Raw genomic sequence first — 135,757 nt, forward strand, 5'->3', positions numbered from 1 at the left:
CCCTTCTCCTTCCCTCTTGACTTCAGTCCCCATCCCTCTGCTCTTCCATCTTTTACTGATGCGAGTAACACCTGAAGCGTCCAGGAGGCTGAGAGTCCACAAGGCACCTTCACCTCCGCCATCTCAGTAGCCCCTCCCCTTGAAGCTCAGCCCTACCTTCCCCCCCCCTCCCCCCCCCCCCCCCCACCCCACAACCCATCCAGGCTTCAAGGCGTCCTATTTGGTAGAAGTTGGGGGCTGGGAGGAGGTAAGATTGGCCTCAGACTTCTCCTACTTTGGCAGAAAACCCTCAGCGTTCCATGTCTGTAAAAGGAGTGTGGGGCAGGCGGGGGTTGGAGCCAGGCTGTGGGCCTCCCCGGGGAAGAAGCTGGGTCAGGGGTGTGGGGGCGATGAGGTGGAGGTGGAGGAGGGGTATATGAGAATGGAGTGGGGGCGCCGGTGAGGCTAGGGGCCCAGAGAGAGGTCTGGGGTCACATGGAGAGAGATGGTGGCCTGAAGGTCTTAAACCCATGAGAGGCAGAGGGTGACAGATGAGGGGTGGATGGCCCGCCCAGCCTGGGGAAGGGGGTGAGCAGTGCAGCAGGAGAGAGATGAGTTTCAGGGAGAATGCTGACGCCACCATCCTGCTGGGCCCCCCAACCCAACCTCTCCCTGGTGATATCAGGAAGAAACAATTGCCTCTGGACATTCCTTCCCTTTTACAGTCACTCTGGGCTGCTCAGCAGCCTGTGGAGGTTACGCAGCCACTAGAGCTAAGAGGAATGGGTGGGGGGGCAGTGGGGAAGGGGGCTGTTGGGAGGAGGGCTCTGGGAGCACTGAGGCGTGGAGGCACGCAAGAGCAAAGGCCTCAGCTGAGGACCACTCACTGTTCCCACTCCCTTGGCCCAGAGACTCAGGATGTCAGAAGCTGAGGGGACCTCAGAGGCCACCTGGCCTGATCCCCTTTCACAGGGGATGACAGGGCGCCACAGACGATTTGTGGGTGAACCCCCAGGATGAGCATCCATATCTTAGACTCACCCCTCACCCACACCCCCCTGCTTGAGCCTCCTACCTCCCTACCAAGGGCTAAAGCTGAGGCAAGAGCCATGGTTCGGGGTTCACACCTGCCACACTGTCCTCAAGGCTCTAAGGCGATGGCCGCTTCCTGGCCCAGCCCAGATCGGGATGGAAGCACAAGGTGCCTGGCTGGGAAACAGAAAGTGGAGGAGGATGCGCCCTGGAGAACAGGGCAGAGCCCACCCTGGAGGTAGGGATCAGTGGGTGGAGGGAGGGTGCTCTGTGGGGAGGCATCAGGACTGCCTCACACCGGGGGGATCCCGGGGTCAGACTGGGGCAGGTGAGGCGCTCCCAGACACGGCAAGGTGGGAGAGTTGCTCCTGGTCCTCTCCTTTGTGACCTCTTTCAGTTTTTCCTCAATCCAAATGCCCCATGCTGGCCAGGTCAGTGTCCCCACCCCAGCCACCCACCAATGCCAGTCACCTGCCCCCCTCCTTCTGAGACATCTATGGGATCTGGGACGTCCTATGGGTACCCAGGGCCCTTGTGTTCTAGGGAGCCCTCTGTGAAGGTTCAGAGATCTGCCTAGGCATCCATAAGCCCCCCAAACACTGAGCATAGGGGAAGCCAGGGGACAGCAAATGCAAAGGCCTGGAGGCTGGAAAGAGTTTGGCAGGGTCATGCAATAGAAAGAGGACAGTGTGGCTGAAGTGGGGTGAGCCCAAAGGGGAAGTGAGTGAGCTGAGGTTGATCAGTTGGACAGGGCCGGTCCTATGGAGCCTTGGAGGTCATGATGAGTTTGGGTTTTGCTGGTTCATTATTCAGGGAAGGAAGAGAGTGAAAATGGGGAAACAGGCGAAGTGTCCAAGAGGAATGACTACTGCTCCCAAATATTTGGTCTGTGAAGGTGGGGTTCTCTTTGCTCTGCTTGGCTCCCAGGTTAGAATAAGTGGCTTAGCAGAGACACATCATCTGGGTTCAAATATAAGGAAATATATATATATATATTTTTTTTTACTTTATTTTTTGATGTAGGCTCCATGCCCAATATTGGGCTTAAACTCAAGACCCTGAGATCAAGAGCTTCGTGCTGTACGGACTGAGCCACTCAGGCACCCTTAAGGAAATGTTTTCTAATACCAGAGCTGTCCACCGTCCCATGACAGAGATGTGCTAGGTACTCAATGACTCTTAGTGGAATGGAATGGGCAGCCTAGAGACACTGAGTTCCCAGCTGGACCCAGGCTTGCTACAGTCACCAGAGATATTTCAACCTTAACTGAGAAGTAAGGACATTGGACAGGCTGTCCTTGTGATCGTTGAAGTCACCTCTAACCACAAGTTCCCAAGACTCTCCAAGGTCAGGTAATCCAGGAAGATTTCAAGCAAAAGTAGGACTGACTTCCTTTTTTTTTTTTTTTAGGATTTTATTTATTTATTTGAGAGAGAGAGAGAGAGGTAGTGAGAGAGAGCACAAGCAGGGAGGAGAGGGAGAAGCAGATTCTGCACTGAGCAGGGAGACTGACCTGGGGCTTGATCCCAGGACCCTGAGATCATGATCTGAGCTGAAGGCAGATGCTTAACCAACTGAGCCACCCAGGCACCCCCTGGACTGACTTTCTTCTTTAATTGATTCGACAAAATGTATTGATAACACCCAGTGTACAGGACACCGTAATGCATACTTAAGTATATAAACTGTCCCTTCTTCTGAAAAGTGCTGAATGAAATGGTCCGTCTTAGTGGAACTTCCCATTTCCCACACCAGTTAGCTCAAGGAAGAACATGACCTTAAAATAATGTGACTATTTTTTAAAAATAGCTTATCAAAATTTATAAATTCAAAACTGTGTCCCCAGGATGTTCATAGCAGCACTGTTTATCATAGCAAAAGAATGGAAACAGTATAAATGTCCATCAATTAAAAATTGGCTAAATAAATTATGGCAAATCTGTACAGTGAAATACAAATGAAGATATTAAGAAGAATGACTCAACATCTCCCAACAAAGAGAAAAGCAGGACCAGATGGCTTCATTGGTGAGATCTACCAAACATTTCAGAATTAACACCAGTCCTTCTCAAACTCTTCCAAAAATTTGAAGAGGAGGGCATACTTCCTAACTCATTCTATGAGGCCAGCATTCCCCTGATACCAAAGCCAGACAAAGACCCACAAGAAAATAAATCTACAGACCTATGTCCCTTATGAATATTGATGTAAAAATATTCTCAGCAAAACACTAGCAAATCAAATTCAGCAGCATATTAAAAGGATTATACACCATGACCTAGTGGGATTTATTTCTGGAATGCAAGGATGTTCAACATATGAAAATCAATCAGTTTAAGACACCACATTTACAGAATGAAGGGAAAACCCCACATGATCAATTTCATTTACAATAGCATCAAAATAAGAAAATAATTGGGAATAGACCTAACCAACGAGGCATAAGACTGGTTCATCGAACTCTATAAAACATTGCTGAGATAAATTAAAGAAGACACAAATAAATGGGAAGACATCCCATATTCATTGATTGTAAGACATACTGTTGTTAAACTGTCAATACCGCCTAAAGTGACCTACAGAGTCAAAGCAATCTCTATCAAAATCCCACAACGATTTTTTGAAGAAATGGGAAAATCCATCCTAAAATTCACATGGAATCTCATGGGACCCTGAATAGCCAAACCATACTGAAAAAGAACAAAGTTGAAAGCTTCACGCTTCCTGATTTCAAAACTTATTACAAAGCTACAGTCATTAAAACAGTGTGATACTGTCATGAGGACAGATATACAGGCCAATGGAATAGACCAGAGAGCCCAGAAATAAATCCTCACACATTCAACTAAATAGATCTCAGCAAGGGTGCTGAGACCATTCCCCGGGGAAAGGACAGTCTTCTATAAATGGTGCTGAGAAAACTGGATATTCACATGTAAAAAATGAAGTTGGACCCTTCCCTTACACCACATACAAACATGAACTCAAAATGGATCAAGGACATGAAACTTTACTTTTACTCTTAGAAGAAAACATAGTGGGTAGAATTCATGACACTGAGTTTGGCAGTGATTTCTTGGATATGACACCAAAGCACAGGCAATAAAAGAAAAAATATAGGTAAGTTGGACTCATCAAGATGAAAATGTGTTGTGCACCAAAGCATACGATCACCGGAGTGAAAAGCATATGATCCCACAGAATGGGACCCCTTTGAAATATGTGCCATGTCCATTATCCATCCAGATAAATTATTAATATTTTTTGTGTGTCCATTTGTAAGTAGTCCCCTGGGGAGGTGAAACTCTGACTCCAGAGGTGCTGCCCAGTTCAGAATGTGTTTTGGAGCACTCCTCTTTCACCTGCTGTGTGAGCCTTGGGGTGTTGTTTTGCTGCCCTCCATGGTAGCAGATTCTCAGGGTTGGAACTGAAGTTTGGCAACAGTCCCAAGTGTTTCAGAGCCAAGTCTGGTAGATGTTGATTTTGACTAGAGAATAAGTGACAATTTATTTATTTGTTTTCTGCTTCATTTCACCACGAACTGAGGCCTTGGGCTGGTCCGAAGGGCAATTTCCTTATGTGGTCTGGAGACGGTTCACAGAGAGGACTCCCAAAAATGTTCTGTCCTCCCTAGTAGTGTGGAAATGGGTGCACCGTCTCCTACAAGAGATTGGTCAGGAATGTTTTGGCTACGAGTGACAGGAGCCAGCACCAAGTGCCTTAAGTGGGGAAAAAAAAAAAAGGAAAAGTTTATTGGCCCCAAAGTCAGGAAGGACATGGTGGGGTGGGGGGTGGGGGGCGGGGCTCACAAAGTCAAGGGTAAAGCTGCAGACCAGGGCTCCTGGGGAGCTGGAATTGAGAATTTCCTGCCTGGCATTCTCCTCTCCAGGTGTGTCTGCTTCTCCTTGTGTGCTGACCTCCCATTCCTCCTAGTGCCAGAATGTCCCACGGGGCAGGAAACATGGCTGCCACAGGCTTCCGCTGAGTAATCCCTGTTCCATCTATAAATTCCAGGGAAGGTCTCTGATTGGCTCTTCTTGGGTCCAGGTCACCCCTTGAGCCAATCACTGCAGTCCGAGGGATAGAGTTGATAAGACTGGCTGGGAACTGAGTCATCTGTCCACCCATTGAGTGTTCTCTGTGTGTGAAGCCTTTGTTACCAAAATAAGGGAATGGGAAAGAAAGCTTGCAGGCTACTTGGAACTACAACAAGGATGGTTGTTGCCTGGGATATGCTAAGGATCCACATGGTCTCTAAAATTCTCCAGGAGCCTACAATCTAGTTGGGGAGACAAGACACAAAAATAACCAGAACACAACAGCTTGCACTGACTGGAAGCCCGGATAAGAATATCTGGAACTCCCCACCTACCTCATATGCCTGTCTCTTGGATAAAAATTAGATACTTAGTGTGGAAAGGCTTTGAGAAGACAGCAGTAACAAAGTCCTTTACAGTTCACCTGGCATATTCACATCCATTCAGGGGGCGGGGCGGAGCACAGCTCTGGAGTCAGACTCCCTCAGCTTCAGGTGCCCCTGCATATTGTTATTCGAGCCTCTTCAAAGCCTGTAGGGTAGACACGGCAAGGCTGACCCCTTCCCCTTGACGGTGGAGGACACAGAAAGGTGAAGGACTTGCCTGCTGCTGATGGCAGAGCTGTGGTAGGACCGGCACTCTACTTCAGAGCTTGGCATTCCGAAAGGGCCAGGCCTAAGAGAGGCCTGCAAAGTGCCAGGTGGAGGTGTAGGGAGGCAGCCAGTGCTCGTGGAGAAGTGGGGATGTCCTCAGGGGTCAGCCAGTACCTTGTACCGGGTAGGAAGAAGGCTATGAAGGACTGGACAAGCCCTCTGTGGGACTCCATTCTGGCTGGGGGCTTGGGGCATTATGGGGGCAGGAAGTGATTGGGGTTTATCACCCCAAACCTGCCTGGGCCATCTGACACCCAGGCCTCCTCAGGTACCCACCCTCACCCCCCAGAGCGCCTCTCCTGTGGGCCTGTTTCCCAGATTGATGCATTCTCCTCTATAAATACCAGCTCTGGTATGCCGGGTTGGCAGTTGTTGCTGACAGAGAGATGGCTGGGTTGACACACGGCTCCTGACAAAATACAAACGCCTGGTGTGTGTGGGTGTGGGTGATGTGAGTAGGGGGATGAATCAGAGAAGGGGTGGGGGTGGGCACAAGGGGGTAGAAGCCAGGTGAAGTTGGTGTGTGGGGGTGAGAGTACATAGTAACTGGAAACTGAGAGGGTGCTGGGCCCTTTCTGGAAATCACCCTGTTGTTTATAAACTCGAGGCTCTGCCCTACCCCAAAGAGGGGGAGGAAAAGGGCCTGCACTAGCCCAGAGGGAAACTGAGGCTCAGGGCTTGAGTCCTGGTACCAGGGGACATATCTGAGCAGGCGGGCTCTGGCCACGACTGCTCTCTGCCCCCCACGGTACTCTCCCAGCCTCCCTGACTGCCTAGAGACCCTTTCCCTCTGGCCTGGCCTGGTGGATGCCTGTCTTTCCTGAGTCCTCCCAACCCTCTGCCAGTTCTAGACAATCTTTGGGGGGGCAGGGAAGTGATTTTGAGTTTTTCTTGGGACTAGGCATTGTTCCTCCAGGAAATGACCCAAAGTCTCTCCTCAGAGCAAAAGGGACACCCTCGAACTAAGTGGAAACCTCTCCCCCACTCTCTCCCCTGACTACCCCCCAGGAGGAGGCCGGCACCCAAGGGCTGAAAGAGGCTTGCCTAGGGATTCCAGACATGCTCTGTGCCCCGGGTGAAGGGGTTGGCAGGCCTGCCCATCTTCTGCCCTCCTAGGTCTTCCAGCCTGTCCCACACCTCTCACGGGCCCCTTCCCCCCGGCGGAGGGGCGCGGGCCTCTTGCGGGGCGGGGTGGGGGGGGAACTGGCCTCCCCGCCCCCACGCCAGCGGCCGCCCTTCCTGGCAGGACAGCGGGATCCTGCAGCTGTCAGGGGAGGGGTTGGCGGGGGCTGATGTCAGGAGGGATACAAATAGTGCAGACGGCTAAGGGGCCCTGTCTCCCCTCGACGCATCCACTCTCCAGCCGGCCGCCGCCCGCCGCCCCCTCCGTGCCGCCCAGCCTCGCCCGCGCCGCCACCATGAGCCAGGCCTACTCGTCCAGCCAGCGCGTGTCCTCCTACCGCCGCACCTTCGGCGGGGCCGGGGGCTTCCCTCTCGCCTCCCCGCTGAGCTCGCCCGTGTTTCCGCGCGCGGGCTTCGGCACCAAGGGCTCCTCGAGCTCGATGACGTCCCGCGTGTACCAAGTGTCGCGCACGTCGGGCGGGGCCGGGGGCCTGGGGGCGCTGCGGGCCAGCCGGCTGGGGTCGGCCCGCGCGCCCTCCTCCTACGGCGCGGGCGAGCTGCTGGACTTCTCGCTGGCCGACGCGGTGAACCAGGAGTTCCTGACCACGCGCACCAACGAGAAGGTGGAGCTGCAGGAGCTCAACGACCGCTTCGCCAACTACATCGAGAAGGTGCGCTTCCTGGAGCAGCAGAACGCGGCGCTCGCCGCCGAGGTGAACCGGCTCAAGGGCCGCGAGCCGACCCGGGTCGCCGAGATCTACGAGGAGGAGCTGCGCGAGCTGCGGCGCCAGGTGGAGGTGCTCACCAACCAGCGCGCCCGCGTGGACGTCGAGCGTGACAACCTGCTGGACGACCTGCAGCGGCTCAAGGCCAAGTGAGGACCCGGCACTCCCAGAACCCCCTTTCCGTGGGCTGGGCGCGGGAGGCGAGGCCACGGGACTGGGGCGCAGCTGTCAGGGCCTGCCTTCCCCCAGGGCGCCAGCAACCCTCTCCTACCTCCGGGCGGGGAGAGAGTCATCTACCGGTGTCCCCCGAGGGGAGATGGACTCCGGGTCTCTCCCTCATGCTCTCACTCTGCAAGGGAGGAGTTTTCTTGGGGACATCACGGAGTGGAAATGGGAGACCTGGGCCCTGTGGACAGCCCCCTTAAGAGCACTTTAAGATTCCAGGCTGGTGTCGATGGGGGACAGGCAGATGAGCGGAGGGAGGAGGCCCCGGTTCAGTCGCCGGGTGGGAGGGGAGGGGGTTGATAGGAGACAAGGCAAATCTGGGGCAAGCTGTGAAGGGCAGGGGGTGGGGAATCTAAGTGGTAGCTCGCAGCTCCTCTGCGATCTGCCCTGGGGGAGGTGGGTAGAGAGCAGATCTTGATCTCTAGGCCAGGCTGAGGCTGTGCCATTCCACAAAGGGAATGGATAAGCTAGAAGAAGGAGGAGGGAGCTAGCTGCAGCCCCCAGAAAGCTTGGAGGGCCTGATGGTGGGCTTCACCAGGCTTCCAGTAGGAAAAGGCAACAAGAATAGAGCAAGTACTCATGGGTCCTGCTTCTGACAGCCCAAGTGAGCAGAATCACTGTCCTACCACCCGGGGTCGCAAACGATAATTGAGCACCTACGTGGGCCAGACTGGGGCTGCGAACCAGGAACATAGAGGTGCATAGAATAGACACAGTTCCTAATCCCAGGGAGGTCACAATCTGGTGGGGACATAGACTTCCGGGGTGTGGCTCTGGGGAAGAAATTGGGCCACTTCCTGTCCCCTCCCTGGGTGGGCAGGGCCTCTTGTCTCTACCCTGTAGGCAGGCCTCCTCCCGGTGTCCTGAGCCCCACTCCCTGGGCAGGCCCCACCTGGCCATCCCCACGGCCAGTTTTATCCCCACCAACTGTCTCTTTCCATCTGTCTGTTCTGGCCAGGCTGCAAGAGGAGATTCAGTTGAAAGAAGAAGCAGAGAACAATTTGGCTGCCTTCCGAGCGGTGAGCCCTCTTTGGTCCCCCAGCAGCTTTACCCCTCTGACCCCGGGTGGCCCCTGGTCTCCCCCTGCCCTGCCTGGGTTATCAGTGACCCTCTCCCTCTTTCTTGACCGCTCCTAGGACGTGGATGCGGCTACTCTAGCTCGAATTGACCTGGAGCGCAGGATTGAATCTCTCAACGAGGAAATCGCATTCCTTAAGAAAGTGCACGAAGAGGTATGCCTTCAGCCTTCCTCCTCAGGGTCCTTAGACCCTGGTGAGAACAGCTGGAAAGGGGGAGGAGCCATGCAAGGCTCTGGGGACCGGGGTGTGAGGGTGCCGTGTGGGTGGGACCTGGTAGACTACTGAGGCCCAGCTGTGCCCTGCAGGAGATCCGAGAGCTACAGGCTCAACTTCAGGAACAGCAGGTACAGGTGGAGATGGACATGTCCAAGCCGGACCTCACCGCAGCCCTCAGGGACATCCGGGCTCAGTATGAGACCATTGCGGCTAAGAACATCTCAGAAGCTGAGGAATGGTACAAGTCCAAGGTGGGCAACCTGGCCCAGGGGCCTGGCCCCTCTGTCCCCCGCCATCCCTGTTTGGAGGTGCTTCCTGTGGCTCTCTCCGTGGGGAGGAGGGTGAGCCAGGGTCTCCAGGCTCCCTTGCCATCCCTTGCCTGCGTCCCGCAGGCTCCTCATCGCGGTACCCCTCCCTGCCCTCAGGTGTCCGACCTGACCCAGGCAGCCAACAAGAACAACGACGCACTGCGCCAAGCCAAGCAGGAGATGATGGAGTACCGACACCAGATCCAGTCCTACACTTGTGAGATCGACGCCCTCAAGGGCACTGTGAGTGCCCGCCTGCCTCACCCGGCCCGCTCCTTCCGGCCCACAGCGCACACTCTCACTCCGTGACCTTGGTTCCCATCACACACCCTCTCTGGGCCTCTGGCTCTTCACATCTCTCACAGGGGCGAAAACAGACAGGTGGATTCTCAGTTGAACTCTCAGGAATCAGGGGTCCCCTAGATGGGGATGGTGGAGAGAAAAGACATGGATGCTTCCTTTTATCGCTTCTATTCTCTGGATTTCCAGAGAAGACTTCACTTGAGTTCAGGGTTCCCTAGCTCAGAAGAGCGTGCCCACTCCCGGACCTGACCATCTGGGGTTGCGCCCCAGCTCCAAGGCTGTGTCTTTCACCACCCTGGGCCCCTCGTGCCCACCCCTCCATGCCTCTCCTTGACCTGGGTGTCGCTGTCCTGCAGAACGATTCGCTGATGAGGCAGATGCGCGAGATGGAAGACCGCTTTGCTAGTGAGGCCAGCGGTTACCAGGACAACATTGCGCGTCTGGAGGAAGAGATCCGGCACCTCAAGGATGAGATGGCCCGCCACCTGCGCGAGTACCAGGACCTGCTCAATGTCAAGATGGCCCTGGACGTGGAGATTGCCACCTACCGGAAGCTGCTGGAGGGCGAGGAAAGCCGGTGAGGGGCCGGTGGTGGGATTCTGGGGAGTGCCCAGGGGCCCATTCCTGCCCCCAGGGGCAGGAGGGGAGAGGGGCTCAGGATCACCTTAGCAAGATCTGGAAATAATTTTATACAAGAGGCCACCACACCATTAATTGCAGAGAATTAACCAAGGCCACCTGGGTAAAAAGTGATTTAATTAATAGCTTCTATAAAAAGAGAAAAAGAAGTATTTATTCCCTTACCCACCTTCAGAATTAAGAGCGGCAGTATAAAACCATGTTCAGGAACCAGTAATAAAATATTCCTGCCAGTCAAGGGAGAGATGAAAGCAGAGTGGGGAATGATGAGGAAGGAAAGGGAGGGGGCAGAGAGGGACAAAGAGAGAGCCTCGGACACAGGCTAAGAAGGAGGGGGCAGAGACTCGTGCCCAAGGATGCATACACACACACACACACACACACACATACACACACACACACAAGCTCACGGGAAAAGATAGCATGACATGCTCAGAACAACTCACTTCTAGATACTGAAAATGACATATGACTAGAAGGCAATGCAAGGGAACTTTTCTGGGGTGTTGGAAATGTTCTGTATCTTGATTTAGACTGGTAGTTACGTTGATGTAGACACTGATCAAAACTCACTGAATTGCATCCTGAAGATCTGTGCATTTCACTGTAGGTAAACCTAACCTCGTTTTAAAACAGGTCAATTACTCAAAAAAAAATGATGCTTATTGATACTCATAAAAACAGTAATATCTAAAGTTTAAAATAATCAGCAGGCATGTTTAAATACAGACCTGCACATAGAGAGAGGTCAGATTTCATAGAATTACATGTACATATATAATGACCTTTTAAGGCGGCTCGAGATGTGTTGCATTTTCCCTGCACTAGGCATAAATGGGGATGGCGTTTACCCTGGAACTTGCCCTCCCATGGCTGGGCCAGAGGTCCCCAGCCTGGCTGGAGGGTGGGCATACGTGATGGATGTGGCCTATAGCTGTTATCCATATACCCTGCAGTGCCTGAAGAAGGAGATCCTGGCGAACTAGAGAGGGCAGGGGCGTCGGGAGTACTGATGTCAGGCCAGCAGGTCAGAGATGGAACAGGACAGTTCCCGGAAGGGACAGTTCCTGGGATAGCTGGAGTTGCCCTTTGACCCCTTAGCAGTGTGAAAGTGGGGGACAGGGACAGCTGACAGTGGCATGTAGTGAGCACCGGGGCAGGCTTTGATGGGTGGTCACAGGGAGAGATAGAGGGCCCTAAGCCTTCCGGGGCTTGATCTCTCCCCTTTCAGGATCAACCTCCCCATCCAGACCTTCTCTGCTCTAAACTTCCGAGGTAAGTGCGTGTTGGCAGGTGGATGCTGGGGTGGCAGGGGGCAGGAGTCCAGCATGGGCACTGCCCAAGGCCAACCAGGGAGGGGGGATGGAAGCTGGGGTCTGGGAAAGAGAAAGGGGGCTGCTGCAGGTAGGTGGGAAAGTTTAGGTAGGGGCACCTTCTAACAGAGAGAGCTTTTTATTTTATTTCATGGTATTATATTATATTGACCATGTCCCCTGCACCTTCTGGGAGTATTGAACATCGGCAAACAGCTTCTATTCCCAATATACCCAAACTCTGAAGATACCAGGGGTGTCCTTGGGGGTCTGGCAGCAGAAGCATCTAGAGCCACACACCCTGGGCTACAAGGCACCCACCAGCCATTGTCTGGCAAATTGCCAAGCACCCCCCCCCCCCCAGCTGCTTGTTGAACACATTCAGTTTGCTGGAGCAAGATGTTGGATGCACGTTTAAAAAAAAAAAAAAATGAAGCCAAACCTTAGCAAAGCCAAACAATTAAAAGAACGAGCTCCTAGGGCATTCTGCCATTTTGACATTAATAATATGCAGATCGAGTGGCTTTCCAACCCCAGAGAGCAGAAAAACATGCTATAATGATACATTAGGAAAGCAAGTCGGAGTCCTTGGCAGTGTCGCCTTTCCTAGATCAAACCTTTTTTGTCTTCGATGTTCATTTCCATCGGGAAAAATACACGCTGTGCTCCGCCGAGTTACAACGTTCATCACAGGCTGGTTGCTCGCTGAGGTGATTTATGAACACCAAACTCATAATCCCCAGGACCTAAATTTGACCCACCCTACAAAACTCAGAACCTCTTTTTTCAGGAGTTTATGCAGACACCCAAGTGTGAGCCTTGCAATTGAAACCGCTTAATGCTTTTTCAAATCAATGGCTCTGTGGCCATGGTAGTGCATTGTTGCTAGGGTTTCACGGCGAAGAAACTGAGGCATAGAGAGGCAAGGGACTGGTCACCGGCATAGTGAATCAGTAACTGACTCCTGTCTGTCTCCCTTTCATTAAGACATTGTTTACTGATCTGGACTCTTTTTTTTTTTTTTTAAGATTTATTTATTTATTTTAGAGAGAGAGAAAGGGCAGGGGGCAGGGGCAGAGGGAGAGAGAGTCTTAAGCAGGCTCCGTGCTGAGCGTGGAACCTGATGTGGGGCTCAAGCTCATGACCCTGAGATCACGATCTGAGCCAAAACCAAGAGTTGGATGCTTCACCGACTGTGCCACCCAGGTGCCCCTCATCTGGACTCTTAAAGGGGGCTGGGTACCATGAGGTCCTCCAAAACAGTATTTTGGGACTGGGTTTGGGGTTCTGTCAGGGTACAAATTCACACAAGGCTGTGTTGGACCCCGGGGGTGGAGAGGGGGTGAAGAAATGTGTGAGGAGTGGGAACGTTGGGTGGCCTGGGGCCTCAGGGGTCCCCCACTCTCCTGAATCAGCTCATAGCTGGAGCACATCTATTGGCTCCTGAGCCCATCTCAGCCATGGGACTGTCCCCAGCGTCTGTAGAGCCACCTGCTGGGTGCTGGGCTTAAGGGCAGGCTATAAAGTCTTGCTGCAAAAGTAATAGGCCCATCTTGAGGGGGTAGGAGTCTTCTGAGCTATCACTCCATGGGACCAGGGATGGACTCCCAGTCCCTGGAGTGGCCCAGGCCTGGACCTGGTCAGGCGGAGTGTGTGGATGGATCTGTTACAGAAACAAGCCCGGAGCAAAGGGGTTCTGAGGTCCATACCAAGAAGACGGTGATGATCAAGACCATCGAGACCCGGGATGGGGAGGTGAGCCATCTGCCTGGTTCCCTTAGCCTGGTGGGGGCTCTGGGGTATGTCTGTGAGGCTGTCACCCAGATGCCTTCCACCAGCTGTGCTGGTTCAAGGCCCTGCCTGGAGGGAGAGGGGCTCCTGCTACACTGGAGTGGGCGGGGGGGGGGGGCGCAACCCAGGGCTGGGGCTCCATTCTCCTGCCAACACTGTTTTGGACTGGGCTTCTCTTCCTCCCCAGGTTGTCAGTGAGGCTACACAGCAGCAACACGAGGTGCTCTAAAGCCAGAGGTCCCTCTGCCACCAGAGACCATCCTTGCCCCTGTCCTCACTGCCTCCTGAAGCCAGCCTCCTTCCATCCCAGGGCACCACACCCACACCCAGCCACAGTGCTCCCCTCACAGCCTCTGACCCCTGCTCACCGACCACCACGCATGGCCCCCACAGGGGCCACGGCCCACCCCTGTCCAGGCACAGGCAGCCCCAGCTATTTGAGTCCTGGATGTTGGAAATGAGTGAGCCTGGCTCCTAGCTGCAGAGCCAGCATGGAACCAGGGGAGAGCAGTCCCCTCCCACCTCTGTGACCTCAGGCCCTAGCCTCTGCCTTTGGAGAGGGCCCCAGGGCAGGGCGTTGGGACCCCACAGGATCGGGATGGAACCTATAGACCTCCCCACTCCCTACTCCCTAGCCTGGGTCAGAGAAACAGGGCAGCCACCCCAGCAGGCCGGGCAGGTGACTGGAAGACTAGCCCCTGTGGGAATGGGGGCTTGAAATGGACCCCAAGGTCCCTACCTTCCCCAGGGTGGGCTTAGAAAGCAGGGGCTGCAAGAGGGAACCCCCGAAGGTGCCAGATGTGGGAGCAGGAGATTCAGAAGGAGAGAGGGTGGGTGAGATGCTGGAGAGGAGAGGAGAGGTGAGAGGCAGAGAGCGGTCTCAGGCAAGCGGAGGGGTGCCCCCCTCCGTGCCTGCCCCTCCCCTGCAGCAGGGGCTCTGGACAAAAACAATAAAAAGAGAAGTACTAGCCTAGCACGTCCCTGGATGTGTTGATTGCCTGATCACCTCTGGGGGCCCCTTGAGATGGACTATGTGCTGGCTTCCTGCCCACTCAGACCGTCCCCCAGGGCCTGTCACGCCTACTGTTCCCAGAACCTCCCAGCCTTGCTGTGTGTATGTGGCCTATGGTGGGGGGGGGGGGGGGGCAGGGGGCTTTTGTTAGGGAGCTTTGAATACCTCCTGTTAGGCCCCAGTTCCTGGAATGCCCCCCTGGGGCCCCCTACCCCAGCTTCAGACCATCAGGCCACAGGGACACCACCTGCTGTTCTTTCTGACAGACACAGACGGGCTCTGAAGTAGGGCTCTCCTATTCCCTTCCCCAAAGCAGCTCACAGCCCTGTCCCATTAAATCTGCCTGAGCACCTTCTACGGACAAGGGCCGATTCAGGAAAAATAACAATGTTAAGAAAAATAGAAAGTTCTATCTTGTTTTTGGAGAAGAAGACTCTAAAGATATCATTTCATCCTACGTTAACCTAGACTTTCAATGCAATGCAATCTCAAGGAAAATACCAAAGGGAAATTTGGGGAGAATTTGGTAAGCATAGGGGAGGAGAATGTAGGACATATGAAAAAAAAAAAAGAGGAAATCCTGGAACAAAATATTAACACAGGTATGTTAAAGGTTTCTGTGGGGAACGCTTAATGATTCCATATGTGCTTGGGGGCCATTGGGTAGCCAAGTGGGGAAGGAGTGAAGCCTGTCTTTTTTCAGTCCTTCCAAAAAATAAATTCCAGATGGGTCCGAGATTTAGGAAACTTGATGGATCCATATAGGCTTCGGCCTTCAAGTTAGTCCTCACAGATTTAAGAGATTACTCTTTAAAGGAGAGAAAAAGAGGGTAGGGATCACAAACATGGTAAACTCAGACAGTCTGTAAGGGAAAAAAAAAAATTCCAAAACCTAATAGGGCTTTAGTCTTAAATTCCCTAGTCCGACATTCCTAACTGGCTTTTTCCAGAAACTTCCAAAGGCTTTCTGGTGTCTCTTTCTTCCTCTCCTTGGATGCTACCCTTGCTCATAAATTGCCCCTTCCCTTTGGGTTAAGCAGCTCCTCCCTATAAGAAGGCCCCCTTCTCTGTGGTATTCTTCAGCTTTCCCTGGGGAGCACCATGGGCACACCCAGGGTCCCCACCCTCTACCACTGGTGACCCGTGGTCATTTCTTTCCCCCTAGCACCCTAGTGGGATGAACGCTGCAAACCTCAGAACTACCCCCAATCAACCCATAGTGGAATTCCAAGTGAAATTAGAAGTAGCATTTGCAGTGTCTTCACCCTGGGATATAAGAGGAGGGATGGGTGAGGGGCTTACTCCTGAGCCTAGCGGGGGCCCTGGAACCTGAGCCAGTCTCTCTGTGAGAGAGATGCTTGGGTGAGGCTGGGCTCGGGTGGATACGAGGTGGTGTACGTTATCTCTGAGTAATTTCAGGAGCCTCTCAGCAATTTCTTCTTTCCCTTAAATGAGTACGCTCGCTCATCTATCCCATAAAGGATAAAGGGATGCACAGGTCAGGGAAGGTCTTAGAGGCATCCCTACCCTCCAAAAAAGCTTAGGTGTAGACTAGTCACTAAAGTGGAAAGAATCTAGAAATCTTAGACTCTCAGAGTCAGGTGGCAAGTCCCCCAGGGAGTGATGCCCACAACCCGGAAGTCGCCTCCCCAGGCTTGCCCTAACATTCTGATGAGCAGTCATCAAGCTCTGCTTGAATGTCTCTGGTGTCGGAGAACACACTACCTCCTGACTCCTTGGAGCTGGGGATAGCTCTGTCAGTCAGAAAGCCCTCCTCCTCAGCACACATCGGTCTCTTGTGACTACTACCCACTTGTTCAGAAAAGAGAGGAGGCTCAGACCCACCCTGTGTCCCCAGTGGGGAAGCATTCTCTGAGCAGAGGCTTCCTGGGACTAGAAGTCCTCTGGTTCTCGGGGTGCCTGGCTGGCTCGGTTGGTAGAGCGTGTCTGCCTCTTGATCTTGGGGTTGTGAGTTCAAGCCTCACGTTGGGCATAGAGATTACTTAAAAATAAAATCTTTCAAAAAACAAAACTGGGGCGCCTGGGTGGCTCAGTTGTTAAGCGTCTGCCTTCGGCTCAGGTCGTGATCCCAGGGTCCTGGGCTCGAGCCCTGCATTGGTGCTCCCTGCTCCGTGGGAAACTTGCTTCTCCCTCTCCCATTCCCCCTGCTTGTGTCCCTCTCTCACTGTCTCTCTCTGTCAAATAAATAAATAAAATCTTAAAAAAAATAAATAAAAAACAAAACCAAAAAAATCCCTAAGTAGAAGTCCTCTGGCTCTAAGTCCTCTGCTTTGCCTATCTCCTTGGGAGCTGGACAGTGAGGCAGGGACTCTAGGGCAGGAGACATGGTTATGGTGCTCCCAAAGAATGGACAAAATAAGCCAAAAAAGATCTGGGTTCCATGTGGTCGTACACATGCACCCCATCACCTCCATGGTGGCATGGCAAAACCTCTCCCTGTTCCTTGGGACACGCTGGTGTCTTGTCCTCTAAGACTCTGAACATCACGAAGAAAGAAGAGAGCTCACAGAGGTCTGAGTCACTTCTCACTGGACCCAGGGGACCCATTTCTAGACCAACTCAGATCCCACCTGAGGAGTGAGGTAGGAAGGATTATGGAGGCACATGTGTCCCTAAGCCTTCTAGTCCCCCAGCCCTTCCAGGGCTCAGTGGACACGGTCCTGCCCTCTCTGTCTACTCTGACTTCCCTCCTCTCCCTACCCCTGAGACCTTACCTCCCACCCACCGGCCCCTCCCTCTTCCTCCTCTCACCTGCTTGCCCAGGACACTTAGGCAAATACGTCAATGACCTCTGGTTCAGGACCAGAATGCCAGCCAACAAAGGGGAAGGTTTTCATCGTTTTACTCACACCGGTTCCCTGGTGCCCGGGACAGTGCTTGCTCTATAGAAGGTGCTCATTAAATATTTAACTCCTTGTTGAATGAGTACCCACTGAGCGCTTTTATTTACTTTTCTCTAAATTAAATATTTACTGGGAAGGCTGATAGCCCCCACTTCATTCACTGATCCAACCAACATTTACTGACCTTTGACCATGTGCCAGGCGCACGGGGCATCATTATGACCTGCAGGAAACTCCTCACAGCCCAGAGAGGTGGGCTGAACTGCCAAGGTCACACAGCATTATCTGTGGTTAGAAGACCAGGCCCCAGGCTCCTTGGCCTCTGGAGTCCAGGAGTCTAGATCTCTTTCCATGACACCATAGGCTTGTGATCGCGAGGCAGGGCAGACTGGCAGCACAAAGCCAGCCAGGCGCCAGGCCGCAGGGCACTATGGGGCCCATTCTGAGGGACAGATGAATGCCTGCCGCCAGCCAGCTGCCCTGGGTGGCGGGCCTGGCCAGAGCTGGATGGCTTCCGAGGGTCACAGCTAGTGCGGGCTCCTCCAGGAGAGGGCGCCAGCGACTCGCACGGCCAGTGCCCTCCCTACCCAGGCCCACACACCCCTGAGCACACGTCAATGGATGCCCCCATTCCGGACACTCGGCCAGGAGATACACAAGCCATGTTCCAGGCCCTGTGCCAGTCCTTTTAAATAGTTAATATTCATTTTAATATTTAATATAATAATTTAAAGCCATCACAACAACCTAAGTCAGATCATGTAATTCCTCTGCTCAAAATCCTCCAAGATGACTTCCCGTTTTCACTAGGAATAGAAGTGCCATGGCCTACAAGATGCTAGGCTATCTGGTCTGTGCTACCCATCTGACCTCATGTCTCTACCCTCCCTACCACTCCTGCCAGCCCCACTGGCCCCCTGGTTCTTCTAGGAGCCTCCCGGGCACATTCCCCCCTCTGCCTGAAGCAGTCCTATCCAGACATCTGTACCATTTGCTTCCTCAGTCCTTTAAGACTGGCTCAGTCATTCCCAGTGAGGCTCCAAACCACCCTATTAGAAAGTCCACGCCCCACCACACTCCCATTTCCCTTGCCCTGCTCCATTTCTCCCACAGGGGCAGGAATCCTTGTCTATTTTGTTCACTGCTACATCCCTACTGCCTAGAACAGTGCTGGGCACAGCGGAGGAACTCAAAAATGTTTGTTGAATGAATGAAGAAACCCTGAGTTGAGCTACCCCATTTTATAGATGAAGAGACTGAAGCTTAATGATGTTAAGTGACTTGCTCAAGACCACACAGTTCATGTATTCAACCAACCAACCAACCAACCAACCAACCAACCAACCAAGCTTTATAGACCACCTACTGCATGCATTCTGAGCAGATTGTTGAGGTCCAGTGCTAGATGGCTTTGGGTTACTGTTTTTTAAAATAGTCTCGGGGCATCTGGGTGGCTTAGTCAGTTGGGTGTCAGATTCTTGGTTTTGGCTCAGATCATGATCTCAGGGTCCTGAGATCGAGCTCTGCCTCAGGTTCCATGCTCAGCAGGGAGTGTGCTTGAAGATTCTCACTTTTTAGCCCTCCCCAACTCACATGTGCACACGCTCTCTCTTTTAAATAAATAAATAAATCTTTAAAAAAGTAAAAAACAAAATAGTCTCTTCCTTTGTTCTTGATGTTCCGTCTGCTTGCGAAGCCTTCCCCCATATATTTACCTTTTAGAATTACATTTATGTGTAAAACTTCAATTTATCATCAGTGGTTGCCAGGGGTTGGTGGAGGGGGTGTGGTTGACCACAAAGGGGATGTTCAGGCAAATATTTGGGGTGATGTTCTGTATGGTCCTGAGGTAGAAGATACACGATTCTCTGCATTTGTCAAAACCCGAAGAACTGAACAGCACAAAGAGTAAGTTTGAATGCATGCAAACAACAAAGAAATTTCATTCCTCAAGGCTTTTAATCCCCATGGACATAATTCAGAGCTTCAATGGTCTCTTCTGTACCCTCTGCATTCATACACACAAGCACGCTTTGACTTTGGTCTCTGCGAGTGAAGGGGGGGAGATGAGGTGACATTGAGAGTAGCTTTCTCCACCTCAGGATGACTCAGGGCTCCTCCTTTGGGTCCTCTCTGCCTTCCCAGGCTTCACCCCTCTGGGCTCAAGGTCATGCTTAGATCTCTCACCTGAACTTTTGTTGAGCTTTTTATTTTGAGATAACTGTAGATTCACATGGAGTTATAAGAAACAATACAGCTTTCCCCAATGGTACCATCTTGCGTAACTACAGTACAATATCACAACCAGGAAATTGCCATTAGTCCATCCACCTTCCTGAGATTTTACCAGTTTTCCTCACACTCATTAGTGTGTATGCATGTGTGTGTAATTCTATCTGTGCAATTTCATCACATTTGTAGATTCGTGTGACCACCACCAGTCAGCATATGGAAATGCTCCCTCACAAGTCTCACTTGAACTTTTATTTTATTTTTGTTTATTTTTTTTTAAGTAGGCTCCACGTCCAGTGTGGAGCCCAAAGTGGGGCTTTAACTCATGACCCCGAGATCAGAACGGGAGCTGAGATCAAGCGTCGGACGCTTAACTGACTGAGCCACCTAGGCGCCCCTCACTTGAACTTTTAAAAAGCGGTAATGTCTTATCTTGATGTTTGTCAAAGTGCAACCCTTAGAAGCCTCAGAGTCACCTGGGGCCACTTATTAAATGTGCAGATTCCTGGACCCTTTCAGCCCTCCCTACACACCTGGGTCTCTGGGGGGTGGGGCCTGAGTGTCTGCACTTTGACCAGGCACCATCCTTTGAGAACCACACTGTAACTGGCCTCCAAACTCCAGTTCACCCTCAGCACCGTGGCTGCCAAGAGGGATCCTTCTAAAACACAGCTCTGACCATGTTAGCCTACTGCTTAACACCCTCCAGCGGTGCCCACTGCCATCTTAGCGAGCAAAACTACCACCTCCACTCACCCCAACCCCCTGTACTTCAATCCATCCAAACTTCTCTGACTCTAGAACATGTCATCTACTTTCATCATGCTCTGATTTAGGTCATGCTGTTCCCTCTGCCTGGAATGTTCTTCCCACCTTTCTCTGCCTGTTGCAACCCTTCTTCCACTACCCATTTTTACAGATGAGAACCAGGAGGTTGAGAGAGGTTCATTATCACCCACCAAGTAAGGGCAGGGCCAGCTGGGAGCCTGAATCCACCCAACTCCCTGCTCCTAGGCTCCCAGTTCACCAGGCTGGCATGGAGGCTGGGGGAGGTCACTGGTCCTTCTTCCTGGCTTTCTGCTTGCCTCCACTTGGGCCTGCTTCTCCATCTGCCTCTCAGACATGTCCTCCAGAACCTCCTCTCCCTCTCCCCCAGCTGGGAATCAGAAGCCTGAGGAGAGGGTGGAAGCACAATGGGATCGAGCCCAGGAGTAACCCAACTCCAGACTCTTGAGTGGGCTGGGGGCAGGGGCACCCTAGGGGATGGGACCTGGAATAAGTCTTCAGGGACCCGTTGGAGCAGGGGGCTGGAGATAGGGGCTCCTGGAGAGTGGGAAGGAGCAGACTGGAGTCCAAGTCCCCTCCTCTGCTGCCCCCTCCCTCCACTGCTCACTCGCAACCCGAGCCGGGGGGCCTAAAAATAGCCCCCGAGGCGCAACCGCCGGCCGCCCTGGTGACCTTCTGGGTAACACAGGCCGAAGGCGGGCGGGCAGCAGGAAGGCAGGGCACCGGGCCCCCCAGGACTCATCTCCCAGGGCACCATCCCCCCCCACCCCCGGGTGCCCCCGTGGCCGTCCGGTTCCAGAGACCTACCCCCTCCAGCCCAGCTCGCAGAGGCCATGCAGAAAGCCCGGGGCACGCGAGGCGGGGACGCGGGCACGAGGGCACCCCCCAGCCCTGGGGTACCCCCCAAGCGAGCCAAGGTGGGGGCCGGCGGAGGGGCGGTGGCCGGGGCGCCCGCCTTCCTGCGGCCCCTGAAGGACGCGGCGGTGTTGGCGGGCGGCGACGTGCGGCTGCGGGTGGCGGTGAGCGGGACGCCCCAGCCCAGCCTCAGCTGGTTCCGGGACGGGCAGCCCCTGCCCGCGCCGGCCCCCGAGCCCAGCTGCCTGTGGCTGCGGAGCTGCGGGGCGCGGGACGCCGGCGTCTACAGCTGCAGGGCCCAAAACGAGCGGGGCCAGGCCTCCTGCGAGGCTGTTCTCACAGTGCTGGAGGTTGGAGGTAATGGGGAGGCGGGGGCGCGCCACTCCGTGGGGTGGGGTGCTCAGAACCGCAGTAGGGCTGCTGGGGGAGGGGGCACGTGGGGAGGTCCTGGTTCATCCAGCCTTCTTCCCAGGTGCTCTGGCTTCTCAGCCGCGCCGACCCGGAGGTGCCAATCGAGAGGGAAGTGTGTGTTTGGGGGGGGGCGGGAAGGGGTGTCAAAGGAGAGGGGCTCCCCACAGGCAGGTCAGAGGTCAAGGGTCAGCATTTGGTAAGCAAAACCTGAGCCCCACTCAGGCCTCTCTGGGAATTCCACAGTGAAAGGCCTCCTCCTTTCCCTGGAGAGAGAGGAGATCGTCTAGGGAAAATCGCCTTTATCAGCTCCAATAACAAACTTGAAACACCTCACAGGGTTGCACACGTCTGAAAGAGGGGCGAGCTCCCCTGGTCCCACTGCAATGTTGAGGGGTGGGTCAGAGCTCCTCACAGGCCATTGCTGGGGCACGTTGGTGTGATCGGCACCAGGCTGGTTGGAGGAAACCAGTGGGTAGACAAGTATGAATAGGGTACAGAGCATCAGGAGGTGGAGCTAGGGCTGGGGGCTCCCCAGTGTATATGAGAATCCATATGCAAATCTGTGTGTGTGTGTGTGTGTGTGTGTGTGTGTGTGTGTGTGTGTGTGTATCTTCACAGGCTGGGGAGGGGCCTGGTGGTACAAACAGTTGAGGGGATGGGGCTTTGTGGAGTTGGTCTGGAAAGCCACTGGGCCATGTCTGCCTAAGATTCAGAAGGCATGGAAGGGGGTTGCTCAGGCTGGTGCTTGACCCCTGCCCATGTCAGAGTACAGTGCCAGGTTCATGTGTGAAGAGACAAACGATGATCTGAGGTAGAAGAGAGGGGACCAAGATTAGGCCTGGTACTCAGGGTCCTGCTGGGCCTGGTATGGGGAGTCAGGCCTGGGCAGACTCTCCTTGGGTCAGTGTATGGGTTTCCTTTTTAATTTTCTCAGCCTCTAAGCCAGCCAGTTGTTCTCTAGGCCTCAGACAGAGCCTTGGGCTCACTGAGTCTTGAGAACCAAAATTCTGGGGAAGCAGGCTGCAGTTGGGGAGGTGGCAAAGAGCTTGGGGATCACTGAGTGTGTCCCAGGCATTTTCAAGAGGGAATTCTCACTCCAGCTGGGTGGTGCTGTATAGGGGTACATCCTTGGGGGCTGAGGAGAAGGCACAAGGATGGAGGACCTCAGTAGCTGGAGGGGAAAGGAGGCGTGGAGGTGCAGCAGAGATGGAGCACGGGCTCAGCCTCCATCTGTCAGCACCTCCCCTCTCTCGCTTGCCCCACCCTGCTCACCCTCCTACAGTCTTCAGCACAGGTTCCTTGGACTCCCTGTGGTCAAGCCTGGGGCAGAAAGAGTCATGGCTGGCTTCTCTTGATTGGCTTTGTACTTGGCCAGGTACAGGCCATTTCAGCCTGGCGTCAGGGGAAGGGACCCATCCTGGCAGAGCTCTGAGCTGGGGAAGGATCAGACTCCTTGGGGATCTTAGCTCTGGTCCTCGCAGAGCAAAGGGAACTGAAAACAGAACATAAATCAAATCAAAGGGTATGATGGATTGGTAAGAATACAGTCTGGTGGAGAGAGTTTTTTTTTATTTAAAAACAAATTTTATTCTTTTGACGATTTTATTTATTTGAGAGAGAGTACGAGCAGCGGGGGGAGGGGCAGAGGGACAAGCAGTCTCCTCGCTGATCAGGGAGTCCAATGTGGGACTTGATTCCAGGTCCTTGGAAATCACGATCTGAGCTGAAGGCAGACACTTAACCCCTTCACCGACTGAGCCCTGAGCCGACTGAGTCGCCCAGGGGTCCCAGGGAGAGAGATTTTAGGGAAGGATGAGGAAGCCCTGAGGAGTGCCATGTTTTGTTTCGAGTTGACATGACCACAGAGAACCGCAGCTCCAAACACGTCCTTTTGCACGCGAGTACACTGTGGTCCAGAACGGAGGAAGATCTGCCAGAAAACATGCTGCTAGTTATGGCTACCCCAGAATTAAGAACCCACCCCTCCTGGTTTCCACCCTACTCAAGGAATCCTGGAGGGAGGAGAGAGAAAAGAAAGGGAGGGGAGCTGTCCATTGTATGGAGAGTAGCCCAGGCCTTCTTTCTGGGAGGAGCCCCCTAACCTGCTAGGTTCCCCCAAAGTGGGGAGAGTGACAGGAGACTAGGCCCCCTCCCCCCCAGCAGGGCTGTGTTTCCCCGCAAGATGTGTTTCTCCAGTCCCTCTATAAGCCGAGTAGCACAATCAGCAGGGTTGAATGCTGGCTGGGCATATCTAGACAGAGGCCAGGAAGGCCATCTCCAGGCTGCTCTGCTGGAACAGCATATTTGAGAGGTGTGGGCTAAGAAGGCCCCTGGGTGTGGTGAGGACTGGATCTGGGGTCTTTTGACAGTCATGGTAACACAAGAAGAGGATTGCGCCGTGGCAAGTCACATTTGAGAACTTCTTCCTACTGGTGAAATCTTTATCCCAAGACCAGTCTTGTAATTACTATTAATTGGTGATAATTCTTAGTAGTAATTTAAAATGTTATGAATAGCTACACGCTACTGTGTGGCAGGTGATACACCATCACATCTTTTGACATATCATCTCAGTCCCATAGCAACCCTGGGGAAGCTGGTACAAAGGATTAAACGACATTTCTTGTACAGGTAGAAGGTGGCTGAGCGGGGATGGAAGGAGGTCTGTCCTGCTGCAAAGAACGACGTGCTTAACTACTACGCCCCTTCCACATGATTTGGGGGAGGGCAGGGCTTTACTTTGGTGATGGTGGGGGACTGACTGCGTGAGCCTTGCTTCCTGCTCCTCCTATTGCCCCTCCCCGCAGCAGTACTTGCCCAGTTCCAGGTCTTGGTCAGGGGCAGCTGGGCAAGCAGCTCAGCATGGCTCAGACTCACTCATGGAAAACTTTCTCAGTTGGGATCCACAGCAGGAGGGCTTCAGGGTTCCCGAGGAAGCCCAGCCAGGACCTGGCTGCAGAAGGAGGCAGCTTCCTGGCTGGGATTGCTGTCTGGCTCGGCAAGACAGGGTGATGCTAAGGTTCCTGGCACTCCTGAAGCCTCAGATGTTTGCTCAAGGATGGAGGGATATCGTCCTGGCTTGGGGAGGCCGGGGCCTTGAGAAGACAGATGGGTGGCCGACTGGAGAGTCTGGAGGATAGGACATAGAAGGGTGGGATTTGGGGTAGAGAAATGAAGAAGGCATAGGAATAGTGAAGCCGGCAGACATGCAGGCTCCTTGTAGAACCCTTAACATGGGTACAGCACCCCATTTCATTATTTAATCTTCCAATCCCAGATTACTGTAGTGATGGTTACACATAGGAGCAAACTGTGGTTCCAAGAGGGAATTTACCTGAGGTCACATAGCTAATTGAGGTGACAGAGCCAGATCTGTAGCAGTTCAGGTCCACGTTGCCTGTCCTTAGAAAGAGAGAAGCACAGAAAGACTAAGGCCAGGATTTGTCATCATTAACCCTCTTTCTCCCAACCACATCCCCAAAGCCATCTTCTGGCCCAGTCTCCCAAGATAGGTGGGCATTCCTCTCTTTCAAAACATCAGGCTCCCACCTGTGTGGGCTGAGGAGCTATGTGCAAACCAAGTGACCAGACCAAGTGCCATCCTCAACGCCTGGGACATGTGTGGCTGAGGCGGGGTGGGGGCCTAAAGGGCAGGGGGTAAGGAGGAGAGGGCACAGCTGAGAGAAGGGGCAAGCTGATAGTGCTCGCCATGTTAGTTGGATGTTTCATAGCCAGAGTCCAGAAGACTCTGGTTTCAATCCGAAGGGCCAAAGGTCAACAGATAGGCGTGAACCATGCTGGGGACTTCAGGGCATGGAGAGGAGAGGTTAGAGACAGGGAGAGAGGGCTTCTTCAGGCAAGGAAAAGGTGGGGAATGCACCAGAGCCTGTGTTGAGGGATATTCAGCAGTTATTTTTTTCACCAGGAACTTGGAATATCTGGATGAAAAGCCAGGAGGAAACTAGTATGGAGTTGGGGATGGGTAAGGAGAGTGTTGCCATCCATTCATGCCCAGTCCTCATCAGGGACTACACGAGAGGGGGATCCCTCAGGTTCCTGTCCTCCTAGAGATCACATCCTAGTGAGGGGAGATAGACAACATGCAATAAACACAATAAATAAGTAAAAATGTCACCGTGTGTCAGAAATGCAGAGCAGGATAAGCAAAGTGGGGGAAGGGAGAAATTAGACTTTCCAGGCAGGAAAGAGAGAAAGCAAAGAGGACGGGAGTGGGTCCATCTGGCTCAGAGGAGGGTCTGTGTGAGAGATCAGGCATGGCATGATGAGACGGGTTTTCTCCGGAAGGGGGGGAAATAACAGAGGGGCACAGCTGCCAGCCATGGAGAGGGAAAGAGGACAATCTCGGGCCAGCTGGGGGTGGCCCACCCTGCGAGCACGCCCCAGGCCAGCCCTGTGGGGGTGAGCAGTGCAGACCCAGAGCAGGAACACAGAATCCCACAGGCCTGTCCACGGCCCAGCTGTCCCGTCACTCACGCCCGCTGCCCATTGGTTATTTTTGCTATGGAATGTGCCAGCCCCTCGGATTCTCCTAGGGAACAGGGGCTCAAGTTACCCCTCTCCTCACTCAGCTCCCCCATCTGCGAGTGGGTGTATTTGGGGGTGGGCAGGGAAAGCGCCTGTGGGTGTCCAGGGTCCTCTGGCCAGAACCGATCTGGACACACACGTGTATGCTCTCAGTGCTCATCCCCATTCATGTGTCCGAATGTGCGGCATTTGCCTTTGGAGGTCTGGGAAACAGGACCTCCTGTATGCACCCAGAATGTACAAGACACGACCTTAAACTTAAAAAAAAAAAAAAGGGCCCATAAACTCACATAACTTCAGAAGGCAAGTAAAAACTGATAGCAGTGAGTGGCACTACTTGAGTATGCTGGGATGGGGATTTGGATCTAGGGGACAGTAGAGACACGGAACCTGCGTGGCTTTAGCTAAGTGATAGGACTTCTCTGAGCCTCAGTCACTTGTCAGTTAAATGGAGCCAGTTTAGTGTTCATAAGGGGTTGTTGTGAATGAGGGAACATTTATAAAGTGCCTGGCACTTAGTAAATGCTTAAGAAACTTAGTTATAATGATTGTTGGGGGGAGGGAGGGGAGAACTGAGTTTCACGGTGGCAAAGCCGGCACGGTGCTGAATGGGAGGAGGACAAAGAGAGTTTGGTGAGTATGCTCACCTGTGAGTGAGAAGGTGCGTCGTACTTGTGACTAATAGAAGTACCTCTGGGCATCTTAGCTGGGGTGTGTGTGTGTGTGTGTGTGTGTGTGTGTGTGTGTGTGTGTGCGCGCGCGCCAGGGGGCAGGGACAGAGGACCCACCATCAAGAAACTCTAGGGCCCTCTCTGGCTCTCCCGAGGAACCTGGGGGTTTTCATAGTCTCGGTTCCTTTCAGCACGGAGCCCCCACCCACCAGGGCCCTTGCCCAGTGTGTGACCTAGGCGCCCCCACCCGGCGCTGTGGCCCTGCAGCGCGTTCGGGGCCGCGACGAGTTCGCTACTGCCTGGCACAGTGTAGTGCGCGCATGTTTGTGGAGTGAGCAAGTCGAGATGCGGCTGACCTTCCAGAGCGGCCCCGCGGGAGGCGAGTGGGGGTGGCGTGGAGGCCGCGTCCGGCTGCCAATGAGACGGTGGCCCGAACTCCCGTAGGGGCCGCTGCACCCCCTTCTGTGCCTCAGTTTCCCCATGTGCCCAGGGCCCAGGAGGCAGGTGCGGGGTGGGGAGGACCCGGAGGCAGGAGAGCACCGCCCCGGGGGTCGCAGGGGAGCAGGCCAGGGAAGGGGCGCCAGGTGGGGTGCAGGCCGGCGGAGGAGGGGCGGGCTCTGGGCGCCGCCGCCGCCGCCGCCACCGCCTTCCCCCCGCCCGGGCTCCCGCCGCCCGGCGGCTCCTTCCGCCACCGGCGCCGGCTCCCGCCCGCTCCCCCGCTCGCCCCCGGCCCCGCCTCCGACTCCGCCCCGCCCCCGCCCGTCCCCTCCTCGCCCGGCCGCCGGCGCGGCCCCCTCCCCCGCCATGAAGAAGCTGTGGGTGAAGAAGCGTTTCCAGGTGAGGGCTCCGGGGGCGGGCGGTGTCGGGAGGGGGCGGGAAGGGCTGGGCGCCCCAAGGGAGGGCGGGTCACCGCTGCCGGGCCCCGGGGGAGGGGGCGCCGGGCCCGCGCCCGGCCCACCCCGCCGCGGGGGGCCGCGGCCGGGAGCGCTCCGGGGGCTCCCCGGCCTTTGGGCAGAGCGCGTCGGCCCTCCCCGCGCGGAAGGGCAGACCGCCCCCCCCCACCCCCAGCCCAGGCCCCGTAGTCCGCAATCCCCCGCGACCCCCCGGGGAGGCCCCCGCCGCAGCTTTGGCGTGGAGTGTCCACTGGCTTCTTTGCCTCCTGGTCTCCCCTCGCCTCAGTCCAACCCCGGCCTCCCGCCCCGGCTTTCCGCAGCCCCCCAGTCTGGAGCCTTCCATCTTCCCTAGCTCCTGGAAGCCACGCACAGGGATCCGCGCCGAGCTCAATAAATTCCCCAAGCCCTCCCCTGTCCTCGGCGTACCCAGGCCTCCTTCCTGCATTCGTGAGGCTCTGGCCCTTGGGGGACCTTGCCCTCTGCTCCCCCATCACCCTCCCTGCCCGCTTGACACCTATTTCAGGTATCTGTCCTCCCCACCCCCCCCACCCCCAGCAGGAATCTGTGTCCTCGTCCCTCCAGTCATCCAAGCATCCCCCACCCCCATCTCTTCCTTCACATCAGTCAGCCTCCTGTCTTGTCTCCTAGCTTCTATCTCTGGGGAGTCGCTCAGGTCCCCAGTCCTGAGAGCCTCTGTCCCCGGACTCCCAGCATTTGACCCGCAGCTTTGCTGTCCTCTCTCTTCTTCCTCCTCTGCTCCTCCCCAGAGCCAAGCTGGGTAGCCTGGAGCTCCTGCTAGGAGGGCTGAAAGGCAGGGAAGAGTGGAGACATTCCTTCCAGAGGGAAGCTGGCAGGAAGCTGGCGGCTCTGTGCATGACCCTCCTACCCCTCCGCAAGCCCCTGGAATGAGTTTCTGTTTAATACAGAGGTTTAGATGGGAGGAGGTAACGGACAGCAGGAGTGAGCTTTCCTCTCAACAACTCATTCTGGCTTTTCTCTTTCAGAAAACCGGCCACTCCCGCCGGGCCTTTGGCCGACTCACCCATGGTGCGTGGACCACAGGCTCCCTTCTTTAGCCCATGCCCACTCCTTCTCTTGGTCCATGTTGCTTCATGCCTCATGCCCAGGCCCCGAAGACAGCCCATGGGTTGTGGGATCCCCCAAAACATATCCATACCCACTCAAGGAGGTGCCCTGTACCCTGCAGCTGTGGGGTGAAGGGGTGGGGGAGAATCTCACTAGCACATCCCACCATGGGCCTCGGCTCAGGGCGCTCCATCTGTGGGGCCGAGTGGGGATGAGCTCACTGTCATGCTTCGGCATCCAGCATATGGCTCCTGCTTGTCATGGCACTCATAGAGAAACTGAGGCACAGAACCAGTTAGAATCTTGGAAAGTTAAAAATATGCCCAGGAAACTTGGCTTGTAGCCTAATCACTGGGCACTTTTGAGGACCATTCAGCAGAACAGAATCAGGAAGAGCATACCTGTCACATCATGATTCAGAACAGGTCGGGGTGGGGGGGGATTGGTTTGCAAGGAAGGGTCAAAGCACAAAGCAAATCTTTTTTAAGAGAGGGTGGGCTTGACCCCTAATGGGGGGCCTGGGTCTGTGACTGGGCAGAGCACAAGCAGGTGTGTGTGTGTGTGTGCGCGCACGTGCGCGTGACCAGTGGCAGCACCAGTAAGAGGCCAAAGGTAGAGAATCACTGGGGTAGTTGGAATAACCAGTCAAAGCATGTGCGCCCCCCCAGCTGGGCACAGTGGGAGCCTGCAGGCTGTCAGGATGAGAGATGCTCTGCCCATTCCAGGTGACTCCCTTCCCCTGCCCATCCCCACAGGGCATTTCTGGGCACTGGGCACCCTCATGCCCCCTCTGTCCTGCCTACCCACCATGCCCTGCCCCACAAACGCTCTGATAACAGTCTGTCCATGTCTCTCTCCTGCTGCTCCTATGGAAGCGAAGTTTTCCGCTCCTGCAGAAAGCAAAGTTACGGTAGGAAACTGGCTCCTGCCCTAACCCTCCACTCCCCCTTCCTCCCTGCCCGACCCTGGCCTCTCCTCACCCTGCCTCAGCTGCACCCTGATGTGTTCCGGCTGGTTTGGGGTGGAGGACAGGCTGGCCCTGCGGTTGGTCGAGTGCCCTGACAGTACAACTCTGAGGTGACTCCCCTTTGTTCCTGGGGGTACCGGAACCCAAAATTTAGAGGCTTGGAACCTAGGATCTTGTTATTTGGGGGCTGCACAGGAGATATGCTGTAACTGACAGGCCAGGATGGGGAGGGCTGAGACCCTGGTAATCCAGCAAGGGGCTGGGAGGGGCGGTGGCAGGTGGCCTCAAGGGCCAAGGAGGCAGGCGTGAGTCACCAGGGGCTCAGAGGTGAAGCCACAGGACTGGCCTGAGCAGCCCAGCATGGGTGTGGGGACGAGCGGGGTAATAAGAGAGGGGAGAAAATAGGTGTGGCAGCCCCGGCCGTGGGTAAGATGGAGCCTGCTGCGGGGGAGGCGGGAGGAGACACGGGGAAGAGTTGGGAGTCAGAGGGAGGAGGGCCCTGCCCACACAGACCCCTTCTTCTCTAGACTCCGAGACGGGCGAGGATGACATCAGCGATGTACAGGGGACCCAGCGCCTGGAGCTTCGGGATGACGGGGACTTCAGCACCCCCACGGGTGAGCTATCTGGGCTGCTCCAAGAGCAGGCGGGCAGGCTTCCCCCAGGAGGTGCCTGGGCTTCACCGTGCTCCTTTCTCTAGGGGGCTCCGACACCCTGGTGGGCACCTCCCTGGACACACCCCCGACCTCCGTGACAGGCACGTCAGAGGAGCAAGTGAGCTGGTGGGGCAGCGGGCAGACGGTCTTGGAGCAGGAAGCGGGCAGCAGGGGTGGCTCCCGCCGCCTCCCGGGCAGCCCAAGGCAAGCACAGGCAACCGGGGCCGGGCCACGGCACCTGGGGGTGGAGCCGCTGGTGCGGGCGTCTCGAGCTAATCTGGTGGGCGCAAGCTGGGGGTCAGAGGATAGCCTTTCGGTGTCCAGTGACCTGTATGGCAGCGCATTCAGTCTGTACAGAGGACGGGCGCTCTCCATCCACGTGTAAGTAATGGCCTCACCCGGGCCCGCACTCTTCCGCCTCACCATGCCGTCCCGCACTGCCCCTCACCACTCCTTCAGCCTCCACCCCTCTTTCCCCTGCACCATCCGTCCCTCTGTGCACTTCACCGCCCCTGCTGCCACCCTGGCCCCGGCTACCTACTCTGTCCTCCCACACCGCATCCTCCCTCCTCCTGTGCTGTCACCACCCACAGCCTCCTGCTCCCACCTGTGCCATCGCCATGGTCTCGTGGACCCCTCTGTCCCTTCCTCATCCCCTCCAAGATCTCCGCTTTCCCAGGGGCCCTCTCCCACCTCGCCCATTCGGGCTGCAGTTGTCCCCAGGATTCCCCGCCCCCCCCCCCGGGCCCCCTCCGTGCCTGCTGTCTCAGCAGCTGCTGCCTTTTCTTCTCTCTGCACATTCCTGTTCCCATGTGGGCCTTTTTCTGGGAGGAATGGAAGCTTTCTGCAAAGCAGCTCCCGAGAGAGCAGGAGAGCAAGGGAGCATGAGCGTGGCCAGGAGAGAGAAGAGAATGAGGTGGTCAGGGAGTCGATGGGGCCAGGGGCCTGGGAAAGCAAGAGGATGTGGGCTGTGTGGGAGGCAGGGGCGGGCAGGGAGGGCTGGAGTCAAGGGGCTGGGGTAGAGGCAGAGGGCTGGGACTGGTGCAGGCCAGGAGCATGTGAGGGCCTGGTGGGACATGCCTGTGCAGGGGCGGGGCAGGGCAGTGGTGAAGGTTGTCCTGGCAGGGGGTGGCGAGGAGCCTGAGCAGAGCGGAGCAGAGGTGTTGGAGTGAGGCTTTGGAGCCCTTTTTGGAGATTTGGGGGCTGGCAGATAAAAGAGGGAGTGCTATAGTAGAAGAGGGGAGTGGCTGATGATGGAGGTATTGGGGGGACATTTGGGGAGCTGAGAGGGACCTAGCTTGTGATGGGTATGGGTGTGTGTGTGTGGGGGGGACCATCATGGAGGAGAGAGAAGGAGCCTGGTGGGGGGAGGCTGTTTTGAAGGTGGTTGGGGTGGCTAGTGGTAGGCAGGGGAGAGGTCTGGGGCAGGGGAGGCTCCCTGGCTTTATGTGGTTGGCATGAACCAGGCGCTCCTGAGCCCTGGACTTGCCTTTTCCTTCCCTGCCTTCCTTTGCCAGGCCTCAGCCTGAGCCTGGAGTTGCTATGGCAACTTCTGAGGAACCCATTTCCTTAGTGATGTCTGTGGTACAGAGGCTGGCCTAGCACTCAGAACTGCTGGCAAGAGGCCTCCTCTGCTGTCCCCGATTTCTCTCGGATTTCTCTAGGAGCCTTAACCCAGTTCCCAGAAGCGGGGACTCTGCTGTCCTTCCCCCAGAGTAGACTCTGCCTCCCCGCAGGTGGCTGGCTGAGGTTCTGTTCCCTCAGGGCACCGTGGATTGCCATTCTGCACCTCACCCCTCTCCCCCCCTCCCCCCCCCCCCCGCCCCAGTCAGAGGTGGGGCCTGAGGGGCGGGGGGGCGGGTGGCTGCCCCAGGTAGTGCGAAACAGCCTTCCACTCAGGCACCCCTAGAACTTCTGCTGTGGCCAGTACCCTATTTCTCCTCCCTTCCGTGCCCTCAGAATCCTAGACATTTGGAGGGAATAAGGGCTCAGGAGTTAGACTGCCTGGGTTTCAATCCTGGCACCAGCCATTTCCTAGCCGTGTCACCTTGGTGAGTCACTTTACCTCTTAAGCCTCAGTTTCTTCATCTGTAAATGGAGACAGCTGCTAGCTCAGAGGACTGTTGTGAGGATGACAGGAATGAATGCATTTTAAGCCTTTAGTACATGCCTGGCCCCCAGTAAGGATTCAGTGAGCCATTTCCTGAGTTTTTATTAAGCTCTCTCTAACGTGTTAGGTATGATGTTAATATCTCGGATTCCTTTCCTTGCTTGATGTGTCCCCCAAGAGTCCAGAGGGAGGAAACTGAGGCCCAGCTCTTGGGCAGCAAAGCTCTGTGGTGAGAGGGGTACTCTGAGCTGACCAGCTCCTTCCTTCTTCCTCTTCTCCCACACCCCTTCTCCAGGCCCACGCAGTAGTTATTTCTGAGCTGAGTTATTCCTGAGCATACCCCTTTGGGGAGCTTCTGCGCTGGGGGTGGGGTGGGGCAGAGGTGGCAGCGTGGTTTCAAAGGACTCAAGGTAATTTTCCCAGAGGCAGGACAAAGTCAAAGGCCTGTGGTAGGGGCACTTGATCAAAGGGAAGGAGAACCTGGCTCTTCTAGTCTCCCACCCCAGGGACCTCAGCTGCCACCTGCTGTGTTCACTGGTGAGGGTCTCAGGTCTGGTGAAGCACCTCAGGTGCTAGGTAGTCCCTGAGATAGGGCATCAGCTCCCAGAAGGCTAGTGCCTATTCTTCTAGGGGTACTCCTGCTGAGGATGGGCAGGGCTGTGGGGGCCAGCTGGGGACAGGAATGAGTGGGAGGCTGCATTCCTGAGAGGGCCCCGCCCCATCCAACCTTCCTGCCTTTCCTCACCACTTCATCCTTTGGGTCCTAAGCTCATTCTTTTCTCTTTCACCGCTCAGTTCTGTTTCTGCTGTTTCCCAGCTTCTGGGGCTGGGGGGAGGGGCCTGGCCAGAGCCCCAGGGGCTGAGTCTGTACTTGGGCCCAGCCACCAGCCCAGTCTTCTGGTGCAAGGGCTGCCAACCTCTCCCCAGCACCTGCTCTGGCTGTTCCTTCCTGGGGAGGGGGGAGAGGGTCTGACCCATGTCACCCCCAAGCCTTCCCAGCATGCCCCACCGTCCAATTCCTATCACGAGCTGAAGGTCTAGGAGGGGAGACCCCTAAATCTTCTACCCCTCTTCGTCTTGGTTCTGCAGCAGTGTCCCTCAGAGCGGCTTGCACAGGGAGGAGCCTGATCTTCAGCCTCAGCCGGCCAGTGAAGCCCCTCGTCGCCCCGCCCTACCGCCTCCCTCCAAATCCGCACTGCTGCCCCCACCGTCCCCTCGGGTGGGTAAGCGGCCCCCGCCGGGACTCAGCGCCCAGCCCCCGGCCACCCCCACATCGCCCCACCGGCGCATTCAGGAGCCCGTGCTGCCCGAGGACGCCACCGCCGAAGAGAAGCGAGGGAAAAAGTCCAAGTCGTCGGGGCCCTCGCTGGCGGGCACGGCGGAGTCCCGGCCCCAGACGCCACTGAGCGAGGCCTCCGGCCGCCTGTCGGCGCTGGGCCGCTCGCCCAGGCTGGTGCGAGCCGGCTCCCGCATCCTGGACAAGCTGCAGTTCTTCGAGGAGCGACGGCGCAGCCTGGAGCGCAGCGACTCACCGCCGGCGCCCTTGCGGCCATGGGTGCCCCTGCGCAAGGCCCGCTCGCTGGAGCAGCCCAAGTCCGAGGGCGGAGCGCCCTGGGGCACACTCGGGGCCTCGCAGGAGGAGCTGCGGGCCACCGGCAGCGTGGCGGAGCGGCGCCGCCTCTTCCAGCAGAAGGCGGCCTCGCTGGACGAGCGCACGCGGCAGCGCAGCGCGGCCTCCGACCTCGAGCTGCGCTTCGCCCAGGAGCTGGGCCGCATCCGTCGCTCCACGTCGCGGGAGGAGCTGGTGCGCTCGCACGAGTCCCTGCGCGCCACGCTGCAGCGCGCCCCGTCCCCTCGAGAGCCTGGCGAGCCCCCGCTCTTCTCCCAGCCCTCCACCCCCAAGACCCCACGGGCCGAGAGCCCCGCCGCCTCGCCGCCCCCTCCGAGCGTCGTGGGGAAGCCCGGGGACGAGCAGGGGAGGCCCAGGAGCCGCGGGCCGGCGGGCAGGACGGAGCTGGGGGAAGGCCCGCAGCAGGAGGTTAAGCGCCGGGACCAGTTCCCGCTGACCCGGGGCAGAGCCATCCAGGAGTGCCGGAGCCCCGTGCCGCCCCCTGCCGCCACGGATCCCCCTGAGGCCAGGACGAGAGCACACCCGGGTCGGAAGCGGGAGCCCCCAGCACAGGCCGTGCGCTTCCTGCCCTGGGCCATGCCAGGCCAGGAGAGTGCCGCTGTGCCTCAGACCTTGGAGAAGAACAGGGCGGGGCCTGAGGCTGAGAAGAGGCTGCGCAGAGGGCCCGAGGAGGACGGTCCTTGGGGGGCCTGGGACCGCCGAGGTGCCCACAGCCAGGGCAGAGGTCGTCGGGCCCGGCCCACCTCCCCTGAGCTGGGTAAGGCCCTGGGGAGGGCCGAGAAGTTGCTGGGAGCTGGGTGGGAGGGTGTTTGGGGAGAGCTGCGGGGCAGTTGTAAGGGTGTGGTTTCACAGGGAAGCTATAGACCCAGGTTCCACTTAGAGTGAAGGATTGTGAAGGTCCTGGTGCTAGAACCTGCCTGCTGGTGAGGCAGCGAGCTAGTGTGTTGTGGTGGAGGCTGAGTGGAGGCTGAGTGGAGCTGAGCAAAGGTGCCCAGATGCCTTTGTAGGTGCTCTGGGTCCACTGGGCTGCTGGGTCAAGGATCTAACCATGGTGGAAGGCAGTGGTGGAAACCTAAGGAGCTCCTCCAAACTCCACCACTCTGTGTGGGAAGAGACGGAAACCCATCTCAGTAAATAATGTCAGGTCCCGGGTAGAGGCGAGCTTTGGTCCAGCCAACTCAGCTTCCATCCCAGGACTATTCCCTGACCCATCCGTAGCCGCGAAGATCGGACCCAGTCTTTCAAGCTAGCCTCTCTCCCATCCTTGAGTCCTTGTATGGCTGAGCTGACTGTGGGCACATGCCAGCCTGAGTGTCATCTCCTAGTCCTCCTGTGGATGGTGGCCACCAGCCAGAATGCCCCTGTTCCTAATTCTGCTCACCCTGAACACCAGCTTGGGGTCCACTCCTGGATGGAGGCAGAGGAAGCCATCCTCGGTTTGCTCCCACCCCTTGATGCTTCCCAGGCCAGATGCCTCTGCTCACTGCACCCAGGACACCTGGTCAGGGTCTCTTTCATTGCGCTTACCACCTTGGATTTTTCATCATCAGAATTACTTTATCTTTCACTTAAGGATTACCATCTTAAAGTTTTTAAAGATAATTAGGTACCTGCCCATCATCCTATTAGCCACATTATTACATAGCACAACACAGGCACTGTGTGTCCCAGGCTCTTAGGGGCGTTATTTTATTTAAATTTGTATGCCACCTCTGCAAGCGGTTGGATGTTATTTATCAGCTTCATCTTACAGATAACAAAACAGAGGCACAGAGAGGTTATCTAATTTGTCCAAGGTAATGGAGCTAGAAAACAGCGTAATTGGGATTCTGACTGCTCCTTTGGCTACCTACCAGACTGTACCTTGTCTAGCTTATAGGAGGTCAGAGTTGGAAAGTACCCAGAGGGATCCACTACTGTGGAGCTTTAGGATGTCTTTGTGTGCACAAGCTTCCTGTAAGCACTTCTTATGTCTTGCTGTCTCCCTGGTACTCATACAGAGCTTAGCGTGCGGTAAATGCAGTGTTACTGTTTGGTGGATGGACGGGATCAAAGCCGATTCATGAGGCTCTCAGATGGCTACTGGACCCACCAGCTGCTCACTCTTTTGAATCCAAAACTTATTTGACCGTTTACCCCATGTTGCCCTGTGACGGCGGTATTACTGCTTAGGACTTGGGTTGCTGTTTGCTTGTACTGTCTGGAAGCTGGTCGTATCTGCGCTGCTGCTAAGAGCACTTGCATAAAACAGGGCCTGATCTACCCTCCGTGGTGACTGATTTGTATAGACACGCACGACACAGTCCGGGCCTTCCTCCAGAAACCACAGTGACTGTGGCTGAAGTTGAGAAGCCAAACTAATGTAGAGTCCTGGCTGCCCTGTCCTGTTTGAGAACGCCCCCCGCCCCCTGTCTTTTCTTCCCTGTCTCAGGACATTCAGGAGAGAGACCCCTTGATGCCCCAACCACCACCTTCTAGAAGCCCTTCTCCCTGGGTTTGGCTTTCTAAGATCCGAGGATACCATTATCCGCTCTCCCCCTGAGTCATCCCCACAGGGACCGTGTCCCCTTACCCTGTCACCCATGTCTCCGGCAGAGTCTTCGGATGACTCGTATGTGTCCGCTGGAGAAGAGCCCCTCGAGGCCCCTGTGTTCGAGATCCCCCTGCAGAATGTGGTGGCGGCCCCAGGGGCAGATGTGCTGCTCAAGTGTATCATCACTGCCAATCCCCCACCCCAAGGTGAGCTCCAGGACTGGGCCCAGGCTATGGTTGAGACACAGAGAGGGGGAGGTAGGGGAGGAGGGACATCTGCTCCATGGGGCTGGCCCGTCCCCTGTGTGTGTTTTTCGGGAGCTTTCTCAGAATCCCCCGGGAGAGGGGAGGGCAGGCCTGGGCTTCTGTGAATGGGGTGGGCTGGGATGGGGGCGGGGGAGTCCTCAGGAATCCCTAGGGTGGGGAGCAGAGTGGTTTGGGCTCTGTGTGGGGTGAGGGGAGATTTGCCCCAGTGGACTGCTGTGGGCCATGGCAACCAGTCACACCGCTCCTTCCCCACAGTGTCCTGGCAGAGGGATGGGTCTGCTCTGCGCAGTGATGGCCGCCTTCTCATCCGGGCTGAGGGCGAGCGGCATACCCTGCTGCTCCGGGAGGCCCGGGCGGCTGATGCCGGGAGTTACACAGCCACCGCCACCAACGAGCTGGGTCAGGCCAGCTGTGCCGCCGCACTGGCCGTGAGACCTGGTAGGGAGCCTGTGGGCCCCGGGTCCCGGGTGGGATGAGCAGTGACCCGTCCCACTCCCGTGCCTAGAGCTCAGACTCTCGGCCCGCATGCACTGTCCGTTCTCACATGTCGGCTGCTCTGCTGGAAGCATTCCAAGTGGCCCGGCCTCAGAGCGGGGGCCAGATTCCCAAAGGCACACCCCAGGCCAATTCATGAAGTCTCTGAAATTTGTCTTCATGCATCCTCTAAATGCCATCCTCCCTTGGCATTTCCCTGAAAATGGTCCTGTGGGGAAAGCAAATTCTCCTTGAGTCTCTGCGAAAAAGAATCTCCCAGCTCAAAGGGCTTAAAAGCCATCAGGAGCCTTCTGAGGTCATTTCCTCTAGAAGGGTACCCCTTCCCCCACCCAGTAAAAAGGATGCTTTTAAGTGCCACAACCCTTCCCCACTCCCTCGGTCCTTCTGTTGAACCCAAAGCCCTGAAGAGAAGGTAGCTGAGAGCACCTCTCTGGAGATGGCTGTGACTGAGGCCGCCTTGCTTTCTATTTTTACGAAAGCTCTCACTTGTTGTTGGACTGCTTCCTTTGGGTGTAAGCCCAGTTTCTTTCAGGTTCAGGGTAGGGCTGGACTGGTGTCAGTGTGCATGGCTAGTTCTGCCCATTCAGGTTGCTGGGCCTGACAGTGTGCTGATCCTGGGCAGTGGGGGCGGGGGAGGTGAGGCTGGGTAGGGGGCGGGTTCCAGAAGGAAAAGACACAGACTCAACCCGCAAGGATATTAGCTCTGGGTCATCAAGCTAAATCAGAGAACCTAGGTTGGAGGACAGTGCAGGGCAGAGGAGCATCAAGCAGTGGGTCAGTGTTATGGGGTGCTGGATTGAGAGGCGCAGGGGCCCTGAAAGACATTGGGATGTAGAGAGGCAGCTGGAGGGGCTGGGTGTGCCCGGACTGGGAGCAGTCCATGCTGTTCCGTCCCTTTCTCTCACTGGATATGATAGGAGGTTACAGAGTCTGTCTTGCTGTGGGCCCAGGACTTCTGTACCTTCACGATAAGGGTGATTTTGGTGGTAGCTCCCCTGAGCCCCAGTCCTGCCTTTGATCCTTTTGTTTGTACCCACCTGCCTTTGCAGAACAGCAGGCCTTCATCTTCCGTAGCTTACATACCCCTCCCAGGAGGCTGTGTTTTAGCCTTTCTCCTTTTCCTCGCCCCTCCCACCACGCTGAATCATGCCGTCCCCTCCAGACATGCTTCCGTCCTTCCATCACCTCTGGGATCTGGCTTGTGACTCAGCTCCCAGCTCTCCTCAGGGGGCCTGGGGCTGGCTTCAGGACTCTGGTCAATACCTGGCTTGGGCTGAGATTTGGCAAGGAGGTTGGGGAGGGTGCCCCAATACTGGCTTGTGGCCCATTTGGGAGCCTTTTAAGGTTGGGAAGGAGGCTTGGGGCAAGGCAGCTGTCTGCACTAGACTGGGAGCTCTGTTTGTCGTACTGAACCTCCCTGCCCTTCAGTTTCCTCATTTGTATAATTCTACTATCCTCTTGAACAAAAGCAAATGCGTGAATGGGATTTATGTCAAGCTGTAGACAAATGTTAGCTGTTAGTGTTATTGAGGGGTGCCGTTGTGCCCAGGTTTCCATGAGGCTCCAGAAAGCTGCCTTTTCCTTTTCTGCTCATTGTCCAGACTGTCTTAGGGACTCCTCCCCTGCCCTTGCCAGGCCTGCGGCCCCAGCTCCTCCATATTTCCCAGCCTCTGGGCCCTCAGCCCATCATGGCGTGTCTGTGCCTTACCCCCCCAGCCCACCCTGGGGAGCCGGAAAGGCTTCATCGCATTAGGCAGTGGCACTTGGCTTTGCCCCCAGAGAATAGCCCCCATAAGTCATGCTGACTCCGCCCCAGGGCTCTCTTGGCGGAAGCAGACTTTCTTCCCCTACAAGGCACTGTTTGGTCCAGAGCGGCTGGACCAGGGCCAGTGGACCTGGAGAGCAGCGGAGTGGGCGGAACCAGGGGGTGGCACAGACATTTGGCAGGGGCGGGGGTCTCGGGCCTGGACTGTGTGCGGAGTGGGGGGGGTGCTAAGAAGGGGTGTCAGGCAGTGTGGCTGCAGGCAGGGGGCAGGCAGGAAGCGGGGGAGCCAGCCGAGGGAGAGAGTGTCTGATAGGAAGAGGCCTCCTGGAACCACCTCCTTTTCTTGTTCCTTTTTTTTTTTAAGATTCTATTTATTTATTTGACAGACAGAGACACAGCGAGAGAGGGAACACAAGCAGAGGGGAGTGAGAGAGGGAGAAGGAGGCTTCCTGCAGAGCAGGGAGCCCGATGTGGGGCTTGATCCCAGGACCCTGGGATCATGACCTGAGCCGAAGGCAGACGCTTAACAACTGAGCCACCCAGGCACCCCCCCTTTCTTATTCCTTAATCCCCCACACTAGAGCCCTAAAAACCAGGGCTGGCTGCACAGTGCCCTCTTGGGGTGCCCACCCCCAAAGGGCCTGCTTTGGAGAGCCCACAGATCTCAGTTCCTGGTTGGGAACCACAGGAAGAGGAAATGGATAACTAGACAAATTTAGTTGTCCAGTTACCCATTCCCATACCCATTACACCATTACTCAGGCACTGTGGTTTGAGGGCAGGGTCTGGTTCTCATCACCCCCCAGCTCCAGGCCCCTTCCAGCCTGTCCCAGCCAGCCCACTGAGTACTTCCGCTGAGGCCATAGTCGTTCTCCCAAAGGGTGTGTGTGTATTGGGACGGGTGGTTGGGGAGTGTGAGAGGTATGCTTACCTGAAGCTGAGCATTCTTAGCTGCCCACATCTATCACACAAGCATTTACTGATACAGCCTGGCTGCCAAGTTCTGCATCTCTCTGGAGAGTGTCCTTTCACACCTGTCCTCTTATTTGAGCTACATCACCCCATATCTGTCCCTTGGAGAAGGACATGATAGGTGGTGATATTCCCATTTTACAGATAGGAAGACAGAAACATGGAGAATGAAGTGGCATGGAACTAGCCCAAGGCCAGCAACCTTTATTGAGCACTTATAATCTGCCTAGGGACGTTGTAAGCAACAGGTGATTCTGGGTGCTGGAAATACTCACGTGTGAAGCAAATAAGCTTAGGTGGATGACAGATGAAAAGAAGATGAGTAGTTAGCATCTAGTAAGCGCTTCCTACATACCAGACTCTGTGTTGACTGGGTTACCATATTTACTCTTGCCCTGGGTGGTAGGTTCTGTTATTATGCCCACATTACGCATGAGGTTCCTAAGACTTGGAAAGCTTCAGCAAACTGCTCTAGAGAAATGCTGATCAGTAGAACTTTCTGCCATGGGGGAAATGTTCCATATGTGCCCAGTCCAGTGTGGTAGCCACTAGCCACGTGTGGCTGTTGAGCTCCTGAAATGTGGCTAGTGTGACCAAGGAACTGGATTTTTCTTTTATTTCCATTTTAATGAATATGCATGTAAGTAGTCTCAGGTGGCTAGTGCCTGTTGGGGTGCTCAGCTCTAGGAGCAGAGGGCCGGTTGGGGGCTGATCATGATGTGAAGCCCTGTCCCTGGGTCTCCCAAACCGTCACTCCTTACTGTCCCCTCCCTGCTACTTGGAAGAGGTTCAGGGTTAAGGAAGAATTGTGCTCATGAGCTCACGCTGGGTGGCCGAGGTGGAGGGGGGAGGGAGGCAGAGATTGCCGATGCCCTCTGTGGGTGGGTCCTTCCTCTCTGGACTCCTCATCTCCACTGTGGCTGTGATCCTGCTTTGTCTCCCTGCATGCCTGGTGGGAGCACATTCGGCTCACCTCCACCTTGGGTCCTGACAGAAGGCCCTTTGGGTGCTGGTCAGGAGGAAGGGGGATATCAGGGCTCCATCCTGCTGCCTTCAGTCCTCCCTCAAGCACAGATCTTGTATATTTGAAGCCAAGGTTCTAGCATTTTGCAGCTGAGACCCTGGCCTCTTCACATTTCCTTAGCTGGCCACAGTTTTCTCCTCTGTGAGGTGAGGGTCCGTATACCCCTGGGCTACTTACTTGGTAAGATTTATGAGGCTCTGTGGGAATGAGGATGTAGCTGAAGACCTTTGGGCCAAAGGATGTGGCTTTTCAAACTCATTCTGGTCCCCCCATATGACTGACACTGAACAGTTTGGTTATGGGGGGCCAGAGAATAAAAGGAAAGGCACCAGCATGTGCCCCTGCCCTTTCTCCTGGCCATGGCTGCTGCGGAATTACAGCTTCTTCCCTGTGAAGGCAGGAGCTGCTGACAGATGGGGGGCATCTTGGAATGCCACATGATCCTGCTGCCCATCCTTGAAGGAGGTTTGGACAGCATCTGAAAAAAACAGCGTGGTCCCTTGACCAGACTCAGCCCTTCCTCCCGACTCCCGTCTTCCAGAAGCAGGTTGGCCCTGCGGGGTGTCTCCCAAGGCTTCTCCCTCAGAGTGGGGGTTATCATGCTCAGCCTGTCAGAAGAACAGGCACCTAATCTCCTGTGGGTGCCAGTGCTTTATCCAACGCGGAGCAACCCCACCTAAGCGCACATGGGGAATTAACTGTCTCTATGGCTAGGTCAGGCCGGCTGGCAAGTTCTCTCTGCTTCCTTGTCCATTTGAAACCAAAACAGAAACCTCTTCTTCTCCTCTGGAGGGGGCAATGCCCACGGTGGCACGGGTGCGTTTCCAGCTGCAGGCCGGCCCGCATCTCCCTTTTCCTCGGCCTCACTGTCTTCCACGGTGGCGCGACCACGGCAGACGTTTAGAGGAATGGCCTCTGGAGACAGCGCCTGTGGAACGCGGGTTGGGAATGGCCGGGCCATGCAGGCGAGCTGGTTAACGCCCACGTGTCACCCCTTCCCTCCCTCCGAAGCCTCGAGGAGCTCCCCTTCACCTTCCGAGTGAAGGCCCCACTCCTGAAGCTGGCCTCCACTGTCCGGACCTGAGGACGACCTGAGGGTGTCTGGAGGTCGCTGAGGCAGTGGGAGGCACCCACTCTAACTCTCAGCTTTACCCAGTTCGGTGGCCAGCATGTTGAGCTACAATTGTCTGCGTGTTCTTGCTGTATCTGAATATTTGCTCCCACAGCTTCCTCCTCCAGAAAGACTTTTTCCCTTTTTTTTTTTCTGCTTCAACCAAACTCTTAATTCCTATACCACCCTTTCCCTCAGTTACCCTGTCTTCCCTGAGCCCAAAGGAATCTGCTCTCTGTGGCCCTCATCTGCCCTTCTCTTGCCTCCTTATTATTCCTGCTCACTGTTCGAGTTGTGTATGTATTGGGGTTGTCATCCCTACCAGCCAGAAGGCTCCCGAAATCATGACCGTGCTTTGGCCACTTCTTAGCCCCTGTAGCCATACCTGGAGGCCTTTCTGGATGGTCCGGGGCTATGTGGACCGCAGGATTGTGTGTGAGGTAGTGGTTTGTGTGTGGGGGGTAGAGATCTGTGTGACTTTCCCAGCCCCTGGTACAACCTGGGTGACATGCAGAGGCTGGGCCAGACACGCATCTGTAAGGGGTACTAGTGAAGATCTGCCCAAGAGTGGAGGAGGTTGAGTTAGCCAAGAAGTCCCCGGAGCAGCGGTCTTCCAAGTGTGGTCCCCAGACCAGCAGCATCTGCACCACTGTGGGAATATGTTAGAGATGTGCAGTAACATACCCAGAGCATCAGAAACTCTGGGGGTGGGGCACAGCAGTCTGGGGTTTAAGCTCCATCCCGATGCACCGTGAACTTTGAAAATCCCTGCTGTTGAGTCAGGGACCTTGCTCAAGATGGGAGGCCAGATGGTACACTTGAGCTGTGGAGCCAGACCTCTGAGGTTCAGAACCCTGCCCTGAAGTTTGTTTAGTGGCCAGATAAGATGGAATTCACCTCTTAGGGTCGTCTTCTTCCCATGAGGATCATAGGGGTCCCTAAACTTTCATGCACATAAGAATCACCTGGAGTGCTTTTTTAAAAAGGTTTATTTGAGAGCGAGAGAGAGCAGGAGCAAAGGTGCAGAGGGAGATGCAGGCTTCCCACTGAGCAGGGAGCCCGAAGCGGGGCTTGATCCCAGGACCCTGGGATCATGACCCGAGCCGAAGGCAGATGCTTAACCGACCGAGCCACCCAGGTGCCCCACCTGGAGTGCCTTCTAAAAATGTAGTTTCCTGACCTCCGTTTTAGGAAATCTAATTCTTCAGGTCAGAGTAAGTGAAGCCCAGGACTTTATGGTTTAAATAGGCTCCCAGGTGGTCCTGATGTAGGTGGGTGAGAAGCCCTGGTGTAGAAGGCCTTTCATGTAGGTGGCTGCGACTCTGTGTACCCTTAAATGTCTCAAGGGATGTTGGGACCGGTGTTGAGCTGAATGTGCTGGTCTGGGGAGGGAGAGCCCCACCCTACCCCTTCACACACACCTTGAGGGCTCCCTTACACCTGTATTTTCAAGTGAGGCCGACCTGGGAGCGGTGTTGAAAGGCCACACACGTGCAGAGTCAGCATGTTCTAGGGGTGGTGGGGTGTGTAGGGGCAGCATTCACATGGTGGGCGTATGTACATGTTAGGTTTGGGGGGCACCTGCTCCCCACTTCCTGGCTGGTGTAAGGATGTTTCCCACCGTGAGAGCCCGGCTTGTGGGTGGAGCAGGGCTGAGATACAGGGACTGGCTACAAAGATGGTTTTGGTGGTGGGGCTAGTAAAAAGTGGGGTAGCGCCAGGGCCTGGTGTGGAACCCCAGAGGTTTTGGGAGCTGGAGACAGATCCTCCACCTTTGAGCGGGCCTGAGGACCCTGATTCTCATGATTGCCCCCAGAGTGCAGTTCCCCCAACCACCACCAGGGGTCTCTGAGGCTCCCGGCAAACCTTGCCAATCTGCTTTAATCTCTGCTCTCCCTCCCTGGGGGTGTGAGGGCCTGCAGCGCCATCCAACCTCCAGGTGACCCTGGTGGTCACCAGGCTCCATGGCAGGGAAGGGGCTCCCGCCTCCAGGAGCCATGCCTGTGGTCTCAGCATCAGCTGGTGGCCAAGCCCCAGACAGATGTTCACCAAATGCCATTTGGGCTTGCCTCCCCACCTCCACCTCAAGACAGCCAACCTGAATGGTGGCCCCCCCTCCTCAGCCAGTCCCCCCTCCTCCTTTACTGGCAGTGCTGGGAAACACAGGTCATAGCTTGGGAATGTGGCCTTGGTTTGTGGGGGAGGGTGATGAGAGAGAGGGGGGACGCCTGGGTAGCTCAGTCGATTGGACATTCAGCTCTTGATTTCAGCTCGAGTCATGCTCTTGGGGTCACAGGGTTGAGCCCCATGTCGGGCTCCGCGCTTGGTGGGGAATCTGCTTGGGATTCTCTCTTTCCCTCTCCATCTGCTCCTCCCTGTCACGTGTGCGCATGTGCTCTGTGTCTCTCAAATAATAGATGAATAGATTTTTTTTAAAAAGTTGGGGGGAGAGAAGGCCATGTGACCTCTCTTCAGCAGCTCCCCTGTTCTGCTGCTGATCTCCAAGCCCCTTCCCCAGCCCAAGTGCAGATGGCTGCTAGTTGTGGGGCGTTACTAGAAGCAGCCCCTGCCTCATGATCCTTGGCCCTGGTGAGGCTGACAGGGTAAGGGGCCATTGCCAACAGGTGTCCCTGTCGGAGCCGGTAGGAGGAGAGGTGGGTGCAGGCCCAGTGCCCCTGGGTGGTGCTGGGCCAAACCTGCCATGGCAATAGGGGGGAGGCAGAGGTGGGATTTGGGGCCCCATCAAGTTGAGGGGGGTATTTCTGGGAAGGAGGCCGAAGGTCCTGACAGTTCTCTGATTCTCAGCACCAGAGAAAAGAGGGTATGGCCTGGCTCCAGTATTTGAGGCTTGTCAGCACATTTCCATGTGGGGATCTTGGTGGTTTGGTCAGAACAGGGGGCATCCCAAGGGCCATCTGCCATCAGTGCCTCATGCGGTGGGTTTGTCGGAATGAACGGCTCAGGGCAGGCATCTTGGGTGCTGCGGCATACGGCCTACCCCGTCTTCCCACTGGGACTGAGGCCCCGGCACTTTGAGTTGAGGCGCCAGTGAGGGGGCTTTGCTCTTGTCAGGGTCCAGAAACTGTAAAGAGAGAAAAGGCAGATCCTGCTGCTTGGGAATGAGCAGGGTGGCTAAATACAGCCAGGCCGCGCGCTTGCTCTGCCCCTCCCCGCTCCTCCCCCTCTGCTCCAGGGCCCCGGGCTGCTTGTGGTCTCAGCAGGCACCACCTTCCCAGCCAGCTGCCTGCCTGCCACCCAGCCTGTCCCTGCCTGGCGGGCCCCCACCTCCTCCTTCCCCTCCTCAGGCTGCTTCCCCTCCCCCAGGCCCTCGGTGGAGAGCCTCAGCAGGGTCAGCGCAGTGAGTGGGGCTGGGCAGGCTGGGCTTCTGCTCCCTGGGGAGCTGGGTGGGGTGGGCAGTGGGCAAGCAGCAAGAGGGCCTGGTGCCAGGGCAGAGCCTTCAGGACAGGCGCAGCCTGGGGTCTGTGTGCAGAGTCTCGGGTGAGTTGGGGTGCAGCCCTGTGGGGGGCCGGGCCACAGGGGCTTGGGGTGGGGGAACCAGGAGGAGGGACCAGGGGGCTGTGGCGGATTCATGTCTGTATTTGGTAGTCGGATAGGAGCCAGCTCAGTGAGGCTGGGCCCCTGGCCAGTTGCAGGGGAGGGCGTCAGGGCCCTGGGGACACCCCTCCCCGAAAGCGAACACTGGTGCCCCCCTCCCCGTCCCCAGTCTGAGTTGCCCTTCTCTGTGGGTGACTCAAACCGCTTTTCCCTCCCCTGAGAGTTTGGGTGTCCATGTTCTAGGGCTGGGGCCCACAGGTGCCTCTGGGGTATCTGGGGCAGGAAGCTGAGAAGGGAGGGGGGGAAGGGCAGGCTGGACAGTGCCGCCTCACTGGCCCTGGCACTGCCCAGATGGGGCTTGTCTGAGGTGTGTGTTCCTCTGCACCAGGCCCAGCTCACCCAAGAAACGGGTGCCTGGGCTATACCACTCTGGGGACCATCCGCATTAGGAGCCTACAGTTCCATGCCAGGAATGTGGGTTCCCTGCTCCAGTGGAATTTCAAGTGTCACATTCAGGCCCCTCTGCAGCCTGAATCCCTTGTCGCAGGCTATTTGCTATGGCTCTCCTACTGGGAAGTTCAACAGTATCAGTGCTAGGAGGGTTTGGGGCAGAGCAGGATTCAGGGGCTCGGGGACAAGAGACATCTGAGCAAGGTCACACAGCAAGCAAGTAGGAGCCCCATGAAGTAAAGTCAGGTCAGGGCTGGCCTACTTCCTGGGCTGTGTGGATCATTCCAGACCTTATCAGGTCCTTGATCTGGAGCTGATCTACCCAGCTCTCTCATTCTCTGTCCCCCCCTTCCTCCTCTGGCGTCTCTCTCGGTGCCACTGTCTCTCCTTTGTCTCTTTTCCAGGCGGGTCCACATCACCTTTCAGCAGCCCCATCACCTCTGACGAGGAATACCTGAGCCCCCCAGAGGAGTTTCCGGAGCCTGGAGAGACCTGGCCCCGCACCCCCACCATGAAGCTCAGTCCTAGCCAGAACCGCCGCTCCTCTGACACGGGCTCCAAGGCACCCCCCACTTTCAAGGTCAGACCCCTGAAGCCAGCATGCAGCCCCTGGGCACCCCCATTCCTTCATGTGTGCCCTTGTTCTTGGGGCCACACCAGGTTCGCACAAGACCTAGAGCTTGGCCCCATTAACCCTTCTTATCTGGAGCCAGCCTCCGGCAGCCCGGTGTGCAAAAAGCCTCTGGCCCAGAATCCTCTGGCCCCCAGGAGCCACAGCTGGGCCCTGATTGTCTCCCCTGACACTTTGGGGTCCCCTTCAGGTCTCACTTATGGACCAGTCAGTAAGAGAAGGCCAAGATGTCACCATGAGCATCCGTGTGCAGGGGGAGCCCAAACCAGTGGTTTCCTGGTGAGTAGCAGCACCCCTGTCAGCTTGCCCTGCTCCAGGCTTGGCCCTGTGAGGCCTGGCTCTGGGGAGAGGGGAGTGGACCCTTTGTGGACTTCCCTGTGATCTGCCCAGGGGTCTCATCCCAGGTCCAGTGGTGCCGCTCCCTGAACATGCCCCCCGCCCCTTTGTTCAGGCTCATTCGGGGCTTCTCCTTCTGGTGGGGGTGGGGGGGTTGGGTAGCAAAAGTCCTCCTGTCTGTTCAGCTGGTGATGAATGGGCAGGAGTCATCTCTTAGAGAAGGCTGCCCTCGCCCACCCCCGTCAGGTGACAGCAGGGTGATTTTCGAGGCCTGCTCTGTGCCCAGCCCTGTGCTAGGCCCGGGCATAACAATTTGTTTCTGAGCGGCCAAAACCAGGGGTTACAGGGGGGCCTTGGCTACAGTGCTTTATCCCGGGTGCCTGGAACCCTGATTACTGTTTGCTTGGGGTTTTATTAGTCTGGGTCTTAGTTTTCATTTGTGATTAATTGTCTAGTCCCCTATGTGATTTTTTTTTTAACATTGTAAGTTATTTCTTACTCATTTTGGGAAGTGGCAAAGCTGTCTGTTCATTATAAATAATAAAAATAAGACACAAAGACGTTTCAGAACAATTAAGAGCTGAATAGTTGTGGTTAGGTTCCAAGAAGGGTAAGATCCAAGTAGGCAGAGGTGTTCCGGAAGTTGCTGGGGGAGGGGTGGGATGGCAGAGTCGGGGTGAAAACTTGGCCCTAAACCCAGGGGCAGATCTGGGAAGTGGGTAGACGATGTGAGGAGCCTGCAAGGACAGGTGAGGACCTGGGCCCCCAGACTGAGTTCTTGTCCCTCTGACAGGCTGAGAAACCGGCAGCCTGTGCGCCCAGACCAGCGGCGCTTTGCCGAGGAGGCAGAGGGTGGGTTGTGCCGGCTGCGGATCCTGGCCGCCGAGCGGGCCGATGCTGGCTTCTACACTTGCAAAGCGGTTAACGAGTATGGTGCCCGGCAGTGTGAGGCCCGCCTGGAGGTCAGAGGTGAGTGCCTCACACTCTCCATGAACCACCCCCCACCCCAGCCCTACGGCCCTAGCCCTTGCCTCATCCTTGCTCAGATGCCAACTTTCGGCCTTAGAGATCCCGTAGTTGGTCGCTTATGTTGTAGTTGAGTAAACTGAGGCCCAGAGAGGGGAAGTGACTTGCTCAAGGGCACACGGTGAATCTTTCAGAGCTCAGCCTACTACACAGTATGGCCTTCCCCGTGCTCAATCACACCTGTCCCTGATGCTAGCCAGAGAGAGACCCTGCTTCCTGCCACCAGCTGTCCTCTCCCCACACTCTCCCAAGCTTTTGTCACCTTGCCCTTCCCAGGCTCCTCCCTCACACCCACCCCGCCTCTCTCCTCTTGCCCCTTCACCCTCCTACCCATCCCATTGCTGTGCAGAAGCTGCTGTGGTTGGAGGTGGCAGTGGGGAGAGTCTGATAGCTGGACCCGTTCGGAGGGGCCCTTGGGGTGACTTGGGCTTGAATCATTGTAGGGACCCCAGGGGTGCCAGGGTGAGCAGGACCGTGGAATGTGGAGAGGGCTAGGCCCCTGCGGAGTTGGGGCAGAAGGGCAGGGGACCTTTCAGGCAACGGGGATAGCAGGCAGGCCTTAGCCAGGCTGCTCTTGGTGGGCTGGTGGTTTTCCTCCCTAGGGCTGGCCATTAACCTTGCCTTCTACTTCACCCTTCCCGGTGAGCACCTCAGGGCTGGGAACCCCTCCTTAGCTCCTGCACTCAGCCATCATCCCTCCCTTCCTGGTAGAGGCCAGCTCAGAAAGCTTTGCAGGATACCCCCAGCCCCTGCTGGAGCTCAGACCCTCATAGTCAGGGTCACCTCCACCGGGCCCTGCCTGCCTCAGTTACCTGCCCTGTGCCTCCCGTTCTTGGGGCTGCCACCTCCTTGGTCTCTTGAGTCCTTCAGCTCTCCCTGCACCCAAATCCGGCCCCCATTCCCTGGCCTGTTCCTTCCCTTCTGGGGTCTGGCTCTGCCCTGCTTCTCTGTGTTAACCCACGTCTCAGTGCTTCTCTCTCTTTGGGCTTCCTCCTGACATCCCCTAGGCTTCGGGTGCCCCTGATGCCCGTGAATGCCCTTTCCCTGGTTGCCCACAGCCTCCGCCTGTCCAGGAACCCCAGAGACCCGCCCGGCCTCTGGCTGGCTGCCGGTGCCTCCATCCGCAGGCTGATCTTGGGGGAGCTGAGTGGCAGGGCACCCTGGCGGTTTCAGAGGCAGCTTTCCGTGCAGAGGGCCCTAGCCAGGTCTGCGTGGTGTGCGTGCGTGTGTGCTGCACTAACCTGCCGCTTGCTGACTGAGGTTTTTGTCTGTACACAGGCGAGTGAGCTCAGGGGGCCGCCTGCGCTCCCCCCCGCTACCCTCCGAGCCGCGCCCCTGTCTCAGGCACCTCTCGGACCTCGCTGTGTTTCACTGCCTCCTGCCCACAGACCCTGCCGGCCCGCCGGCCTGGACCCCTCTCCCAGCCTCCCATTCCATCCCCTTCCCACCTCATGCAGCATCCTGGGATAGCCCACGGGCCCCTATGGGCCCTTCCTCCCCAAGCGGACATACGGCTGGGCAGGCTGGGAGCCCCCACATGGACTGAGTGCCAGGAAGGGGCAGCCATGAGGGTATCAAGACACCTGCCCCCACCCCTGGTCTCTCCCTGCAGGGGAGCACCCAGCGAGCGCATGTGTCACCGCTGCTACAGGCCCTGTCTCTCTGTTTGTCTGTCTGTGTGTCTGTGACAGTCAGGGAAGGACGCCTCTGAGCTGGTGTGGGGTGAGGCAGAGTGGGAGAGGACAGGGCATGGCACCCACAGGCTGGAGGGGCCTAGGGAGGCAGGAGGCTGCTGACAAGAGACTCATGAAACAGGGGACGGGGCACTCACCATTCCAGAAACGGGTTTCAAATGGCACAACACTTTCTATTTCACAAGAGACCAAAAGCCAGAGGCCCTCGGGCCCTACGCTGATGAGGAGGCCTGACCGAGTCCAGCTCTGGGCAGGTTTAGGGCTCATCTGGGGCTCCCCTATTCACTGTCAGGGCCCGGGATGCTCTGTCTGGGAATGAGGGTGTTAGCCAGGCTTGGCCAAAGAGTAAGGGCCTGCTGTCGTGGGTGTGGAGATATTTGAACAAAGCTGTTTCTTAGCTCAAATAAAGTCCAGTTTGTACCCAGCTGGTGTGCTGTGTTTTTGTTTTTTTTTTCCGCCGCCGTCTCTGCTCCTCCGTGGCCCTCTCAGATACCCTGCCCTCGATTCCCTCCTACTTCCCCTGAGTTCACCCTCCCTGGCCCAGCTTGGGTGGCCCTCCTGAAGCCAGGCCCTGGAGCTCCTTGCTGTCCCGGCCAGGCGGGCGGGCTTTCCCTGTCTCCAAAGGAACAAAATGCATCTCTCTCTCTGTATCTGTCTGTCTCTTTATGTGTGTGTGTGTGTGTGTGTGTCTCCCTTGCCTCGTTGTGTCTCTATTCCACGCGTGCCCCCCTGTGGCCGCTTTCCCCCCAGCACATCCTGAAAGCCGGTCATTGGCCGTGCTGGCCCCCCTGCAGGACGTGGACGTGGGGGCCGGGGAGATGGCGCTGTTTGAGTGCCTGGTGGCGGGTCCTGCCGACGTGGAGGTAGACTGGCTCTGTCGAGGCCGCCTGCTGCAGCCTGCTCTGCTCAAATGCAAGATGCATTTCGATGGCCGGAAATGCAAGCTGCTGCTCACATCTGTGCATGAGGACGACAGTGGTGTCTACACCTGCAAGCTCAGCACGGCCAAAGGTAACTGCCCACTCAGGCCCTGGGGCTGCCATGGGGGCCCCAAGAGCCAGAGGGAGGGGGCTGAAAGTGTAGGAGCCGGGTGCAAAAAATAAGATCAGGCAGCCCACCTGCCTGGATAAAATCTGCCTGTGGAGTGGCACCTGGCACAAAGTGCCTTCTGTGTCCATGTGAGCTGGTGTTCCTGTAGGGAGCCAGTCCGCCGTGGTCTAGCGAACCCACCGGACTTGGATTCCAATTCCCGCCCTGCCACAGACAGCCACCTGGCTTTGGACAAGTCACTTCATCTCTCTGAGCTTTAGACTATCCATCTGGAAAAAGGGATCATGAGACGAGCTACCTTTTAGGGGGACAGGAGGGATTAATGAGCTAATGTATGTAATGAGCAAAGTACAGCACAAGCCTGGCAAAGGGTGACACCTAATAAATGTCAGTCATTATTATTATGAATGACATCTCTGACCTGTTCCCCATCCTCCTTTGAAGGGCAGAGATAATGCCTCACCAGCTCGTGGTGATGGGCGCCTAAGGTGACACTGGAAGTCTTTGTAAGCAGGAGAGGATCGGGTCGCTAGAAGGGGTTCTTATTTACCCCAGAAGACGTTTTGTGGGGTGGTGTCTTAGGGCCAAGGAGCATTGCTCTGGGTCTGGGACGGGTGGGAGGGGGGGTGGGCACCACGCAGGCACAGAGGAAAGTTTCCCCAAGGGCAGGGGAAAGGTGTGGAGGAGGAACCAGGTTTGGCCTGCAGGCCCCTCTCCTAGAGCTGAGCTGAGCATCCTGAGTGGGCAAGGGGCGATGAGGAGGGGCTCCCGTTGTGGTCCCAGCCGCCATGGCCTCCCTGCCACCCACCCTTGCCAACCTCCACCCTCCTGAGAAGGCCAGATCTTAGGGTCTTGCCCACTGCCTCGCTCCAGTGTCTGGGGACCTCGCTGGATTCTGCTCAGTCTCCTGCCCTGGGCCCAGTCCCCCTTTCCTGCCCGGTCTGCGGGTGGGCCCTTTGGGTTGGGGTGCCTGGGACTCCGTGGCCTTCCCTGCTGCAGTGCTGACCTCTCCCCACTAGACGAGCTGACCTGCAGCGCCCGGCTGACCGTGCAGCCCTCACTGGCACCCCTGTTCACTCGGCTGCTGGAGGACGTGGAGGTGCTGGAGGGCCGCGCAGCCCACTTTGACTGCAAGATCAGCGGCACCCCACCGCCTTCGGTCACCTGGACTCATTTTGGTATGGCCTTCCGCCTTGCAGATGTTGGGAGACCCCTAAGGCCCAGAGGGCAGGGCCCCTCACTGAGAGCGCTCTGCATTCCTGCCACTTCCTCCCCCAGGCCGCCCGGTGGAGGAGAGCGAGAACTTGCGGCTCCGGCAGGACGGGGGTCTGCACTCTCTGCACATCACCCACGTGGGCAGTGAGGACGAGGGGCTGTATGCGGTCAGCGCGACCAACACCCACGGCCAGGCCCAGTGCTCAGCCCAGCTCTATGTGGAGGAGCCCCGGACGGCCGCCACCGGCCCCAGGTACGGCAGGGCTCCTGGGGTGGCCGGCGCTGCCTCCGTGGTGCCCCGGCCCCACAGTGGGGGGCGCTGTTCCGGGCCTCTGGGCAGCCATGTCGTTCTTCCAGCTCGAAGCTAGAGAAGATGCCGTCTATCCCCGAGGAGCCGGAACAGGGTGAGCTGGAGCGGCTGTCCATGCCCGACTTCCTGAGGCCACTGCAGGATCTGGACGTGGGCCTGGCCAAGGAGGCCATGCTGGAGTGCCAGGTGACCGGCCTGCCCTACCCCACCATCAGCTGGTTCCACAATGGCCACCGCATCCAGAGCAGCGACGACCGGCGTATGACACAGTGTATGTGTCCAGGGAGGGACCCTGGGGAGTGTCCCTTCCAGCACCCTCTTCGCTTGCAGTGCCTTCACCCTCTCCCTGCCCTTGAGCCTTCCTTTTCTAGCCTGCTCAGGGATGGGGCCCCTGCGGGAGGGGGCGCAGAGGGGCTATGAAGTCAGGGCCTCCTTCCTTGAGCTGTGCAGCCCCACCGGCGGAGTCGCCACTCTGGGCCTGGGTGGCCCCCTTAGCACGTACTAGACAGGCAGTACAACTTGCTGCTGACCCGCAGCAGGACTGTGGGCAAGGTTACAGAACCCCTCAGTGCCTCAGTTTCCCCGTCTGCCATAGGCTCATGATAAGATTAGATTAGAATTAATAGGTACGAAGCACTCTGAGTGGGGCCTGGCAAATAGCAAGTGGTCCGTAAATGATCATCTTACTATTCCTGCTGTTGTTGTTGCCTGTTCATAAAGCAGGGCTGCTCATGCCTTCCTGGAGAAATTTCAGTGAAAAGGCCGGTGTGGGCAGTGTTTGGCCCTGAAAGTCTGCTTGGCCAGGGTCGATAACAACAACAAGTAAAGTAAAGGAGCCAGGGGAGCAATACAGAGGAACGGATTTGGGACCCTGTGCTTTCCGCCGGGACTGTTTCTCTCGGGAGTGTCTCAGTTCCATCCTCGAAGGGATCTGAGTCTCGTGATGGGTTCCTCTTACAGCTGCAACGTGACGGAACTCACCTTTCTTAAGCACTTTGTGAGTGCCTGGCCCTGTGCTCAGCCTCCTCATCAAGGGCCTGTAGGGCAGGTACCGGTATCCCTGTTTGCAAACGGGGCAACAGAGACATACAGAGGGACAGGGACTTAAATGGAGACTTAACAGAGGGACCGTGACTTGCCCAAAGGCAGGAACAGACCCTCTGACTCTGGTGCCTACCTCCTAAGCAGGCTGCCCTCCGACCTCTGTGCCCCACGCTCCCACCCCATTCTCCAGAGCCTCCTCTGTGGCTCTGACCCTTCCCCTGACTCTCATTCTGCTTGAGCCCCGGGCGGGTGTCTGTCTCAGGAGCTGAGCTGGCATCCCCTCTCTGTATCTGGGGTCGGTGGCAGCCTTTGGTCTCTCTTCCTTTATAAATAATGTCAGTGGAGATAAATGAATGGGTGATTGTTCCATGTGGAGATAACCACTCGGAGATGGGAGGGGTGTTTGAGGTTGGCCGAGACGTGCCGGAGGACAGGTCCCCGCCTGGGATGGCCTCCTTATCTCATCATTTAGGGATCACAGCATCAAGAAGGAAGTTCAAAATCAGAGGGAAGCAAGTTCAAGGCATGGCTCCATCATTGATTAGCTGTGTCACCTTGGACAAATCCATTAATGTCTCTGATTTCCTGGGTAAAATGAGGATAATTTTGCAGGGTTGTTGAAAGGAGTATGGGAAAAAACTGCATGTCAAGTAGGTGGCGTCAACTGGGCACAGAACAGACGACTCTTACTATCATTTATAATATAACATCCTTGGGAGTGACTACGTGTAAGGCATCGGGGTCTGGGCCTGACAGGACATGTCGGCTCTGTCTTTAAGCAGCCATGGCATGTGCAAGTAGAGAGGAAGGGCCACCCCACGCAGTGCGGGCCTGGCGCTGGAGTTCCTGGGGAGGCAGTCAGGGATGGGGGTGCAGAGGAGGCTTCCCAGGCTGGCACTCGCTTGCACTGTGTCTTGAAGGAGGAGGTCTTGGGTAAGAGAGGAAGATTCCAGAAGGGAGGAATTCTGTGAGCAAAAACTTGGAGATGGAACTTCTGTGGCTTGTGCAGGGACCCGAAGGCTTGTCAGGGTTGGAGGAATAGCAGGAAGAAGGGCAGGAGACGTGGCTGGATGGGCCCTTGGGCTGAGGGTTCTGGATGCTAGCCCACATGCAGGAGGTGCCTTTAAGGTTTCCACGTCGAGAGGTAACATGCAGGGCCATTGGTGGAGTATGGCCCGCGCCGGTGGAGGGCGGTCATGAGCGCTGTGCTGCAGGTGGGACCAGCAATGGCCGTGCGGACGGAGGGGGAACTGAGGGAGGGGCCTTCGAAACAAAACCTGGTCAGCACTTTGATGCTGAGGTGTGACCCCCAGAGGTGCGAAGATGAGGGGCGGTCTATGGGATAGGAGCTCAGAAGGGGATTCAGTGTGGTGGGGGAGGAAGAGGAGAAGTCATCGGAGGGACAGGCGAGAGGGGCCGGGCCTGCAGGTGCAGGCTTGGCAGCCTGGATTTCGGCTTTGCTGGGGGGTGGACATGCTTCTTGCTGTCTGCCCTGCTCTTGCCCCCTTGTCTGCTCCTTGCAGCTGGTAGGGGTAAAGGGCCAGGCCTCTGGTGGCTTGGGCCCACCCCTTAAAGTATCCTCCTGGCTCAGGCCCAGTGTTGTTGTCTCCCCCCCACACCCCCAGACAGGGATGTCCATCGCCTGGTGTTCCCTGCTGTGGGACCTCAGCATGCCGGTGTCTACAAGAGTGTCATTGCCAACAAGCTGGGCAAAGCTGCGTGCTATGCCCACCTCTATGTCACAGGTGAGGCAGGCACCCTCCTGGTCTGCTGCATCCACAGCCTAGCCTCTGGCCTTCCACGGGGGCCTGGGTGAGGGAGGGGCCTCCACATCAGCTCCCTTCCCCTTGGACCCTGGGGAGCCATCTGGCCTTGCCCCCGGGCCTGTGGCTGTGCCCCCAGCCCACCGTCCTGAGGCTTTGTGATCCTGCGGAGCCATTGGGCCCTGAGGGACACGGCAGACCTCCAACCTGTGGCTTTCAGATGTGGTTCCAGGCCCCCCAGATGGCGCCCCACAGGTGGTGGCTGTGACTGGCAGGATGATCACGCTCACGTGGAACCCTCCCAGGAGTCTGGACATGGCCATTGGTGGGTCAGGCCCCACAGGGCTGTGGGGTGGGGATGGAACGTGGGCAGGCTCAGGCAGGGGCACCGAGGGAGCCAGGCTGGGGGGCAAGGCCCAGAGAAGTGTACCGGTGGTCGGTAAGAGTGGGTGGAGTGCTGGGAACATGGCCAGGAGCCACTTGGCCGGTCTCCTCTCCAAGGTGGATAAAGCCGTGGCTGCGCGTCAGGAGAGGCCACAACGGGGCCACCACATTCCCTTTCTCAGGAGGACTGGGTGCTTGGGTCATGATCCTGGGAATGCCCTCCCCTTCCCTGTGCATGACTTCTCCCTGCTCTGTGCCTCGGTTTCCCCACCTCAGGGGGTAGCAAGGACTTGGGATATGAGTTAAGCTTCCTCCCTCCGTGTCTGTAGCTGGACCCCATGCCTGGCGTCTTGTTGGCTCTGAGCATGGCTGGCCGGGCCAGTGTTTGGAAAGAGCAGATGGGGGGTGGGCAGAAGCAACAGGAGAAATTGAGGCCAGTCCTCAGAGCAGACTAATGAGGAGTTTCTAGGTCCTAAGCCAGCTGAATGGTGGGCAAGGGGGTATGTCCTAGCAATGCCCACCTCCAGCAGCTGCTTCCCCACCAGACCCAGACGCCCTGACCTACACTGTGCAGCACCAGGTTCTGGGCTCGGACCAGTGGACAGCGCTGGCCACGGGCTTGCGGGAGCCTGGGTGGGCAGCCACGGGCCTGCGTAAGGGGGTCCAGCACATCTTCCGGGTCCTCAGCACCACCATCAAGAGCAGCAGCAAGCCCTCGCCCCCCTCCGAGCCTGCACAGCTCCTGGAGCGTGGTGAGTCTGGGTCCTCCTCTGGGGTGGTGTGGAGGCTGCGGGGCCAGGGAACTGGGTCTTCCTGGTGGAGGCTCAAGGGCTGGTCTGGACTTGCTAGCTCTGGTGGGAACAGCATGGCTGGGGGCCACCTCAGCCAGTCCGAGTGCTTCTTCCTCCTGACAGCAGCATGCACGGTGGGCAAGGCTGGGGCTCTGGGATCGGAGAAGCTGGGGGGCGCAGTCCCAGCCTTCCTGGCTGCATGCCCTAGACAAATTGCTGAACCTCTCTGAACCTCAGCTTCCTCATCTGCAAAAATGGAGCTCCGGTGGTGGTTGGGAGGGTTAAAGGCGTAGAGGGTGCTAAGGACCTGGTGTCCAGCCCAGCATCATCCTGTGCTCTCCTCCGACCAGGCCCACCCCTGGAGGAGGCGCCCGCCGTGCTGGACAAGCCGGACGTCGTGTATGTGGTGGAGGGACAGCCCACCAGCGTCACAGTCACCTTCAACCATGTGGAGGCCCAGGTCATCTGGAGGAGGTGGGGCCCCGCCTGGCATGCCTCACTCCCCAGCTGTGGCCATCCTGGTCTGACCCCTCTGTGGCCGGATCCTGGGTGACCTCCCTGTCGTGTGTCTCCTAGCTGTCGAGGGGCCCTCCTGGAGGCGCGGGCAGGGGTGTATGAGCTGAGCCAGCCCGATGATGACCAGTACTGTCTTCGGATCTGCCGGGTGAGCCGCCGAGACGTGGGGCCCCTCACCTGCACGGCCCGCAACCGCCACGGCACACAGGCCTGCTCGGTCACACTGGAGCTGGCAGGTGGGTGCCCGCGGGCCTTCTTCCCTCTCCGCCCTCTGAGACCCACAGCCCTCTCCTCATGCCCCCAGGGCCACACACCCCCCTGTCTGGCCTGTCCATCAAACGGCTGTAAGAATACCAGTGCTAGTGGAAGTAACAGAGATAGTACTCATAAGATACTTACTGAGCACACCTAGTACGTGGCAGGCTCAGCGCAAAGGCCCTTCCATGTATCACCTCATGGAATATTTACAGTAACCCAGCAAGATGCGGTTGGTTATTATCTTCATTTTACAGATGGGGAAACTGAGGCACAGAGCGTACGCTAAGTCACAGGCCCAGGGTCCCACAACCTCATAAGTACAGGAGCTGGGATTCAAGCCTAGATGCGTGCCCGACTCCAGAGCCAGAGGGTGCTCTTTGCATCCTGTGTTAAACACAACAGAATGTAGGACCTCAAATATAACAAGCATGGGGAGACCACTGTCAGTGAGCACAGCTGATCAGCAGACCCCCAGCTCTGGGGACCTTGCACGCCCTTTTGCACAAGCCCTTTTGACAGAGCCTCCCAACCTTTGCAGTGAGGACACTTTGTATAATTTTTCCTTTAAAGACGTAGTCTCTCAACCGGTGGCATGCATTAAGTAGTAATTGTCTTGTTTTCCGGTTTGTTAATTAACTCTAGACATATGTAACTGCCACTCAGAACTTCACATCAGCATGAGCTAAACAGTGTTACCTGCTGAGTAGATACAATTTCAACCAAATGCAAAGAAAGTGACATTTTAGTGAGCGCAGGCAATCATATGGTGGATAAATGTACGTTTGCTGGTGTTTTTAAAAAACTGTTCAAGTTCACTTGAAACCTTCCAGTTCTTTCACCTTCACTGAGCAGCCCCCCACCACCTCTAGACTGGAAACCAGATCCCTGGGGGGGGGGGGGGTGGGAAGGGATCTTTAAAGCAGAAGAGAAGTGGCAGTAGGGTGTGTGAGGAAGAGGTGGGGCAGCCCTGCTGGCCCTGATGGAGACGGGGGGAGGGGGGTGACACTGATCATCCGGGTCCCCATCTCCCCCCTGGTCCACCTACTCCCCCACCCACACCCCCTGGCACCTCCTACTCAGCCTGCCACTTTGCTCCTTGAGCATACCATCTGCAGGACTCCTTTCTCTTCCCAGATATAGGAAGAGCCCTAGGGTTCAGGGAGGCCCTGGCCACCAAGAGCCCTGTAGCCCAGCCTGGCTGGGTCAGTGACCGAGAGAGAGACAGTGTCCCAGCCGGGGCTTGGATCTACACGCTCCACTCACTGTGCCCAACACCCCCTCCCCCCAACCCCCAGGCAGGGCAAGTGGAATGGCCTCTTTCTCCCATATCTGCCCCACAGTAGTGTCTTCTTCACTCCGTTTGATCTGTGTAAAATCAGGTTGGATGCCAGTGATGGGTGGCGGTCCCTGCCCAGCACCCCTGCTCATCCCTCCGGGCCTGCTCTCTCCCACTCTTCTTAAAGCTGAGATCCTCAAACCTGCCCAGGAGGCGGGGCACTGGGCAGTCACAGGTTCCTCCACAAAGCATGTTGGAATACGTATTTAATTCCATCCTGAGAATTAGAAGCCACTTTGCCAGGAAATAACATGACCGAATGATACGCTTAGAGAATGAAATCACAGTCACGTGTGGGAGAGCTAAGCTGAGAATCAGTGCCTGTTTGTTCGTCTTGCCATCTCCCGGCTGGTAAAAGCCCCCTTAAACATTTAAATAAGATTCAGAGAGAAAACATCAAGATAGAGGCAATGCCATCGGTGAATTTAATTCAGGGTCACAGCCTGAGCTGCCTGCAGGGCCCAGGATGGTAAAGCCAGAGGTAGGGCTGTGCAAAAGGGCGGTCACCCACAGAGGGCAGCATCGAGCCACTCTGCGCCAGCCCATTAATGAGCGAGGGAAGAGCCTCTCAGGGTGGCCAATCCTGATTTTTCCAGAGAGGCAGGAAATCTAGATTTTGTGTGTGTGAAAATCTCCTGGTTTCAAAGCTGGCAAATGAACGCCGATGATCCAACAAAGCAAGGCTGCACCCCGTGGCTTTGGTTTTCTGAGATTTGGAGAACATCACGTGTGGCTATACGGGGAGAGAACTTGGTCCAGGCTAGGAACTCTGGTGTTCCCAAGGGCCAAGTTTGAGAGCCTCAGGGGGTGGGGTGCTGGGGCTCTGGGAGGTGTTGGGGAGTGGGGCTGGGGTGTCTGGTGTTCTGCCTGAGTCAGTTGCTGAGGGAGGGTTTGGAGAGGGACTTGGGAAGGCAGGACCTCGTGACCCCAGTGTGGTTGCCCTGTCTTCCCCACCCTCACCCCTGTGTGTTTCAGAGGCCCCTCGGTTTGAGTCCATCATGGAGGACGCAGAGGTGGGGGCCGGGGAAACCACCCGCTTCGCTGTGGTGGTTGAGGGGAAACCACTGCCAGACATCATGTGGTACAAGGTCAGAGGGTGACAAAGGCCTGGGGGGGCGGGGGTTCTAGCATGGGGCTGGCTGGGAGCCTGGAGGTCAGGGAGGAGGGATTTCTGCACAGGAGGAGTCTTGGCCACCTTAGGAGGAGGGGAGCCTGGACAGAGAGGAACAAAGGTGTTGTCAGAGGTGTGGCTAGGAGCAGAGAGTGGGACCCAGGGTTCTGTGTGATGCTGGTGGGTGTTTCAGGAACCAGGGGACTAATGGGGGGGTGCAGGGCTATTAGTGGGGGATAAAAGTGGAGCTGATTTGGGGTTGCTGAAGGGAGCAAGGCCCTTGGGACAGAGATAATATTGGGCCCTGGGGTAGAAGGGTTCCGGGGCCTGAGGTAGGGATGAAACTGGGTCTCTGGCATGGAGATAAAGGTGGGTCCCAGGCCTGGGACCAGGCCTGGGCTGGAGGTGACGGCCACCTCTGCAGGATGAGGTGCTGCTGACCGAGAGTAGCCACGTGAGCTTCGTGTATGAAGAGAACGAGTGCTCCCTGGTGGTGCTCAGCACGGGGACCCAGGATGGAGGTGTCTATACCTGCACCGCTCGGAACCCGGCTGGGGAAGTCTCCTGCAAAGCCGAGTTGGCTGTGCGTTCAGGTGCGCTCGCGTGCAAGGGGAGGGGGGCAAAGCACTTATTCTCGGGAAAGGTGACGTGAGCCCCGGGCCAGGAGCCACTCACCAGGCCCTTGGCTCCTACACCACCCCTATCTTCCAGCCCTGGCACCCCACCTTGGGCCCCCACCATTCTTGCCCTTGTTTTGTCTCCTCCATCTGCCCTGCCTGGCCCTGTCTGTGCCCTCATTCCTCTGTTGCCCTCCCCACCTAACACCAAGCATGTCTTCTCCAGCTCAGACAGCCATGGAGGTAGAGGGGGCCAGGGAAGCCGAGGAACAGCGAGGAAGGAGACTCAGTGACTTCTACGACATCCATCAAGAGATTGGCAGGTGTGGGGCTAGGAGGGGTGCGGTGCCTGGGAGCCAGAGGGGGCCTGGGTCTGAGGCTTGGAGGCCGTGGAGTGCCGGGGCTACCACGAGCCCCTCACCTCCCTGTGTCATCACCCAGGGGTGCCTTCTCCTACCTGCGGCGCGTGGTGGAGCGAAGCTCCGGCCTGGAGTTTGCAGCCAAGTTCATCCCCAGCCAGGCCAAGCCAAAAGCATCAGCATGGCGAGAGGCCCGGCTGCTGGCCCGGCTCCAGCATGACTGTGTCCTCTACTTCCATGAGGCCTTTGAGAGGCGTCGGGGACTGGTCATTGTCACCGAGCTGTATCCTGGGATAGGCTGGGTGCGTAGGGGACACGTGGGCCGATCAGCAACATGTTTTACACTTTACAAAGTGGTCCCATTGACAGGCGGAGCCGAACGCCTTTTGTGAAACGTTCCCATGGACAATTGGGAGTTCTGAAGGCATCTTGTGGGAACTTTACAGAGTAGAGTCTGGAGACTTCTGCAAAAACCAACAGTTTTTAGCACCCCTCCCTCCACCACCTTTTCTTAGCTTAAACTTACATAGCACTCGGTGTGTGCCTGGCAGCCTCTATGAATTCAACAACTATTAACCTACTTAATCCTTGTGTATGCCTATCTTATGGAATCTTTTTATGCCCATTTTTTTCAGATTTTTAAATTTATTTTAAAGAGATGGGGGAGGGACAGAGGGAGAGGGAGACACTCCCAAGCAGACTCTGTGCTGAGCACAGAGCCTGACGCGGGGCTCGATCCCACGACCCTGAGATCATGACCTGAGCCGAAACCAAGAGTCGGACGCTCAACCGACTGAGTCACCCAAGTGCCCCTATTATTATCCCCATTTTACAAATGATAAAACTGAGGTAGAGAGAGTTTAAGTAACTCATCCAAGGTCACACCACTAACGAAAGGTGTGTGCACGAAATGCAGTACAGTATATCCGAACATTCGAAGTGACCCCTTTTCAGATGAGCCTCAGCACTATTGTATTTGGGAGGTTGTTTTCACAAAGGATGGATTTTATCCTTTTATGATGGTTCTGGTTAAACAGAGGCACACTGTGCTAAGGATGCTGGGTGATCAGCTTGTCCCTCCCGTTAGCAGGGTGACCGTATCCTTCATACCCGCCTCCCAGTCTGCACTGGGAGAACCCAGACCTCAGCAAAATGCCCTGCTGTTACCTGTCATGGGCTTCTGGGTCGTTCTCAAATAGAGACAGGAAGGTCCATCCATGGTCAACAAAATTCTGCTCTAACTTGATCTTTTTAAATACCTAACAGGGTGGTTGAGAGGAAATGTCATCCCCATTTTACTCCTGAGGGAACCTAGGCTCAGAGAGGTTGAGTGACTTGCCTGAAATCCTGCAGCAAATGAGAGGTCAAGCAGGGTGGTCCTATCTATGCACCCAGATGACGGGGAGGGGGGGCAGTGCGGAGGGGAGGGGGAAAGGGTGGAGACACAATTGGGAACTGGTGTTAGATGTGTTTGAAGGGGAAGGAGAACTCGGCAGAGCTGGGATCTGACTTGAGCTCTAGGGGTGGAGGGCACTGCCCAGGGAGGGCCCAGAAGTTGGCACTGGTCATTCTTCTCCTTGATCCGGGACACAGATGCACAGAGGAGCTGCTGGAGCGAATGGCCAGGAAACCCACCGTGTGTGAGTCTGAGGTGAGGGCAGTGGGTGGTAGGGGTTGGGTTGGGCAGTTGTGTTTACCCACCTGAGCTCTGAGAACTGAGGGGGGTGGGTCCTGGGCCTGCCATCTGTGCCAGGAATAGGCCAGGGGAAGTGGTGGCCCCTACTTCTGTTGTTTCCCAGTCTCCTCACCTAAACATTCCCCAGACATTTCTCTCGGAAGGAGCCCTACCTAGACTCTATTCAGTCTCACTGCTGTCCTGCCATGTAGTGCTGTATAAATTGTGCACTGCACAGCTCGATTTATTATAATGTAAATGGTTCCCTCCTATAATTGTGCTGTGTGCAACCTGTGCAGCTGTACTTGGAGGCCCTAGATCTCAGAAACCTCAAATCTGTGTTTTACCCGTCTCCACCAGCCATATGAAGGCCACTTCTCAGGCATGGCCTGACCTCTTGCCACTGCTCTGGCAGTGATCAAACGTAATACCCTACCCTTTCCCCATGGACCTTGGGCCTCCCGTTTCCACAGATCCGGGCCTACATGCAGCAAGTGCTAGAGGGAATATGCTACCTGCACCAGAACCATGTGCTGCACTTGGATGTCAAGGTGAGGTGCAGGTGGGGATGGGGAGCAGGCGGCCCCTGTGGGAGGCAGGCAGGGGGCCATCCTCCCCCCTTCACTCAGCTCCCATGCGTTCCCTTGCGTTCTGCAGCCTGAGAACCTGATGGTATGGGATGGTGCAGAGGGTGAAGAGCAGGTGAGGATCTGTGATTTTGGGAATGCCCAGGAGCTGACTCCGGGAGAGCCCCAGTACTGCCAGTATGGCACACCCGAGTTCGTGGCCCCCGAGATCGTCAATCAGACCCCTGTGTCTGGAGTCACCGACATCTGGTAATAATGCTGGCACACCGGGCTGGCACACTGGGCCAGCTTCCCTCAGTGCCCTGCCGGGTGGGGACTTGCTCACTGGCAGAGAGGACCTTCACCAAGCCCAGCTTCCTTCTCTGGCAGTAGGTCCGTGGCATAGCTCACGGGGATCCCTTGGCCATGTTACTACCTGCCCCTTATCAAAACTGACCCAGTCACTCAAGGTCTTAGCCCTGTCCAGCCTTGGCTCTTGATCTCCCCTAGGCGTGGGGCCTTCTCTTCTGTAGCCACCTTGCCTCCCTGCAGTGAGGCACGCACAGCCCCTTGGTTTCCAGACTCCTGTGGGCTTCCTGGGCTGGCCCTGCCATGACCCTTGACTCCTCCAGGGACCTCAGGACCTCTTGGTTGAGAGTCCTCCCGGAGGAGGCATCCTTGTGCCCATCTGTCCCAGTGAGGCCACTCCTCGCTAGGTTAATGGTAGGAGAAAACTGCTCCCTTCTGGTGGGTGGTGGGCTGTCCACTTACCCATCTATTACTCTCCTTTCCTCACAGGCCTGTGGGCGTTGTTGCCTTCCTCTGGTAAGGACCCCTCTGCACTCAGGACCCCAGTTTCCAATGATCTCCTAGCAGGCCGACCCCTAACATTTGCAGAGCCTGGGACGGGAGAGCAGTTTGGGGACTGCAGCCCACCCTTTCTCTTCTACACCCCTGCTCCTTCCTGCACTGCAAGGGGCCTCATGCATGAATGGGGGGGGGGGTTGCCCTAGCCTGCGAGTCTAAGCTCTCTCTACCACCATGCTCATCCGTAAGGGGCAGGCATGCTGGCAGCCTGCTTGGGAGGCTGGACAGAGAGAGGACAGCACCGGCTTAGTGCCATCTAGGCAGGGGACTGTGAGGCCCTGAGTGTACAGAGCAGGCACTAGAATGGGGAAGCTCAGGCTCGGGGTAGCATATCCCCTAGGCACAGACTCCTCATCTCAGGAACAGGCCATGACTGGAGGGACAAAACAGGTCCTCTAAGGCGTGGGCCCAGGGCAGGGAGCTGGGTGTCCAGTTCTTAAGACAGCACTGCCTCCTTACCTATTGCAGGGTGGGGGCGGGCAGGACAGGTGAGAGTCTGAAAGACTACCTTCTGCTCAGACTCACCCAACCTCTGCCTTCCCCATAATCCTGGGGGCCTTCCCCTGTCCCCAGCCCCTGGCATCCCTCAGTAGCCTCTGCCTCAGCCCTAGGACCCGGCCCACCTCTCATGCCAGCCCCCTCTTCCTCTGCAGTCTGACGGGAATCTCCCCGTTTGTTGGGGAAAATGATCGGACAACATTGATGAACATTCGAAACTACAACGTGGCCTTCGAGGAGACCACATTTCTGAGCCTGAGCAGGGAGGCCCGGGGCTTCCTCATCAAAGTGCTGGTGCAGGACCGGCTGTGAGTACAGGGCCCTGAGGAGCCCCCTGAGGGCAGAGTCCCCTCATGCCAGCCCCCACTCCTGCCCCAGCCTCTGCCCTTAGACATTCAGTCTCCCAACTCCTTGCTGGCCCTGTGTTCCCATTTATTAGGCTGGCTCACTGAATCCTCATTCCTTTACAGGAGGCCGACTGCAGAGGAGACCCTAGAACATCCTTGGTTCAAAGTGAGTCTAGTCTTGCAAGGTAGTGGTACAAGAGGTGGGAGGAGAGGGAACATTGTTAACAGCGCCATTTATTGAGTGCCTACTGTGTGCAGTAGTCACGATAGACAGTTTATATACACACGGTCAGTTAGCCTCACAAGAGCTCTGTGAAGGAAGACGTTATTACTCCTATTTTGCTGATAAGGAAATTGAGGCTCAAGCTGGGGTATCATGGACTCCAAGGCACAGGTCTGGGCATCCCCCATCCCGGGGAGGGGGTCCTCATCAGGCTTTTACCTGCCTCTCGAGACCAGCCCTGGTCCTCCTCACTCCTGTGCATCCACCTCTGTCTTGCACTGTGGTTGGTGGGTAGCCTGGCTGGCTTGGCCTCTTGGTTTTGAGCTCTGTGAGGCCAGAACTCTCACTCATTCATCTTCAAACTCCACCAGTGCAGGGGACAATGCCAGGCAGAGGGGTGAGGTCCAGCAAATGACCCAGAAAGAGTAACTGAATAAACCATCCATTGAGTGTTGTGCTGGGTCAACTGAAGGTTGAGGTCATTCCGGTGTCTGTCTTTTGGAGTATGAGCCTGGGCTCTTGGATCATAAATGAGCTCTGAAAAGGACAGCCTGGGTGGGTGGCTGAGGGAAGCATCCGTGTCGGTCTGGCCCACCAAAGCTCCAGATGTCGGGACGCTGGCTCGCCGTGGGGACAGATGGTGAGCTGGGGAGCAGAGCCCAGGCCAGGGGCCTAAGCACACGCTCCTGAGAACAGCCAGTGTACCCAGACAGGGCCTTGAGCCCTAATGTAAGCTGCAAAGCGCACCCCGAGAGCCACTGATGTTCTGCCTCTCCGCGTAGGCTCAGGGATTTTGTCCATACACAGGCACCTTGGCTGTGGGAGTTGTGACAGATCTGAGAGGGAGGGGACCCCAGGAGCCCAGACTGCATGCTGCTCAGTCCTCTGTCCCCTCCTGTGGACTTTGTCTCTCCACTGCCAAACTCTGAGGGTCCAGGTTGACAGAGGACTTTTCCTCAGGCCCTCTTTCCTGGGTTTGCAGACACGGGCAAAGGGCGCAGAGGTGAGCACGGATCACTTAAAGCTGTTCCTTTCCCGGCGGAGGTGGCAGGTGAGTCGGCCCCGGCCCTCCCTCTGTGCCTCCCACCTTCTCACTCTGCAGTTTTTCTCTCTAACCCTGTCGTTTTTCTATCACGTGCCCTCGCTTTCTGCTCCTCTATCTTCATCCACTTTCTGTTCTCTCAGCCCCCACCTTCACTCCTGTTCCCTGACCCTCTGCCTACCCTAGGTCTTCTCCCTGGGGGCTGAGGTGGGCTTGCGTGGGTCAGTCTGGCCCCAGGGGTCCCTCTCAGGTCTGACTCCAGTACCCTGTCTCCAGCGCTCCCAGATCAGCTACAAGTGCCACCTGGTGCTGCGCCCCATCCCTGAGCTGCTGCGGGCACCCCCAGAGCGGGTGTGGGTAGCCATACCCAGAAGACCACCCCCCAGCGGGGGGCTCTCATCCTCCTCTGACTCTGAAGAAGAAGAGCTAGAGGAGCTGCCCTCAGTGCCCCGGCCGCTGCAGCCCGAGTTCTCGGGCTCCCGGGTGTCCCTCACCGACATTCCCACTGAAGATGAGGCCCTGGGGACCCCAGAGGCTGGGGCTGCCACCCCCATGGACTGGCAGGAGCAGGGAAGGGCCCCCTCTCAGGACCAGGAGGCCCCCAGCCCTCAGGCCCTCCCCTCCCCAGGCCGGGAGCCCCAAGCTGGGTCCAGCCCCCAGCGGAGAGAGCTCCGGAGGGGCAGCTCTGCTGAGAGCGCCCTGCCCCGGGCCGGGCCGAGGGAGCCGGGCCGGGGCCTGCACAAGGCAGCCTCTGTAGAGCTGCCGCAGCGCCGAAGCCCCAGCCCGGGGGCCACCCGCCTGACCCGGGGAGGCCTGGGTGAGGGCGAATATGCCCAGAGGCTGCAGGCCCTGCGCCAGCGGCTGTTGCGGGGAGGCCCTGAGGATGGTAAGGTCAGTGGCCTCAGGGGCCCCCTGTTAGAGAGCTTGGGGGGCCGTGCCCGGGATCCCCGGCTGGCCCGGGCCGCGTCCAGCGAGGCAGCACCTCGCCACCAGCCCCCACCTGAGACACGGGGCCTGCAGAAGAGTAGCAGCTTCTCGCAGGGTGAGGCGGAGCCCCGGGGCCGGCACCGCCGTGCTGGGGCGCCCCTCGAGATCCCTGTGGCCAGGCTTGGGGCCCGCAGGCTACAGGAGTCTCCCTCCTTGTCTGCCCTCAGCGAGGCCCAACCACCCAGCCCTGCGAGGCCCAGTGCCTCCAAACCCAGTGTCCCCAAATCCAGTGTCCCCAAGTCTTTGGAACCTCCTGCCGCCACACCCAGCGATGCCCCACAGCCCTTGGCACCCCAGCCTGCCCAAGACAAGGCCCCAAAGTCCACGCTAGAGCCAGTCCCAGCCCCCAAGCCTACACAGCCCGCGGTGGCTCCGCAAACCCCAGCACCCCCACACACACCCTATGCCCAGATCATGCAGTCGCTCCAGCTGTCAGGCCACACGCAAGGCCCCTTGCACGGCCCCGGGGCACCTCCCTCGGAGCCCAGACCCCACCCGGCGGTGTTCGCCCGGGTGGCCTCCCCACCTCCAGGAGCCTTGGAGAAGCGCGCACCTACAGCTGGGGCGCCGCACCCCGTGCTAGCCGAGAAAGCTCGGGCCCCCACAGTGCCCCACCGGCCAGGTAGCAGTCTCAGCAGCAGCATCGAGAACCTGGAGTCAGAGGCAGTGTTCGAGGCCAAGTTCAAGCGCAGCCGTGAGTCGCCCCTGTCGCGGGGGCTGCGACTGCTGAGCCGCTCGCGCTCGGAGGAGCGCGGCCCCTTCCGCGGGGCCCAGGAGGAGGACGGCATGTACCGGCCCAGCCCAGCGGGGACGCCCCTGGAGCTGGTCCGACGGCCCGAGCGCTCCCGCTCCGTGCAGGACCTCAGGGCGGTCGGGGAGCCGGGCCTCGTCCGCCGCCTCTCGCTGTCGCTGTCCCAGCGTCTGCGGCGGACCCCGCCGGCGCAGCGCCACCCGGCCTGGGAGGCCCGCGCAGGGGACGGGGAGAGCTCGGAGGGCGGCAGCTCGGCGCGGGGCTCCCCGGTGCTGGCGGTGCGCCGGCGGCTGAGCTCCACGCTGGAGCGGCTGTCCAGCCGGCTGCAGCGCAGCGGCAGCAGCGAGGAGTCGGGGGGCGCGTCGGGCCGCAGCACGCCGCTGTTCGGTCGGCTGCGCAGGGCCACGTCGGAGGGCGAGAGTCTGCGGCGCCTCGGCCTCCCGCACAACCAGCTGGCGGCCCAGGCCGGCGCCAGCACTCCTTCCGCAGAGTCGCTGGGCTCCGAGGCCAGCGCCACGTCCGGCTCCTCAGGTGAGGGAGCGCGGGGTTCCGAGGGGCGTGGCAGGTGAATGTGTGAACACGACTGGCTGGGGTGAGGGTGCGGAGCTGGGGTGGCGGGTGCAGAGCACCGAGGAGAGTGGGCGCGCTGGAGAGGGGCTCTGGGAGAAGGAGCTGGAGGCCCTGAGGATAGACTTGGCAGGGCTTGGGCGCAGGGAGGCTGAGGGGCAGAGGCGGGGGGGCGGGGGAGGGGAAGGTGCCCGGGGGGGGGGGGGGTGGTCTACAAGTTCTTGGCTTCTCTGGGCCGCCGGCCGCAAGGGAGGGTGGGCGAGAGTGCTTACGGGTCTGGGTCTTCACAGCTCCTGGGGAAAGCCGAAGCCGGCGGCGCTGGGGCTTCTCTCGGCTGCGAAAGGACAAGGGGTTATCACAGCCAAACCTTTCTGCCAGTGCCCAGGAGGATTTGGGTCACCAGTATGTGCGCAGCGAGTCAGGTAATAGATGCCACTCGGTGAGTAGCCCCCTCCCCGCCCCAGGGGCAGTCACAGCTGGGAGGAGCCCGGGCAGTAGTGGAAGGGACCTGGAATCAGGAAAACAACAATGATAATCGCATTAACTAACTTCACTAACTAACTGGTGATGCTGAGTGTCCTCGTAAGCGTGTTACAAGCGCCGCCTCATTGAACCCTCCCACGTTGTTTAGGAACTATTCTTACCACTGTCCCTATGTCACCGGTGAGGAAGCAGGCTTAGCCATGCTAAGGAGCTCATCCAAGTCACAGAGCTGGTATAGTACGTGGAGGGGCCAGAGAGCTGGACTGTGTGGGTCTCTGCAGCCAGACCCTAGAGGTGGCTTTGGGACACCTGCCTTTCTTTGGCTGGCCTCCTCCCTCCTGAGAGACCCTGAAAGGTCTCTGTAATTGTATGTAGTTCTGAAGGACCAGGCTAGGGTTCCCCTGCCGCCCAAAGCTCCCCTCCACATGTGTGTATGCTGGAATGGGCACCCAAAGACACTCTTTGTCTCCTAGCCCAGAGGCCCCCAATCTGGACCTTGCCCCCAATCCTGCATTCCTCCAGAGCCCTGAATACCCTTGCTATCCTTCCCCCTCCTCCCTGCTGCCACAGAAGGTGCTGTGTGCGGGAGGGGTGGGTTAGGGGGGACAGGGACTTGGGATATACCCTGCCCTGCTTCTCTGCCCCAGTGTGCAGGGAGAGAGGTATTCTCCACCTGGGGCCACCCCAGTCCCCCACCTGAAAAGGGATCATTACTCAGGGAGCACAGGCAAAGGCTTCAGGGGGCCAGGTGTCCCAGACCAGCATTCGAAAGGAGCAGGACCTCCAAGCCAGGCTGTGTGCAGGATCTTTATCAGCCACCAGTTCCGTTCTTCCCCAGTTTCCTAATAAAACTCCCCAGCGCTGTTCCCGCTGTGCCTCAGCTAGGTTTGGGGTGATCGTGTCCAGCTTTGGCCAGGGGAGCTAGGGCGTCTTCCTCGAGGCAGCAGGGGCTGTAGCGAGTGAAGAGGAGGGCAGGAGGCCAGCCCGTGGGGGCAGGGGTGGAACAGGCGAGGAAAGAGAGAGAGAAGCCAGCCCCGAGGCCTGGGGACAGCTGATTCCTTCCCACTGGGGCTTCTCTCCCAGCTCCATTTTGCTTGTGCAGCGGATTTCCTGCCGAGGCAGTGTCCCCTTACCTCAACCTCTCCCCCCTCCCTGCAGGAAGAAGGCTGTCCCTGTCCACTTTATCAACTAGGGCTGGCCTCTGGGGGAATGGGGGAGGGACTGGCAGGGCTGAACTGGGGTCACCTTCCACCTTGTCTCCTGGCCCCCTCTCTCTCCCCCCTACCCAGTACCCTCACTTGGTCTGGAGGCGGCCACGGATGAAACTATATTTACTTTGCGTCCTTGGAGCCTCGGTGTGGGATCCCTCCTTGGGGAACACTGGAGTATAGCGTGAAACTGGGGGCGTCACACTGGCTCTCCTGATACTCACTCTAACTGAGCATTCCTCCCCTGCCCAGCTTATCCTCACCTCCACTCCCTCCCAGTTCCTCAGACAGGCAGTAGCTGGGGCTCCCAGGCATATGGACCCCTCAGCTCTCTCTGCCCCTCTTACCCCCCCCTCCCCAGGGCCTTGGTCCAGATTGGGATTTTTCTAAAGAGACTTCCCAGGGAGCAGGAAGGCAAATCCTCATAACAGCAAGGAGCCACAGTGGGGGCTGCCGTGGAGGGAAGACCTTGGCCCGTCCACAGCCCAGCCATGTGTGCGTTCACCAGCTGGCTGGGAGTCCAGCTTTGCTGAAAGAGCCTCTTTCTCTGGGGGGGGGGTCTGTCCCTAGCTCCTTGCCTGGGCACATCAACGATAAAAGCTAACACTTATGAGCACTTGTCATATATTAGACACGTGCTTAGCCCTTCACATGCCTCTCAATCCTCACAGCAAGCCTAGGAGCTTCGTGTTACCGTTTTCCTCAATTTACAGACAAAACATGGTCCAGGGTCACTCAGGTACAGTCTCTTGTCCCTGCAGAAGCTCTCACTACTTAGCTGACCTGAAGGAGTATGTCTGAGATCTAAGACCGTGTCCCCAGACCCCAGGTGGGGTGGGACGAGGGGTCGGGGAGGCTGACACACTTCGGAGCTGTGCCCTGAATTTGCCTTGACTTTAGATCTTTGGAGACTACACATTTTGATTGAATGTGTTGTTCAATCCCAGGAGTCTCAGCTCAGGTCACTGGCTCCTGTCACTTGCCCTGTGGTGCCTCAGAGGGAGTGGGTATCGCAGAATCTTAATCAGCAGAGTGCTTCCATATTTGTCTTTATTTTACTTAACCAGCGCTTATAGAACACTTAGTGCCAGGCCCCGCTCCGAGTGGTTTACAAACATACGGCGGAGCTCCCAAGCATCTTCCATAGTCAACGAAAGGAAAACATAGTTCTACACCCCGGGAAAGTGATACTCACCCCAAAGAATATTCTCGAAGGCCTGGCGTGGGGTTCTCCTTCCCACATCCGACTGGGAAGAGACAACCTTTCCCTCTGCTCCCTGCTGGCAGCACCAGCTCACCCCCACAGCCCCCGTCCCTCCACAGCCCATGAGCCAGGGTTCCCTTTGACCCATGGCTACCTCTGTCCTCCCTCCAGATTTCCCCCCAGTCTTCCACATCAAACTCAAGGACCAGGTGCTGCTGGAGGGAGAGGCAGCCACCCTGCTCTGCCTGCCGGCGGCCTGCCCTACACCCCACATCTCCTGGATGAAAGGTAAGAACACTTCTCTCTCAGAGCGGGGGTAGGCAAGTGGCCCCAAGGCCAGGGAATGCTCAGGCGAGGGGGCAACGTGGAGGGGGTGGCCTGGAGGACCACGTATGCTGTCTCACTCAGCAGCCCCCTGTGCTCCTCCCGGCCCCTAGACAAGCAGTCCCTGCGATCAGAGCCGTCGGTGATCATCGTGTCCTGCAAAGATGGACGGCAGCTGCTGAGCATCCCCCGGGCGGGCAAGCGACATGCTGGGCTCTATGAGTGCTCAGCCACCAATGTCCTGGGCAGCATCACCAGCTCCTGTACCGTGGCTGTGGCCCGTGAGCCTGGGGCAGGGACTCAGGGGGGCAGTGATGGCCCATGGTGGGGTAGGGTTTGAAGGGTCCTAAGCTCACTGGGGCTCCCCTCCTCTTGCCAGGCATCCCAGGAAAGTTAGCTCCTCCTGAGGTGCCCCAGACCTACCAGGACACGGCGTTGGTGCTCTGGAAGCCAGGAGACAGCCGGGCACCTTGCACGTACACACTGGAGCGGCGGGTGGATGGTGAGGGACAGGGCAGGCTGTGGGGGAAGGGGGCTGAAGGCAGAAGGCGCACAAGCCCAGGAGACGATCGACCTCCCTGGGCTCCTCACAGATAGCCCTGGGAGCTTGGGCCACCCCTTGTGTGGCCTCAGCCCCTCCCCCATGCCGCCCACAGGGGAGTCTGTCTGGCACCCTGTGAGCTCAGGCATCCCCGACTGTTACTACAACGTGTCCCACCTGCCAGTCGGCGTGGCCGTGAGATTCCGTGTGGCCTGCGCCAACCGTGCCGGGCAAGGGCCTTTCAGCAACCCTTCTGAGAAGGTCATCGTCAGGGGCATGCAAGGTCAGTGGGATGAGGTAGGGGGGTGGCCAGAGAACAGAGGGGTCTCTGAGCACCCTGGTTTTACCCCCCGGGGCACCAGGGTGATGATTTTCTCTGTCTTCACTTAGATTCCTCAGTTCTGCAAACTGCTGCTCACCAGGACGCCCCTGTTACCTCAGGGCCAGCCAGGGCCCCGCCTCCTCACTCTCCTACCTCACTGGCCCCATCGCTGACCCCCACCCCAGCTCCCGCTCCCACTGCCCCAGCCCCTCAGCCAGCCGCTCTCAGCCCTTCATCTCCCCCAAAGCCCTCCAGCCAGGCCTTGTCCTCACTCAAGGCTGTGGGTCCACCACCCCAAACCCCCCCACGAAAGCACAGGGGCCTGCAGCCTGCCCGGCCAGCAGAGCCCACCCCACCCAGTGCCCAGGCCACCCCCAGTGAGCCCAAGTCTTCCCGTCCCTGACACTGGGACCCCGACCCCAGCCTCCACCCCCTCAAGGGGTGAAACCAGCGTCTTCCTCTACTCCCCTGTATATGGTGACCTCCTTTGTGTCTGCACCCCCGGCCCCCGAACCCCCAGCCCCTGAGCCTCCTCCTGAGCCCACCAAGGTGACTGTACGAAGCCTCAGCCCGGCCAAGGAGATGGTCAGCTCCCCTGTGGGTGGTCCCCCCAGCTCTCCTGGGCCAAAGGGCACCACTCTTCGGCAGGGGCCCCCTCAGAAACCCTACACCTTCCTGGAGGAGAAGGCCAGGCAAGTGGGTCCAGGAGGGGAAGGAGGACCAAGGGGGGAGCGAGTGGCATGCAGGGAACACGGGGATGCAGAAAGAAGACCAGACTGCCCTGGACAGGGTTGGGGAGGGGCTGAGATCTGGTGCCTGGCACTGCTGAGTTCAAATCTCCTCTGCCAGCACTGTGCTAAGCTCTTTAACCATATGATGTCATTTACTCTTCACAATTCAGAGAGAGAGAGAGAGAGAGAGATGGCACTATTATCATCACCCATTTCACAGACGGGAGAACCGAGGTTGGAAAGGTTATGGGATTTGTCTGAGGTACAGAGCCAGTGAGGGGCAGAGCTGAGACTCCAACCCAGGTTCCTAGGATTGGACTTCAGAGGCCACACTAAGAATCACTGCATACTTGCTCCCTGGGGTCCCCGTTTCCCCCAGCTCCTTCCCTCTGAGCGTGTGGTATCCACATAGGGGCCGCTTCGGGGTGGTGCGAGCATGCCGGGAGAATGCCACCGGGCGGACGTTTGTGGCTAAGATCGTGCCCTACGCGGCCGAGGGCAAGCGGCATGTCCTGCAGGAATATGAGGTGCTGCGGACATTGCACCACGAGCGGCTCATGGCGCTGCACGAGGCCTACATCACCCCGCGCTATCTCGTGCTCATCGCCGAGAGCTGCGGGAACCGTGAGCTCCTCTGTGGGCTCAGCGACCGGTAAGTGGGGAACTGGGCATTCTGGGGGGAGCTGGGAGCGAGGGTAGGGGAAGCTGAGCTGGGATGTCACCTGCTTCGTCTGCCCGCCCCCCGCCCCCCCGCCCAGGTTCCGGTACTCGGAGGACGACGTGGCCACCTATGTGGTGCAGCTGCTGCAAGGCCTGGACTACCTCCACGGCCGCCACGTGCTGCACCTGGACATCAAGCCCGACAACCTGCTGCTGGCTCCCGACAACGCCCTGAAGATTGTGGACTTCGGCAGTGCCCAGCCCTACAACCCCCAGGCCTTGCGACCCCTCGGCCACCGCACAGGCACGCTGGAGTTCATGGGTGAGGGCGCCGTGGCGGCCTGGGTCAGGCCTTGGGCTACTCGTGGAGGGGACAGCAGTTCACTCCCCTCCACTCACTTACGTGCTATTTAGTGAGTGCTTGCTGTATGCAAGCAGTGAACTCAGTCCTTTCCGTGCCTTTTTTTTTTTTACCCCAATTTATCTTCACAATAGCCCTGGAGATTGGCATAACGTTATCCCCGTTTTACAGACAAAATAGAGGTGCAGTGAGACTAAGTATTTGTCCAATATCAGTTATGAATGCTAGAGCCAGGGTTTGATAAAACTGGACAGAGAATCCATTACTAGTATATATACTTAAGGTAAACCGGCTACCATTTAGCTACCTACTAAATACTTGATGTTCATTAGCTCTATTCCTCCGAGTTATTCTACAAGACACACTTTACAGATGAGGAAATGGGAGAGCCAGAGGGCTTAGTACTTGCCAGCATCCCGTCGCTAGAAGGGACGGGCCCAGGATTGGAGCCAGCCAGACTGGTCTCCACGGCTCCTAACCTTGGTGTTGGCCATGTTCTCTGTGAATGGGCGCTCTACCTCAGAGCTGATCCGGGGGAGCTAGTGACCCCGGTTCCCAGTTCCTTTGCAGCTCTGGGGACCCCACCTTCAGTACGTGGGCTGATTCCTCAGGTGGCCCACTTCCCCCCTGGGGGCCACCCCCACTCCCCTCCTGCCTGCTGGATCCATGGTCTTGTGACCTGGGCCCCGGCCTGCTCCTCAAGCCCCTAGGGGCCTCCCTTGTCTCTCCTGCTCCCCTGCCATCAGGAAGCTGGTTCAGCCTGGCCTCTATTTCCTGTCAGCTCCCGAGATGGTGAAGGGAGAACCCATCGGCTCTGCCACGGACATCTGGGGAGCGGGCGTACTCACTTACATCATGTGAGTGCCCCTGGGATGCACCTTCCGCCTATACCCTCTCCCCCTCACAGCCTCCCCAACACACGTGTGCATGTGCCCAGCCCAGAGCACTGAGCCCCTCTGAACCCCCACACTAATGTCCCCCTGGGGCTGTGTGTGGACCTTCTGTCCACATGTGTCAACTGGATCGTCTCCACAACAGGCTCAGTGGACACTCCCCGTTCTATGAGCCAGACCCCCAGGAAACAGAGGCTCGGATTGTGGGGGGCCGCTTTGATGCCTTCCAGCTATACCCCAACACCTCCCAAAGCGCCACGCTCTTCTTGCGAAAGGTCCTCTCAGCACATCCCTGGTGAGTAGCCGCACACTTGCCAAGCCCCCAGCATTACCCATCCCCCGCCTCAGACTGCCCGGGCCAAGCCCGGAGCCAAGATCCCCCCACTTCCTCCCCAGCCACCGCTAATACACCACCACCACCACTACTACCCCTAAGTGGTTGTTCTACATGCCACTGATGCTTCTAAACCCCGTGAGGTAGGCAGAATCGCCTTCCCCATTCCAGAGTTGGCCAAGATCCCTCGCCTAGGGTCAGGAATCCAGGACGGGGACTTGGGTCTGTGGGAGGGCAGAGCCTTGCAGGCTCACGGTCCCTGGCTGGGCCTGGCAGGAGCCGGCCCTCCCTGCAGGACTGCTTGGCTCACCCGTGGCTGCAGGACGCCTACCTGATGAAGCTGCGCCGCCAGACGCTCACCTTCACCACCACCCGGCTCAAGGAGTTTCTGGGCGAGCAGCGGCGCCGCCGGGCCGAGGCTGCCACCCGCCACAAGGTGCTGCTCCGCTCCTACCCAGGCAGCCCCTAGCGGCTCGGCCCGCAGCCCAGCCTCGGGCTTCAACTCGGGGTTCCGCTGAGGCTGCGGGACATTCCAGGGCCCGTCCTGAGCCGGGTGGGCCCGGGGCTTCGGACACCACCAGCAGCAACATCCAGCCGGGCTATTACCTCATGGACCTGCAGGGACAGGGCTCCCCCCCCCCCGCCCCCGCTGGCTCTGCTGATGCCACCCTGGCCAGAGCCAGAGGGGGAGACCCATGGGCCAGGCTGGGTGGGGGTGGGGGCGCAGGAGCAGAGAAGCAGGAAAAGGGGCAAGAAGGGCATAGGTAAGAGATCAGGAAAAGAAGCCAAGGGATAGGGTGAGGAGACTCGAGGAAGGTTCTGGGGCAGAACCGACTGAGAAAGGTGTGACTAGCTGGACAGGAGGAAGAGGAAGGAGCCCAGGGTATCAGGGCCGTGGGCTGGGAGTGAGTGTTGGTGAAGCAGGGACAGGACATGGAGATAGGGAGCCGGAACCAGCATGTGAAGGAGGGCAGCGAGGGGGGGTAGGGGAGAGGAGAGGACTCGGGTGGGGTGGAGTGGGGTGGGGTAGCTGCCAACATCCCCAGAAGGAGAACCTGGAGGGCTGGGGGCTGGGGCAGTGATCACTGGAACCAGCGCTCTCCTGTCCTCCTCTTGTCCCAGGGGAGGCAGCTCTGAGCACTCCGTGCTGGCCCCAGGGTGTCCCCACCACCCCTCTGTGGCCTTCGTCCTTCTTCCCATTCATATTTATTTATTTATTGACTTTTATGAAATTTCCCTTCCATCCAATTCCTATTGCCCATGTTGTCCTGACCATCCCCCCCACCCCAGCCATCCAGCTGTCTGTGCAGGCTGTCTGTCTGTCTGTCACAAGGAAAATAAAACGGCAAGCAGCGGGACCTACGTGTGGTTGATGGGGAGGAATGGCTGGGGGTACAGGGTGCTGGGGGTGCTGGGACAGGGGCATTTCAGCCTTCTCTTGGCCAATGAGAGCTGAGCTGTAACAGCTAGCACCTTCAGACCATGGCTCCTGACCCTGACCCTCCTGGGCCCCACCTCTCCCTTATTCTTAGAGGGAGGAGGGACTTCTGCCTCTCCTAAAGTTTCTGGAGTCCTGGCAGGACTCCACCACTACCATCTAACCAGACTCTGGTGGCCCCCACCTCTTTTCACATATTCTGTCATTGCAACTTGGAGGATGCTGGGCCCTGCAAGGCACCAGCCCACACCCCAAGGCTGGCTCAGCCTCCTTCACTCTGCCCTGGAGACAGACCAGCTCTGGTCCTGGCCCCTGGAGCAGAAGGGGTTTCGTCATAATGATTGGCGAGATTGTGATGATGGCGTGAAGTGCCACAGAAGAAACCAGGACAGCCTCTCAACTCCATGCTTTTGTGTTAGGGCCGTGGGCCACCAGCTGCACGACGCTCTGGTTGGTGTGTCTGCTGAGATGGGGCCACAGTCGAGCATCTTCCTAGAGCCAAGGGACACATCAACCTGAACATTCTTGTCCCCGTGGCATCCTGGGGAGTCTGATGGGTGCTAAGGTTCCTTGACTCTAGCTGCTTCCCTGCAGAACCACAGAATGGTCACTGAGTCTACAACTGAGTTGTCCTGCCCAGAGGTGGAGGGGAGGGGAAGCCAGTTGTTGTGTCCAGGGGAGGCTGTTTACCACCTCTCCCCACCTTGGAAACTCTGTTCTTGGCAAAGTGAAAGGAATAAAGTCTCCTCCGAACCATGAGCCAAGAGGGTTAGCCCTGGTGTGTTGTGATTGAGGTTGAGGGCCCCCTGGCTGTGGCGCAAACAACATTTTGCCCAACCCAGCCCAGCCCAGCCTCTCTGGCTTCTCAGGACCCCAGGGAAGAGGCAAGCCCCATCATCATAAAATAACAGGGTGTTCAAGCCAGCTGGAAGGGACTAGAGAGACGTCTTGCCCACCTGTCATTTTAGCGATGAAGATACACAGTTTGCCTGTGAGAATCTTTAATTCCCTACTCACTGCCAGTGTTTTCATATAAAAATGAGGTGCCTGAACTCATATCTTGATAAATGGTAAAATTCCTCTCCCATCCCCATTCTGATCTTGAGCTCCCTTCCCATCTCCATTGAAAATGGCACGTGAACTGCTTGTTCCAAACCCGGAGGAGCAAAGGTAATTTATGTCAGCAGAACTGTGTCAAAATTGCTCTGATCAAAAGGTGACAGTGCTCCACACCTGGGCGGGCAGTTACAAGGCATGGAAGCATGTGCCCTGGGTTGGGTAGCCTGGACTCCAGGCAAGTCCCAGAGGGGTGAACTAAACCCTTTCCCCCAGGCAGTCCGATGCCCCTATCCACAATTTTTGGGTTTACGACCCAAAAGGGGCTTGGGCAGACCTAGAACTGGGGAGTCAGTGTTAATGCCGATCTCCAGGCACAGTCAGACGCAGCCCAGTCAGACCGTATCATGTCACATGGAGGGAAGTGAGCGGGACTGAGGTGGTAGGAGGGGATGCTGTTCCGAAAAATCTTTACCGTCCCCTCTAGGTTGATCTCAGTTTACCGCCAGGCGGCACAGTGCAGAAATGACAAGCCTGGACTCCCGGGGCCAGGGGAGTAAGTGCTTCCGGATTGGTCCTGATGGCCACACTGCCCTCTCATAATTGGCTGGATGGACAGTGAAGTCCTTCCCTTGCCCCCGCTACTCTGGCTTCATTCAAGGGCACCCCCACAAACACTTGCACCCTTTAACCAACAGTGTTCTGGCAACGGCATGTTGTCCAACTGTCTGGGGACTGACCAGAGTGTAAAGCTGCCCCAGTGGGGAGCTGAATCTCTTGCCAGCCTGGGCCCTTGTCTGGTACTACCAGGAGTGGGATGGTTACCCCCTGCCCTGGGAGGGGATGGGGCCGCATCCAGCTGCCCAGCTGTCCGGGTGCTGACATGAAGTGCACCCCAGAGCTGCTCGGGTTTCCCCCCTCGGGCCTGCCCCAGCGGCTGAGCCAGCATCCCAAACATCCTCAGGCTAAATAAGGAGCCCGCTTAGGTCATGGGGGCGGGGCTGGGGTCCCGGGGAGGGGGGGGCTTGGGGCAACCAAGCCAAACAAGGCAAGGAGGGGAGCGATGTATAAAACCAGGGCCCTGGGCTGAGCACCTGTCCGTTTCCCTACTGTGCCTTCCAGAAGTGCTCTGTCCACCTGCTACCCAGCTAGTGGACCCAAGTCCGAAGTCAACCCGCCCACGGTGAGTCCTATTCTCAGACCAGCCCCAGACACTCCCATCCCCAGGATGTTCTGAATTGACAGGGGAAAAGCTGAAAGTCAAAGTCTCTGTGTCAGCCTAGACCCCATGTTTGTTTTGCACTCCCCAGATGTCCAAGGCTGCTCCCGCCAAAAAAACAGCCGCTAAGGCCCCACCTCCGGCATGTACCCTGGATATCAACGACCCCCCAGGTCCAGAGAGCGGCCATTCGCATCCAGGCCTCCTACCGGGGCCACAGGTGAGGGGGAGCCCGGAGCCCTCAGGAGGAGAGGAGCCAGAACTGCAGAAAGCGCACTGCTGCGTGGGGGTGGTGGCAGCTGAGGCAGTGTTATGGACCGCTGGGTTCACTGGACTTAGGGGAGAGAGCTTGGCGAGGTGTGGAAGGATGGCCGACAAAAGCAAATCATTTCATCAGGGTAACAATTCAAGAGCAGGCTCGCTCCCAACCCACCCCCACATTTAAAGTTCTAGCGGGCCGAGGGGGCGGGCAGGGGATTTGGTGCGGGCGATCCAGATCCGCGTGGTGGGAGCTCTGGGCCCTGACCCGGCTCTCGGATAGGTCCCGGAAGGAGCTTCGCGAGAAGGGGCCGCCACGAGTGCTGGAGCCGCTGAAGGACGTGGTGCTGATCGAGGGCAGCGCGGCCAAGCTGACTTGCCGCATTTCCGCTTTCCCGGACCCATTCATCCGCTGGAGCAAAGACGGCAAGGAGCTGCGCGACGGGCCCAAGTATCGCTACGTCCTTCGAGGACCCTGACGTAGTCGCCCTGGTGGTGCGCGACGGCGAGCTGGCCGACCTGGGCCAGTACAACATCAGTGTAACCAACCCCTTCGGCCAGTGCTCTGACTCGGCGCGCATCCTCGTGGAAGGTACGCGCGCCCCGGGTGCGGCGCCACCACTGAGAGCCGCACCGCCTCCCGGCGCGGCAGCGGGGTCCAGCCAGCGCGCTCTCACCGTGGGCCTAGCCGAGTCCCCATGGGGTTGCGGGCACAGGCTGGGGCGCGGCGGCGCGCGGGCTGGCTAGCCCTTCTTGCCTCAGGATCCCATCCCGTCCCCCTCCCCCCCAAGACGGAGAAGTCCGCTATGGGCTCCAATCACTCCACTCCAGGGCCCCAGGGTCACAGGGAGCCAGAGGCAGAGCCAGGGTTAGGGCCCGGGCCTCCTGGCTCCGCCCCAGGGCAATGTTCAGTCCTCGGAATTGTCTCCATCCAGGGTACCGAGATATGTAAACGTTCCCGGGTTTTCACTCATAGTATCTCTTTCGATCCTCCATCCCGGGGTGGAAAGGAGCAGGGGCAGCTACTAGTCCGGTTTAACAGCTGAGGAAATGAAGCCCCAGAGAGGCTAGACTTGCCCAACGTCACACTAGGAGTTTAAATCCATCTCATATTGAGGGCGGGGTATTATCTGGGGATCTGGGGAAGTGATGCCTCTGCCCCCGCCTCACCCCTAAGGACCCTCACTGGGTCGCACGCCCTTTCCCTTCTTCTAGTCCCTGCGAAGATTCAAAAGGGACCGGATAACACTAAGGCACGCAAAGGCACCACGGTGACTCTGACCGCGGAGATCATGGGCGAGCCTGCGCCCGACGTCGGCTGGACCAAGGACGGGGAGGGACATCGAGGAGGATGACAGGCGAGGGCGGGGACCTGCCGCTGGGGCGGAACGGGGCCCAGACCCCTGGCGAGAGTGGGCCGGGGGCGGGGAACGCGAGCTGAGGACCAGAGCTGGCTAACCAGCCTGGCCCCGGGCGCCTGTAACCTGACTCGGCCCGCCCTCCCTGCTCCCCCTCTCCCTTCCAGGGTGTTCTTCGAGATCGGCAGTACCACCACGACGTTGACCATTCGCCGGGCCACGCACCGAGGACAGCGGCAAGTACGAGGTGTACGTGGAGAACAGCCTGGGCATTGGACCAGAGCTTTGCTCGCGTGGACGTGGCCTGAAAGGAACGCTCGGACCGTTCGCCCTGGCTCCAAGCCCCGGGGTGGGTGGGACCGACGACCCTCCTCCATCTTGCTTATAAAGCTGCTCTCTCTGACCCTCCGCGTGTTCTGGTCTTTGGGGACGCCGTTTCCTCTCCCCTGCACTCGCACCCACGCTTACTCCGGACCCACACACCAAGGTCACAGAATGTTGGGGTCGGAATGTTTGGAGAGTGCCTGGCTCAGTGCTTTATGTTACGGACTGTAAATCTGAGATAAGCTTTCTCTCACCGTCCGGAGCTCCTTCGTTTCCCAGTGGGACCGCGCGAGGAGCTTATGACTCCGCCTTCTCTTTTTCTGCCTACCTCAGGCCCCAGCCACTCGCCGCGGTTGGCGTCCTCGCCACGCCCATCTCACGGATGGCCACACCCCCTCTCGTCTCTAGGCCCGCCTCTCCCTGTGACCCTGTTCCCACTTCAGCCGCTACTCCTGGGCCCATTCCCAGACGGTTCAAGATCCTAATCTCAGCTTCCAGCCTCTGCCTCTTAGGCCCCCCAGCTTCTTCTCTTAGCCCCGCCTCCTAGATACCTTGGCCACGCCCCCTTGCTCTCCCCTAAGTCCCACCTCCCCCCTCTCTTGTAGTTAGAAGCGCGTGGTGGGGGGGGGAACGGGGGAGGGCTACGGGAACGACAGGCTCTTAAGAACTACTATTCCCGGCATACTCCGCGAAGGAGTTCTCGCGAGTCGCGAGAAGACACGTGCGCGGAAGGAGCAAGCAGTAGCGGACGACAGCTGGAATAAAGAGAGCTAGTGGTAAAGGTTGCTGATGGGAGGGGTGGCGAAAGGGGTAGAGGGCAGGAGACGGCCCCTACACCGAGGGCTGCTCGGAGGTCCCGGCTGGCCCTTCGGAGGTCCGTTCTTGTTAGTCCCACAACCCCTGGCTACGCGAGGCTAGGGTTTATTAGACGGAGTCAGTTGTGGCGTTCAGAGGGTCAGCAATCAATCCTGCGAATCCAGAGTTTCAGACTTGTCGCCAATATTGGGACCCGGGGGAGGGGGGTAGATTTCCGTGTTTGAGATGCCGAGGGAATCTGTCTTTTGATTCAGGGTTCAGCACTTAGAGGTTAGTTTTAGAATTCAAATTCAGCATATTATAGAGGGTTTTGCTTGGACTTGGGATGCATCAGATGCAGACCAGTGTTACTTTATTGGGATTCATTCTTAGGATCGCAGTTAAATATCTGCGGCTCACTCAGGATTTGAGATTCAGTATTCAGGGTTCACTGTTGGCATTCAGCCTTAACATCTATAGCATAAGAATGTAACAATTGGAATCAGTGGGCTTGGGGTTTCCGGTTTTTGAGGTTTGGGGTCTAAGAGATCTGTCGCTGAGTTTCTGAGTTTGCTGAATGTGTCTATAGCCAGAGGGAAGCCTGTTGGATCAAATTGTGAGGTGTGAATTTCAGAATTTAGGAGAAATCGCTGTGGAGTTTTAAGGCAGTTGGAATCTGGGTTGGGGTTTGAGATGTATGGGATTTGTGAGGTGTTGTGTCAAAGGAGGGACTGTATTGAATTTTGGATTTACATCCTGTGAGAGGGCTAAGTGTTGCTCTTTGGAGTTTGGGGTTTGCTTGGGTTGTGAGTGGAGTTCTTGGGCTGGGTGTGAGATCTGAGCCTGATTTCTCTGTTGCGACTTGAGGTTTAGGTAGCAGTTGCCGCCATGCTCAAAGCTGTGATCCTGATTGGAGGCCCTCAAAAGGGTGAGGAGCCCAGGGAAAGGGGTAGGGAGGTTGGGCTGGAATGACTGGGGGATGGAGGCAGAGGGAGGCAGGAAGCTGAAATGTGCTTCTCTCTCCTCTCTCAGGGACCCGCTTCAGGCCTTTGTCTTTTGAGGTGCCCAAGCCCCTGTTTCCAGTGGCGGGGGTACCTATGATCCAGCACCACATTGAGGCCTGTGCCCAGGTAACCCCAGAGGCTCCCCTCCCACCTCACTTCCTGCTCATCTCCTTCCTGCTGTATTCCTCCCCCCCCCACCATGTCCTGTTCACACCAGGCGTAACTCCAGGGACTGCCATTTATAAATGACAGTGTGAATGGTGTCCCTCGGAGTTGTGCAGTACAGCTGCCCTGCTGTCTTCGCTAATCTGGTCTCTCATCTGGCCTCTTCTTGTTCAGATTTCACTCCTATTTTTAAAGCATGGAATGCGAGATCAGGCAGAAATCTTAGAGACCATTTAAAGCAACAGCCTGAGGAACCTGAATGATAGCAAAACACAGAACTCAAACCCTTGCTCACTGTGGAGCTAATTTCTTTATTGCTTTAGGCATTGGGACTGGCAGGGTTTTATCTGGATCCAGTCTCTGCCTGGAGAGTAAATTTACTTGAGTAAATTCCTCGCCCTTTCTGGGCCTTAGTTTTCTTACTGGTCAAATGGGGTGATTAAGCCTACTTTGTGGGGCGGCAGGGCTTAGAGATGATGTTGGTAAAGTGCCTAGTGCAATGTAGGCACTTGATAAATGGTACCCTTATCCTCATGCTGATCTCAAGCTCATATTGACAGATAATAAATATGGGGGAAAATGAATGGATTATCTTTTCATGCAGTTTGGTAGGCAAGATCTTTCCTAGGGTGATCCTCAGATGTGGGGATGGCGTCGGGGGAACAACAAAATCATAAAAGATTGAAAGATCAGGGACAGACCTCTTTGTCTGGAGGAGAACACAGGCCAGGGTGGTAAAGTGAGTACCCACAGCTGATACCAAAACTATGGTCTCTGGACTCCTGGCCAGTACCAGGGGTTCCCCCAACATTCCTTCCTATCAGATATGTTCTTTTTCCTCCCAACCTCTTCCCTTGCTCTCAGGTCCCTGGGATGCAGGAGATTCTGCTCATTGGCTTCTACCAACCTGACGAGCCCCTTACCCGATTTCTAGAGGCTGCCCAGCAGGAGTTTAACCTCCCCATCAGGTGTTTGTGCACATGTGCCGTATGTGGGGTATGGGGTGTGGGGCAGTGCCCGAGGCTCAGAGTTCTGGTGAGTGGGTTGAGTCAGTATCTGGCAGACTTCACCATTATATACCAGGAGGGGTCTAATTTGGGTATCTCTGAATCCCTGAGTATATTGGCCTCAGGCAGGTGTATTTCTGGGAGCAGGAGGGGTCAGATGCCCAGGCTCATGCTGTCTGCCTCCTCTCATCTCACTGAGCTGGCTCTGGGGTCCCCCGGTGACAGGTACCTGCAAGAATTTGTGCCCCTGGGCACAGGAGGTGGTCTCTACCATTTCCGGGACCAGATCCTGGCCGGGGGCCCTGAGGCCTTCTTTGTGCTCAACGCTGATGTCTGCTCCGACTTCCCCTTGAGTGCTATGTTGGATGCCTACAGACACCAGCCTCACCCTTTCTTGCTCCTTGGCACCACGGTGAGGGGGCCAGGAGGGCTGGAGGGGGTAAAGGGGGTGATCCAGAGACGTTCCTGGAATGCAGAGTGTCGGGGAGGCAGGGGCAGCCCAGAGAGTTGGAGTGGGAACGGGCATCAACAGGGGAATGTGCCAGAAATCCCAGCAAGTAGCGGAGGAGGAGGAGGCGGCGGCGGTAGAGACCCTGAGCCCTTTGGCTGCTCAGAAGGAAGGAGGGGGAGGGCAGCTGTCAGTTCTCCCCCTGCTGCAGTCCTGTCAGTGGCAGAAATACGTGCCAGGTGCTTTAGGGGAGGGAAAGAAAGAAAGAAAACAGACCTTGCTGCCCTAGAGCAGGTGGGTCATTGTTTTGGTGTGTCTGTCTTTCAGGCTAACAGGACACAGTCCCTCAACTACGGCTGCATTGTAGAGAACCCACAGACACACGAGGTAAGAGCAGAGACGGGGCTGGCTGGGTTCTTACTCTGTATCATCATGCCCCCATTCCTCTGCCTCTAGAGAATGCTAGAAGTCAATTGGGTGGGCTCCAGTGCTGTCAACCAGGTGGGGCATACCCTTGGCTGTTCATCTTCCATCTTTTCTAGAGATTGGCAAAGAGCAAAGGCTAACAGTTAATTTCCATGGGTGCAGTGCCGTGATAGATGTATGCGCTGTGTGCTATGGGAACACGAAAGGAGGCCTACACCAGCCTTGCTTGGCTGGGGGCAGGGAGAGCTCCCTGGAGGAGGCAAAGTCTGAGTTGAGTTAAATTCGTGGAGATGAAGAAGGAGACAGGAAGGCGTTGCAGGCAGAGGGAACAGGATGTGCAAGGGCACAGAGGCAGGAAACAGTATTGTTGCGCCTCTAGAATTCCAGAGGTGGGAGCGGGATCCGTAAGGCAGAGGGTCTTGGTCCTTGTTTTTGCAACTTCCTGCCCCTGAGCCTGACTGACTTTCACACAGCCCTTTTCTTTGTTTAAGCGTTAGTATTAAAAATACACTTAAACAGGCACACACACATAAATATGTGTGATTTTTTTTTTTTTAAGTTTTATACTAGGCACTAGCTAGATGTGAAAGAAACAGAGCCAAAGAAATAGAATCCCTCCCTCCCAGGACCCCCCCAGTCAATGGGAAAGACAGTCAAAAGTCAACCATGGCAAATGCCACAAGGACCCACAGTGAGGTGTGGCCAGATGCCAGGGGTGCCCAGACCTGAGAAGCTCAGTGTAGGGCAGGACAAGCGCAGGCTCCCAGAGGAAGTGGCAAGGTCGACTGGGTTTTGAAAGCTGAGTTTTCCAGATGAATCACTGCGAAAGGGCATTCCAGGCACAGACGTGCAATGGCAGTGAATGGTGTGCTGGGGGTGCTGGCAGGTGGGGAGGGTTGGGAGGGAAAAGGCATGTAATTGGGACCTACCTTGAAGGTGAAGGGCAGTGACTGTGCATTTTGGGAAGACCACCCTGGCAGCAGGGAGTAGCTGGCGGTCAGAAGGTCTTAGGGGATGGGGGCGGGGGGGGCGGGGGGCTCCCTCTACGGGACCCAGCCTGCCCTGTCCTCAGGTCCTGCACTATGTGGAGAAACCTAGCACCTTTGTTAGTGACGTCATCAACTGTGGCATCTACCTCTTTTCCCCGGAAGCCCTGAAGCCCCTTCGGGATGTCTTCCAGCGAAACCAGCAGGATGGGCAACTGTGAGGCGGGCCCCATGGCCCTGTAACCCCAAGTCCCCCCCCCACCAATCACAGAGCACCCCCGCCCCCAGGCTCTGCAGGCTCCATTTCCACCTGCTCACCTTCCTCTTCCCTTTTCCTTTCCACTTGTCATCCCCAGCCAAGCCTTCCCGGTCCCCTCCCCTCTAACCTCATTCTGTCCCTCTTCCCTAGCCATCCCAGTTCCTCCTCTGTCACTGCCGGCCCACTCCCCTTCTGGTCCATTTCTCTCAAGCCCTGATGAGTGTCCCGGAGATGTCTTTCAGAACAGACGGCAACACGCACACTTGGGCGCACACGCGCTTGGGTGCAGAGACATGCAAAGAGAGAGGGAGAGACACGCACACCCCCCCACACCCACACCCCACACTGTCAGGCTGAGGCTCCCCTCAGCATAGCCCGCAGAGCCCTGCTGGCCACGGGCCCCTCCCCAGGTCATCCTTGTAGGCCCCGGACCTGTTCCCCGCCCCCCTCCCCGCCGTGGGTCCCCAGCTCATGCCCCCACTCACTCCCATCCATCTCTGCTTCTCTCTCCATCTCTCCTGGCCTCTTGTCTGTTTCTGCTGAGCTGGCATCTCTACCATCTCTCTCTCTCTCTCTCTCTCTCTCTCTGTCTCTCTCTCTCCCTCCCTCCCTCTCTCCCTCTCTCCCTCTCTCCCTCCCCCCTCCCCCTCCCTCCCTCCCTCTCCCCCTCTCTTTCTGTGACTGTCTCTGCCCTCACCAGCTGTCTTCCTCTGGGGTGAGTGTCTGTGTTTCATTCCATCCCGTGAGAGGGAGGGTGACCCGAGGTGGGGTTTGGGGGAGTGGATGGGGAGGAGAAGAGGAAAATGGGGGGGAAGCTATGTCCGGGCGAACTCCCTGGACCTGGGGCAGAGATGAGGTGTGGGTCCATGCCTGGGGGTCCCCTGGGATTGCACCCCAGCCAGGGGTGGGAGGGTGACGTGGGTAAGGGCACTGGCAGAGTTTCCTGGGACATGAGCATCCCTTTGGAGAAGATCTGGCCAGGCCTGGAGAGGGGGTGGGATTCCCTCAGATCCCTATCCCTGAGACACCATGTTGGCCTCCCGGGTGGGCTCAGCTGGGGAGTTGATGTCCGCATGTCCTCTCTGCCAGGGAGGACTCTTCAGGCCTGTGGCCCGGGGCAGGCACCATCCGCCTGGAGCAGGATGTGTTCTCCGCCCTGGCTGGGCAGGGCCAGATCTACGTCCACCTCACTGATGGTATCTGGAGCCAAATCAAGTCTGCAGGGTATGGCTACGTGAGGTGGCTGGGGCACCTGGGAGTTGAGATTTTCAGGGGGTAGGCACCTGCTGGCCCCTGAATCCCCCGTTCCGCTCTGTGGCTCCCGCCAGCTCAGCCCTCTATGCCTCCCGCCTCTACCTGGGCCAGTACCAGCTCACTCACCCAGAACGCCTGGCCAAGCACGCCCCCGGGGGTCCACGAATCCGAGGTACAGCCCCCTGCCCCCCTTCCTCATCTTTACCCCCCACCCTAGCCCCCTGTGCCCTCTGAGTCAGGACTCCTGACCTCAGATTCAGAGGTGAAGCTCCAGTCCCTGTGCCCCCCACCCCGAACCAGGTATGGTGTGGGGTAGTTGCCCCCAGATCCTCTTTTCTGCTTCTAGGAAACGTTTACATCCACCCCACGGCCAAGGTGGCCCCGTCGGCGGTGGTAAGTGGGGGGCTAGGCTGCCAGGAGGGTGGGATGGCGCCGAGCCCCTGAGCTCAGAGTGCGAGGCTCTGCTTTGTCATCACCCATCGTACAGGCTCAAGCAGGTCCCTTCCCCCCCCTACCTGTTCTATGAAGGGGGTGGATTCGGGTTTCTCCAAGGCCCTCCAGGGCTTATGGTATCTGTTCCTCTCCACAGCTGGGCCCCAACGTCTCCATTGGGGAGGGGGTGACCGTGGGCGAGGGTGTGCGGCTCCGCGAGAGCATCGTCCTCCATGGGGCCACGCTGCAGGTAGGCACCCCGCGGCTGGCTGGGAGGGGTGGGCCCCGTGGGCTCTGCATCTGGCCCCTTCTCCTCCCTCACCTGACACTGTTGTGTTTGACAGGAGCACACATGTGTTCTGCACACCATTGTGGGCTGGGGGAGCACTGTGGGGCGCTGGGCCCGTGTGGAGGGTACCCCCAATGACCCCAATCCCAACGACCCCCGAGCGCACATGGACAGTGAGAGCCTCTTCAAGGATGGGAAGCTGCTACCTGCCATCACCATCCTAGGTATGGCTTCCGAGGGGACTAGGGCTGTGGACAAGCTCCACAGGTGACGGCCTTTCCCCTGTGGGGATTGGACACACGTGTGCATGCGCGCTTGCTTGCTTGCTTGCTTGTGTTTATTCCTTTAGCAAACATTTACAAAGTGCTTGCTGTGTGCCAGGCCCTGTTTGTGAGTCACTGGGAGCGTGAGGCCAGGGCACAGATGGGCAGGGAGGGATTCCTCCCCGATGGCAGTGGTCCCAGCTCCTTGCCTCTGGCCTCCCCTCCCCACGGCTTCCTCCTGGTGCCCTCATGTCCCCGTTGCAGGCTGCCGTGTCCGGATCCCTGCTGAGGTGCTCATCCTGAACTCGATTGTTCTGCCACACAAGGAGTTGAGCCGCAGCTTCACCAACCAGATCATCCTCTGAGGGGGACTGCCAGAAGGCACATCCCCCCCAACTCCCAACTCCTGCCCGCTCCCCACGAGGCTCCTGCCTGCATGGCCAGCCTCTGTCCAAAAGGACCAGAGGAAGCCAGGTGGGATTTTCACGTGCCAGGAGCAACGTGGGTGGCCGGGGAACTCCTGGCCTCCCTCTTCACTCCTTAATAAACCCCAGTGAACCTTGGAGCCAGCGCGGACTCCTGCTTGTGCCTGGGCTGGGGGTGAGGGTGGAAGGGGGGCAGCTGAGTCAGGCCCCCCCACATTAGCATTTAAATTGGAGTCGTTGCTGCGGGCTCATGAATAATGAATCTGGAGCCCTGGTAAATCTCTCCCTCCCACTGCCTTTAGCCTCTTGCACTGCTCTGCTTGGGAGGAGGGCCCCCAAGGCTCCCAGCCTGTCTGGCCCCTGCCTTCACCCCTACCCCAGCACTGCCGGCTTGCCCGCCTTCCTGTTCCTCTTCAATGGGCCTGGCTTGGTCTCTGAGTGTAAGAATTCTGAAAGGAAGGGTGCAGGATTCTGGTTGGGCTGTGGGGTGCTGGCAGTGGGCTCAGGGACTGAGAGCCACAGGCCTGCTACTGGATCACCCGGTGGTTGCTTTTCTCAGTTCCTGCCCAGCTCAGCCCCAGCCTGTTTTCCGCTTTGCCAGCACCATCTGCTCCTAGCCTGGCTTTTGGCGGGGTAGGGGGCTCTCCCCGCCCGAGGCCTGGTTGGTGTCTGTCTCTTACTCCCCTGGCAGGCGGGGCAGACCTAAGCTGGTGCCTAGCCCTCCCCAAGCGCAGTGGGAGCCCCTTGTGCTGGGAGGGGAGGGTCCCTGGCCACCTCCCACCACCCTGACTCGGCCCTTTGGGAGGTCTCGGTCCTCTCCACGTTCCTGAAGCCCCAGAGAAACCCAGCCATCTATCATGTTTGCCCATGACCCCCACGTGCCCCCTTTTGGTGCCCCCCTTTCCCCAGCTGTGGGTGCGGAGCTTAGTTGCCAGATGAGCTGGTAATGATCGTAATCTGCTAATTGAGAGGAATCTAATTACCCAAAGAGAATGGGGGTGGCAGGGCGTGGGTGGGAGGGAGGAGGTGGTCCTGGCAGCAGGCGGGGGTGGCAGGCGGCAGGGTGCCGGGACCTTGTTACCAGCACCGGGGTCTGGGACAGAGCCCAGGATTTCATAGCTTCAGAGCTGGGCAGTTAGGAAGATGTGCTTCCTCAGGAGCTGGGCTGAGGGTAATGCGGGCATTGGGCTGGGGGTGCCCTCCCAGCCTCCTCAGGCCCTGCAGGCTGTGTGAGAGCGTGCGTGAAAGGAGCTGGGTTTTAGCAGTCCTGACCTACAACCTGCCTTGACTCGGCCTCTTTCCCATTCCCTGTCCCTGCCTCCAGCCCAGACCTCCCATAATCTGCATGGGGTTGGCAGGGGGCAGCAGATGCCTTCTCTGGGCCTGGGGTCAACTCCCTGAGGAAGGAGTCGGGAGAGGGATGGGCTGTGGGGCCCGGAGCTGGGTCCCTTCCCTGCCCTCCCCCCAGTCCTGACCCTCTGTTCCAAGTGGTTGGCAGAGGCCATGGCAACTCCATCATAAATATGATAATTTAATTATTTTCTCAGCAAAACACCGTGAAATCCAATAAGTCTGTGTCAGGCCCTGGCCCCCGGGACCCCCCTCCTAGGCCCAGTGGGGGTGGGAGAGAGGCACTGGAAGGCGAAAGGGTCAGTGTTTGAAGTGGGGGGGTTGGCTAGTGTAGCTGAGATCTTTTAACACGCCCCCTCCCACCAGGCTGGCAGAGTCCCTGTTGTGTGGTCCTGTGGAGGTGGGGGGCCGTCTGAGGAGTCATAATGCCCTCCACTCCTCTCCAGCCCTTGTCTGCCCCGGGAAGGACCTAGCACCCCATCCATCTCTGAGGGCACAGCTTGGGGCCCAGGATGTGGGAGCCCACTTCTCTGCCACATCTAGGTCCTCAATGGCCCTGTAGGGGTAGGAGGGTGCTGGCCCCCAAAGGGTTTGAGAAGGGAGAACCAAGGGAACTGTGGTGGGAAGTGGGGGATGAGCGGGGGAAGGGATGCGGGGGAGGGGTGCGCTCCTGCCATTAGTGCTTTTTTAGGTTTCCATAAAAAGATTATTCTGTAAAATCAGCGAGGGGGAGCAAGCTGGGGGCTGGGGAGGGGGGCAGATCCCTGGCACCGAGCTGGATGGGGTGATGGGAGGAGGGCTGGGGACGGGGACTGAGCTTGGAGAGAAATTTGGATGGGCTTCAGGAGCCAGCGAGGGGGAGAAGCTGAGCCAAGAACAGATTGGGGGGAGTTTGGCCGGGGTGGGGTGGAGTGGGGGCAGGGCCCTCATCTCCCTCCTGTCCCTTTGGCAGGGCTGACCTGGGCCCCAGTCCCACCCCCATCTCCATCCCCTCCCCCTGGCGCTCAGCAGCCATTACTGGGGGAGCAGATTGAGGCCCCCTCCCCCCCTCCGGGAAGCAGGCACAGCTGGGGCCCTGCCACATCTGCCGCATCAGCACGGAGCACAGCTGGGTGTGCCCAGAGCCGCGCTCCCAAAAACACAGAGGGGAGGGCGGGGGCCGAGGAGAGCCCAGACCCCTGAGACAGACACACTGACACCTCTGCCAGCAGACACATACTCCTCGAGGCGAAGCTACACCCACCACCACCACACTCGCTCCCTCCTGTGCAGACAGGAGAACTGAGAAACACACAATTACTCTGCCCCGCCTGCCACCCCCGCTCCCCTCCCCCCGCCCCTTCTTCCTCCTCCCCTTCCTTCCCTCCGGGCTCCCCTCTGCTGCCTTTGCCACCTCGGCTCTTCAGGAGGGAGCAGGGGCCTCCCCCTTCTGGAGCACACCTTTCTGGGAGGCTTGGAGAACAAGAGGGCAGGAGGTGGTAAGGGGCTGTGGGTCTGAGCCGTGAGCCTGGGCAAGCCACTGCCCTCCCTCCATGCCCATACTGCTCCCCACAAAGAAATCCCCTGTGAAACACTGGTTGCTGCCACACTGGGTTGTGATGGGGTCTCCATCCCAGCACCGGCTGGCAGAGCACCCTTGACTGTGGCTCCCCGTGACGGTGTTCCATCTGCCACCTCAAGGAGGCGCTGCGTGCCCTCCGTTCTGTATCCCGGAGGTTCCAGGCTCCCAGGGCCGGCCCCTGCCATTCCCACTCACCCCATCTGCCGTGCACCCCTCTGCTTAGCTCTGCTACCCTTGGCACGTGCAGGGCATGGGGGCTCGCCAATAGTGGGAAAGTCCCCACCCCCATGAGATGATCAGGAGCCCCTTCTTTCCTCTCTTTGCCAGGCGATAGCCACCTTCTGGGCCCCCGATTTAATCTTACCCCCTTCACAGCCCTCATTTCTCCTGCTCGTCTTGGCCCCGATGTCCTGCCCTCGGCCCTCTCCTTCCTGCCCCCCACCCCCGTTCGCGCCGCGCCCCCGCCCCTGCCCCTCAGAGCTTTAATCCCTCCTGCTGCTCAGCCGCCTTATCTGCTCCCAGCAGCTTTCACTGCTGCAAAGCCCTCTCCCCCTCCTTCTCTGGATCTTCTCCCCCTCCTTTCCTGGCTCCCTCTTCTCTCTGACCAGCACCCCCACTCCCAGCATGTCTCTGCCTCTCAGGCCCCCAGGATGGCTCCTGACCGACACCAAATTTGCACCCCAGTGCCCTTTGCCCTCTCTCCAGGCTCTGTTCTGAGGTTGCCGGGTGCCCACCCACTCCCACACTGGTCCCTTCCTCCCCCAACCGCCCCCTGAAGGCCCCACGGACTTGGGCAGTTTCTGCCTCGCCAAGATTTTTCCCTCTTTCGTCTTCCCTTTCTGGTCCTCTCCTCAGTTCCTCCAGTCGCCTGCCCTTCGATCTTGGACCTGGTGCCCTTCAGCCCCAGTGATCCAGGGCCTCAGCTTGGGCATCCCCCGTAGAGGAAGGGGTCAGGCCGGGCTGGCCCGAAGATGGGGTAGGGGCTGCAGAGTGCTGGCCAGCAGTGGGGGCAGGGCCTGGCAGTGGGACGCTAACCCTCTTCAGTTGCCTCAGATCACGTCCGGGCCTCCCCACCCCCCTTCGCTGGAACTCTCATTAACCGCTTCTCCTGCCTCGTCCGCGGCATAAATAACCCAGATAAATCAGCCGCCGTCCGCCCCCCCGCCCCTCGGCCCCCGCACAGCCCGTTTGTCACCGCTGCTCGCTCACCAGCCAGGCCTGGCCCAGTCCCGGCCTCCGCCCCCCATCCTTGTCCCTTCCCGCCCACGTTTGCCCCACACTAGCTCATCCCTCGGTCCGCACCAGAGCCAGGGCTGGGACAGGTGTCTGGCTGGGAGGGGTGGCCGGGAGGTGTCGTCCTCTGGGAGCAGCGGGAGGCTGGGGACTCTCCCTAGGAGAATGCTAGGAGTTTGGGGGTCATGTCGTTTATGAGTGGGCCACCCAGGAAGGGAGGTGAGAAGGGGCAAATGCAGACGGTGCACCGGGGGTGGAGGAGGGGGCTTTGCTGGGAAAAAGGCAAAGTCCCAAAAGCCTGGGTGCAGTAAGGACCTTGGAGGCTTCCTTTGGAACCCCCAAGCTGGATCATGGGAGGTCTCTGGGTCTGCCTTTGAGGCATTTTGCCCAAATAAAACCTGCACTTCCTCAGGTGCTCTGGCAGAATGCTCCTGCCCTCCCTGTCTCCTCCCTCACCCTTCTGTCCCCCATTCCCAGGCTCTCTGCCTTGTCTGGCTGTGCAGATGCCACTCTAATCTCTCTGCCTGCCGCTCCATCCACCACCATCGGGAAGCCTCGTTCACCTCTGGGGCATGGGGCTGGGTGGAGAATTGGACCGGGAACAAATCTGGGGAATGGGGACAACTGGAGAGCCGAGGAAGCCTGGCCCTGCAAGCCCCCTCACCCCTGTGCCTCTCCTGTGCCCCACACCCACTCCTAGCCCGAGTCCCTGACAGACCCTCCCCCCTCTGCTCACACCCAGCTCAGGTCGCGACCAACCTCGCTTGGCCCGGATGCTCACTGCAGAGGGGCAGCTGGTCCCAGGGGAGTTGGTGGGGGAAGCCTTGTGGGGGGGGGGGGAGTTTGGGCGCAGGGCTGGGGGTGGGGGTGGGGAAGAAGCTGGGCCGGGCCCCAGGGACCAGCTGGGCAATGAGCCGGGGAAGCAGCCGGGAGGCTAAATGAGGGAGATTATCACCCAACTGCAGCCGGGCAGAGAGGGAGGCAAGCAGGGAAGCGGGGAGAGGGAGGGGGGGAAGGACGGGGGGCCAGAGGGGAAGGGGGTGTAGGGGGACAGGGGGGCAGAGGAGACAGAAGAGACTGGAGGGTGAGGTGCAGGATGGGCGGAGGGGATGTGGGAGGGGGCTCCCACCAAGCATAACCGGATTCCTAGGGGTCTGGGAGCCTGGGTGATGGGGACCTGGGGACAATTGGAGACAGCTGGCTGTGGGGCAGTTGCGGGGGGGTGAGTGCAGTGAACTGCTGTTCCAGTTCCGAGTGGCCTGGAACTCCTCTCTCCACCCACCCCCCAACTTCATTCCTTCAGAGGCTTCCTACCATGCCCTCCGGAGGAAAGAAGGTGTGATTTGGGCTGATGATGGAGACCAATATTAGGGGAGTATTGACCCCGTGATCCCGGTGGATCTCAGGGCAATTTAGGGACATGCGTTGAGTGCAGGGTAGCACCGAGTACTGGGGAGAGCTCGGGGGGGCAGTTCCCCGCTTTCTTGGCAGAGTCCCAGACTGAAGTAACCTTAAAAAAGCAATTAAATCACCTTAAAAAAAAAAACCAGTAAAGAAAAATCAATACTAGGAGAAAGGTGGGGAGGCTGGGAGCGGAGGAGGTGGGGCGGAAGCACTAAAGGGTCTGGGAATCTAGCAGGGAGGGCAGAGCATGGCAGGGGGCTGCCCGGGTAGGGGCCACTGTCTGTGGTCACTTGGAGGCTCTGAGGGCTAACTCAGTGGCTGCTTCCCGTGCCTTCCCCGCTTTTTCCCTCTAGGACGCTGCCAGCCCTAGCCCTTACCCCAGGGGCCTCCTCTTCCCAGCTGGGGGGAGACTGCTTGTGGGGGAAGCCCAGCCGCAGCCCCCCCACCTCAGAAGCTACTTTGGAGAGAGGCTGGGGACCACCCCAGCAGGGTGCCACGCATGGCCGGGGCTGGTGGGCTCCATGCTGGGGTGAGCGGTGTCCGATGAGGCCTGACCTGGCCTGGCCTCGCAGCCAAGGTGGGCAGTGACAGATTCCCTGCTCCCCAGGGTAGCCGCCCCTGGGCCCCTCCTCTGGGTCCAGGCGGGGGCTGCGACTGGCGGGGCAGGCCTGACGCAGGGGAGGGGTGGCCTCTGGGCAGCGGGCGGACCTGGGGCTCTAATCCCCAGCAGCTGCCGTTTCCCTCAGATCGATTCCTTTCTCACTTTTTTTTCAGCTGCTGGTTCCGCGGCTCGGATCGATTGGAGCCGCCTCCCCCGCCCCTCTGAGCTTCCTCTCCCTGCTGCTCATTAGCACCCCGATTAATCAGTCCCCCCTTTCGTCTGGGGGACAAGTGCTTCCTCCCCCGGGAGGGCTCACGTTCTCACACGGCCCCCCCCCGCCCCGCCCCAGAACACAAGCTGCTCACTGTAACCACTCCACCCTGGGAGCACCAAGGCATTTCCTCCTGGGCTGCCAACTGGGGACCCACCCCTGCCTGTGAGAACAACCCACGTGTCTGCTTCCCCTCCGCAAGCCAGCAGCCAGGCCAGGGCTCCCCTGCCCTTCAGTCCGGCCACCCCCTGCTTCTGCTTCTGCTTCTGGGCTAGTACTCCCTCCCATTCAAGCCCGCACATTTCTCCTCCTTCCCAAATCCCCATGTGGGCTCTCCCTCTCCCTCCATTCCACACCGTCTCCCCCACCCGTCATACCTGGTCTCTGCCCCCTGGCCTGTTCACCCCACACACTCCCCCCACCCCCAGCCCGGCTTGGCAAGGGATTTGAGAAACGTTTGGATCAGCCAAATGGCCATAGATGTGTAAGGCAGCCAGGGCGTCCTGTCCCAGACCCGCGAGTGACTGAGTTTGGGGGCCGGGAGGGGGCGGCCAGCGTCCCAGGGCAGGTGGGGGCACGGGGGGGTGTTGAAGTTGGGAGCAAAGCTCCAGGGAAGCCAAGGATCTTGGTGGCGTCACCGTGGTCCCCTTGTCTGTCCTGCCTGCCCTCCTCTGCCCTCCCCTCCCTCATTCTAACAAGTGGCTCTGCCAAGGAGTTTCTGGAAGCCGCCGTGAGTAGGGTAGTGGGGGCAGGTGGTGGCTGGGTGCTGGAGTCAGGAGTCAGGAAGGTGGGGGGTGGAGTTGGCTGACCCTTCCCGGGTGTGGTCCCAAAAAGTGGCAGAAGGAGCCGAGGCCTCTGGGTGCAGATGTCTTCCCTGGGTGGCCTGGGAGTGGGGCCGTCTGGGGACCCCACGAGTGCCTAGGCTGTAGCAAGAGTTTGGGGGGGTAGCCCGACGAGGTCTGGGGCAGGGGCCCAGGGATCCCTGTCCTGGGCCCGGGGAGGGGTGGGGTTGTGGGGGTGCTGCCCCCCCCCCCGCCCCTGGCCTGGCTCCTGCTGCCAGAGGCGCCGGTGAAGCGCTGTTGACATGTCCTGAATTATTAAGCACGGGGTGGGCTCCGGAGCACATGCTGAGCGGCGCGGCTGGGGCTGCGCGGCGTGGCGGAGCGGCGCTCACTCCCTCGCTCGCTCGCTCGCAGGGACACACGCAGGGGCTGACAGCTGTGCTGGTGCTGATAAGGAAGCCACAAGGAGCCGATCGAGGAGAGAGACAAGCAGCAGCTGAGGCAGCGGCGGCAGGGCTGCGGAGCTGCTGGGAGTGGGAGTGACTCCCCCACCTCGGGCCCCCACCCTGTCCCTGTCCTCCTCCCGCTTGCCCTGAGTTTCAAAGAGCGGCCGCTGCCACCGCCGCCACTCCGGAGGGAAACTGGGGGGGGGGGGCCCGCTGGCCAGGGAGGGACAGGGGCAGGGAGGCTCCGGCCACAGTCCCAGCAGCCGGGGACAGATGCCGATCGAGATTGTGTGCAAAATCAAATTTGCAGAGGAGGATGCGAAACCCAAGGAGAAGGAGGCAGGGGATGAGCAAAGCCTCCTGGGGGCTGCACAGGGGACAGCAGCCCCCCGGGACCTGGCCACCTTTGCCAGCACCAGCACTCTGCACGGGCTGGGCCGGGCCTGTGGCCCAGGCCCCCACGGACTGCGCAGAACCCTGTGGGCACTGGCCCTACTCACCTCGCTGGCCGCCTTTCTGTACCAGGCTGCTGGCCTGGCCCGGGGCTACCTGACCCGGCCTCACCTGGTGGCAATGGACCCTGCCGCCCCAGCCCCAGTGGCAGGCTTCCCGGCGGTCACCCTCTGCAACATCAACCGCTTCCGGCACTCGGCCCTCAGCGACGCCGACATCTTCCACCTGGCCAACCTGACGGGGCTGCCCCCCAAAGACCGGGACGGGCACCGTGCCGCCGGCCTGCGCTACCCGGAGCCCGACATGGTAGACATCCTCAACCGCACTGGCCACCAGCTTGCCGACATGCTCAAGAGCTGCAACTTCAGTGGGCATCACTGTTCCGCCAGCAACTTCTCCGTGGTGAGTCCTGCCAGCTGGCACGCCCGGCCTGGGGTGGCCAGAGGCTGGTGGCGGGGGCGGGGGGGCGAGGGGGGGTGCACAGGGGCATCTTCCACAGGGCTTCCCTTCCTTCCGCCACCAGAGGCTGGCCTCGTGTCTCCCCCGAGCCCGGGTGTTGCCGTCGGGCTTCCCGGCCACGGAGCAGGGGACACTCCTCGGGGCTTACCCTGCTGCTGCGGCGGCTCCTCTTCTTGGTGGTGCAGTGCCCAGGTCTGGGGCCGGGGGGCCTGGAGTGGGCCCGGGGGACCCGGAAGCCGGGCAGCTTGCAGGGAAGGGATGCACCGGGCCAAGGCAGGGGAAACTGACCCCCACTTATCTGTTGTTCCCTTTTCCTTTTGTGGCTACTGGATTCTTCTCCCCACTGGATGAGGGTGATGGGAAGAGGGCGTCTGGGGGCCTCCAGCAAAGAGAGGGACTCAGGGCTGCCTCCTGGGGAGCTGGCCCGACCGGCAGGCTGGAAGAAACGGTCTTGATCTTCGGGTACACTGGGCGCCAGTGTCTCTTCTCTGTCTCCGTGTCTCTCATACACACCCCCTTTCACAGACTCTCTCACACATCCCTCTTTCATGCGGCCCCTCCAGCTTCTCCAGCTCGCCCTCCCTCCGTTTCCTGGGTCTTGCTGTTCCCTTGCCCGGCTCTGGCTCTTACACTGAGAATCACTCATTCACTCTTGTGTGCACGGCTCACCCTCGCTGCGACCCAGCACACGCACGCGCACGCACACGCACACACACACACCCCTGCTGCTGGGGACAGTTTCCTGCACTGCCTCTCGCATACTCAGTGTCCCTGTCACTACACTCACAAGCACACCTGCACACCCACACACCCAGAGCTCCTCATCCCCATGCCCACATCCCAGCTCTCACTTAGCTGCTGAGGACAGGGCCACACTGTGGATGCCGCCCCCTCTCCTGATGCTCCCCCCACCCTGTCTACCTCAATCCCTGCTCCCCACGTGGGGGCTGCTGGTGCCATGTCTCACACGTGTGTGAGCAGACACACACTCTCATTGGGATCGGCGTGTCGGCTCAGGCTGCCCTCCCATAGTCAGGTGTGAGTGTGGGGGGCGTGTCTCGTGTGCTGTCAGTGCTCCATTCACCCATGGTCACGGGGTATCTATTATCCCTGGTGCTTGGGATGCCTGTCCCCAGTCCACAGTTGACTCCCAGTGTCGTGTACATGTGTGTGTTTGCAGCCTTGTCACCACTACCCAGTGCATATGCAAATACATGGCATCAACATGGTGCCCACTCCAGCCAGCCTCCAGTGGCCTGCCCCAGAGATGGGAGCAGGAGTCGGGGGCTTGCCTTCCTCCAGCCCAGCTGCCCCCGGCCCAGGTTCCCATTCACTCACTGCCTCAGCATCGGCAGGAAATATGCCCCTAGTAGGCCTACTATGGCTCCTCTCACCACCACCCATGCCTGCAGCCTTGGGTCCTCCTGCCAAGGGATGCGGGTGCAGTTGGGTAGGAATGGAGGAAGGGACAGGAAGGAGGGATAGTGCTGGGTTGGGGGGCGCCAGGCTTTTGTGTGGCTTACATACCCTCTTCTAGGAAAAAAAATCACTGCTCCCAAACCCAGGACTGCAGGAGTCCCCAAGGAGGAGGTGAGGTGTTGAAAGTGTGCATGTGGCCTTTGGGGTCCCTGGGGCCCCTCTGCCTGACATCCTCACCCCTCAAAGTTGGGGGGGCAGACAGAGCCCAGTCTCAGCAGGTGCTGTGGGGGCAGAAATCAATGGGAGCTTTGTGTCCCTGAGCGGGAGTTTGCATCTCAGGCCCCGGTTGGGGGTAGAAACGAAAGGGGAAGTGTGTTGAAACCTCAGTGGGAAGGAGGGGAGGAGGGAGCAGGGAGAGATGGGTAAGGGGAGGGAAGCAGGGGTTTCCTGCCTGGCTCTAGGAAAGGAGGAGGTGCCTGGAGGTTATGGGAACAGGGAATCCTGAGGATGGCTAAAGAGGAGGGTGGACGTCCGCAGGCCTTTTCATACTCTGGGGCTGCAGAGGGGAGGGTGAGGAGGGTAGGCGAAGTTTGTGGGTTTCAGCTTTGGGGTTGCGGCATGCCTGAGAAGAGCGGAGGGACAAAGCAAGCACTGGGGGACAGGAATTCCCCTTTGGATCCTGCTTTCTGTGTCCCCCACCCAGTCTAGACGCCATACCCTTCTGCCCACACCCCATCCCCCATTTGCTGAGTCTAACTCTCCCTTGGACCTGGCCTTCTAGGGTTGAGTCTGCTGCAAATACAACAGGTCTGGGATTATTGGCTGGGATGGCAGTCCATAATCTGTGGCAGTGGACAAGAGGGGGGGTCTTGTGGGGCAAGATTGGAGAAGGGGTAGGAGAGGAAGACATGGGGTCTCTACTGAGGACAGGAGGTCCACAACGGGCCCTGTGGTAAGAACATGCAGCTCATGCTGGGGATCAGTGGTAGGGAGACGGGTACAGGGACCAGGTGGCGAGGAATCTGCCCAGGCACGGGTGGTGAGATGGTCAGTGACAGTGACAGGCTTTGGGTAAGGGGCTGCGATGTGTTTTCTGTTGCTTTCCCTGTTTCCTCCCTCCCACTCCCCACTCTGCTGTGACCTTTCCTCCAGAATCCAAGTTAATAAATGTCACATTTTCCAGCCTATTTTTACTCCGGGTAATGCGCCCTCCCCCAGTCCCCTAAGCTGCTTCTCCTGCTTCCCTTACCACTGCAGTTGCTTCCCCCCCACGCTCCCTGATACCCCCTCACTGACTCCCAGTCACTCACCCAGTCAACATGGAGCTCGGCGTGCCTGCTCCGTGCCTGCTAGGTGGCGTGGGGGAGAACAAAGAAGGGAAGCCCCAGTCCCCAGTCCCTGTCCTCAAGCAGCCTACACTCTCGCGGTGGAGCAGAGACAGGGACACTCAGAAGCTTAACCAACCCTGCAAGAGTTAACCAGCCATGCAAGCGGTGTCATGAGGTGCCAGGATTAATTGCCAAAAGAAGTACATGAAGAGTAAGAGCCTGAGAGAGAGAGAGAGAGAGAGAGAGAGAGAGGCCACTCTGGGCTGAGGAAGGCTGGAAAGGTTCAAGGCATGAGGCAGGTCTGGGGAGTCTGGAGAGAAAGGGAGAGATCGGGGAGATGCTCTTGGCCCCACCCATGCTCCCCTCCGCCCAGGGGCCCTTCTCCTCCTCCCCTCCCCTCCCCTCCCCCTCCTTAGTCTGATCCCCACCCACCCACTCCCACCTCGCCTCCTGCTCTCACCACCTATATGTTCTCTCCCTTCCTCCCAATTCCCACCACCATCTGCTCCCCCCCACCCTGGTGCTCCAAGCCCCATCCATACTTTCCCCATTGCGGCTTGCTCTCAGCCTGCCCACTTACTAGAAGCCAGAAATCACTCTTTCTCCCTAGGCTTCATTTCTTTAGTTGTAAAATGCTAGGGTGGCTCTAAAATTCAGCATCTCCTCTCAGCCCGGATTTGAACCTCAGCTCTCCCCTTCAAGCTGTGTGGCCTTGGAGAAGTCAAAAAGCTTCCGTTACCGCGGGTCCTATATTCAGTAAATACAATAGTAGAACCTAAAAAATTTGGGCAGTTTTAAGGATGAAAAAGATGGCTGCAAAGAATTTAGCACGCTGCCTGGTGGTGCATGTGTCTCTGGAAGCGTCGGCTCTCTCACCTGACTGCTGCTGTTTCTGACCTCTGTGTCGGCAGCTTTGCCACTGGCCACCACCTGGCCTTCCCCCTGTCTCGACCCTCAGGCCCGGACCCTCCCCCTACACTATTACAGCATTGCCCTGCGACCCACCCCTCCCAAATATCCATGCACGCGTGCATGTGTGCACACACACTCTCCAGATCAGTGCTCTCCCACCAGACATCTCTGGGATGGGGGAAGGTTCTGGATCTGCGCAGTCCAGTAGGGTAGTCACCGGCCACACTGGCTATCGAGCATCTGACGGGGGATTGGTGTGACAGGGAAAATGAATGGTCAGTTCAAACAGTCGCATGTGGCTAGTGGCAACCATCTTGGACAGCGTAGTTCTCGGTGGTCTGAGGAACGAGGCTCAGACTGCCAGAATGGGCTGGGCTAGGAATTGCAACTGGGGTCCAAGGATGTGAGGTGGTGGCTGTGGGCTCTGGTTGGAAGTGCCACCATCTCCAATCTGGGCCGAGGTTAGGGTCTGTGTCTGGGGACATCGAGGTGTCTGGAAACACCACATGAGCAAATAGACCTTTTTTCCCAGGTGCAGCACATGACCTTGGTCTTTTCTCTTCCATTCTATTGTCTGGAAAATTGAGGCATGGGGAAGGTGGAGAGTCCTTGAGGAGGCAGGGGTAGGACCTGGCCCCTCTCTGTGGGGTCGTCAGGGGTCCAGGCAGTCCCTGGGCGGGCAGGGGACCAGGGACCCGTGGGCACTTCACAGCTCCATGGCTCTCAGACTTCCCTCCCCCTCCCAGCTCTCCTTCCCCACTCGCTGGTGACTGCCGTGACTATTAATCACTCGCCCTGTTCTCTTCCTCTCTACTAATCAGGCACAATTAGACAAGGCCTCTTCCAGCTGGGCAGTCCCCCTCCCTGCCCTCCTCCCTCCTCTCCCAGCCCCACCCCAGCTGCCAGCCAGGACAGCTCTGAGGCAGGGGGAGCAGCAAGCGGGGAGGCCCTCTAGCACTCCCTGGCTCCCCCATGCCAGATCCTGGGCAGTCCTCTGCCTTCCGTCCTAGCTGCCTCCTGAGCCTGTGCCCCTCCCTGGTGTGGTCAGGCCAGTACTGATCATCTCTGCCCTGCCTCCTTGGTTGTGGGAGGGCTACCCCGAGAACATGCCAACTCCATACCTTTGCTGCTGGCTCCAGAGGGGCTGAGGGCTGCCCCTTATCCCCTTGACTCAAGAAGGGACGGGCTTCCCATTGAGGTTGGTCCAGGCAGACAAGCTTACCTCTTAGCCTCACCCTCTGTCCAGCCCTCTGTCCCCATCTGCTCCTGTCCTCTCCTGAGGCATGAATCTTAAGAACATTTAGTTCAACATCTGGTTCAGGGTTGGTCCTGCCTTTAAGGAGCCAGGCAGGTCAGGTCAGGGAGGGCACACAGCAGGGAAGGGTGGGGTCTGAGCAAAACTGAAGCTCATTTATCCCTGAGGGGAGCAGCTGCTCCTCAGCCCCAGCTAACTAGGGCCCTATGGTCAGGGATGCCCAGTGGGGGTGTGTGTGTGTGTGTGTGTGTGTGTGTGTGTGTGTGTGTGTGTGTGTGTGTGTGTGTGTGTGTGTGTGTGTGTGTGTGTGTGTGTGTGTGTGTGTGCGCGCGCGCGCGCGCGCGCAAGTGTGCACGCACGTGCGTGTGTTGGAGGGGTCGTCCAGGGAAGCCCAAGTCTTGATCATTTTAATAAAAATATTCCTGATTTAAAAAAATACTACAAGGGGGGCGCCTGGGTGGCTCAGTTGGTTAAGCGACAGCCTTCCGCTCAGGTCATGATCCTGGATTCCAGGGATCGAGTCCCGCATCGGGCTCCCTGCTCAGCAGGGAGTCTGCTTCTCCCTCTGGCCCTCCCCCCTCTCATGCTCTCTCTCTCTCTCTCTCTCATTCTCGCTGTCTCAAATAAATAAATAAATCTTTAAAAAAAAATACTACAAGGGCTACCTACGACTCTGGGATTACGGAACCCAGTGTTTGCTCTCCCCAGCTCCTGCCCAGTGCTGGCTGCCATCCCTCAGGCCCTCCTGGAGGGGGTGCTCTCAGTCTGGCTGCTTCCCGTTGGCCAGTGGAGTTGGTGGTTGGGGGGCGGGGGGGGGGCATCTGAGTGGTGTGGCCAAGCATCCAAGGGCAGGGGCTGTTACTGTTACAGAGGACCGGTCTGCAAGGGCAGCGGGGAGGGCCAGGAGGGACCTGCCCCACCCGGCCCCACTCAGCAGCCCTGTGGCCTCTTCATTAATCAGGAATCAGCCCCGAGCTGGGCTCATTATCAGCTCAGCTTCTTGTGGCACTGCCGGAAGATGCTGATTAGCATTTGAAGAAATGGCCCCAGTAACACCCTCCTGTCCTCTTTCTCCCCTACCCATGCTCCCTCCGGGACCCCCACCCCTACCCTTCTGCTTCCTGGGAGGAATCTGCTCCCTCTTGTGGCTGGCAGCGGGGCCTCTGCCAGGCCGGCTAGTGGGGGCAGAAAGGATCAGGGATGGGCCGCAAGGAGGCAGGAGCATCCCAGGGAGCACCAGGAGTGCTGAGCTTCAGGGCTGCTCAGGCTGAGGCCCCTGAGTCAGTGGGTCCCACTGGGCAGGAGTAAATGCAGGGCGGAGACAGGGTGGCCGGGAGAGATGGACAGGCACCCTGGGGGCAGAGGGGTGGGGACAGCCGGCACCGAGGACAGAGACCTCGGTCTTGGAGCCACCCAGAGGAATGGGGGTGGGAAGGTGGGAGGAGGACAGAGACCGGCAGGGTGGAGACAAGAAGGTTCAGAGTGCTGTGTGTTTCCAGAAAGAGAGTGGGGGGTGTGGGGGGGTGTCTGCGCTACTTCTGGCTCCCGAGGAGGGGGTCGGCAGCCCTGGAAATCCAACCTACCCCACCCCCCCACCCCCACCCCATGTTCCCCATGCCCTTGGGACACCCGTTTGGGATTGGAGGGGGAGCAGTTCCAGAGACAGGCATGGGCTGCAGCGGGCGAGGCAGCAGCGAGAGAGTTCAGAGAGGAGCCACGGGATGATTAAGGGGAAATGGAGGATTGATTTAGGAGGAAAGATTAAAGGAGCTAAATCCGTGGCGCTTGGCTCAGCGGTGACTAAGCGTGGACAGGATAATAGCTTACAAATGTGTGAAAGGTGTAAATACCAAACGGGGGGGGAGGCGCCTCGGCGGGCCTGGGGAGCTGGGACGGGGGCTCCTCAGGCCCCCAAGCGGGACTGGAGACCCCCTGGGCGACTGCCCGTTAGGGCCGGCCCCTCTCCAGTGGCGGGGGGGGGGGGTGGGGTGGGGACGGGGCTTTGGGGAGCCCCAGGTTCCAAACAGGGGTTCCGTTTCTGGGGCGCAGCTCCGCGGGCCTGGTGCTGGCCTCCACGTCCCCACTCCCGCCCCGCAGGGGATCTGAGGTCGCGGGTTCAAATCCCATCGGAGTCGGAGTCGCCCCTCGGCCCCAAGGCCTTTCCCGCCGCTCGCGAGCCCGCCAGCTGCCCCCCGCAGAGCCGCCTCCTCGGGCCCCCGCCCCGCCGGCCGGGCTCGCGCCCCCTCGGCCTTCCCCGGGCGCGGCTGGCAGTGGTGTCTCCCTCCGCGGAGGGAGTGCGGAGGTCACTTTGCCGAGGAGTCGGGAGCTGGAGGAATGCAAATGAGGCCAACCCAGGGAGGAGAGCCGAGGCGCCCGGAGGAGACGGGAGGGAGGGCGCTCGGGCGCGGTGATGGATGCCTGCCCCTTGGGAAGGAGGAGGGGGCGGCGGGGAGCGCGCGACGGTGGGTGCGGCCCCCTGGGTGCGTGCGGGTGGGCCTGGCCTGGACGCCGGGGTGCTGTGCGGTGCGGGGGGTGGGAGGCGCACCCCCGCCCACCCGCCGCCCCCTCCTCCGCCGCCGCCGCCGCCGCCGCCGCCACCCTCTGGGTCTCGGCCCCGGAGCTCCCGCCCGGCCGCGGGTGTGTTTTCCGCCGTGCCAACACAACTCTAACGAGTAACTTTGCATCGAGGGGCCGCGCAATGTCAGCGAAGGCTTCGCTACCAATTAAAAATATTCCCGCCTGGAAAAATGACTTTCTAGGGTGTAAGGCCTAAGTGGTCGCTACCTGGGAACAGGTTTGCCTGTTTACCTGCGTGCGGGGGGCCCCGCGCCTCACCTCTCCCGTGGAAACGCGGCGCACGCCTGGAATAATCGCATTCGGCTACGGGCCCCAAGCTCTACGGACTCCCAGCTCGAGCTCAGCCTGGAGTCACGCGGCCTCGGCCGTCCCCTACTTCCCTTCCACCACAGCTCACACATTTACATTTGAACAAACACTGCTCCGATTTGGAGCGGGAACGCTTCAACCTTGGGGGAGAAGTCGCTCTACAAAGCCCCTGGGTGGCTGTGGGGGTGTGGTACGGGCGGAGGCCAGGCCTGCTTGGGAGGTGGGCATCCTCCTCTGTCTCCGCTGTGTGGCACGATCGCCCCCTTCCCGGGGGGTGAGTGGGCTTGCTCTGCGAAGATTTCCTCCCCAACCCAACTCCAGCTCTTGTCCACCGTCAGAGGACTTGTGCTGGTCCCCCCATCACAGCAATAATCACAACTAGTAATGATCTGCCTATACCTGTGATGGTCGGGTCTGTTTTGTTCCCCACTGCTGTTCACCTGCCTCTTAGTGTAGGCGGCTCAATAAACACGTTTGGAATGAACGAATCCCTCTGCAGTCAGACAGCAAAGGCCCTCAGGGCAGAGACCGTCTGTTTGGTTCTCTGAATCATCCCTAGGGCCATCCACGGTGCCCGACACAGTGCACAGGCTCAAAGAATAGTGTTGGGACATGACTGTTGTGCGAACACCTGCCATCTCTTGAGCACCTACTATCGGTGGGCACCGTGTCCGTGTGTATCACTCAATAGGTTCAAGCACAGACTTGGGCACCGAACTGCCTAGCACCTGCTGTGCTGTGGGATGTCACCCTGGCAGGCCCCTACCCTCTTTGGGCCTCTATTATCTTGTCTATAAAATGGGGATAAATCACCCCCTGTATAGGGTTTCTGTGAGGATTAGGGCGTTAATTTATGTAAAGCGCTTAGGTCCATGCTTGGCAGAGAGTAAGCACTAAATAAATGTTAGATGTTGCTATTATTCGTGTAGATTATCTCTTTCCTCATGACACCTCTGAAGGGTGCCTGTTATTATTCCCGTTTTACAGGTGAAAAAATGGAGGATCAGAGAGGTTAAATGACTGAACCCAAATGCCACAGACAGTGAAGGCGGGGCCCAGATCTGAACCAGGGTGAGCTGCAGGCCTGTTGGCTGGGTGCTGCTTCCCAGTCAGTAGGAGAGCCGTATCTCGGCGCTGGGGGTTTTCCACTCTGACAGATTGCTGAGAGAGGCTTTACAAAGGTGCATGCTGCCCTGAGAATGGGACCAGTGGGAATCCAAGATCAAAATGCTGCACCGATGTCAAGTATACGTCAATATGAGAAAGAAAGAGAGAGAGAGAGAGAAAGAAAAAAGTTGCAAGGAGCTCCATTCACAAATCCACCCCATACCACCGCCCGCTGCCTTCCTTGAGCACCCTAGGGTCATCACTCTGAACTTATCTCTCATCCTCACGACTAACTTTAGGAGGAGAAATCACCACTTCCCTTTTTTTTTTAAACTTTAAATTTTTTATTGTTATGTTAATCACCATACATTACATACCACTTCCCTTTAACAGATGAGCAATGCTAGGCTCAGGGAGCGATATTCAGTCTTGCCCACGCACCCAAGGTGGTTTGTCCGAGGCTGGTGGCAGAGCCAGGATTTGAACCCTCTTCTGTAGGACTCCAAAATATGTGCCCCTTTCCCCAAGTTAAGAAGCTGTGTTATGTGTATCCATTTCCGGCACTACCTCCAATGGTCCGTCTCTGCCCCAGGTTCTTAGCTGTCTCTACAACACTCTTCTTGCTAACGTTGAGGCCTTGGGTATATGATTTCACTTTACAGATGCCTTTTACCTGCACTCCTTACAATCGCCCCGTGAGATAAGTCAGGCAAGAATTTCTATTCCCACTTGACAGATGAGGAGACAGGTCCAGAGAAGTCAATAAATCACTTTATTCGCCAAGGTTACAGAGGCTGTGGTGATGCTGAGGCTGGCACCAGGTCTACTGACTCCCCCGGGGGGGGGCAGTGGGGGAGAGGGACTGGACTCTAGTTCTGAATTTGCCCCGTCTTCCTCTGTGCCCTTGGATATGTACCTTGCCACACCTAGGCTTCTGCTTTGGCCTTTATAGGACTAGCACAGACACCCAGGTGTCTTGAGTTGGTGCTTTCTTCCTACCCAGGTGAGGATAGAGAAGCAGGAGGCTTTGAACTTGTTCAAGAGTTGTTCAACCTGCTGTGTTAGTCACAGTCCAAGACCAGAGAAGATGCATCCCCTTCCACCACCGGCCCCCTGTGGACTCCAGGACACTGTAGCGTTAAGGCGAGTTCATTCCAGGGGCCTGTGAAAGGCCTGGGGCCGGACCACATCAGGGGAGGGCTAATGGAATATGGGGGGGATGAAGCTACTGTGGAAAAGTGGGGGGGTGGAGGTGCCAGGGCCTTAGCGGAGGCAGGGTGCCCAGAAGGCGGTGAAGATAAAAGCCCAGGCCACAGATTAGCTCCGGGATTAGCCCAGCCTCTGCTGCTCTGGGCTGCTTCTTATCTCCTGGCGGCCCAGGGCCCTCTCCCACACAGCTCTGAGCCCTGGCCCTGCTAATTGCCTGTTAACCCCGTGGGTTCCAGTGGGCTCCGTGACTGCAGGGAGGATGAGGGGTGGGGAGGGCTGGGGGGCACATGCAAGCCAGCCAGCCAAGGAGAGCTTTGCAGGGAAATGGGAGCTGTGGGTAGATGGAACCCAAGGGGCTGAGAGGAGCCACTGCTCAGAGTAGAGAGCTCTGGACAGATTTCTCCAAGCTCTGATGTTGGGGGGGGCAGGGAGAAGGAGGGAAGCAAGCTCCTGGGGAGGGGGTTCCTGGTCTTGACAGGGGCAGTTTCAGGCCCAGGGAAAAGTCTAGTAGGACAAGAGGCAGAGACCAGACACCCAGGCTAAAGATAAACAGGATGCAGATGCTGAGGTCGAAGGAACAGAGAGAATGGGGGCCAGCCAGGCCAGTGGGAGAGGAAGATGGAGGCTAGGGTGACAGACAGGCCAACAGAGGGCGACCGACCAGAGAAATAGAAGCTGGATGGGTAATTTCTCAGACGCCGAGACAGCCAGGCGGGAGAATAGAGAACGGCCTTGAGACACAGACCAAGATCAGGGGACAGAGACTAGGAGGAAAACCCAGGCCAAGGTCTGGGCCGAGAAAGGGTAAAGTGCTCTGAGAGGGACAGGTAGAGGGCTGGTCAGAAAAAAGGTCATGGAGGGGCGCCTGGGTGGCTCAGTCGTTAAGCCGTCTGCCTTTGGCTCAGGTCGTGATCCCAGAGTTCTGGGATCGAGCCCCGCATCGGGCTCCCTGCTTGGTGGAAGGCTGCTTCTCCCCTCTGCCTCTGCCGCTCCCCCTGCTTGTGCTCTCTGTCTCTCTGACAAATAAAAAAATAAAAGCTTAAAAAAGAAAGAAAGAAAGACAGATAAAGGTCATGGAGGGGGTCCAAGGTCCCCACGCAGCACAGACTCCCGTCTAGAAAGCTGTTCAGCCTGGGAGGCCATGCGCTTAGCCTCGGATCAGGAAGGTGGACCTGGGAGCTGAGGCAGAGAGCAAAGTGGGTGGGGGGCAGATCAAAGGAAGAGGTGGGGGTCTGAGATGGGAACAGGGCCCAAAGGCGTTAATGGTGGGTCATTTGGAGACAGACCCTCAGCCCATGAAGGCACATCGTGGTCCTGCACCTGCCCCTCTCCGTTGCTGGGCCCCGGACACACCCTCCTTCGGGGCCCGTCCATGGGGAAGGGAGCAGTGACCAGCCTGGGGGGACCTTGAGGCGGAGCTGCCGTGCCGTCTCCATGGAAGAGGCTGGGGGCCTGTGCCGCCACCAGACTTCTGCCACTTAGGAGCTGGCAGCTCCCCCTGCCGCTGCTGCCTGGCCTGGGGACTGTCTCCGGGGCAACGCTCTGCTCTGCCCAGCAGTCGGGCCTGACCTGGGCCGTGCAGGTGGCCCTGCAACTCTGGTCTGCCCATTCCCTGCAGGGTACAGCCAGCAGTCCCAGAGCTCTGTCACCCACTGTTCTGCACCACCGCCTCAAGGTCCGGGGGCCAGGAAGCGCTCCCCGCCCCCCCCCCCCCCCCCCCCCCCCCCCCCCCCCCACCCCCCCCCCCCCCCCCCCCCCCCCCCCCCCCCCCCCCCGCCAAGTTACTATAGTCAAAACCTTCCTGGTTCCCTCTGCCCTGCACGGGGCTGGCTCCAGGTCACTCAGCATGTGTCTGTACGAACACGTTGGAAAGTATCAGGAAGGGAGGCTGGCCGAGCCCTATCCACGGGCAGGAGCCTACCAGAGTCTTGTAGTCACTGAATACCTGCCGGGGTCTTTATAAGCACTAACTCTGCTTTGGTGTTGGGCTCAGTTGTGTTTGAATCTCTGTCATCATTTCCTTGCTGTGAGCCCTTAGCCAAGTCACTTTCCCTTTCTGAGCTTCCTTACCATTAAATGGGGGGCAACAATAGTTTCCTCGTGTGGTTTTCTGGAAGGCTCAAAGGAGAAAATAAATCAAAAGCACCATAGCACTGAGCCTTTGGAAGGGCTCGCCTGCAACTCCTTCCCTCCACCTCATGCCTCCTTCTACGAGTTGTGCTGGGCTCTTTGCCGGCCAAGATGGTAAACTGTGGCTCCCAGCTGCAGGGAGGCCACAGTCCCATGGGTTGGGTTGAGCTGTGGAGAGGCTGTGATGGTTCCTGGTGGTCAGGGAGAGCCGAAGTAGAGCAGCATGGTGGGGGGGGGGGGGCGGTGGGAATGGAGGTGGGGGGGGCAGCCTCACTAACTGGGTCCCCCATGGAGCCCATGCCTTGTTTAGCCTCTCAACTAGAGCATACGCTCAACTGGCTGCATTGGTAAGAGCCAATTCCAGCATCTTTTTGGCCTTAAGTAGGAAGAGGGTCGTGCTTTGAGATATTGAGTCAAATAATTATGTATTCCCCCCATCTGTCTTTCCTACACCCCTGGGGATCCAAGAGTCTTGCGCCCAGCCCATTTCCGGGTTCCCCTCTCTCCAGTGACAGGTCAGAGCGCAGGTCTAAAGTGGAGTTGTCCTTACTGGACTCTCACCCGTTCATTTAGGGCCTTTCTACTGGAAGTGCGGTCCATGGACCAGCAGGTTGTTAGAAATGCAGAATCTCACACATTACTGAATCAGAATCTGTATTTTAGCAAGGTCCCAGGTGCTTTTGGGCACACATGGAAGTTTGAGAAGCACTGATCTCGGAGACCTTGGTAAATCAGTCCACCTCTCTGAGCCTCCATTTCTTCATCTGTGGGATCTAGGTTGGTTGTGAAGATCCCATTGGAAAGAGCATGTGAAGCATTTAGCTTTAGTGCCTGGGCAGGGCAAATGCTCTGGGACTGTCAGCCGTGCCTCTTCCTGCCCCAGCACAGAGTGGGCAGGGGTGATCCAGACAGGGCCAAGGACGGGAACCCAGAAGCAGCAGAAGGGGCAGAGCAGGAGGGGTGGGACAGGAGAGGACTGAGAGGGAGCGGATCTGCAGAACAAAGAGTGAGGAAGGTGTACAGGAGGGGGCGTGCAAGGGAAGGAGGAAGAGGGGAAGGGGGACAGATGGGTGTGAGTCACACACCTGTCTCACTTCCGCTAGGCGGGGCTGAGAACGAGCTGGGGTCTGGCTTGGCGGGTCGGCAGCTCCCAGTAATGGGTTGTGGGAACAGCTCAAGTCTTGCATCCAGATGAATTCCACTTCTCCCATCGACTAGTTGACTCGTTGTGTGACCTTGAGCAAGGCACATCACCTCCCTGAGTGGTCATTTCCTGGTCTATAAAACCAGGTTAATGAAACCTATCCCATACCAGAGTTGCTGAGTGCATGCAATAGGGTGGGGGTGGATGTAGCCATGTTTTGTAAATTGCACGTGCTTGTTATGCACCCATTTCTGTTTGAGGACCAAGAGGCAGGGTGTTTGGGTGACAGAAGAATGGTGTGATAGGAGAGCATCACTAGGGCATGGGAAACTTAACCCTGCTCCCCAACAAGGATGTCCCAGGCCCCCAGTTCTTCGACAGCCTCCCTCCCGCTGCCCCCAACCCAGCCCCTCTCTCTTCTACACCGTCTCTCTGAAGCTAGGCATTTAGGATATCTTTTCCCCAACACCCGCCCGTGCTTTTTCTCCCAGCTTTTACCAGTGCGAAATGTTCCCAAGGAGAGGGAAGGGGGAGCGCGGAGAGTGAGTGAGTGCACTGACCTCTTGCCCCCAGGGAAGGTGCTGCCTGTGATGAGTTTGACCCGGGGGCTCGTCTCTGTGGGGTGGGCCTGGCAGCGGGGAACTTGCCTCCGCCTCTCCTTTGACCGCCCCCCGGCCCGGCCCAGCTGCTCCGCAAAGCCCCGTCGCAGCTAGGGCCGGCGGGGCCTCGGCTTCCATCTCCGGGGCGCCAGCGCCATCTGGTGTCCATGTTGGGGAACTCTCCGTACGGGAAAAGGGGGCTTCGTTGAGCACGGCAGTAACTGCTTATAAGCATCCCTTGTGCTCGGCACTGCGCCAGGGCTGGGGACACAGACAAGCTCATTGCTCCTGTGCCGCATAAACCTCAGTGGGGGAGAGATGGGCCCTGGACAAGGAGACAAACAGATACACCAGATCATCTCAGGTCTGATAAGTACTCAGCAAACCGACGAACACCTCGGTGATGTGTGTGTGGTATATGGGCACGCGTCTGAAGAGGGGACACTTAAGCAGAGCCTTAAAAGACAGCTAACCATGCCAAGGGCGGGGTGGGAGGAGGCATTCCCAGGTGGAGGAACTGAACGAACAAGGGCCAGAGGAAGGAAGGTGCTCCATTAAGTTTGAATTTGTCACTGGCGAGATCCTGGGGCTGGAGTGGCAGGAGAGGTCACACTGCATGGAGATTTTCAGGCCAGGGAAGGAGCTGGGCTTTACTCTCTGGGAAATGTTGGGTTTCAAGCCAGCAAGGGACTCGATCGGATCCATGCACTTTACAACGGGCACTCTGGTTACTGTGTGGGGGAAGGGCCAGGAGCGAGGGGCAAGGATGGATGAAGGCAGACCAGTTAGGAGCCCATCGCCACGGCCTGGTGGGAGATGGTGGTGAAAGGGGGCGGGGGCACGAGATGGAAGGAGAGTGGTTGGATTCTAAAGAGATTTCAGAAGTCGAATCGCCCAGCGCACATGCTGGATCTAATGTAGGGGTGAGGGAGAGGGAAGTGTCAGGGATTCTGACTTGAGAAACTGGATAGATAGATGGTGGGGCCCTTTCATTAGAGGAGGGGGAGCACAGGTTTTGGGAAGGTAGCAAGAGTTCTGCTATTGCTATGTGATGCTGGGGATGCCTTTGAATCATCTAAGAGAGGGTGTCACTAGAAAAGATCCTGCTTGGGGAAGAGGCGGGCTGCAGACCGCTCGCTACTGGACAGTGGTGTCCAGGCGGGTGCGATGGTCCTCCCACAGGACAGGGAACCTTGAGCTTAAGGAATTGTCTTAGCCCCTCCGTTCATCTCCTCTCCTCTCTCTCACCCCGCAGGTCTATACTCGCTATGGGAAGTGTTACCACCTTCAACGCAGATCCACAGAGTTCGCTGCCCAGTCGGGCAGGGGGCATGGGCAGTGGCCTGGAGATCATGTTGGACATCCAACAGGAGGAATACCTGCCCATCTGGAGAGAGACAAGTATGCAGGGAAAGGGACGGGGGGCCAGTTTGGGGGCTCCAGCCTGGGCGCTGCCTGGCATGGGTTTCCAAAGGTCCCCATGTCCACTGTGCAGACGAGACATCGTTTGAGGCTGGCATCCGAGTGCAGATCCATAGCCAAGAGGAGCCCCCCTACATCCACCAGTTGGGCTTCGGTGTGTCCCAGGCTTCCAAACCTTCGTGTCCTGCCAGGAACAGCGGGTGAGCACCTCCAGTTGGGTCCTGAATTGGGCATAGGGCAGGGGTCTTTGGGCCCAGAGGGGATGCCGACCGGCCCTGCCCTCAAAAGCTCACCGCCCACCAGCAACCCCCCCCCCCGCCGCCCCCACCCATGGACTTTGCTGGAGCTGTGGGCAGTGGAGGGCCTGGGGGACTCTGAGGCGTGACGCCATATGCCCCACCTCGCAGCTGACCTATCTGCCCCAGCCCTGGGGCAACTGCCGGGCGGAGAGCGGGCTCCGGGAGCCTGAGCTTCAGGGCTACTCAGCCTACAGCGTGTCTGCTGCCGGCTGCGCTGTGAGAAGGAGGCCGTGCTTCAGCGCTGCCACTGCCGGATGGTGCACATGCCAGGTGGGCGCCCTCCCCTCCCGCCCGGCCTCCGCCGCCCTGCCGGGCTCCGGATCCTCCAGGGCCGAAGGCTGCTCCTGTGCATGAGCAAGGGCATGTGTACCACAGCATGTGTGCAGGTCTAGCCTCCTGTGAGGACATGCGTGTGCGCTTGGGATTTTTAAAAAGGACTTATTTATTTATTTGAGAGAGAGAGGGCGGGGAGGAGGGACAGAGGGAGCGAGAGAAGCAGACTCCCTGCTGAGCACGGAGCTGCCTGGGGCTTGATCTCATGAACCTGAGATCATGACCTGAGCTGAAACCAAGAGTCAGATGCGTAACAGACTGTGCCACCCAGACGCCCCCATTTGAGATTTTATGTGGTTTCACGTGTGCACCTGAGAATGCACACGTGCATGCTTGTGGCATGTTAATATGTATCTGAGCATACATGTGCTTGTGCACATTTATGCTTGTATACTTGAGGGGGTTGTGTGCACGGGCTTGAACACACGCATACAGATGCGTGTGTATACGTGTGCATGCAAGTGTGCGTATGCTTGCAAGCATATATGCATGTGGACATTTTAGGCATACATGCACAAGCATGTAGAAGCTCATGCGTGTATAGGGATGTGCAAGCACCTACATGTGTGTGCACGTGTGGTGCGTGTATGTGTGTGCCCACATTTGGGTATGTGGTGGGGGAAGAGGGGGTGGGACTGTAGACTCCAGGAATAATCTTCTCTCCTTTCAGGCAATGAGACCATCTGCCCGCCAATATCTACATCGAGTGGTGCCGACCACACACTGGGTCCGTGCTGCCTTCTCCCTTCCCTGCCTCTCCATCATCCTCCTCATCTCTCTGTCCACCGTTCTCCTCACTGCCTTGGCCCACCTCCTCCTAGTCCCTCCCTGGATGGTTCTTCCCGGGGTTGAGCCTTATCCCATACTTCCAGGGGTTCTGAGGACTTTGCAGGTGTGGACACTTGGGTAAGTGGAGGCAGCAGGGTGTGGGGGGTGCAGAAAACCCAGGACTGGGAGTGAAGGGCTGGGCTTCTGTCGTGGCTCAGCAAATGAGCTCACCCTCTCTGAGAAAGTGAGGGGACTTCTCTCGGGCTGAGGAGAGACGCGCTGCTGAGTATCAGTGTGGGTAAGGCAAGCACCATCCGTCCATAGGTCTCACTTGGGCTGCGATTCACTCATTCTTTCATCCATCCATCCGTTCCTTCCTCTGCAGACGTGGCCGGCCTGGGCTGGGTGCCGGAGGTGAGAGTGGGAACGAGAGGCCCGTCCTCATGGAGCTTCCCTGCCCGCGGGGCTGTGGACGGGCACCGTGATGGCACGCACGGTGCTGGTCCTTGCAGAGGGGGAATTTCAGGGGTGCTACAGGGCCCCAGGGAGGGGCGTGCAGCTCCACCTGGGAAGGCGGGGAGGATCCTTGGAGGAAGTGATTGATTAGCTGAGACCTGAAGGGTGTGGAAGAGCAGACTGGTGGAAGGCAGGGGCCATGATCTCGGCGGTGGGGGCAGTTTCTGTGCTAGAGAGCGTGTGGGGGTGGGGCACCGAAAGGTCAGCAAGCCTGGAGGGCAGAGAACACAGGAGGGGGCAGCCAGCAAGAGTGGAGGAGGCTCTGGGAAGCTCATGGTGGCTCAAGGCAAGGCAAGAACGCCCTCTGAGGTTAGGCAAGGTGACTCGGAGCCGCTGCGGAGAATGGATGGGGGAGCCAGAGCAGAAGCAGGGCAAGCGGTCAGGAGGGCATTGCAGTCATCCAGACGGTGGGGCCGTGGGGAGGGAGAGAAGGACCGGTGGTGGGACCACACCGAGACCTTCTCTATCCCACATCCCAACCGCATCAGCCAAAGGGGCAAGGATGGTTAATGAAGGGGCAGATGTTGAGAGCAGGAACACGGGAACCACAGGGATGGTGAAACTGCACAGAACTAGCAATACCGGGCAGGGATCGACTTGTGCAGGCCCGAGGGGGTAAAGGGAAGGCCCAGACAGAGACCTGTGGCTGTCCCAGAGGACAGCAGCTATGGCCACAAGAGGGGGGAGCAGCCTCAGCCGACCCACAGCCTGGTGGAGAGGAAGCCAGGAGAGGAAATCCCCTGGCATCTGTCCTCTCCTTACCCTCTGCCTCTGCTGGGGTCTCTTCCATTGGCCCAACCCAACCCAAAGCCAGAAGACGAGGGAGTCTAGCTGATGCATCTGGCAGAGAGCCCTGCCTCCTGAGCACAGAGAGAGGTGGAGAGTGGAGAGTGAATATGAAGAGGAGAACAGAGAAAATCTAGTGTATTTTTTTTACCTTAAAAAATTTTTTTCAACATATTTTTTAAAGATTCCATTTATCTATTTGACAGAGAGAGACACAGCGAGAGAGGGAACACAAGCAGGGGGAGTGGGAGAAGGGAGAAGCAGGCTTCCCATTGAGGAGGGAGCCCAATGCGGGGCTTGATCCCAGGACCCCGGAACCATGACCTGAGCCGAAGGCAGACGCTTAACGACTGAGCCACCCAGGCGCCCCCAACATATTTTTTTAAAGATTTATTTATTTGAGAGAGAGAGAGTGAGCACATGTGCGTTCACACAAGTGGGCGGGAGGGGCAGAGGGAAAGAATCTTCAAGCAGACTCCCTGCTGAGCAGGGACCCAGGCCCATGAGATCATGACCTGAGCTGAAACCAAGAGGCGGATGCTTAAACCTGACTGAGCCACCAGGCGCCCCTAGAAAATCCAGCATATTAAACATAGCATTTGTCTTTCTGCCCATTTGTCCATCCACCCACCCACTCATCCACTCATCCATCTGCATATGTAAAAACAAGCATATAATCCATCCAGCATCCTCCAAGCCCCGTGTGTGTGTGTGTGTGTGTGTGTGTGTGTGTGTGTGTGTGTGTGGAGAGAGAGAGAGAGAGAGAGAGAGAGAGAGAGAGAGACCTCGTGTGATTGATTAGCTCCGATGGATGAGCTGTGTCCTCCGTCTGAGCCATGGGGACTTCTCCGCCCCAGGGGGCTGGGACACAGAAGGATAAGCCTATAGGAGGGTGCTGGGGGGCTCTACCTCCACCTGCTTTCTTAGGTAGTCTGAAGCTGGTCCAGGAAGGATCCCCCAGCAAGTCTCCCCTAGGCAGTGCCAGTAGAGGCCCCTCCCTCCCCTCCGTGGACGTGCCTGCCTCAGGACAGCCCCTACACCTTCTCCCGGCAGCTAGTGGGCCTCTGGACCACCCGCCCTCCCCCCTTGCAGCTGGTGCCTCTGTGTTGCAGACTCCTTGGGTGGGGGCTCCGAGGGCCCGTGTTTCTGCCCTACTCCCTGCAACCTGACTCGCTACGGGAAAGAAATCTCCATGGTCAGGATCCCCAACAGGGGCTCAGCCCGGTACCTGGCAAGGAAGTACAACCGCAATGAGACCTACATCCGGTACGTGTGTGTGTGTGTGTGTGTGTGTGTGTAGCGGAGGCCACCCTCAGCAGGCCTGGTGCGGGGCGCACCCTGGCGGTGGGCTGCATCGTTCTTACTAAGGAGGCTCCTGGCAGGGGTGCCTTTCACGATCCCGTTCCTCTAATTAAGCTCTACCCATCCTCCAAGTCCCGTACTGTGTCCCCACCTCCAGGGAGGCCCCTCTTTTTTTAAATAAAGATTTTTATTTATTTGAGAGAGAGAGCGTGCGTACACACACAAGCGTGCATGAGTGGGGGGAGGGGCAGAGGCAGAGGGAGAAGCAGACTCCCTGCTGAGCGCGGAGCCTCACCCGGGCTCCATCCCGGGACCCTGAGCTCATGACCTGAGCTGAAGGCAGCCGCTTAACTGACTGAAGACACCCAGGCGCCTCCAGGGAGGACTTTCATGATCCAAACGTCTTTCCTCCGAGCTCCCACGGCAGCCTGTACCTCTCTCTCTCATTGCACCCACCTGTTGCTTTCCCGCCCTCTGCTGGGTCTTTCTCCCCCAGCAACCTGGAGGCCATTAAATGCACACTGAGGGAATGCTGTGCTGACCGAGAGGGACCAGGTGGCCGGCCGGCAGGAGAGCCCTCACTGAGCCTTGGGTCTGGTCCCCTGCAGCCAATCTACAAATACTGAGCATCCTGTGGGTGCCAGGGTGTGGGTCCTGTGGGGACAGAGACGATTACACCACAAAGCTCCGGCCACAGTGTGTGGGTGAGGCCATATTTGATGGTGTGATACCGACTGTCAGGCCTCCACTGAGATTACTGGGCGGGGCAGACGACGAAGCAGGGGAGGTCCCTGGGTGTGTGAGAGGAGGAGACGGGGGGGGGGGGGGGGGGGGGGGGGGGGGAAGGCCTCCCAACTAGAGAACTGTGGGATCATACAGACATGAGCCTGAGCGGCACGGGGGGGGGGGGGGTGGCTGTGTGGAGAGAAGCAGGTAAGAAAGCAGTCTGGCTAGGAAGGTACAGATCATGGGCAGTCTTGGAGGCCCGGAAAAAGAACTTGGGGGTGGACTGCTGGGCAATAGGGAGCCACTGAAAGTTCTAGAGAGGTATTGCGGTGATGCGGAGTGAATGTCATTTGCTGCTTTACAGTGGAAGGCAGGAGGGACTCCTTCAGGCCCAGGAGTTTTATTTTGCTCTCCCAGGCCCGTGGCTAACCCTCAAAATATAAGGCAGACATGCACCTAGGACGGTCCCCCCTCACAGCCTTTGGGAGTCTGAGGGAGGTGGTCCCCGGCTTCTTGGGGCAGGGGACCTCGGACCAGGACCTGCTGGACTTGGCAGGTCCCCGCCAGCTGCCTCCTCAGAAGGACCGCCCCACAGGGACACTCTGCTTCCTGTCTCCACAGGGAGAACTTCCTGGTCCTCGATGTCTTTTTTGAAGCCCTGACCTCTGAGGCCATGGAGCAGCGAGCAGCCTATGGCCTGTCAGCCCTGCTGGGTGAGCCACGGTCCTGACCCGTTTCCATGGGGGTGGATCAGCCTAGCCTGTACCTCTGACCTGCTCTCATGCTCCCCAGGAGACCTCGGGGGACAGATGGGCCTGTTCATCGGGGCCAGCATCCTCACACTACTGGAGATCCTGGACTACATCTATGAGGCAAGGGGTGGGGGCCTGGGGGCCCCCTGGAGGGGGCATGGAGGGTGGGAGGAGAGGCTGTGGGAAAAGCCGGGCAGGCAGTACAGGCTTCCCGGTGCGGCTGGCCTGGCCGCGAAGCCAAGCTTGGCCGTTGGGGCCAGGGTCTCCTGACCAGCGGGAAGGCGTGAGGGCACTGAGGAGTTAGGAGAAGGGGATGGGTGGGGAGGATTAGGGAGTCCTCTTGGGGATTTGCTGGGGCAGCGAGCCCTACAGGGTGGGCCCCAGTGAGGCCTAGCCCTTCTCCCCTACCAAGTTTCCTGAGCCCACTGCTGTCCCCCGACCCTGAACCCCAAGGTGTCCTGGGACCGACTGAAGCGGGTGTGGCGTCGTCCCAAGACCCCCTGCGGACCTCCACTGGGGGCATCTCCACCCTGGGGCTGCAGGAGCTGAAGGAGCAGGTGAGGATGAGCTCTGCAGAGTGCAGTCAGTGCCCTCTGCTAGGACTGACGGCCTCAGCAGCTTCTGACCCAGCTTGTCAGAGCTCCCCTGGAGCCCCTGCCCCAGGGCACAGGGAAAGCCCGGCTGTGTGGGGCCCAGGGGTCTGGCTCACATTCTCCATGTCTCACTCCCTCTTCATCTTGCAGAGCCCATGCCCTAGCCGGGGCCGTGCTGAAGGCGGGGGAGCCAGTGGCCTGCTCCCCACCACCCCACCCTCCTGGCCCCCGAGGAGGCCTCTTTGAAGACTTTGCTTGCTAGGATGGCACTGTGTCTAAAAAGACCCAGGAGTCTGGGACCCCTCCCAGGATCCCCAAAGGTCTCCTCCTGCTCCTGGGACCCAAGGCCTGGGGGCAGCCCAAGGGGAGGGAGAGAGGGCGGTGTTCCCTGGGAGGGTGGGGACTCAGTTCAGGCTCTCACCAGCTCTGGCACCAGTGGCTTTGCACAAGGGTCTTTCTGGTCCACCCTCCCCCCCCCCCAAGCCCCAGGCTGGTGCCCCAGGAGGGCTGGAGGGGAGGGGAGGAAAGGAGCAAGGGAGGTGGAGGAAGGGGACCACCGGAGCAGGGGTGGGACCCCCTGTACATTTGTATATTTAGGGAGGACAGGGTGGGGGTGGGGCTACAGATGTAGAAGGTGGGTGGGGCTATGGGGGTGGGTGATTCAGGGACAGCCAAGGGTCCTAGTCCTAGAATGGCAGCAGGAGAGGGAGAACCCCCAGGACTCAGGAGTGCTGGGCTGGTCCTACTTCCTGTCCCTCTCCAGGCCCAGCTCCCCCTTTTGGCAGGGGGACTGGGTGGCCCAGCAGGCCTGGCCCAGCTCCCAATTCCCCCTGCCCCAACCCCACCTTCAGAGTCCCCTCCACAGGGAGCAGGCCAACCCATTAGACCTTGGCCAAGCTTGGGGGTGGGGAAGGGAGCCTTCTCCATGGGCCTCTCTGCCTCTGGTCTGGTTTTATAAAGCGCCAACGAAACTGAGAATAAAGAGGCATAAAGAATTCTCTGTGTGCCTGTATGACCAAGCAGGGGCAGGGCGGAGCACAGGCATGGCTTGATCCCTGGGAAAAGGAAACCCGGGCCCCAGCCAGCCAGGACAAGGGGGCCTCCCTCCTCCCCGCCAGCTCTCCCCGTCCCCAGGCCACCTTTTGAAAAACTCAGAATCACAAGTCCACACTCAGTTTATTAAAGGCAGGGAGCTTCATCCAGGTCCAGAAGGGAGAAGTTGGGAGATACCCTACCTTCTTCTCTCAGCTCCCCTCTTCCCCAACCACTCATCTACAGCCCAGCCCCCAGGAGGCCCTAGGAGATGGGGCTGGCGTCAGGCAGACTGCACTGCATAAATACTCAAGAGGCCACAGCTTGAATCAGCAGGTCAAGGGGGGGGGGCGCGGGAGACCAGGTTTGGGGCAGGAAGGGGCAGCTCCGGAGGTTCCCCCCGCCCGGGGCCTGTCCTCAGCCCAAGGACCCACAAAACTAGAGAGAGGGGGCCCGCGGGCGGCCCTGGGGTCCAAGGCTGCAGCCAGCCCTGTCCAGCGAGGCTGGTAGGTGGCTCCGGGTTGCTGGGGAGGAGAGGCGGTGGTGGGGGTGGTGGGGTGGCGGCGCTGCCATGCTGGGGCTCCGGGGTGCGGGGCGGGCTCAGGTGCTGTTGCCCTGCTCCTGCTCAAAGAGCAGCATGGCTAGCTGGGTGCGGGAGCCCAGGCCCTCCAGCTTGCTCTCGCGGCAGCGGTGGTACAGGTCCTCGCCGAGCCGCGCGCTGCACGCCTGGGCCCGGTAGCGCTGCAGCAGCGCGGGCTCCACGGCCCGCAGCACGTGGAGGCTGGAAGAGAAGCGCAGGAAGAGCCCATACACGTCCAGGCTCTCCAGCAGCTCCTCCTCCTGCTCGGGGGCCGCTGCAAGCCGCCCGCGGGCCGCCACGTAGTCGGAGTTGTAGAAGCAGGCTCACTGGCCGCCCCTGGCGATCAAAGCGGCCCGTGTCTCGGCCAGCTCCGGGGCCCGGGGCCCTGGGGGGGCGCCACGGCCGGGTGGAAGGCCTGGAAGTGCATGGGGAAAAAAGGCCTGCCAGCCGGAGATGGCGTGCATGCGGCAGCGGTTCAGGAAGTCAGGCGTGAGCACCGTGTCTGGCCCCGGCCAGCAGGAACAGCGTGTCCAGCGGGTGCTTCTTGGAGAGCAGATCCAGGAGGCGCAGCGGTGAGGGCGCGGCCGTCTGCACACTGAGCCAGGGCACCCGGGCACCGGGGAAACGCCGCTCCAGCTCGGCCACGTGGGCCTTGACAGGTGCAAAGACGTCCGCATGGGCCGCCCGCTGGGCCTGCCGGGGCTCGTACAGGAGCAGCAAGGTCAAGGCTGCTGCGGCGTCGCCAGGCTCCAGGGCTGCGCAGCGAAGGCCTCCAGGAAGCCAGGGGCCAGGTCACGCTCGGCCGCAGCCAGAGGCAGTAACACAGTGAGACGTGAGGCCCTCCGTGACATAAGGGCACAGGCAAGCTCTCCACACGGCTCAGCGGCCGTAGCAGCTGTACCCGGCGGGTCAGGGGCCGGCGGCCGCCCTGGGGGGTCAGCACCTCCAGCTGCAAGTCCAGGGTGTACTCCATGCCCCGGGGCAGGATCAAAGCGTCGGTAGCCATTAACCAGCTGCTGTTTCTGGAGCCGCAGGGCTGGGTGGGTAGCGACGATTGAGCTCTTCCAGGGCTGCCCCTAGAACGTCAGCCACATCGGCCTGGTCGGCCCCTCGCAGCGGACATCGGGGCGAACCGTCAGCACAGGAGAAAGCATGCTGCTCTGTGAAATAGTCCCAGCGCAGCACCTCAAAGCGGGAGGCCGGGCGGGATGGTGCTGGAATGCCCACGGGGCCAGGCGGCTGCCCGTTCCCCGTCAGCAGCCAGATGGCTGGTGTTCTGGATCTCCCACTAGGTTGGAGAAACAGACCATGAGCAAGGCAAAGACCATGGGGGTCAGCACATTGCTGGAGGACTAAGCAACCATTGGGATGCTACTTTGGATGGAGTGCTACTTGGGATGGGTCCCCACTCCCCTGCCAACCTCTGCTATCCCAGGGCCCCCACCTATCCTTTCCCCAGATTGGGGCAGCCTAAGGTGGAAAGGGAGTTTCCAGAGGAGCTTCTCAGAAAAGGCAGAAACGAACAGTGACTGGGAAGATGGTTTGTTCTCAGACTCTAGTGTTAGTTTTTTTTTTTTAAGATTTTATTTATTTATTTGGCAGACAGAGAGAGAGCACATAAGCATAAGCACGCGCACAAGCAGGGGGAGTGACAGGCAGAGGGAGAAGCAGACTCCCCACTGAGCAGGGAGCCCGATGTGGGACTCGATCCCAGGACCCCGGGATCATGCCCCGAGCCGAAGGCAGACACCCAACGACTGAGCCACCCAGGAGCCCCTCTAGTGGTAGTTTTTATTTCCCTGGGATCTCTGAGAAGTCTCAGAACCTGTCTCCTCTATCCCCGGGGCCCAGACCATACCTGCAGCTCCTGGATCTCCTGGTATGTGCGTTCCAGCTCAGCTCGGGCAAAAGCTTTGTGCAGCTGGTACATATGCACGGGGTCATGCACAGGGTGGGCTGTCAGGGCGCTGCGGAAACGGGGGTCTCCTTCTTGCACATGCTCCCCAGGGCGTAGCTCCAGGTAGCTATAGTGGACTCCCTGGAGAGAGGAAGGGAAGGGGTCCATAACGGGAGGAGTGATGGGACAGCCTCCCCCACACCCACCCCCCAGTGTGTGCCTCACCTTCCCATCCTATGACCTGCTGTGGACTTGGGAGTCAGAATTACTGGGTTTAAGTCTACCTTGACCAGTTGTGAGCTTGTGTGACTTTGGGCAAGCCTCTGCTAGCTCATCTGTGAAATGGGCATATGCATCCTATCTCAGAGCTGTCCAGGGGCTCAAATAAAATAATAGCCAACACTGAACACCCACTATGTGCAAGGCTCCCTTATTTTCTCTTCCTAATCCTTAGAACAGCCCGAGCAATAGTTATTTTCATTGGTCTGGAGGATACCAGATTTCAGGAGATGCAGTGATTTGCCCCTGTAACCACAGGGATAGAAAGTGACAGCACTGGCATGGAAAACCCAGGGCTATTATTTCCAACTACCCCCCTCGCCTCTGAGGGGCAAGTGCACAAGCTCAGACCGGAGGTGCCGGCGGGGCGGCTTATCTGCCCACCTCGTGGTCGCCGGTGCAGCCCACCCCCGTGGCATCGAGGATGCAGCGCCCCCAGCCACTCATCCGGGTGCGCGCTGACGATGTCGTTGCGGCAGCTTTCCAGGTGGGGGCGCAGCCGCTGCAGCAGTGTGCGAGACAGCAGCACCCCAAAGCCGCCGTGGCAGTAGCGGCCTGGGCGGGCTCTCCCCCGATGAAGTCCTGCGGCCGGCCCAGATAGAGGTGGGCGGCGGCTGCCAGGCTAAGACGGCCAGCTAGGCGAGCCAGTCCATGGGCCTCGGTGTAGGTGGCATCAGGCACTATGAAGAACCAGTCCAAAGTCGTCACCGTGTTGCTCCAGTAGGTGGCGCAGTGCCAGGTGCAGGTGCCCGATGGGCCCGCTCCTCACCCAGTGTCACCACGGCCATGCCCGGTGGTGCCCGGCGGCCCCGAGAGCCAGTCAGGAACACCACGCGCTCTAGCCGGTGCCCCAGCGTGCGGTTCACGGCCACACCCAGTGTGGGCAACGTGGCTTGTGAGGTCAGCACCGCCACAAGCAGCCTCTGCCGGATGCCCAGCTCTGTGCTGATGTATCGGGTCCTGGGAGGTGGGGTGGGGTGGGGGGGAAGAGGGCACAGGTTATCAAAAAGACAACAGGGCAGGCAGGAGCGCGCATACATAGGCTCTGGCGGGTCACATCCTCTCTGGACCTGTTCTTCCCCTATGTATAGGATAAGAATAACAACTCTCTCCTAGGGGTCATGAGGATTTACCTGAAATATTGGCCTTACCTACTCAGTGCTTTGGGGAGACGGCAATATCCATGCCGATATGAAGGATACTTTGTGGGTCTGATTCTCTGTTTCACCACTTAGCAGCTGTGTCCTTGAACAAGTAATTTAACCTACCTGAGCCTCGCTCAGTAGCCTGCTCTGTAAAAGAGGTTGATTGTACTAATCAAAGCGCTTAGCCAAGTGCTCAGCAGTTATTCCACACACCGCGTATATACTGATTTCTATATAAATATGCCATTATATCACAAATACATCACACAAATGATGTAAAGGAATCTATGGCATAGGAACGTACTGCGTGTGTTTGGGACAAGGGCAACTGGGGCTCAGGGGTTCCAGTAACTTACCTTCCATAATGCAGAAGGTAAGTTGCAAAAACTGAAATTTGAACTCAGGGTTACTTAGGAGAAAATTATTTCAACTCATGGGCAGAGGCATTAATGGGATGGGTACCTCCCCCTCCTCCCCAAATCTCATCCTGAGGTGTCCCATCCAGGAACAGGGAGAAACAGGTAAATCCTAGTTTTTTCTTTTCTCTTTCCCTCTCTCTATGCACCCATCCTATGTACCAGTCATTTCTGGAAACCCAACAGCCCAACCAGGGAGCTAATAGGGTTTATGAGGGACCATGGCATTGGGTCGAGCCAGTTTATGACAGAGGAGGGCAAGTTCAGCCCAGGCCTGGACGGGGCCCAGAAAGGGCTTCCGATGAGTTCCACAGCTCCCGGGGAAGCAGGGCCATCGGAAGTTATCGGGGCCAAAGACTTCCTGGCCGGCCGGCCCCTTCCTTCCGGAGCCTGACCCAGCCTCCGGCGGCCTCCCCGGAGCGCCCGACCCGGCGGGTGCCCAGGGGGTGGGGCTGGCGGGGCTGATCCCTACCTGACGGCCTTTTTGGCGGCCTGGCCAGGCTGTGCAGGATGGTAGGGCAAAGACACGCGGCTCCCAGTTCTCCCCGGCGCCTGCGCCGGCCCCGGGCCCCTCTCGCGCTCGGCGCCGGGCTGCACCGAGTTGGGCCGGCGCGCCGCGTTGGTGTTGCCGCGCGGCGCGCAGCTCAGAATCTCCGGGTTGGGGGCGGCCCTGGGCCCGCACGGCTCCTCCACCCAGGTGACGCTGAGCAGGCTCAGAGTGAAGCCCAGGGAGATGCCGACGGCCACGGGCCCTGCGGGCCGCAGCATCGACAGCAGCAGCGATGCCCGCATGGCGCCGGGACCCGCGGGCCCCCGGCCCCGGAGCAGCCCCACAGCAGCCAGAGGAAGCTCCGAGGGGGCGGGACCAGGGAGGGGGCGGATCCGAGGGCCTGGGCCAAGAGGGCGGGCCCGCTCCCTCCCCACCGGACGCCGCCCTAGTCGAACTCCCCTGCGCCGCGCTCCGATCCTCCTCCGTAGGGCGCAGGGTTCCAGCGCTCCGCGCGGGAGCCTGGGCCGCGGCCGCCGCTGTCCGACGTGTCACTGCTAGGTCCCCCGCCCCCGGGGGTGGGGTCTCGGGCTCCAGCTACCGGAGACGGAGCAGAAGGGGGAGGTTAAAGGGGAAGGACCCCCCGGAAGTGCCCCCCTCCTCAGTGCGGGTGAGGGAAATGCCGGGGGCGGAGTCCCCTGCCTCCCCGGCGTGGTTGGTGCGTCCCGGGTGACGTCAGAAGCAGCCCGCCCCTGCCTGGGTGGTGCGCCCTGAGTGACCGTCAGGAGCAGAGGCCGGAGCTGTCCATCAGCACCAAAGGCCGCGGGCGGGCTCAGGGGCATGGGGCCGCGGCTCTGGGGCAGCCCGAGCCCCTGCTCCTGCTCCTTTCCCTTTCCCAGGCCCAGCCTGAGTCCCCAGACTCCGCGGGACTGGAGTGCCAGCCGGTGTTGGAGGCGGAGCAGCGACGCCCGCCGCACGGAGACCAGTCGCTCCGGCCCAGCAGCCCCCTTCCCCGCACGGCGGACTTTTCCCGGACCCCAGTCCGCTGGGGCCTCTGGCGCTCCACAACCCCGGACCCTCGGGCCCCTGCACGGCCTCTTTCGCTCAGAAGCTCAGGTCGGCTCCAGCCCAGGTAGATCTTGGACAATCCCAGATTTGGCCGCCCACAGAGGAGTCTCCTGGCTGCCTCCTTCTTACCGGCAGCACACTGCCCTCCTCTTCCCTCAACCCAGTGTCCCTTTTAACTTCTTCACCCCAGCCCCTCCTTTAGCCAGGCACTTGGTTTCCCTTTGTCTTTTGCTCCACTTCAGAAATGCTTCCAGAGCTGCATGATCTGGGCACCACTCCTTTGTCCGCTGGTGTCCTTGCCTGGCTCTCCCATTCCCATTCTTGCCCCTATCCTGGTGGAGACCCAGGACTCCTCCTTGACCCCAACTTCCTCTCTGTCAGGCTGACCTGGGAGGGTGACTCCCTTCCATTCCCAGCACTATGCCAGGCACTGTGGCGACACTGCGGTTCCAGCTGCTGCCCCCCGAGCCAGATGATGCCTTCTGGGGTGCACCCTGTGAGCAGCCCCTGGAGCGCAGGTACCAGGCACTGCCGGCCCTCGTCTGCATCATGTGCTGTCTGTTTGGAGTCGTCTACTGCTTCTTCGGTGAGACCCCTATCTCATCCCTCATCTGGGCTCCCCACTGTTTCCCCAAATTATTTCTCTAGGCACCCCAAATCTTCTCTAGAACATCACCACCACCACCACCACCACCACCGCTACACCACCACCATGAATAGTTATCTCTTTCTTTCATCCCACACATGTTCATGGATCATCTAGACTCTGGATCCTAGAAAACACAGGTTTTTTAATTAAGCATGCTTGAATTTGAAACTGGCTCTGTACCTTACTAATTGTGATACCTTAGCACATAACCTGTCTGAGCCTCAGTTTTCTCATCTGAACAGTGGGGACAATGATATTTGTCTCATATAGGGTTGTTGTGAAAATAGTAGACACTCAGTAAATAATAGCTATTGTGGTGAAGATGTGTTTGGGTCACTGTGCTAGGCAGGCACTGAAAATATTTAGCAAGGTGATTGAACATAGTCCTTTACCACAGGGCATATTGTCCAGTAGGGGAGAGACTTCTGGAACATTCACCCCGTAATACATGTTAGGGTGGGCTAGATGGTAGTCACATACATGGAGATAGCCTACAAGGCAGGCTCTAGTAATCAGGGCTGCTGTGAACAGTTGTAGAGGATAGGCACTGTACAAGGGAGTTCAGTTGAATAGGTAGCTGGGGGCTGAAATCCAGCCCATGCTCCACTTGCCAAACTCTAGGCCTTGGCACGGGCTGCTTTGCCTAGAGGAAGACACGACTTTTTCTAATTTGCTCAAAGGTGCTAGATGGGCTAGTGGAGTAAGTGCCCAATGACTATAGCAAGAGCTACAGGATTTCAGAGAGGGGAGCAAGCTCGATGGGCTGGGGGTCTCCAGGGGGAGCATTATAGGCAACAGGAAGAAGCACAAAGGAGGCACGGAGGTCTGGATTCCAGGCTGGGCAGAGGTGTCATGAGACTAGTGCTCTGCAGCCTCTCTACCTCCCCCTAGAATGGTGTGTAGTAGGCACGGATGGGAGCCAGATGGTCCCTCCCCTTCCACCCACAAACTTGAGGCTGAACAACTGCAGAATGAGCAAGAGGAAGTGCCCTTCTAAGGGTTCAGGACACATTCTCGGTCTCCAAGGAGTCTGTCACCTCATGCCCTCCACTACCCATACCCATTCCCTCTGCAGTTGCTCAGTGCACCGGACACTCCCTCTTCTGGGCTTTCCTGCCACCCTACCCCTCCTTGGATGCCCTCACTCCCAGGCTCTTGGACTCTGAGCACTTTTGTATGCCCTACTCCTCTTTCTAACCCCAGAGCCTCCTGGACTCTGATGCCTCCCCTCAGTCCTAAAACTCCATCTCCTCTTTACCAACTTTCTCTTTGGAGCTCCCTGACCCCTTGACCTCCATCTCTGACTTCCATCTACCCAACTGTTCATATCTACAAGTTCCTCCACCATTCCAGGTACTCTTAATGGGTAATAACTTCCATTTTGCTGAAACTCCATGAGCACTGTTTCCCCTTGTAATCCTCTTTGACACCCTATGACCCTAGTGATCCCCAACCACCTTGTTATCTCATTACCTCCCAACCCTCTGTCTCCCTCTATTACTCCTAACACTTTGATCCCTATGATGCCATTGTGTGCCCCTCCCCCACCATGATCTCCCATTTCTCTGGCCTCAATATTACCCCCTCTCAGAAACCCTTTAATACCCTCAATGATTCCATGTCTGTCAATTCCCCTGCTTGCAATGACTTCATCTTCTGGAACCCTGCCCCAATAATCCTGCTTCTCCATTCTCTTTGTTGTTTTCTAATAATGTCATATCTCTGAAGCCCTGTGACCCCTCAAAGACCTCATCTTTCTGAACCTGTGTGACCATCTCTCAAGTTCTTTCTGACTTCTGAATCCCTCATGTCTTTGAACAGTCCCTCCCAAGGCCATGATGATTCTAATTGCTGATCCCTTGTGACTCCAGTGACCAATCTCTCTGACCCCTCTGATTCAAAGATCCTAATGACCCTATCACTGATTGACTCTTGACTCCAATGGTTTATCTGACTCCTCTGACCCTCAAAGACCCAATGCTCATCTCAATCACTCTATCTCTCTGTTTTCCCAGTGACTCCCAGTGACCTATCTCTCTGACCTGCCTTGACCTCAGTGGTCCCATCACTGATACCCTCAGGACCCCAGTGACCCTCCCAAGTCTCTGATCTTAGTGTCCTCCTCCTGGTTCCCCTGTGATTCCATATCCATGAACCCTACAATCTCCTGCCTGGAGCCCGGTGACCTCATTTTGGCCCCTAACTAGCCCTTGTTCCCCTCCAGGTTACCGCTGCTTCAAGGCAGTGCTCTTCCTCACTGGGTTGCTGTTTGGCTCGGTGGTCATCTTCCTGCTGTGCTACCGAGAAGCGGGTGCTGGAGACGCAGCTGAGTGCCGGGGCAAGTGCGGGCATCGCACTAGGCATTGGGCTGCTCTGTGGGCTGGTGGCCATGCTGGTGCGCAGCGTGGGCCTCTTCCTGGTTGGGCTGCTGCTCGGTCTGCTGCTCGCTGCTGCCGCCCTGTTGGGCTCCGCGCCCTACTACCAGCCGGGCTCCGTGTGGGGCCCGCTAGGGCTGCTGCTGGGGGGCGGCCTACTCTGTGCCCTGCTCACGCTGCGCTGGCCCCGACCACTCACCACCCTGGCCACCGCCGTGACCGGTGCTGCGCTCATTGCCACGGCCGCCGACTACTTTGCCGAGCTGCTGCTGCTGGGGCGCTATGCGGTGGAGCGCCTGCGCGCCGCCCCAGTACCTCCCCTCTGCTGGCGCAGCTGGTCCTGCTGGCACTTTGGCCCCTGCTCAGCCCTGATGGGCGTTCTGGTGCAGTGGCGGGTGACGGCCGAGGGGGACTCCCACACGGAAGGTGAGAGGGCACAGGCCAGGGTGGGCGAGAGAGAAATGAGCGGCCGGGGATGGGTCGGGAGGGGGAAGGACGGAATGGGGTGTGGGGGAAGAAGCTGTGCACATCAGCGGCCAAATAGGGTTGGAGAGCTGACCTGCTCAGGGTCTAGCAAGGCAGGACCTCAGCCCCACCCTTCATTCTGCAATAAGGTATAGGGGGCTGCGTGGGGTCTGTGGCAAGCTCATTTCAGGCACAGGGGATCCAACAGAAAAGGTCCCTGCCCTCATGGGGATTACATTCAGGTGGAGGGAGACAGGAAACAGAATGCAAACAGTAGATAATTCCAGTTCTGGAGTCATATGAAAGAGATATGCAGGGCAACGTGAACAAGTGACTTACAGAGGCTATTATAGATAGGGTGGTCAGGGAAGGCCACTTGGAAGAGGTGACATTTAAGTAGAGTGCTGAAGGATAAGAGGCCACATGCAAAGAGCTAGAGAAGAGGGAGCGGCAAGGGCAGGTCCCCAGAAAGGAAAAGCTTGGCTTGCTGAGCAAGTGGGCTGGAGTGTGATGGGTAGAGGCATGCCATTTGTGCGGGCCTTGTGGGCCATGATGAGGACTCTGGATTTTACCAGGAAGGCAATGTGCTACTCCTGCAGGTTTAAAGCAGGGGGGATATAATCTCATTTAGGGTTTGGGATGCTCACTCGCTGCTGGTAGAAAACATCGGGGAGGGCAAGTGTAGAAAGGCAGACCAGTGAGAAGGAGACAGTAGTTGTCTGGTTGAGAGAGGATGACGTCTGGTTTACGTGAGTCACCTGGCGCTCAGGATGGGAAAAGGATTAACAGCTAGAGAGGGAGTACTTAGGAGTCTAGGAATCTTCCATATGACCCTCGGAAGAAAAAAACAACCCGCAAGAAATCCCATCTGGGAGGTGGGAGACCAGGAAAGGAAGGGGGAGTGGGAGGTCACAGATGAAAGGAATCTGGAAGCCTGGAGCCCTCGGGTAGGGAGGATTGGGGAGGCTTGGGGAGACAAGGCACGAGGGCCTGTGAGACCCTTCTCTGCCCATCCCCTCACAGTGGTCATCAGCCGGCAGCGGCGACGAGTGCAGCTGATGCGGATATTCGGCAGCAGGAGGAGCGCAAGGAGAAGCGGAGGAAGAAGAGACCCCCTCGGGCACCTCCCAGAGGCTCCCGGGCTCCTCCAAGACCTGGGCCTCCTGACCCGGCTTATCGGCGCAGGCCAGTGCCCATCAAACGCTTCAACGGAGATGTCCTCTCCCCGGTGAGCACCCTGAGCCTCTCTAGCCCGAACGGGGAAGGGAATGTGGCAGATTCTGTCCCAGCCAGACTGGGCCTTCCCAAGGGGCTGATCACACTATCTAGAAGGCCTGGCATTTGTCTACCTATTGTGACCCCTGCCCAACGAGCCTGAGGGATCCAGCTCTAGGATTGGGGGAAAGGTGTCCTGAGTATATTAATGAGGTATGGTAGGGGGTAGGGTCTCAGGGCTGTGGACTCCGGGCGTGGTGAGGTCCCAGGCCTAAGGCAGTCTGGGCTGAGTCTCAGGCTGTGGGCTGCAGGGATAGGATGTCTGCCTGAGGTGGCCTTCTGGACAGGGTCTGCAGTACCTCTCTCACGCCTGTCTTTACTCTCCCACAGAGCTACATCCAGAGCTTCCGGGATCGGCAGACGGGGAGCTCACTGAGCTCCTTCATGGCCTCGCCCACAGATGCGGACTATGAGTATGGGTCTCGGGGGCCACTGACGGCCTGCTCAGGGCCCCCCGTGCGGGTATAGCAGTCCTGCTGCTCCTGCCCACCTAGACTCTTCGGTCACCAGCTCTGCCAGCTTGGGGAGGCCTGCTGGACCACCACCCAGCCCGCCTGGCCTTGTGGCCTTTGGCTGTCCCTCTCCCCACCCTGAAGAGGGCTGGCCTGGCTACCGGGAGGGAGAACCTGTCTCAGGCTAGCCCTGGCCTAAGGGGGAAAGCCTCCTCCCAAGCTCCAGAGGGGCTCCTGAGGGATGCGGGGTGTGAGCCCCATTGGGGTGTGCTCAGGGTTGTGAGCGTGTTGCCTGTGTGTGTGTGTGTGTGTGTGTGTGTGTATGGAGGGGTGGGCTTGGAGGGGACACTGGGACCCTTGCCTTAGATTTCTGATTGGTAGGGCTTGTCTAAGGTTGGCCCTGCCCCTCCTCTCCCACCGCTGGGGTCCCACAGGCCACTCTCTTGCATGTCAAAGTGGAAGAGGTCTGCCTTCCTTCCCCATGGCTCCACCTCTCAACCAGACTCATCTAAGGCTTCTTGTCCTTGTCCATGGGGTAAACGGCAGCACCCCTCACCCTGGTCCCCTGTCCTCTGCAAAGCCACCAGCCTGAGGGCAGTGGCAGGGGAGGGGGGTGGGGGGTGCTGCTCTGGGCTGGGGTAGGGAGAGGGGCTGGGGGAGGGGGCTTCAATGCACGGTGCATGTCTGGTGTCTGTCATGCCACCCTGGACACCTCATGCTTCTGTCTCCCCTCACCCCACCCTGTTTTACATATTTTATAAATGTGCCAAACTGTGTGGCTTCTGCCAGGAGTGGTGGTGGTCTTCAGTGGCTGGCACTTTCAGCGGCTACACTGGAAGCGCTGCAGCCTTTGGTGTCCTGTGTCACTTACTGCACAGGGGCCCCAGGCAACTTCCGCCCTCCTACATCACACAAAGAGCCAGGGAAAAGGACTGTACCACTTTATTGTCTCCCAACACCTCTGGTTCCCCTGCCCCCCCCCACCCCTGCCCAGGGTACGGGCACACGCCTTCCAAGCTGTCCGAGGGCACCTGCCTGGCCTGGTTCGGTCCTCCTAGCTACCTGCAGAGGAATGACTCGGCGTGGGGTTGGGGAGAGAGTGGGCACCACCGTCCTCTCCCCTGGCAGAGCCCGGGCACCCACACAGGAAGAGCTGGGTCCTCACCCTCTGCCCCACCCTTTCTGGGCCTCTGTCTGGGATGTCTGTGGGCAAAGGAAAACGGGTCAGCCCCCAGTTAGGGGTGGGGCAAGGCATGAAATGCAGGAGGGTGGGGCATCTGTATGTGGAAGAGGAAGGAAATGGGACTAGCTCAGGAGCCCTCTGCTCAGACCGATGTGGAGCTTGCTGGGATAGGCAGAAGCCATCTGGGCAGAGAGCAGGAGCGGGATGAGAGGCGGGGGGGGCACAGACCAAGGGACCAGTAGGTGGGAAGGAGAGGAATTAGGGTACAAATGGGGCATTCAAGAGAGACAGATGTGGCCCAGAGGCAGGAGGGAGTGAGAAGCCTGAACAGGAAAGGGCATAGAAAGGTGGGAACAGCTGACCTGAAGCAAATGGTTCCTGTGGAGAACACAGGGCTCCCTCCTCTCCTCAGCCCCCTCCCCCACTCCCCACCTCCCTTGCACCCCAGAACCAACTGGCCATCCCAAGTCCCGGAAAACCTCTGGTAGGTGTGTCTCAGCCCCCCAGCTCCCAGGCAACCCCTCCTTCCTGGTCAGCCAGCCTGTCCCTCTGACCTCTGCCCAGTCAGCTTCACTCACCCTCTACCAGCAACCGTGTGTGGGCGCTGTCCTGGCCGGCCCTGGCAGCTGTAAGTGCCCTGGTCCTCAGGTCGCACGTCATGGATGACCAGGCTGTGGGTGGGGCCGTGGCTGCGCAGCTCATACTTGTCTCCCGGGCACAGCTCGACCCCCTCCCGCAACCAGCACACGTGGCCCCCCGAGCGGGACACAGTCACCTCCAGCACCGCCCTGCGGCCGATGAGAACCGTCTTTTCTCGAGGGGGGCGGCGGCACATCTGGAGAGGCAGTGCTGGGGGTGAGGACGAGGGCTTACGTTAACAGGGACACGCAGGGCCCCCAGGAGGAGAGACGCATCTTCCCTCCCCCTGCAGCCTCCACTCCTGGTCTCAGATCTCTGTGGTACCAGCCCGTTCCTCTCTACCCCTACCCCCAAAGTCTCCTCCTCCCCAGGAAACGCACTGCCCTCTGTGACCCTCCCCAGAAGAAGAGTCCCTCGAGGAAGGGAGGTGGGGAGGCAGCGTTCCCAGGACCAGCTGCCAGCCTGCCAGTCCCCGGGGGAGATGATGCCCACTCCCTACCGTCCCTCCCCAGTTGCTTACCCTCTACCTCCAGCTGAGCCACGGACTGGGCGGGTCCCGCCTGGAAGCGGACCTCACCGGCGTCCTCCGGGCGCAGCTCGCTCAGCACCAAAATATGTTTCTTCCCTGGGGAGGTGAGGGAGGCGCTAAGCGAGGCAGGAGCCGCAACTGGGGAACGTTCAGGGAGGAGGGTGGGCCGGTTTGGACGCGGCAAATGTGCGCTGGGCTGGGCGGAATTGGGATGCCGAAGGGAAAGAGGAGCGGTCTAGGACCGAGGGCTCAGAGCCGGGGGCCCGGCAAAGGACCGGGAGATGGCTCTTTGGGCTATGGGGCGGGGCCCATCGAGATGGAGGCGGGGCTTGTCCTAGTAGGGCGGGGTCTGTCTGAGCCAGGGGCGGGGAAGCAAGGGACCAGAGTAGGAGGAAAGTCCGCCAGACCTTCCTGTCGGATGCGGACGTGGCCTCCAGGTCTCAGCGGACGGCCTCCGAGCTCCCAGCTCCCCGTGGTCTCGACCTCCGACACGGTGCACTCGAACGTGGCGCCGTCACCTTGGCGGGCGCGAACCGACCGGAGCTCGGAGAGTACAGACACGTTGCGCTCTGGGGAGGAGCGGGAGGCGTGAGGTGGGGCGGGGCGGAGCCCGACCACGCCCACTCCCCCGCCTTTCTCTCTGGAGGCACCGGAGTCTGTTCCGGGCCAGTCGGGTCCGCAGTCCCCGCGCCCACAGCGGTGCCCAGCCCGGGAAGCGCCCCGAAACCCACCGCGCACGACCAGGCGGACGGGCCCGGCGCGAGCCGTCCCCACTGCACAGCTGTAGGTCCCGGCGTCCAAGGGGCCGCAGCGCCGCAGCTGGAGAAGGCGACGCGTGCCGAGGGCCTGGAGCCGGAGCCGAGGGCTGGGGGGTGAGCGGGCGCCCGTCCTAGGGGCGAGAGTTACAGAGGGTCAGGGTGCCCTCGGCTGGACACAGGCAGCCGCGGCCCTGGGAGGCGGCGGCGCCCTCTGTTGATGTCAAGCGGTTTTGAGGCGCGTTTGTGCTTTCCGGGCTCTCAAGCCGGGATCTGGCTGTCCCAAGCCTTCCGGGCCTCGCCAGGAGCCAGGAGCCTCGTTGGGGCGGTGTACCCCTTGGAGAAGTTAGGGCTCTACCCCTTTTGTCTGCCCCTGGGCAGCACTTCACCCCACTGAGCCTCAGGCTCCTTAGCGGTAACACTGAGATAGCAAAACCTACCTCATAGGGCTCTTGTAAGGATTAGAGGGTTAAGTGTTAAGTAAATGTAAATCTGAGCACAGTGCCAGGCACATCTCTTCAGTGAATATTAGTTGTTTCCGTTTGGGGCATTATTATTACTGTCCTTATGCCGACAAGGTACGCTGGGCTCTGACCTTCTCCCAGGTGACATCAGCCAGAGCCTGGGAAAGCTCGCACTCCAGTGTAGCTGTGTCTCCCTCGGTCACCTCTAGGTCCTGTGGCCCTCGCACAATGGTCACTGGGGCCTCTGCGAGTGGGAGAAGGAAGACACACTTGAGTACAGGGCTCAGGGGTGGACACATTTAGGAGAGATGATCAGAAGAGGCTACTAGTGAGGGGGGGAATGTGCTAGGACAAGTGGTCCAAGTGCGATGCTCGTCAGTGGAGGACACGACAGGGCCACAGGAGTCTATGGGACAGGAGTGGCCAGCTGGGGGTGTCAGTGGGGGACATGCTGGGGCTACAGGGGCCTGGGGGGGCGACCAAAGCAGAGATGCCAGTGGAGTCACCCAGAGGCAAGCATGGTCAGTGGGGACCACACTTGGCTGAAATGGACAGGTGACACTGGCCAGTGGCGGACATGATGGGTTCAGAGGGCAAGGGGTGGTGTGGTCAGTGGGGAACACGGTGGGCTGGGCAAATGGGGGGACACTCAGAGCTGCTAGTGGGGTCACCCTTAGGCAGTTAGTGGATCACTGGGACTGGAGGGGCCAGAGGGGCCCACTGAGGCAGGCAGTGGGGGTCACAGCAGGCAGGTGTGGTCAGTGGGGTCACGCTCAGGGCGGTCTGTGGGGCCATGGTCAGGCAGGCAGACAGAAGGGACCACACTGGCACAGGCTTGTTCGTGGCCGCATGGCCAGTGGTCCACAGGGACCGGAGGGCCAGTGGGGTCATGCTGGATGATCAGATGGGTCAGAGGAGCCACACTCAAGCAGTAGGGGGATCAGCAGAGTCACACTCAGGGCAGTCAGTAGGCAGGCAGCGGGCCCAGAATCCGCACCTCTCACAGTGAGTCTGGCTGCACAGCGCAGGGAATCCACAGTGAAGGAGATGCAGCCCGAGTCGGCCAGGCCCAGGCCGCTGAGTACCAGGCGGTGAGTGCGGCTCTCGGCATGCAGGTGGCATTTGGGCCCTGGCTGCAGCCGCACTCCACCCCGGGCCCACTCCCCAGTCACACCCTCCTGGGACAGCTCCAGCTGGAAGGTGGCACTGCCCCCCTCAATGATGGTCACATCCTCCAGAGGCCGTAGCACCCTTAGCTGCTTTGCTGATTGGGGCAGA

General features: G+C 58.4%; 8 protein-coding genes across 16 annotated transcripts in view; 6 read left to right on the forward strand and 2 right to left on the reverse strand.

Annotated features, from left to right (window-relative positions):
- The first annotated feature begins 7,027 nt into the window (after positions 1 to 7,027).
- DES (desmin) lies at positions 7,028 to 14,396 on the forward strand. The gene is made up of 9 exons (XM_027589123.2): positions 7,028 to 7,698; positions 8,733 to 8,793; positions 8,911 to 9,006; positions 9,159 to 9,320; positions 9,495 to 9,620; positions 10,037 to 10,257; positions 11,551 to 11,594; positions 13,305 to 13,387; positions 13,611 to 14,396. Exons 1-9 carry the CDS (start codon positions 7,121 to 7,123, stop codon positions 13,650 to 13,652), a joined length of 1,413 nt encoding a protein of 470 aa, XP_027444924.1. The 5' UTR covers positions 7,028 to 7,120; the 3' UTR covers positions 13,653 to 14,396.
- A 6,754-nt stretch (positions 14,397 to 21,150) lies between these two features.
- SPEG (striated muscle enriched protein kinase) lies at positions 21,151 to 76,689 on the forward strand. The gene is given in 43 exon segments (XM_027590581.2): positions 21,151 to 21,529; positions 30,273 to 30,362; positions 30,446 to 30,782; positions 33,601 to 34,898; positions 36,737 to 36,880; positions 37,196 to 37,378; positions 46,717 to 46,892; positions 47,134 to 47,222; positions 48,073 to 48,248; positions 50,750 to 51,010; positions 52,069 to 52,227; positions 52,328 to 52,517; positions 52,622 to 52,845; positions 55,244 to 55,363; positions 55,602 to 55,706; positions 56,311 to 56,517; positions 56,907 to 57,030; positions 57,133 to 57,308; positions 59,642 to 59,754; positions 60,202 to 60,370; positions 60,621 to 60,717; positions 60,836 to 61,036; positions 62,347 to 62,404; positions 62,902 to 62,979; positions 63,086 to 63,264; positions 63,793 to 63,819; positions 64,515 to 64,667; positions 64,830 to 64,872; positions 65,912 to 65,980; positions 66,248 to 68,240; positions 68,567 to 68,698; positions 71,343 to 71,459; positions 71,609 to 71,776; positions 71,875 to 71,997; positions 72,152 to 72,319; positions 72,427 to 72,752; positions 72,754 to 72,789; positions 72,791 to 73,050; positions 73,502 to 73,741; positions 73,848 to 74,071; positions 74,892 to 74,967; positions 75,149 to 75,298; positions 75,614 to 76,689. Coding segments are annotated over 43 exon segments (9,831 nt in total). The 3' UTR covers positions 75,807 to 76,689.
- A 2,452-nt stretch (positions 76,690 to 79,141) lies between these two features.
- SPEGNB (SPEG neighbor) lies at positions 79,142 to 80,974 on the forward strand. The gene is given in 9 exon segments (XM_027591214.2): positions 79,142 to 79,216; positions 79,218 to 79,270; positions 79,592 to 79,772; positions 79,774 to 79,900; positions 80,524 to 80,645; positions 80,647 to 80,666; positions 80,834 to 80,888; positions 80,890 to 80,937; positions 80,939 to 80,974. Coding segments are annotated over 9 exon segments (717 nt in total).
- A 698-nt stretch (positions 80,975 to 81,672) lies between these two features.
- On the forward strand, positions 81,673 to 88,887 carry GMPPA (GDP-mannose pyrophosphorylase A). 9 transcript variants are annotated; one of them, XM_027591145.1, is made up of 14 exons: positions 81,673 to 81,766; positions 82,653 to 82,713; positions 82,818 to 82,915; positions 83,819 to 83,922; positions 84,187 to 84,373; positions 84,737 to 84,796; positions 85,908 to 86,038; positions 86,781 to 86,795; positions 87,170 to 87,304; positions 87,409 to 87,506; positions 87,681 to 87,727; positions 87,924 to 88,016; positions 88,111 to 88,279; positions 88,583 to 88,887. In XM_027591145.1, exons 2-14 carry the CDS (start codon positions 82,674 to 82,676, stop codon positions 88,681 to 88,683), a joined length of 1,278 nt encoding a protein of 425 aa, XP_027446946.1. In that variant the 5' UTR covers positions 81,673 to 81,766; positions 82,653 to 82,673; the 3' UTR covers positions 88,684 to 88,887. The 9 variants fall into 9 exon arrangements, with proteins under 9 accessions (XP_027446946.1, XP_027446953.1, XP_027446951.1 ...); XM_027591150.1 differs by having other exon boundaries at positions 81,716 to 81,766; positions 82,659 to 82,713; XM_027591147.1 differs by having other exon boundaries at positions 81,723 to 81,772.
- A 6,863-nt stretch (positions 88,888 to 95,750) lies between these two features.
- Positions 95,751 to 119,059, forward strand: ASIC4 (acid sensing ion channel subunit family member 4). The gene is given in 15 exon segments (XM_027588216.2): positions 95,751 to 97,246; positions 112,548 to 112,574; positions 112,576 to 112,693; positions 112,788 to 112,871; positions 112,874 to 112,914; positions 113,122 to 113,212; positions 113,215 to 113,283; positions 114,017 to 114,073; positions 116,529 to 116,682; positions 118,066 to 118,157; positions 118,237 to 118,316; positions 118,650 to 118,695; positions 118,698 to 118,753; positions 118,940 to 118,998; positions 119,000 to 119,059. Coding segments are annotated over 15 exon segments (1,608 nt in total). The 5' UTR covers positions 95,751 to 96,664; the 3' UTR covers positions 119,052 to 119,059.
- Positions 119,060 to 120,385: 1,326 nt separating this feature from the next.
- Positions 120,386 to 125,184, reverse strand: CHPF (chondroitin polymerizing factor). Its single transcript, XM_027588214.2, is given in 19 exon segments — positions 120,386 to 120,736; positions 120,738 to 120,768; positions 120,770 to 120,837; positions 120,839 to 120,910; positions 120,912 to 121,162; positions 121,165 to 121,246; positions 121,249 to 121,380; positions 121,382 to 121,444; positions 121,446 to 121,631; positions 121,633 to 121,689; positions 122,260 to 122,439; positions 122,962 to 123,012; positions 123,014 to 123,138; positions 123,141 to 123,273; positions 123,275 to 123,334; positions 123,336 to 123,537; positions 124,611 to 124,660; positions 124,662 to 124,706; positions 124,709 to 125,184. Coding segments are annotated over 19 exon segments (2,325 nt in total). The 5' UTR covers positions 124,931 to 125,184; the 3' UTR covers positions 120,386 to 120,421.
- A 217-nt stretch (positions 125,185 to 125,401) lies between these two features.
- Positions 125,402 to 131,650, forward strand: TMEM198 (transmembrane protein 198). The gene is given in 7 exon segments (XM_035726500.1): positions 125,402 to 125,757; positions 126,075 to 126,279; positions 128,567 to 128,649; positions 128,651 to 129,143; positions 130,206 to 130,246; positions 130,249 to 130,410; positions 130,788 to 131,650. Coding segments are annotated over 6 exon segments (1,083 nt in total). The 5' UTR covers positions 125,402 to 125,757; positions 126,075 to 126,113; the 3' UTR covers positions 130,926 to 131,650.
- An 870-nt stretch (positions 131,651 to 132,520) lies between these two features.
- The window catches only part of OBSL1 (obscurin like cytoskeletal adaptor 1), a 19,647-nt gene continuing 16,410 nt past the window's right edge, over positions 132,521 to 135,757 (reverse strand). The window contains 8 exon segments of the mRNA XM_035726499.1: positions 132,521 to 132,710; positions 132,712 to 132,941; positions 133,252 to 133,356; positions 133,668 to 133,829; positions 133,992 to 134,130; positions 134,132 to 134,149; positions 134,611 to 134,723; positions 135,477 to 135,743. Of these exon segments, the coding sequence (XP_035582392.1) occupies positions 132,663 to 132,710; positions 132,712 to 132,941; positions 133,252 to 133,356; positions 133,668 to 133,829; positions 133,992 to 134,130; positions 134,132 to 134,149; positions 134,611 to 134,723; positions 135,477 to 135,743 (1,082 nt within the window). The 3' untranslated portion in view covers positions 132,521 to 132,662.

This window comes from Zalophus californianus, chromosome 3, assembly GCF_009762305.2.
Source record: "Zalophus californianus isolate mZalCal1 chromosome 3, mZalCal1.pri.v2, whole genome shotgun sequence".
Classification (NCBI taxonomy): domain Eukaryota; kingdom Metazoa; phylum Chordata; class Mammalia; order Carnivora; family Otariidae; genus Zalophus; species Zalophus californianus.

Bases quoted from the DNA above. Each gene is read 5' to 3' on its own strand.
- DES (XM_027589123.2), top strand. From the start codon at position 7,121: ATGAGCCAGGCCTACTCGTCCAGCCAGCGCGTGTCCTCCTACCGCCGC. The intron at 8,794-8,910 runs GTGAGCCCTCTT...GACCGCTCCTAG, and splicing joins ATTTGGCTGCCTTCCGAGCG to GACGTGGATGCGGCTACTCT. The intron at 9,621-10,036 runs GTGAGTGCCCGC...GCTGTCCTGCAG, and splicing joins TCGACGCCCTCAAGGGCACT to AACGATTCGCTGATGAGGCA.
- GMPPA (XM_027591145.1), top strand. From the start codon at position 82,674: ATGCTCAAAGCTGTGATCCTGATTGGAGGCCCTCAAAAGG. The intron at 84,374-84,736 runs GTGAGGGGGCCA...TCTGTCTTTCAG, and splicing joins TCTTGCTCCTTGGCACCACG to GCTAACAGGACACAGTCCCT. The intron at 88,017-88,110 runs GTAGGCACCCCG...TGTGTTTGACAG, and splicing joins TCCATGGGGCCACGCTGCAG to GAGCACACATGTGTTCTGCA.